Source organism: Nicotiana tomentosiformis, chromosome 8 (genome assembly GCF_000390325.3).
Source record: "Nicotiana tomentosiformis chromosome 8, ASM39032v3, whole genome shotgun sequence".
NCBI lineage: Eukaryota > Viridiplantae > Streptophyta > Magnoliopsida > Solanales > Solanaceae > Nicotiana > Nicotiana tomentosiformis.
The window spans coordinates 111,190,260-111,334,438 of record NC_090819.1 but is presented as its reverse complement, the minus strand read 5'-3'; the positions used below and the strand labels follow the sequence as shown (position 1 = coordinate 111,334,438).

The following is a 144,179-nucleotide window of genomic DNA, read 5'->3' as shown; positions in this document are numbered from 1 at the left end:
TAGAGGAAAGGTGGTAATGACTGAGATATGGTGTCACTGGAAATAGGGTCTAAGCTTTCGTGAAGCTACGACCAGGGCAGGGCCAGTTTCTCGAGGTGTGAGTACCTCATCTCGGCATCGATGAGTGTTTTGCTAATGTAATAAATGGGAGATTGCATACCTTTACTTTCTCGAGTCATGACCGCACTTACTGCTACTTCGGAGACGGTGAGGTAAACGAGGAGGTGTTCCACGGGTTCGGGATTTGAGATCAGAGGTGGTGACGACAGATACGCCTTTAGTTCCCGTAGAGCTTATACTCAATGGAGCGCCCACTCGAGGCCGTTATCGTTTTTGAGCACGCCGAAAAATCTGTGGCATCTATCGGATGACGGCAAAATAAATTTCGATAGGGCAGCAACTCGACCAGTCAACCTTTGGACTTGCTTCTTAATAGTCAGTTACTCTGGTATCCCCTCGATATCTTTTATTTGGTCCGGGTTGACTTCGATCCCTCGTTGTGACACTAAGAAACCCAAAAACTTCCCTGAGGCTACGTCAAACGCGCATTTCTCTGGGTTTAATTTCATTTCGTACTGTCTTAATATGTCAAAAGCTTCCTTAAAATGGTCGATATGGTCCTCCTCCCTTACAAATTTGACCAGTATGTCGTCGATATATTCCACCATAGTCTTGCCAATCTGATCTTTGAACATTTTTGTGACCAATCTTTGATAGGTGGCTCTTGCGTTCTTCCACCCGAACGACATGACCCTATAACAATATGTTCCTCGGTAGGTGATGAACGTGGTTTTCTCCTAGCCCTCTTCTTCTATAAGTATCTGGTTACAGCCCGAGTATGCGTCCAGGATCCTTCGGGCATGCTTTGTTTAAGTCTGTCAGTTGGTCCTTCGGGCATGCCCCGCAGTCGCGTCGATGAGTTGGTCCATATGTAGTAATAGGAATGAATCCTTCGGGCATGATTTGTTTAAGTCTGTGAAGTCTACACACATCCTCCATTTCCCATTTTTCTTTTTGACCATCACTACGTTGGTGATCCATTTGGGGTATTTCGACTCCCTGATGGAGCCATTTTCTAATAGCTTCCCCACCTCTTTGTGGACGACATTATTGATGGCGGGGTTGAATTTTTGTCTAACCTGCCTTACCAGGGGATAGAATGGATCGACATTCAATTTGTGTGTGGCGGTATCCTTGGGGATGCCCGATATATCTACATGGATGAAGGCAAATAAATATGCGTTAGTTATTAAAAATGGCTAAATTTACCTGGTTCTTGGAGTTTGTAGCCGATGTAGGCCTTTTTGCTGGGGTCGCTTGGATCTAATTGAACGGGGTCGAGGTCCTCTATAGTTGAGGCCGCGAATTCAACCATTTCGGGGTCCATGATAACGTACCGGGTCTCTTATTGCGTCGACCTCGACCCTGTTGATTGCTATGCCTCTTTTTCCTTGTCTTTCTTCTGTTAGGTTGTCGTTCTATCCAAGGCGATGCAGTAGCATTCCCTGGACGTGCGATGTTCTCTCGATGATGAATATTCCCCAAGGTGGTGGGAACTTGATCACTTGGTATAGGCTGGAGGGGACGACTCTCATGGGATGTATCCATGGTCGTCCTACAATGGCATTGTATGCGGTGGCCTGGTCCATGATGTGGAACATTGTCTCTAGAGTTACGCCGCCGGCCAAGACGGGGTTTGTAATTTCACCCCATGTCCGTTCAACTGCATTATTAAAAGTGGTTAGTGTGATGCAGCGTGACACTATCTTGTCCTCGAGTCTCATCTAGGCGAGGACTCGGGGATGGATAATGCACGCTTCACTCCCATCATCTACCATGATACGTTTGACATCAGTATCTAAAATTCGTAAAGTAATGATGAGAGCATCGTTATGAGGGAAAGTCAAACCGTCGGCACATGCCTCGTCGAAGATGATACTTTCTTCAAGTCCGTCATACCGTTCATGGGTGATAGATATTTTGAGCTTGTGAGTGACAGTGAACTTAATGCCGTTGATGGAGGCATCGTGATTGCTGCCGATAATCATGTTGATGGTACGAGTTAGTGACGGCGGCTTTGGCGGACCTTGGCGTTCACGACCTCTGGGGGAGTTGTTCCTCCCCTTATCGCTCAACAACTCTTTGAGGTGTCCTTGCTGCAACATGTTCACAACCTCTTGCCTTAGGGCAATGGAATCTTCTGTCTGCATTCCTGGTAGAATTCGCAGAGGGCGTCGGATTTTCTGGTCCTTGGGTCGGACCTCATCTTTGGCGGCCACTTCACCTTCGTTCCGAGTTTCTCCAGGGAATAGACTATTTTTGTAGGTGACACATAAAAATTGTGAGCAAACAATAAGGGGGCATACCTCTCTCATTCCGGTGAGTCCCCCTCCTTGGCCTCCATGGGCCATCATCATAGCGGAAGGAAGATGGTGCGGGGGCCCTGACGTATGGCCGATGTCATTCCTTGTTTGGTCATGAGACCGGGTGATCCCTCCTTATGTTATCTCTTCATTCTTTCCTAGGCTCGGCTTGTACCGAGACGCGCCGTCGAGTCGGTCCTTTGAGGTCATCATCATCTGCTCGGACTTCGGCACATTAAGCATTATGGATTTTATCCCAAGTGGTTGGAAGGTACTTTATTAACCGGCTCAACAATTTTCTGGTCGCTCTTAAACCCTCTCTACTCAACCTGTTTTGAAAGGTTGTGACTGTCATCCCTTCGGACACATTTTTTATTGTCATATTTATCCTATTGAACCGGGCGAGTAAGTCCCTCTCCTAAGGACTGCTTGATGGCAAAGATGTTGTTTACTCTTGTTTTGGCTTTCTTGGCCCCGGCATGCGCCGTCACGAACTTATCGGCCATTTCTTCGAAGGTTTCTGTGGAGCGGGATGATAGTTGTGAATACCATGTTAATTCCCCTCCTGTGAGGGTTTTGCCAAATAGCTTCAGCAAAATAGAGGACACTTGTTCCTTGGTGAGGTCGTTACCTGTCATGACCCAAAACCCACTATAGGTCGTGATGACGCCCAACGTCGCCGTTAGGCAAGCCAACAATGAACTACCAACTTAATTATTCATTTTATTATTTTTGAAATCATGAATCTTATTAGATAGAGAGATCGATGCATCAAAAATCGTACATACGTATGATTTAAGTAAAATATAAAGTAGAAGTCTCTCAATGGTAAGCAAAATCATAAACAAATTCCAGAACGCACCAAAACCCGGTGTCACAAGTGCATGAGCATTTATTAAGGAGTACAATAATAATACAACATCTGTCCGGAATGTAAATAAGATAGGATAAAGTAAATAGTACGGTGGAGACTCTGTGGGCTGCGATACGTAGCCTAGAATGCAGCTCGCCATAAAGTCTCCTCAGCAGCTACGCCTACGCGCCAAGATGACCACCAATTGAGCCGTCAGATCCTGCACATTTAGTGCAGAAGTGTAGCATGAGTATGTAAATCAATGCGTACCCAGTAAGTATCTAGCCTAAACCCGAAAAAATAGTGACGAGGGGTCGACATCGACACTTACTAGAGGTCCAATAAAGCAATATGACAAATCATAAGCAAATATGAAGCACAACAACAATAATGGGGTAAAACTGTAAGTTACATAATCTTCCAAAAATTTCTTTTAAAGATATAAATTTCTCAGTCTCGTATTCTATCTCAGCAACTCAGATATATTTAGTGCCAGAAACCAACGGATAAGGAACACCATAATAAATGCCAGGCATCAGTGGGAGAAAAATCTCGTGAATATTCGACTGTTAGCGATATAACGCACGGTTATGCCGAGGTCGTACGGCCCGATCCAGAATAATGTGTACACTGTCGTGGGTCGAACGGCACGAATCATAGATGCATCTATTATACTGCCGAGGCATTCGTCCTGCTTCACAAGAAACGAAGGAATTATCGAATTACGAGTCACGTGCTTACAACACAGATACAACTGCATAATAATAAGTATACCTCTTTATGTTTATCAAATATCTTGGAAACAACTCAAGGTGATAAAGCTCGGCCTAATATATTTATATATTTCTAAATCAATTTCAGTTATAATTTCAATTAATTAAGCTAGCAAAATGAGTCCAAACAATTTAAATATTACATGATAAAGTCCTAAGTCTACCCGGACATAACATGTTTTATCTACGTACGAACTCTCATCACCTCGTGCGCACATAGCACCCATAACTAGTAGCACATAACAATTACATAACCTAGGGGCCAGTTTCCCCCTCACAAGGTTAGACAGGAGACTTACCTCGATCCGAAATTTCATAACCGGCTCCAACACCCCTTTAAGACTTTAACTCCTAAATTCAAAGCCAACGATCTAAAACTAGTCAAACAATCGTGAAAGCCAATAAAAATATACTCCAACATCATAATTAATTAATTTATAACACTTCCCAACTCCACTCGAAAAGTCAACAAAGTCAACCCTTGGGCCCACATGCCCGGATTCCAAAAATTTTTGAAGATAAATATTACCCATAACATTACGAACTCAAATATGTAATTTATTCCCAATTACATGTCCAATTTCGTGGTCAAATTCCAAAACTACCAATTTCTAGATTTTCTATTAAAATCTCATAATTTCTACAAATTTTGCATGAATTTATAAGCCTAAATTCGTATATTTGACTCACAACCTGTAGAAATCACTTACCTCATGCTTAACGATGAAAATGGTGCTCCAAAATAGCTCTAAAGTCGGCTCCCATGGAAGAAATGAAGTGCAAATGAGCCAAACCCCATTTTTAAAACCACACTGTCCAGTCCGACCTTCTTTGCGAACGCGGCAAATCCCTCGCATTTGCGAAGCAATACCAGCTCCAGCTCCAAAACTGCCTTTCGCGAGTCACAACTCATGAACGCGATTCTTTACTAGGTTGATTATCGCGAACACGACGCTCAACGAATGCGGAGGCCAAGGAAATTTCCTAGGCCAGCTTATTCATCGCGAACACGAAGCTGCCATCGCGAACGCGAAGCTTTGCCGCTCCACCCTTCGAGAACGCGTAGCACAAAAGTCAGCAGCCAACAAATCCTTCTTCGCGAACACATGAATCCCTTCGCGTTCACGAAAAACAAAACCAAACAGCAGACACCAGTAGCAACAACTTAGCCAAACTTGGTCTGAAACCACCCCGAAACACAACCGAGGCCCCCTAGACGCAGTCCAAACATACCAACCAGTCCTAAAACATGAAACAAACCTTCTCGCGGCCTCAAATCACACCAAACAATATCAAAACTATGAATCGACGACCAAAATCCTTCTTTAAACTTCCAAACTTCGACGAACGCGTCCGAATCATATCAAAACATTCCGGAATAACGCCAAACTTTGCGCGCAAGTCACAAATCATAATACGAACCTATTCCTAGGCACAGAACCCCAAACGGACATCGTTAACATCAAAATCCACTTCAAACCAAACTTATAAAATTCTTAAGCCTTTAAAATGCCAACCTTCCATAATAAGCGCCGAAATGCTTCCGGACCACCCGAACATACGCCAAAGTCTGAAATCTCCATACGAACCTATTGGAACCTTCAAATCCCGATTCTGAGGTCGTTGATTCAAAAGTCAAACCTTAGTCATTTCTTCCAACTTAAAGCTTCCGAAATTAGAATTTTCTTTCCAAGTCAACTCCGAACTTTCCGAAATTCAATTCCGACCACACGTATAAGTCATAATACCTAAAGTAAAACTAAGCAAGGCCTCAAATCTCTAAACGATGCACTAGATCTCAAAATGATTGGTCGGGTCGTTATATTCTCCCCCACTTAAACATACGTTCGTCCTCGAACGTGCTAAGGACTGCTTCGGAGTTGCCCAAAATTACTGTTTAAAACCTCGTGCACCTACTTGGGCCACCACAACCCAGTTGAGCATATTAGCTCGAGCCAGACTGAAGATCCTCCCTATAACCTTATCTAACAAGCTTTAGAACCAAATTCCAACATCCGGAATCTTTCACGAGATCTGATTCTAACATACTAACACTGCACCAATCACCAGACACTGTACCCAACATGACCATGGTCCCCAGCATGACTATGGTGCTCAGCTGAAATCACACAATGTGCCACATAAGTCGCTTGACCATAATAACATCCTTCGACCACAATAGCTGCAATTTCACAAATTCGGCGCCCGCAATACACCTCATAACACATATAAGCCATTTTCCAACTCTCGCAATACTGCCACAACGGAAGAGATGTGTAGAAACTCATATCCACCTGCCGAATCAACAATCGTGGAGTCTCTCCTCCTGACAAGAACCATTACCTCATTCTTAAATGAATAACAATATTTGCTCTTTAATATACCTTATATAAATCTGATTGCACTGATTTCAAGTCCAATAATCTCGTCTCACCCAGTACAAGATGCTCGGGCAAAAAGCCATCTCAACACCGCAAAAAATCTCATATGACACCATCAATGCGCCAACAAGCTACAAACTCGAATGTGTTACATAAGGAGAAACGAACTCTGAAAAACACTACCTGGCCCGTGTAACGAATAAAACGGTCAAACAAATGTTATGAACCCTCAGAAAATGAGGAACAAAATACACAAAGATCAATATAGGGAACCGTACTCAACATCTCAATGTTGGTGTCATGACCCAAACCGATGGGCCGTGACGGGCACCCGGTGCCTTCCCTAATCGAGCACCAACGTAACGTACCTTTCTTATCCTACCATCATAGGTAAATGGGCTAGAAGGGTCGTCATGATATAACCAGAACAAAACATAAGGGAATACTAGATATAGGATGACCCAACATAGAATACAAACCTATACATGTGACATATGGGCCTATAAGGCAAACATGATCATTTGTATACTCAAAACATAGGCCGATAAGGCCATACAAGTATCCATATACATGACATCTGTCTACAAGCCTCTAAGAGTACATAAATGTCATAAAGGTTGGGAGAGGGCCCCGCCATACCAATCAATACATGTCCAAATCATACTGACCAAATAGGCAACTCCGGAGCAAGTGGAGTTCACAAACACCTTCCATTGAGCTGATAGCCTACTATGAGAACTATCAACCTGTCTATCAGGACCTGCGAACATTAAACGCAGCGTCCCCGGGCAAAAGGGACATCAATACAAATAAAGTACCGAGTATGTAAGGCATGAAAGTAGTATATAAAATACATGAAAGAAACATAGAGTAAAGCTCAACCTGTAAGTCTGAATAGCTCTATGAATCATGAAACATTTATAATGTCATGCCTATGTGTATAAGTGTCACATCATGCATAGGTATATGCGTACATAACATCATCAAGCCTCTGAGGGCATCCCATCATATCATCTCGGCCTCTGTGGGCGAAATCATTAACGTAGACCAACTGATCAGGTGGTGGTGCGTATATAACTCCATAAATTTTACCCATATCCCATATACATATAATATACACGTATGTAATGCCATATGTTCATGGGTCAATGTACATGTATAAATGAATGCGATGCATAAGAAGTAAGTCAATAATATCTCTCAGGATGTCATAAGATCAATATGCCTTCGGTTAATGTCATGAAATAAACATTATCAACTTACGTATTTTCTGAGACCCATGAACAGACGATATAATAATAGGACACATGGGGAATAAAAAACATAGGCACCCCTAGTACTTCTTAGAATAGAGTCATTTGTGAAAGTTGTGTGCTTACTCATTTCATTGCATCATATGGATCATGCCAAAGGAAAGAAGGGTATCCCTTAACATACCTTAACTCCATTGAGTCCTTAATACCTTCAAAGCAATTATTCAAATAACTCAACTCAATCTAACATAGCATAAGGAGACTCAAAATCAGTGTTGAGTAAAGGCTAAGTCCGCAACTTAAACTAGTAGCTTGCTTACGTAAATTTGGGCAGCATCTCCCCTGTAACAAGAGCCTCCTCCAATATAATATACCAACAACAATGACCAGAGCTATCCAACAATATATAATTATCAATAACAAGACACCATATAACAACAACAAGTCACAACTACTTCACGACGAGCGGCAAGCTCCAATTGAAATCCTTATACCCCATATCACCCTTTATAGACATCTTACTTAAACTTAATAGTATCATTAACATGATAATAAATTCATTCATCAATGATTCCAGCCTTATACCATATATTTATAACAAAGAAAACAATCCACAACTCTAATTTTCCTAAATTAGCAACTTTATTCACTAGTTCATGTCTAGTCCATCCATTTAACTTAATCAATGTCAAGATAAACATTAAGCACATACAAGAACACAATATACATACCTCCTACAGTAGCTTCAAGTTGAAACCCAAAATACATTTAGCTTATAATATCCCTCAATGTCAATACAACACCATAGAAGTGACTTAAGCTAATCTTCACTTGCAATCTCAAGTTTCATATGTTTCTTTCATCAATTCACTTGATCAACATATATACATGCATAATAACATAAACCATATCATAATAAAGTTATTTTTACCATTTTCCAGCCATAACAATATATATATAGCCTTAAAACAACCCAACAAAAGATAACAACATCTCTTCCCCTTTCAAGTGTTATCTTGTAATCTTCATCCAAATAACTTAACAAAAACATAGATAAGATTAATCCCAAGAAATAAGGTATTAAAAATACCTTAAATAATCTAGAAAACCTCTAACCAAATCTTACCTTAGCTTACAAGCACCCTTAATCACATCACAACACCATAGAGATTCTCTTCTTCACTTAGGCTAACTTTGATGTTTGATTATGGTATATTTCATTGGAATTTGTTTGAAACCTTTGGGGAACTGTTTGGAAGGGTTTGGAGAGTGTGAGGCTGGAAGTAGGACAAAAAATGAGCAAAGCTCATCCCAAAAACGAGATAAGAATAAGTGAAGGTCGGGCCCCGACCAAGTGAGTCCCATAGGGGCTTCCTACGTAGTCTCGCAAAAACGCAAATATCTCTCTACCCCGATGTCGTATTGACGAACGGTTTGCAGATTTAGAAATTATATACATGGAGATTTAATTCCATATAAATATCCCCCTGTAACTCTCAATATTGGGAGAAAACGGCCTCACAACCTGGCCTATAAACCTGTCAGTTTCTCCGAAGTGCGGCGACGTGACTTGGCTACTCTATTTTAAAAATCCATATTTCTCTACCCCGATATCGTATGAATAAATGGTTTATAACGTTGGAAACTAGGTTCAAATACCTTCAGTTAGGTATGATATATGTCCCAAAATAATATCATAAATCTTATGAATTTAATTTCTCAAAATGACTCGTTACAAGGCAAATCTTAGCTCGATATTTTCGCAACTTAAATCCAATTTTCCCCAAACTTTATATTTTATATCCAAATATCATATATAGTCATATAATGACTTTAAACTCATTTAAATCATGATTAACAAGTCTCTTATTCATCTTAACTTACTTAAGACTTCGGTAAACCTTTCTTATCCTTGTAGAAGGATTTCGTCCTTTTTGATCTTACATTAGATAATCCTATAATGACAGTGATGTCTGAATTACAGGGTGTAACAACATTAAATCACTTCATATACTATCAAAGAGGATCTCATTTTTGAGCTTACATCAATTGACTTACGATGTACTTTCACGTACAAAAACATGGGGTGTAACATCATTCTCCCTTTGGAACATTCGTCCTCAAATGTTGACTGATGTGCTTATCAGTCTCATAACCTATAGATCTTGGGAATAATTTAATATTGTCCTTACCATCTAGGCAATTGTTTTGTGAATAAATTCAAAAACCAGGGCATCCCCTCTTTAGACCTCTTCCCATATCATGACTTGTGGTCTAAATTCTTCCAATCTCGTAACTTTGACTACCTTCTGTGATGCAGCTTGTATGACTCTGTCCTTTTATGCGCGGATCTTCTCTCCTTTTTTCTCCAGCTTTTTGCCAATCTCTTGGCCTCACTTTGTGAACATATACAGAACTATGACAAGATGTCCCTCGGGGCATATATAGGTGTACTGAAGTTCTTTGCTTGGTACTTTGCAGAACTTACGACTATTGCTATATTTTGTTTCATAGCCTCGATTATCTATGCTTATGGATTTACTACTTCTAGGTAGGTTATACTATACCATAACACTTACTTCGGTTTATTACTACCTAGGTCTGCTACCCAACTCCAAGTTACTCTCTCGCTGCTTATCCTATATGTTTAAATCTAAGTCCTTTAGTTCTTCCTCATAATTGTTCATCTTAAGAATGATGGACTAATCTCATCTCATACCTTGTAAATTTTATCCATCCATTGTTGATTCTCCTTAATGTTGATCCATAATCTACCACTGATAACTTGAAACCTCTTACATAATACATTGTCATTAAGGCTCACGTCTCATCGGGGAACATTTGAAGTGATTTGCCTGATCCACCTGGGGACGATACTATACCGTTATCACCAATAGTCACATCCCTAGCATCACCTCTACGAACCCTGTCCTGAAGAACGAGCAAGTGAGGGTCATCATACTGACGCTCCCTGATACGGTCATAAAGAGAAGACCTGGTGACCACACAAACCAATACCCGACTAGGCTCCAAAATATCCAATCTGACAAGCTGGCCCGCTAAGGCCTGAACATCCAATACCAAAGGTCTCTCTGCTGCTGGAAAATATGCTAAACTCCCCAAACTCTCTGCCCGGTGACTCAAAGCAGCGGCCATAACATTGGCCTTCCCCGGATGGTACAAAATAGTGATATCATAGTCCTTAAGAAGCTCCAACCATCTCCGCTGATGCAAATTAAGATCCTTCTACTTTAACAGATACTGCAGACTCCGGTGATCTGTATAGATCTCACAATGAACCTCATACAAATAATGACGCCAAATCCTCAAGGCATGAACAATGGCTGCTAACTCAAGATCATGGACATGATAGTTCTTCTCATGGGTCTTCAACTGGCGCGAGGCATAGGAAATCACCCTACCCTCCTACATCAAAACACAACCAATACCTATCCTCGAGGCATCACAATACACGGTGTAAAAACCTATAGCTGATGGCAGAACTAACACTGGAGCTGTGGTCAAAGCAGTCTTGAGCTTCTGAAAGCTCTCCTCACATTCATTTGACCACCTGAATGGAGCCCCCTTTTAAGTTAATTTGGTCAAGGGCGATGCAATAAATGAAAATCCCTCCACAAAGCGACGATAGTAACCCACCAAACCAAGAAAGCTCCTAATATCCGTGGCTGAGGACGGTCTGGGACAACTCTGCACCGCCTCTATCTTCTTCGGATCCACCCGAATACCCTCACTGGACACCACGTGCCCCAAGAATGCTACTGAACTGAGCCAAAACTCGCATTTGGAGAACTGTGCATAAAGCTTCTCCTCCCTCAATCTTTGTAATACAATCTTTAAATGCTGAGCGTGCTCCTCCTGGCTACGGGAGTACACCAGGATGTCATCAATAAATACAACAATGAATGAGTCCAAATAGGGCTGAAATACATTGTTCATCAAATGCATGAACGCTGCTGGGGCATTGGTCAGCCCAAAAGACATCACCAAGAACTCATAATGGCCATATCGGGTTCTGAAAGCTGTTTTAAGAATATCTGAATCCCAAATCTTTAGCTGGTGATAACCGGACCTCAAATCAATCTTGGAGAACATCCTCGCTCCCAGAAGCTGTTCGAATAAATCATCAATGCGAGGCAAAGGATACTTATTCTTGACTGTGACCTTGTTCAACTGCCTGTAATCAATACACATTCTCATAGAACCATCCTTCTTCTTCACAAATAGAATCGGTGCACCCTAAGGTGACACACTAGGCCGAATAAACCCCTTATCAAGGAGTTCCTGAAGCTGTTCTTTCAATTCCTTCAACTTCGTTGGTGCCATACGATACGGTGGAATAGAAATAGGCTGAGTGCCCGGCACCAAATCAATACCAAAGTCAATATCCCTGTCAGGCGGCATGCCCGGTAGGTCTACAGGAAACACATCCGAAAAATCACGTTACACTGGAACAAAATAAATGATAGGAGTCTCTGCACTAACATCCCTCACAAAAGCCAAATAAGATAGGCAACCCTTCTCAACCATGCGTTGAGCCTTCAAATATGAAATCACCCTACTTGGTACATAATCTACAAAACCACTCCACTCAACCCTCGGAATTCCCGGCATAGCCAACGTCACCATCTTAGCGTGACAATCTAGAACGGCATGACATAGAGATAACCAATCCATACCCAATATCCTATCAAAGTCAACCATACTGAGCAACAATATATCTACTCGGGTCTCCAGACCCCCAATAGTCACCACATGACCGATATATGTGGTCCACAATAATAGTATCGCCCACAAGAGTAGATACATGTACAGATGAAACTAAGGACTCACGGGGCATATCCAAAAAATGGGAAAAATACGAGGAAACATATGAATACGTGGAACCAGGGTCAAATAATACTGAGGCATCTCTGTGGCAAACTGAGACAATACCTGTAATCACAGCATCTGAAGCAATAGCATCTGGTCTGGTAGGGAGAGCATAGAAATGGGCCTGACCACCGCCTGATCTGCCTTCCCCTCTAAGGCGACCCCTAGCTGACTGAGCGGGTGGTGAGGTAGCTGGTGCTGTAGTCAGAGGCTGACTCCTCTGCTGAGATAGACCTCCATGACGACGAGGACACTACCTCCACATATGCCCAAGCTCCCCACACTCAAAATAACTCCCTGGTGCTGGCGGCGGAAACGGAAGGGAACCCCTAGCATCGGGATGACTGGTAGAAGAACCTGGCATGGAAAAGCCCTGAACAAGTGGAGCACGGGACGAACTCTGAACTGGAAGGGCACTAAGTGATGAGTGGCCCTGATGGGAACTGTGAGAACCATGGCCAGATGATGCACCCCGATGAAATGGCCGAGTTGACTGAGCCTGTCTGAAATGACGACCTCTACCGTGCTGGAATTGACCCCCAAAAGGAGCACCGCTGAATCCACCCTGACCACGAGGCCTCTTGGCCTCCCGCTCAACCCTCTCCTGACCGCGAACCATCTCAATATGTCGAGCAATGCCGATAACCTCATCAAAGGTAGCACCTGAAACCCGCTCCCTGGTCATGAGCAACTGTAGCTGATAAGTGAGGCCATCAATAAATCTCACGATCCTCTCTCTGTCCGTGGGAACCAACTAGATAGCATGACGGGCCAACTCAGATAACCACATCTCATACTGCATCACAGACATATCACCCTGGCGGAGCTGCTCAAACTATCTACGCAGCTCCTCTCTGCGGGATCGAGGCACGAACTTCTCCAAAAATACCACGAAGAACTGCTTCCAAGTAAGGGGTGTTGCGCCAACAGGCCTACGCCTCTCGTAAGTCTCCCACCATCTGAGTGCAGCCCCAGAAAACTGAAAGGTAGTGAATGAGACCCCACAAGTCTCCAAAATACCAGCAGTACAGAGTATCCTCTGACACCTGTCCAAAAAGTCCTGAGCATCCTCTCTCTCTGTGTCACTGAAAGGTGGTGGCTGAAGTCTCCCAAACCTCTCCAACCTGCGCTAATCATCCTCAGGCGTAGCAGGAATCACATAATCCTGAGCAACAGCAACCGGCTGGGCTGGTGGTAGCTCTGGTGTCTGAAGTCCCTGAATGACCTACTCGGGTGTGCGAGCAACATGAGTCTGAGTGCCTTCCCTGGCCTGAGAAGTGGTTGCTGCCGTCGAAATAGAGACCGCCTGAGCAAGGCCAGTACACGCTGTCAGAATCTGAGCTAGGGCCTCCTGAAGGCTTGGAATCACAATAGGCACAGGTGGTGCCTGAGCTGGTTCATCAACAACTGGAACTTGGTCCTGATTTGGGACAACCGGTGGATCTGTAGGTACTGCCCCAACTGTTGTACGGGCTGCACCTCTGCCCCTACCACGGCCTCTATCGCGGCCTCGGCCTCCCGCGGCCCTGGCTGGTGGTACTGGTAGTTGGCCCTCCAGACCGGTAGCACGAGTCTTCACCATATATGAGAGAATGAAACAACAGATGTTTAGTTACTAGAATCAAAAGATTCGCACGACAAGAATTCAAGAATATGGAGTTTCCTAAAGGTTCTGCAGCCTCCTGAAGATAAGTACAGATGTCTCCGTACCGATCCGCAAGACTCTACTAAACCCGTTCATGACTCATGTGACCTATGTAACCTAGGCTTTGCAACTTGCGCTGATCATCCTCAGGTATAGCAGGAATCACATAATCCTGAGCAACAGCAACCGGCTGGGCTGGTGGTAGCTCTGGTGTCTAAAGTCCCTGAATGACCTGCTCGGGTGTGCGAGCGATAGGAGTCTGAGTGCCTCCTCTGGCCTGAGAAGTGGTTGCGGTCGTTGAAATAGAGACCGCCTGAGCAAGGCCAGTACACGCTGTCAGAATCTGAGCTAGGGCCTCCTGAAGGCGTAGAATCACAATAGGCACAGGTGGTGCCTGAGCTGGTGCATCAACAACTAGAACTTGGTCCTGATCTGGGACAACCGGTGGATATGTAGGTACTGCCCCAACTGCTGTACGGGTTGCACCTATGCCCCTACCATGGCCTCTACCGCGGCCTTGGCCTCTCGCGGCCCTGGCTGGTGGTACTGGTAGCTGGCCCTCCTAACCGGTAGCACGAGTCCTCACCATCTGTGAGAGAATGAAACGACAAATGTTTAGTCACTAGAATCAACAGATTTGCACGACAATAATTCAAGAATGTGGAGCTTCCTAAAGGTTCTGCAGCCTCCTGAAGATAAGTACAGACGTCTCCGTACCGATCCGCAAGACTTTACTAAACCCGCTCATGACTCGTAAAACCTATGTAACCTAGGCTCTGGTACCAATCTGTCATGACCCAAAACTAACCCCTATCGTGATGGCGTCTATTGTGGAACTAGGCAAGCCGAATCATTTCCAAAACGAACCGATATTTTCATTTTTAAGATAATTCCAAGGTTATTTAACATAAAACCTCCATTTAAAGAGTTCAAATGAAAGAAAAACAGAAGTGCGGAAAAGAAAAGCCCGACATAGGAGTCTCACTAGTCATGAGCATCTGCTACAATCTGTCTAACAATATCAAGGCTAACTCAGCCTGGAAAATAGCTAAATATTACTAGAGGAAGATAAGAGGGAGAAGAGCAGGGACTGCAATCGCCAAATAGCTACCTTGCTATCTCCAAGAAAAATCTGCAACCAGAACACTCAATAATCGTGTCCAGCTACACCTGAATCTGCACACAAGGTACAGGGAGTAACGTGCGTACGCCAACTCAGTAAGTAACAACAATAAATAAAGACTGAGCAGTAGTGACGAGCAATAAAGCATATAACGTTCATATCAGGAAATCTCAGTAAAATACCACATGCTTTTAGAAATCAGGATTTGAATCAAACATCTCGTTTAAACCCAGTTCCAGTAAACAAATATCACTTAAAGACATTTTTCCAACAGTTTTTCAAACAAAGTCTCAATGCAAAGGTGAGCAAAAATGATAAAATCATAAACAGCCCTTCGGGCAAACCTCACAGTCACTCGTGCCACTCGGGCATACCTCACAATCACTCTTGCCACTCGGGCATACCTCACAATCACTCATGCCTCCCAGTCACTCAGCACTCGGCACTCGGCACTCGCACTCAGTAGGTACCTGCGCTCACTGGGGGTGTGTACAGACTCTAGAGAGGCTCCTTCAGCCCAAGCGCTATAATCTGCACGGACAACTCACGTGCTATAATAATAAAGTATGCTGTAGGCGGGCAGCCCCGATCCACACTCATCCTCACAATCAGGCCCTCGGCCTCACTCAGTCATAAATATGCTGTAGGCGGGCAGCCCCGATCCACACTCATCCTCACAATCAGGCCCTCAGCCTCACTCAGTCATAAACCTCTCATGCCACTCGGTCAATTCAGTAAAACAGGGCATTCGACCCAAAACATTTATATGCATCAAAGAAGAGTCATAAAATTGAGTTATGCGGTAAACAAGTATAAGCATGACTGAGTATATATTTTAAATCGAAAACAATGAGAGGATGGAAAGAAACAGCCCCTAAGGATCCAAACAGCATTGGCGCAAGGCCCAAACATGGCATTCAGCCCAATTTACAGAAATTCTTTCTAAACATATAAGTATCATATTGTTTCAACAAAGTATGCAACTTTACAGTTGCTACGGGGCGGACCAAGTCACAAAACCCCAATAGTGCATGCCCACACGCCCGTCACCTAGCATGTGCGACACTTCAAAATAGTAGAATGATACGAAATCTGGGGTTTTATACCCTCAGTACTAGATTTACAATCGTTACTTACCTCAAACCGGTCAAATCTCTACCCCGCAATGCTCTTGCCTCTGGAATCAGCCTCCAAATGCTCCAAATCTATTCCCAATCAGTATAATACCATCAATATATGCTAATGGAATGAATTCTACAAGAAAAGATTCAAAATTAGACCAAAACCCTAAATTGGCTCAAAATCACCTGTGGGGCCCACGTCTCGGAACCCGACAAAAGTTACAAAATCCGAAAGCCCATTCAACCACGAGTCTACCCATATCAATGTTACCAAAATCCGACCTCAACTCGACCCTCAAATCTACAAATCTTATTTCCAAATTTCTAAGTTCCAATCTCCGATTTACACCTCAAAATCATGTAATCTAGTCGGATTATTCGATGATAATTCAATATTATGGAGTAGAAATGATCACAAGGGACTTACCTCAAGTTTTCCTTGAAAATATATCAAAATATCGCCTCTTCTCAAGCTCCAATTTGTCAAAAATGGCAAATGGGACGAAGTCCCTATTTTTATAATTCTGCCCAGACAACCTCAGTTCTGCCTCGATCTTGGCCTTCGATCGAGGTCCTCGATCCTAGTCCTTCGATTATGGCTTCGATCATGGCCCTCGACTCTGGGCTCGATCTGGGTTCGATTTCTGGGCTCGAATCTGGCAGAAGAAATTTCCAACAGAAGGAAATTGCAGCAACTGTTGTAGTTCTATTTTTGATCCGTTAACCATCCGAAACTCACCCGAGGCCCTCGGGACCTCAACCAAATATACGAAAAAGTCCTAAAACATCATCCGGACTTAGTCAAATCCTCAAATCACCTCAAACAACACTAAAACCATGAATTACACCCCAATTCAAGCCTAATGAACTTTGAAATTTCTAATTTCTACAAACAACTCCGGAACCTATCAAATCACGTCCGATTGACCTCACATTTTGCACACAAGTCCTAAATGACATAACAGAGGTATTCCAATTTTTAGAATCGGATTCTGACCCCGATATCAAAAAGTCAACCCCCCGGTCAAACTTCTCAAAAATAAAACATTCGGCATTTCAAGCCTAATTCCTCTATGGACTTCCAAATAATATTCCGGACACGCTCCTAAGCCCAAAATCACCATACGGAGCTATTGGAATCATCAAAATTCAAATCCGAGGTCATTTACACATAGGTCCATATCCGGTCCACTTTTCAAACTTAAAATTTTTAATTATGAGACTAAGTGTCTCATTTCACTCCGAGTTCCTTCCGGACTCGAACCAACTAACCCGATATAACATAATATAGCTGAATAACAAAAAAAGAAGTAGGAATGGGGAAAACGAGGTTATAACTCTCGAAACGACCGGTCGGGTCGTTACAACATAAATGTCATAAAGGTTGGGAGAGGGGCCCTCCATACCAATCAATATATGTCCAAATTATACTGACCAAATAGGCAACTCCGGAGAAAGTGGAGTGCACAGAAACCTTCTGCTGAGCTGATATCCTACTAGGAAAACTCTCAACCTGTCTATCGGGACCTGCAGACATGAAACGCAGCATCCCCAGACAAAAGGGACGTCCGTACAAATAAAGTACCGAGTATGTAAGGCATTAAAGTAGTATATAAAATACATGAAAGAAATATAGAGTAAGCTCAACCTGTAAGTCTGAATAGCTCTGTAAATCATGAAATATTTATAATGTCATGCATATGCGTATAAATGTCACATCATGCATAGGTATATACGTACATAACATCATCAAGCCTCTGAGGGCATCCCATCATATCATCTCGGCCTCTGTGGGCGAAATCATCAACGTAGACCAACTGATTTAGTGGTGGAGTGTATACAACGCCATAACCTTTCCCCATATCCCATATACATATAATATATGCGTTTATAACGCCATCTGTTCATGGGTCAATATACATGTATAAATGAATGCAATGCATAAAAAGTAAGTCAATAATATCTCTCGGGGTGTCATAGGATCAATATGCCTTCGGTAAATGTTATGAAATAAACTTTATCAACTTACGTGTTTTCTAAGACCCATGAACAAACGATATAATAACAGGACACATGGGGAATCAAAAACATAGGCACCCCTAGTACTTCTAAGAATAGAGTCATTTGTGAAATTTGTGTGCTTGCTCATTTCGTTGCATCATATGGATCATGCCAAAAGGAAATAAGGGATAGCCTTAACATACCTTAGCTCCATTGAGTCCTTAATACCTTCAAAGCAATTCTTCAAACAACTCAACTCAATCTACCATAGCATAAGGAGATTTAAAATCAATGTTGAGTAAAGGCTAAGTCCGCAACTTAAACTAGTAGCTTGTTTACAAAAATTTGGGTAGCATCACACTGGTAACAAGAGCCTACTCCAATACTATATACCAACAACAATGACCAGTGAAATCTAGCAATATATAATTATCAATAACAAGACACCATGTAACAACAACAAGTCACAACTACTTCACGACGAGCGACAAGCTCCAATTGGAATCTGTATACCCCATATCACCCCTTATAGACTTCTTACTTCAACTTAATAGTATCATTAACATGATAATGAAGTCATTCATTAATGTTTCCAGACTTATACCATATATTTATAACAAAGAAAATAATCCACAACTCCAATTATCCTCAATTAGTAACTTTATTCACTAGTTCATGTCCAGTCCATCCATTTAACTTAGTCAATATCAAGATAACATTAAGCACATACAAGAACACAATATACATACCTCCTACAGTAGCTTCAAGTCGAAATTCAAATTACATTTAGCTTATAACATCCCTCAATGTCAATACAACACCATAGAAGTGACTTAAGCTAATCTTCACTTGCAATCTCAAGTTTCATATGTTTCTTTCATCAATTCACTTGATCAACATATATACATGCATAACAACAGAAACCATATCATAATAAAGTTATTTTCACCATTTTTCAGCCATAACAACACACACACACACACACACACACACACACACACACACACATATATATATATATATATAGCCTTAAAACAACCCAACAAAAGATAACAACATCTCTTCCCCTTTCAAGTGTTATCTTGTAATCTTTATCCAAATAAGTTAACCAACACATAGATAAGATTAATCCCAAGAAATAGGGTATTATACATACCTTAAATAATCTGAAAAACCTTGAACCAAAGCTTCCCTTAGCTTACAAGCACCCTTAATCACATCACAACACCATAGAGACTCTCTTCTTCACTTAGGCTAACTTTGATGTTTGATTATGGTGTATTTCATTGGAATTTGTTTGGAGCCTTTGGGGAACTATCTGGGAGGGTTTGGAGAGTGTGAGTCTGGAAGGAGGACAAAAAATGAGCAAAGCTCTTCCCAAAAAGGAGATAAGAATAAGTGAAGGTCGGCCCCCGACCAAGTGGGTCCCATAGGGGCTTCCTACGCAGTCTCACAAAAATGCAAATATCTCTCTACACCGATGTCGTATTGATGAACGGTTTGCAGAGTTAAAAAATAGATACATGAGGATTTAATTATGTATAAATATATCTCTATAACTCTCAATATATTGGGAGAAAACTGCCTCGCAACCTGGCCTATAAACCTGCCAGTTTCTCCGAAGTGCGGCAACGTGGCTTGGCGACCCTAGTTTAAAAATCCATATTTCTCTACCCTGATATTGCATGAATAAATGGTTTGGACCGTTGAAAACTAGGTTCAAATACCCTCATTTTTGTATGATATATGTCCCAAAATGATATCATAAAACTTATAAATTTAATTTCTCAAAATGGCTCATTACAAGGCAAATCTTAGCTCGATTTTTCCGCAACTTAAATCCGATTTTTCCCAATCTTTATATTTTATATACAAACATCATATATAGTCATATCATGACTTTAAAATTATTTAAATCATGATTAACAAATCTCTTATTCATATTAACTTACTTAAGACTTCGGTAAACCTTTCTTATTCTTGTAGAAGGATTTCGTCCTTTTTGAGCTTACATTAAATAATCCTATAATGACACTGACGTTTGAAGTATGGGGTGTAACAACATTAAATCACTTCATATACTTTCAAAGAGGATCTCATTTCCTAGCTTACATCAATTGACTTACGACGTACTTTCAAGTACAAAAACATTAGGTGTAATAGTTGCGGCGTGCAGCCCGATCCACATATGATACCGTTGCGGCGTGCAACCCTATTCAAACAGCATACCCGTGGCGGCGTGCCACCTATCCACACATAACAATAGACACCTACCGAGCCAGAATGCTCATACCCACGAAATGCCCGAATATCGACCATAAGCACGCCAAGTGCATAATACAATCCCTCGGGGAGACGGATAGCGTCGTATGCTACAAAACCCAAGCACGACTAAGGTGCAATAAATGACTTGCATCTCGAGATCCATCTCGCTCATATAACACTACAAATCACAACACATATGCGAATAATCGAGCCGTCTCACAACCCACCTGGCACAATAGAGTATTACATGGAATAGCTGACGACGGGAATAACATCAAATGCCCGAAGACTCCTCTGTAAGCAATGTTATGCCAAATGAACACATCTGACCTGACGTAGAGCACACATTCACATTGGACCCACCAACGGACCTCAAGCCAATTATGATCGTACCATACTGGGCCAACAACCTTTCAAGGGTCCACAATGGCCCTATTCATGACACATACGAGCAACCGTCCAATCCGGAACAAAATCCTATAACAACCTTTCAAGGGTCCACAATGGCCCTATTCATGACACACACGAGCAACCGTCCAATCCGGAACAAAATCCCATAGTCCATAACCAAAGGAATAGAGTGCCTTTTAGGCATAAACTCTCACATTAGCGATAGCACCAGAATCTCCATACTTGGTTTTAATCCTTAACAATCAAGTGACTAACATGTCACACTTATACAAACTTCCCCGTGGGACATGCTCCCACAAACTTCCGCACCAGGTAGCAAAGTTTGCACCTCCATACCACCAACCGTACTAATTCTGTAAAGCAAATCAAGAATCCGCAAATCAATACACAAAGCCTCTTACACAGGACATTGTTCTCAAGTGACACTAAAGAAAATACCAACTTACTCTGAACATCTGAATTCTTCCCTGCTCATCCGAGCTCGTGGCATTCTTGTCAACACCAAACTGCAACCTTGATCATTCCCTTTCAATTCCCATGCCGCTCACTGCACCTATCATGTCGCTACGCGAGAGTACAAGAATTCATCATAACCCATGTACTACTAGTAGAATAAACACTTCATTGGCTAGAACCCTTTCACTTAACTCATTTCATAAGAAGCATTGCAACACGTAGCTGAATTCTCATAATCACAGAAAATACAAACCTCAAGTTGTGGTCTAAACCGCCATAATTCTTCCGGGATCCATTTACACATAACAAGGCCATTGGAATCAAATACCTCTCAAATAAATCAAATTATAGTGGTTGTCAAGCCCACACGTATAACCACCAACCACCTGTATAACTTAACACGCCGAAGGAACTAATCATTGCTACAATCATGTTGATTCAAACCATTACTAACCGACCCAATTTACTCTTGAATTGCCTTAGTAATAATAATATCTCCATTCAAAAACATAACGAACTCAATTAGCACTCTTCCCGAGTGACCCGAATCACGAGACCACATCGTCTCAATACCTATGAACCATCTCTTATCCCCCCTCATATGCACAATAGTATCTCCAACTGGTACACCCATTCTAAAAGACCTTTCGCGAATCCGAAACTATTTCTCCCATTTTTTCAATACTGCCCCGCATACCCTATGATAACATAGAAAATTCCCCAAGTATTCTACACACTCTGCTGCAAAATCCAGGTCTCCGGCCATATAACGAACCCATTAGATTCACTGTTGAGAGTCACCCACCCTGACTTGGTCCCGAATATAAAACCAAACTATAGTGCGTTGTCAGCACATGAACACTCCCAAAGAAGCAACCGGATGAATTTCTTTCCTTGTACATCACATTCACAAGAATCATAAATTCTGAGTCTTCCCAAAACCTGTACATAAATCGATAAGGCGAAATATACCACACATTCATCAAATTTCTTTGCTTGAATTACCCCTCATGTTTTCTTTTCTTAGTCATAATTAATCCACCAATGCACCGATAACCATAAACCGCACAAGTAGACAACCACGCAATCCAATCGTAGACTGTAGGCTCCCCCACTTAGCTTTAAGCTACCATCACATAAATGTAGAACCCACAAAGATTTCCTCCTTCTCTATTACCATGATCTCGCACCGTCAACCCGCCAAATTTCTCGTAGTCTCTTGTTAAACTTTTCATGAACATTTTGAATTATCAGCCATAATCACATATTCGACCTTCTGCTAGGTAGTAAGTAGAAATCTTCATAGAAACTTCATCTAAATCACGCAACTGCTCACCTGCTCACAGGAGATCACCCACATATGGAATTCCTTACCGACATCTTCCAACGACGTTGCACTAGGTACAACTACCACAAAATCAATAAACCCACCTGAGCCCATACTCGTCCACCAGCTGTACAAGTTTGTTCATTTCCCATTGACATCAACTGAAAGTCTGACAATACGTTCCAAACTCGAAGTCACGTTGCATCCAAAACGATAATCAAGTTTTCACAAACCCCTTCATTTCAAGCAGACTCCTTCCTGCCATATTCAATCTTCCTCAATACAGTAGCCTCCATCCCGAATAAAATCCATAAACCTACTCACTGCCCACCATGATTCCTAAATCGCTCTAAACTCTTCGCAAGGCACGTGGTTCTCCTACCACAGAACCCATACGCTACTCTGCCACTCCCACTTCTGTTAAACCATCTCCTTTAAGCAACCTCTCGACCTCTGCTTTTCATACTTGACCTGCCAATAATTCAACCACTACAAGACACCTCCCACCATGTCCTTCCTCATTCTTCGCTGCCCAAAATTCTACCTCAAATCATAATCCATCGGTAGCATCCGAACGGATAAATTGCCACAAACTCTAAGACTCCCCAAAGATCATCTTTCTCGAGCCATCGACATTAGAAACACCAATTCGATTCTGAAAACCACTACACACCGCCATCTCTAACAACCGCTTCTCTGGCACCATTTCACAACACCCTGCCCTGAAGGCAAATCAAAGAAGACCACAACACTAATGAGCCTTAATGCGTTCAAACAAGGACGATGCCACCACATCACGAATGAGAATTCCTCCACACTCGAAAATATCAAGTCTCGTTATTCCATCAAACAAAGCATGAACACCCATAGTCCGATTGCCTTTCCTCTGCTGGAATTAAATACCGAACCTCTAAACCATGAACTGAGAAATCCTCCTCCGAGTCATTCGCTCCGGCGATCCATAAATAAGCACTCTACTATTTACATCAACACTACGCGATAACCACTCATGAACATCATAACAATCTGTGCACAAACTCAAAACTATAGGCAATACTGATATAGCGTTAAAACGACATAACACCCTTCCACAGGATGATGACAATAGCTTACTCGAATACGTAGGGAGAAATATCATGTGCTACATCTGTAGTACCACTGCAACTTTTCAATGCTCCATTGATAACAAGCGCTCAACATCGTGTAAGAGTGAGTAAGGAGGATTTGAAGGCAAAAGCTTTGATGGGATCAAATCGCATGACGAGGAATCAAGAAGGGAAGTGCTCCTAACAGCCCTGTATCCTCTCGACGATAAGTACAGACGTCTCTGTATCGATCCGCAAGACTCTACTAGACTTGCTCATGACTCGTGAGACCCAAGTGAACCTAGAGCGTTGATACTAAGTTGTCACGACCCAAAACTCACTATAGGTCATGATGGCTCCCAACGTCGCCGTTAGGCAAGCCAACGGTGAACTACCAACTTAATTGTTCATTTTATTATTTTTGAAATCATGAATCATATTAGTTAGAGAGATCGATGCATCAAAAATCGTACATATGTATGATTTAAGTAAAATATAAAGTAGAAGTGTCTCAATAGTAAGAAAAATCATAAATAAATTCTAGAACGCCCCAAAACTCGATGTCACAAGTGCATGAGAATTTACGAAAGAGTAAAATAATAATACAACATTTGACCGGAATGTAAATAAGATAGGATAAACTAAATAGTATGGTGGAAACTCTGTGGGCTGTGACACGTAGTATGGAATACAGCTCGCCATAAAGTCTCCTTAGTAGCTGCGCCTACGCGCCAAGATGACCACCAATTAAACCTGTCAGATCCTGCACATTTAGTGCAGAAGTGTAGCACGACTACGTAAATCAACGCGTACCCAGTAATTATCTAGCCTAACCCCGGATAAGTAGTGACGAGGGGTCGACATCAACACTAACTATAGGTCCAATAAAGCAATATGATAAATCATAAGCAGATATGAAGTACAAAAACAATAATGGGGTAAAACTGTAAGTTACATAATCTTCCAAAATTTTCTTTTAAAGATATAAATTTCTCAGTCTTGGGTTATATCTCAACAACTCAGATATATTAAGTGCTAGAAACCAACGGATAAGAAACACCATAATAAATGTCGGGCATCAGTAGGAGGAAAATCTCATAAATATTTGACTGCTAGTTGTAAGGCCCCGTAAAACTTTACCGAAAACTCGGGGTTTCGTGGTGCCGAAATAGACTTATGTGTTGACAATTGTAGGGATTCTCCGCGGTTCGGATTTTTTGGGTTGAACAGTGCGTTGGGGAGTTGAAGAAAATTTTTGGAAGTTCAAGGCATTTTTGTGGCCCATTCTGCGGTCGTAGTACAGATCTGCGGACCGTAGATTTGCCGCAGACTGCGGTAGCAAATTTGGGCAAATATTTGGACCATTATGCAGTCCATCGCATATCCAGCATGAAATTGTTTGGAGGAAGGTTCTACGACGCATTATACGACCGCAAAATCAGTCTACGGACCGCAGACTGGTCACAGAGTGGGGCAGAATTGCCCAGTTCTGGAGGGCCTTTGTACGGTCCATTTTACGGACCACAGAAGCATTATACGGTTGCATATGCGACCGTAGATCTATGTCAGGGCTTCATTTTTCCAATTTTATAACTCGATCCCCATTTTATTTATCTAGCATAAGGGTTCATTTTTGGGAGATTACCTGACATTTTAGAGAGATGAGAGAGCTATTCTAGAGAAAGGGAAGGAAGGACAAAGGATTTCACTACTCTACTTTGATCAAACCTTGGAATTCTATCATAGGGAACTTGCTAGGGCTTCGAAAAGGTAAGAATTTCTTTCCCCAATTCTTTAATTTTGGGTTTGGGTTGATTATGGGTTATGAAGGAAGATTTATCACATGCATGAGCTAATAGAGACTGTGGGGAGGTTGTTGAACAATCTTGGGTGGTTTTGTTCTTAAATTAGTTGAGGGAAATGTCGGGTCATAATCATAATAGCCATTGCCATATGAATTCCTCTAATCGTGCTTATAATTCTCTCCTCATCTATAGATTGGTATCGTTAGGAGTGTTGGGACATTATTGTGGCACTACTAAAAGCTCTTTCGAGGTATGAAGGCTAAACTCTTCTTCTGGTATCGAAATTCCCGAATCCTTGCAAAACTCCATCATGTGTAGTCAAACCTGAAACATTGTTGATGAGGGATGTTCAAGCTAGTAAATTGATTCTCAAATTGCATAACGTGTCCAAACCCTCATGTGTTAAATATTGTCTATTGTGACTTAGTTATTTTATACCTTTTTAGGGAAGAAGATATTGTATGAAATTGATGTGGCTAAGCACTTATTTCTCATATGATGAAACCTTATGAACTTACACTAGCTAAGGCCAAAGGTGCCGAACGGTTTGTTTGAAAGGGAACTCTTTTGTTCAAACTATTATCGTTTTGGGAATCTAAATTGTGGTATTGTGAATACACCTCCACCCGTATATATTAGGATGAGGCGGCGGGGCTACTTTGTGTAGTGTCGTGGTATTGTGAGTACACCTCCACCCGCATACATTAGGGTGAAGCGACGGGGCCGCTTTATGTAGAATTGTGGTATTGTGAATACGCCTCCACCCGTATACATTGGGGTGGTATTTTGGTTTTCATACTAGTACTAGTCGACATGTACTAAGTGTCATAGGATGTCTTGGAGTCGTGTCTAGTAGAGTCCTTCTTATCGGTGTGTTGCCGACCAGATCTACAATTAGGAGGCTACTTAGGCATTTAGGAATAATACCCTTCTTTGATGTTCTCGATCATGCGATAAAGCTGATTGTAAGATTTTTCCTCCTTTAACTTGTGCTTTGCTCTAACTTTCAGTACACGGCGCCTAGGAAGAAAGCAAGAATTTGCCAAGGAGCCAATGTCACCCCAAGTGTGGCAGTTGATTCTATATCTGATGATCCGGGTGAGAACTAGAGCGGTGAGGATATTTCCCCAATTACTACCTCGCCTGAATTTACTATTCATGCTCAGAATGCACCAGTTCCTGCACCTACTGAGGGTGTAACGGTCCCTCCAACTGATATTCCAGTTCCACTTCTAGCGCCAGCTTTCGGTTCCGGTATTTCTGATTGGGATCTTAGGGCAGCCATACAAATGTTGGCTAAGATAGTGGCCTCCCAGGCCCAGAGATAAAATGTTGAACCCACTTCTTCTAGTCAGTCAGGGGATTCCGCTAGTTCCAGGGTGAATAGGTTTCTCCAGTTGGATCCTCCAGTGTTCATAGGTACTGATCCTGAGGACCCCAGGACTTCATTGATGAGATGCACAAGACTCTCCGAGTTATGCGTGCTACTGAGATGGAGGGAATGGAGTTGGCCTCCTACCGCTTGAAAATGGTGGCCTATTCTTGGTTTGAGATGTGGGAGGAGTCCCGATAGGAGGGGAGCCGTCCGGCAAGGTGGAGTGAGTTTAACGATGCCTTTATGGATCATTTCTTGCTTGCCAAGACTCAGGCGGTCTGTGCCGCTGAGTTTGAGAGCCTGAAGCAGGGTAGAATGAATGTGTGGGAGTACCATATGGAGTTCGCGCGCATGTCCAAGTATGCTATTCACATATTGCCCACTATGGAGGCTAGGGTGCGTCGGTTTATGCAGGATCTTAGCCCCTTGGTTGTTAATGAGGCCGCTACAGCTGCCTTGAATTCTGATATGAACTATGGGAAAATGGTGGCGTTTGATCAAGCTACAGAGGATCGTAAGCTGAAAAATAGAAGGGAGCATGAGGGTAACAGCAAGGCCCGGACCACGGGCAACTTGGGTGGTTTTTCTGGTGGTGGTAGGTCGGCATTTAGGGAAAGGTCATCAGGGAAATCTCAGTCATTTGCTCAGTCTTCAATGAGTGCACAGCCATCCGGGCCCAGTCAGGGCAACATGGGACCCCACCAGCAGGGTCGGCCTGGAGGGAGATTCCAGCAGCAGTGGAGGCCCACATGCCCTAAGTGTGGGAGGATACACGTTGGGGTCTACTTCATGGACCTACCTATATGCTACGGGTGCGGTGTGAGAGGTCACATTCAGAGGGATTGCCGCTAGTCCCTTGGGATCATGGGCAGAGGTACGGTGCAGCCAGCTAGCTCTACAGGTACTACATCCACAGTACCTCCTCCAGCTCTAGGCACCCCAGCACTCGCAGGGCGTGGTGCAGCTAGGGGTGGCACACAAAGTTTGGGAAGACCTAGCAGATTTTATTCTATGCGGAGGCATCGGGATTCAGAGGCTTCTCCAGATGTTGTCACAGGTATATTGACTGTCCAATCTCATGATGTGTATGCTCTTATTGATCCCGGTTCCACTTTGTCATATGTCACTCCCTATGTTGCTATGGAATTTGGGATAAAACTGGAACATCTTCATGAGCCGTTCTCTGTATCTACTCCGGTTGGCGAGTCTATTGTGGCCGTGCGAGTTTATAGGGATTGTGTTGTCACGGTGCATGGTCGGGACACCATGGCCGATCTCATTGAATTAGGGATGGTCGATTTTGATGTAATAATGGGGATGTATTGGCTTTATTCATGTTTCGCTAAGCTTGATTGTCGAACCAGAACCGTTTGGTTTGAATTTCCAAATGAGTTAGTGATTGAATGGAAGGGGGATGATGTGGTGTTGAAGGGTAGGTTTATTTCTTAACTTAAGGCCATGAAGATGATTAACAAGTGGTGTATCTACCATTTGGTTCGGGTTATGGACACCAACATTGAGGCACATACACTTAAGTCTGTGACGGTTGTGAATGAATTTCCGGAGGTCTTTTCGGATGATCTCCCTAGGATCCCACCAGACAGGGAGATTGATTTCGGAATTGATGTGATGCCAGACACGCAGCCTATATCTATTCCGCCCTACATAATGGCACCGGCAGAATTGAAAGAGCTAAAGGAACAATTGAAAGATTTGTTAGAAAAGGGTTTCATCCGGCCTAGTGTGTCACCTTGGGACGCACCGATTCTATTTATAAGAAAGAAAGATGGGTCATTAAGGATGTGTATTAACTATCGGCAGCTCAACAAGGTTACAATAAAAAATAAGTACCCACTCCCAAGGATAGATGACTTGTTTGATCAATTGCAAGGTGCTAAGTATTTCTCCAAGATTGATTTAAGATCCGGGTATCACCAATTGAAGATCAGGGAGCGGGATATTCCGAGCACAACTTTCAGGAACCGGTATGGGCACTTTGAATTTCTGGTAATGTCTTTTGGGCTAACAAAGCCCCGGCAGCTTTCATGGACCTTATGAATCGAGTCTTCAAGCCTTTTCTTGACTCTTTTGTGATAATGTTCATTGACGATATTCTGGTATATTCACACAATCGAGAGGACCATGCCAATCATCCCAGGGCAGTTTTACAGACCCTGTATCAACACTAGTTGTATGCAAAGTTTTTGAAATGTGAATTTTGGCTCGACTGTTACATTCTTGGGGCATGTCGTCTCCAGAGAAGGAATTAAGGTTGATCTTCAAAAGAGTGCAGCTGTGAAGAATTGGCCTAGACCTATAACTCCAATAGAGATTCGCAGTTTCTTAGGCTTAGATGGATATTACAGGAAGTTTGTGGAGGGGTTATATACTCTTGCCTCTCCGTTGACTAAATTGAAGCAGAAGGCAGTTAAGTTCCAATGGTCAGATGCTTGTGAAAGAAGCTTCCAAGAGTTGAAATCAAGATTGACTATGATACCGGTATTGACCCTACCAGAGGGTACAGATGGGTTTGTGGTATATTGTGATGCTTCAAGAATTGGACTTGGGTGTGTATTAATGCAACATGGCAAGGTGATAGCCTATGCTTCTAGGCAACTCAAGAATCATGAAAAGAACTATCCAACACATGACTTAGAGCTTGCAGCGGTAGTCTTTGCATTGAAGATTTGGCGTCATTATTTGTATGGGTTCCATGTGAATATATTCACGGACCATAAGAGTCTTCAATATATTTTCAAATAGAAGGAATTGAATTTGATGTAGAGAAGATGTCTTGAATTACTCAAGGATTATGACATCGATATCCTATATCATCCGAGGAAGGCTAATGTTGTGGCAGATGCTCATAGCCGGAAATCTATGGGTAGTTTGGCTCACTTGGAGGCATATCAAAGGCCATTGGCCAAGGAGGTTCATTGGTTGGCTAGTTTGGGAGTTCGTCTTGCGGATTCTAGTGAAGGAGGAGTGATTGTGCAAAATAGGGCTGAATCATCGCTTGTTGTGGAAGTCAAGGAAAAACAATACAACGATCCATTGTTGGTACAATTGAAGGAGGGGATTCATAAACATAAGACCATGGCCTTTTCTCTTGGCGTGGATGATGGTACACTAAGGTACCAAGGGCGACTATGTGTTCCAAATGTGGATGGTCTCCGAGAAAGAATCCTAACTGAGGCTCACACTTCTAGGTATTCCGTGCACCCGGGTTATACAAAGATGTACCATGATCTTAAGGAAGTCTACTGGTGGAATGATAAGAAGAGAAATGTAGTGGACTTTGTGACAAGATGTCCAAATTGTCAGCAAGTGAAGGCCGGGTGGGTTGGCACAGAACATAGAAATTTCGTTGTGGAAATGGAAGATGATCAATATGGACTTTGTGGTAGGACTACCTCGCACTCCTCGCAAGTTCGATTCGATTTGGGTGATTATGGATCGACTCACGAAATCAGCTCACTTCTTACACGTTAAGGCTACCGACACAGCGGAACAGTATGCTCAGTTGTACATCAAGGAAATAGTCAGGCTGCATGGCACTCCAGTTTCTATTATCTTATATCGAGGGGCGTAGTTCATGGCTAATTTTTGGAAAAGGTTTCAGCAAGGTTTGGGTACTCAGATGAATCTTATAAAGCCTTTCACTCGTAGACTGGCGGGCAGGCAGAGTGAACTATTCAGACGTTTGAGGATATGTTACGCGCTTGTGTTATTAACTTCAAAGGTAGCTGGGATGATTATTTGTCACTCATAGAATTTTCCTACAACAACAGTTATCATACCAGTATCCATATGGCACTGTTCGAGGCTTTATATGGTAGGAGATGTATATCTCCCATTGGGTGGTTCGAGATTGGGGAAGCATAATTGATAGGGCCGGACCTCGTGCATTAGGCTATAGAGAAGGTTAAGATCATTACAGAACGGTTTAAAACTGCTCAGATTCGTCAAAAGTCATATTCGGATGTGCGTCGCAGAGATTTGGAGTTCAAAGAAGATGATTAGGTATTCTTGAAGGTTTCCCCTATGAAGGGTGTAATGCGGTTTGGTAAGAAAGGAAAATTGAGTTTGAGGTATGTCGGACCATACGGAATCATTCAAAGGATTGGCCAGGTGGCTTACAAGCTAAAACTACCTCCAGAGATGACTTTAGTGCCCTCGATGTTTCGTGTATCTATGTTGAAGAAAGTGATTCGAGATCCATCGCTTATTGTTCCGGTTTAGGCAATTGAGGTTAATGAAGAACTGACGTATGAAGAAATTCCAGTTACCATTCTTGATAGGCAAGTTCGAAAGTTGAGAAACAAAGAAATTGCCTCCGTGAAAGTGTTATGGCGAAGCCAACAAATCGAAGAGGCCACCTGGGAAGCTGAGAAGGAGATGAAGAAGAAGTATCCTAATTTATTTGAATAGCTATGTAATTGTCTCCATGATGTTGAAAGCTAACTTTCTATAAACTATGTTTCCCCTGTATGGCTTATGTTGAGGTTGCTCCTACTTGGTAATGTAATGTTTAATGGCCTTGTGGCCGGTGTTGTTTCCCTATTGTTTTATATCATTGTGTTGTGGTTATGTTGTTAGGAATGGTTTTGGGATTCTCTGGCAGGTGGATAGGCCCAGTTACAAGAGAAAACTCTGGCGAAAATTTTGAAAATTTGGGGAGTTAGTCAAAAACCGAAATTGCTTGTGTGTGTTATAGCAGCTGAGTTACATTGGGTGTTAATCGTGAATTTTGAACCTCATTCAAAGATGAATGATCCTAAGTAGGAGAGAATGTAAGGCCCTGTAAAATTTTACCGAAAACCCGGGGTTTCGTGGTGCCGAAGTAAACTTATGTGCTGATGATTGTAGGGATTCTTCGCGGTTCGGACTTTTTGAGTTGAACAGTGCATTGGGGAGTTGAAAAACTTTTTGGAAGTGCAGGGCATTTCTGTGGCCCATTCTGCAGTCCAAGAACAGATCTGTGGACCGCAGATCTACCGCAGACTGAGGCAGAAAATCTAGGCAAATATTTGGACCATTATGCGGTCCATCGCAGATCCAACATGAAATTTTTCGGAGGAAGATTATGCGAAGCATTATGCGACTGCAGACTAGTCGCAGAGTAGGGCAGAATTGCCCAGTTCCAGAGGGCCATTGTGCGGTCCATTTTGCGGACCGCAGAAGCATTATGCGACTGCATATCTGTGTCGGGGCTTCATTTTTCCAATTTTATAACTCGATCCTCATTTCATTTATCTAGCATAAGGGTTCATTTTTGGGAGATTACCTGACATTATAGAGAGAGGAGAGAGCTATTCTAGAGAAAGGGAAGGGAGGACTAAGGATTTTACTACTCTACTTTGATCAAACCTTGGAATTCTATCATAGGGAACTTGCTAGGGCTTCAAAAAGGTAAGAATTTCTTTCCACAATTCTTTAATTTCGGGTTTGGGTTTATTATGGGTGATGAGGGAAGATTTATCACATGTATGATCTAATAGAGACTGTGGGGAGGTTGTTAAACAATCTTGGGTGGTTTTGTTCTTAAATTAGTTGAGGGAAATGTCGGGTCATAATCGTAACAGCCATTGCCATGCGAATTCCTCTAATCGTGCTTATAATTCTCTCCTCATCTATAGATTGGCATCGTTAGGAGTGTTGGGACATTATTCAGGTTTGACTAAAAGCTCTTTCGAGGTATGAAGGCTAAACTCTTCTTCTGGTATCAAAATTCCCGAATCCTTGTAAAACTCCATCATGTGTAGTCAAACCTGAAACACTGTTGATGTGGGATGTTCAAGCTAGTAAATTGATTCTCAAATTGCATAACGTGTCCAAACCCTCATGTGTTAAATATTGTCTATTGTGACTTAGTTATTTTATACCTTTTTAGGGAAGAAGATATTGTATGAAATTGATGTGGCTAAGCACTTATTTCTCATATGATGAAACCTTATGAACTTACACTGGCTAAGGCCAAAGGTGCCGAATGGTTTGTTTGAAAGGGAACTCTTTTGTTCAAACTATTATCATTTTGGGAATCTAAATTGTGGTATTGTGAATACACCTCCACCCGCATATATTAGGATGAGACGGGGGGGTTGCTTTGTGTAGTGTCGTGGTATTGTGAGTACACCTCCACCCGCATACATTAGGGTGAAGCGACGGGGCCGCTTTATGTAGAATTGTGGTATTGTGAATACACCTCCACCCGTATACATTGGGGTGAGGCGGCGGGACCGTTTTATGTTGAGTTCTAGTATTGTGATTGCACCTCCACCCGCATACATTGGGATGAGGCGGCAAGGCCGCTCTGTATAAAGATAGTTGTAGAGGATCCCCGACTTGAAATTTATAATGTTATTGGAAGTTCTTAATAAATATTTTTTGACTTTTATGGCTATCTAAGCCCTATTATTGTTACTATAATTCATCATATTCATGTTGTATTTTCAAGTCCTTGAATAGATGTTTTGGTTTTCATACTAGTACTATTCGACATGTACTAACATCCCTTTTGCCAGGGGCGCTGCATCTTTAATGGATGCAGGTGGTTCCACAGCAGGAGGCAACGGTACACTTTTTTCCCAGCTGACTTGGTGAGCCCCACTTCATTTTGGGGTTGTGCATCTTTTGTTCCGTGTGTATTATGTTTTGTGGTATAGCTAGAGCCTTATTGCCGGCACTATCATTGTACTCTTTTATATCTATTAGAGGCTCGGTAGATATAGTGTGGGTTGTATATGGGTGTTGGGAAAGTCAAACTAGCCTTGTTGTATTTGAATTGTTGAACTTTAACTATGATTGTGTATGTATTTTGAAGCTATAAAATGAAATGACTAATAGTAATGGAATTGGCATTGTTCATGAAATCCACTCAAGGTTTAATTAATGAAATGTATCTTTTCTTTATTCATGGGTGAGTTGGGTGGAACGTATTGTACAGGCTTGCCCAGACAGGGTATCTCGTTAAGCGCCGGTCGCGCTCCCCGAGATCGGGACGTGACAAACTTGGTATAACGCAGGATTGTGTCGAGGTCGTACGGCCCGATCTAAAATAATGTGTACACTGTCGAAGGGTCGAGCGGCACGAACCATAGATGCATCTATTATACTGCCGAGGCGTTTGGCCCCCTCCACAAGAAAGGAGGGAACTTATCGAATTGCTCACATGTTTACAACACAGATACAGATGCATAATAATAAGTATACCCATTTACGTTTATCAAATATCTTTGCAGGTGATAAAACTCGGCCTAATATATGTATATGTTTCTAATCAATTTCAGTTATAATTTTAATTAATTAAGATAGAAAAATGAGTCAAAACAATTCAAATATTACATGATAAAGTCTTAAGTCTACCCGGTCCAAATACACCAACCAGTCCCAAAACATGAAACGAACCTGCTCGACGCCTCAAATCACACCAAACAAGATCAAAACTATGAATCAACGACCAAAAGCCTTCTTTAACCTTTCAAACTTCCAAACTTCGACAAACGCATCCGAATCATGTCAAAACATTCTGAAATGACGCCAAACTTTGCGTGCAAGTCACAAATCATAATACGTACCTATTCCAAGGCTCAAAACCCCAAACAGACATCGATTATATCAAAATCCACTTCAAACCAAACTTATGAAATTCTTAAGCCTTCAAAATGCCAACCTTCCATAATAAGTGCTGAAATACTTTCGGACCACCCGATACTCAACACGAACATACGCCCAAGTTCAGAATCACCATATGAACCTATTGGAACCTTCAAATCCCAATTCTGAGGTCATTTACTCAAAAGTTGAACCTTAATCAATTCTCCCAACTTAAAGCTTTCGAAATTAGAATTTTCTTTCCAAGTCAACTCTGAACTTTCCAAAATTCAATTCCGACCGCACGTACAAGTCATAATACCTGAAGTGAAGTTACTCAAGGCCTCAAATCACTGGGTCATTGCATTACCCTTCATGGCGGTGACGTATTGAGTCACGTGATCTTCGAGATCGGTCGTTCTTTCATATATCTTGAGATAGACAGCATTTTAAAGGTCTTTGGTATGGCATGTGGGGTTGCTTCCTTGCTATACTACTGTCTATGAATCTGCCCACATCCCTATTTGGCAGTAGCTTAGGGGCGCCCGGTATCTTGTCGACTCGTTCTTGGTGTTCTTTCATTTAATCTCTAAGCGTTTTGTTTTCATTCTTCATTTCTTCCATCTTCTTCAAAACAGCAATGAGGACGTTGTCACCTGCATTGTTAGTAACATTGTGAGTTATACCTGGTGTTGGAGGGTCTGGTTAGTCGCCCTGTTCGTCTTCTTGTTACACCATATAGGCTCTTGCGGTCTCGATGGTCGTGCGTGGAGCAGGTTTATTGAGCATACTTACTAATGTATCGGTCAACCACGCTTCAAGGTGCTTTTTCATGGCCGGTGGCGTCCCTTCTCCTATGGACGTAGAGGCCTCTTTTCAATTTGATTTCGTTGTGCCACAACGGGGGGAGGTGACATGTCACGCCTGAGGGAGGCAGTGGGTGTCACGTCATTGCCTAGCATTTCATAACTCTCATTGATAGCGTTTATGAGGTTGTCGAGGAAGTCACCTATCACTTTAGTCATGTCTCCTTGGTTACCTGCCATGTAAGTTTTCGTACATGTAGAGAAAGAGAAAAACCTTGTGGTTTGTTAGGTTAGAAACTCACATGAGTTGTAGATCTAAAGGAAACTAAAATATTGGCTAAGAAGTCCCCACATGGTCGTGGGTTTGATCCCCATAGACGGCGCCAAACTGTTTGACCCAAAATTTAGATCTAGGTTCAACCAATTAGATTTAAAGAAAGTAGAGTCAATCTTAGCTAATATTAATATCCAAAAGATATGTTAACCGATTTTGTAGTATATAATATGTATCTTTGACAGAATGACAATGAATGTGAACAACACTAACAATATTCAATGACTCAAAAGGAGGAGGATAACATTAAATAATAATAAATAATAATGAATGGCGTTGAAGTAAATAAGAACATGTGAGTCTACCCGAAAAGGGATGAGATCTGTGGATACTCATTCTGACAATGATGAATGATTGATGAGCCTGCGAATATTCAGGTTGTTCTTGGATCAAGTGAAAACGTTATGCAAGAATCTTAGTAAAAATATATTTCTCGTGTGCTTTCAATAAAGCCAGATTCTCTCTATAAAGTCAATGTATTTTCTTACAAGTGAATATCTTATGTCCCCTTTTTCCTTGTGTCTCTTTCTATTTATGAAGAACATATACCTAGAATACCCTAATAGTACAGGTACAGAGAATATCCACTAAAATATTCTTCTCTGAAGTCTTATCCTAAAACTAGTCGTTATTCACTCTATTACGGTGAGTGCTCGACCTCGACCCTGATCTTCGCTGACTCTTCGATCTCGATCTTGGCTGACTCTTCGACTTTGGTCTTCAATAGCTTCATCGGCCCTGCCCTTCACTTCTTAAGAGATCGCTTCGATATTGGGTAGGCCTTTATCGAAGTCGTACTGGCGACACGTGGCAGTACGCGAGTGCCTCCTTAATATTAACATGGTTTGATCATGTCAAAAGTAATTTTTGACCCATATAATACTATATTGATATTTGAGTTTTATAGTATTTGTATAATTTTTATATTTTTCGTGCAATTTAATTATTTACTTTATTAATTGTAGGCTTAGAGTTAAGAGTCTAATAAATAAATAGCGGAATTTTTACTCCTCCTAAGAATTGAAGGGTATAACTATCCCCTTAATCATGTAAACTTTATGACCAAGTAACTACAAGGTTACACAATGTCAAATTGTGATTATACCCATATATTTAAATTCAATTATAAGGTGATTTTCTAAACATCCTCTTAGGGGTTGTTTGGTACGTGGGATAAGGTGGGATAATGTATGGGATTTGGTTGACGATATAAATCCGAATATGTTATAAATTTAATCTCAGGCTTAATATAAGATATCTCACATTATCCCCTGTTATCACATCAAACTTAAGATTATATTATCCCACTTTCTATGTGAGTAGGATTATAATCCCGGACTAATTTAGTCCAGCACCAAACGATCCCTAAGACGTTGGAGTTGGAGTAGCGCAATCATGGATGCAGCAGCTGCGTGGCTGGTGGATTTGGTCAAATTCGTTGACGGAGTAGCTACGTTGGTCGTACATCATTTCTTCTGTGGTTTTGCTATTCATTCCCGAAATTAAAGTGAAGGCAGGCAGAGGTTAGAGATCTCAGAAGTCGGGAGCGATACAAACCAAAATATATACTACTAAGTTAGAAAATGCACATATTATTAATTATAATATATTAAGTTACATAATGTTTTTCTTTGACATTGAGGTTGGTAGTTCTTGATGTATTCTCCAAGTTAAGCAACTAATTATAAGCAAGTAACAAGAGATATTCAATAATCAACTTTATTTCTTTTATATATATTTTTCCTCTCTAAGATGTTGTTACTTGCTGGTTTTGAGAAATGATTTTATCAATAGTCAGATGAGCTTAGAATATATTTTTAAAATTTTTGTGAGTACTTTAATTAATGAGAATATTAGAGTCTAAGATCCTATGTATTAGTTATATTCAAACTAAATAAATTAAAATTATCGGATCGAATAAACTAAAATTAAAAAAAGAAAAATCAAATTATATTAAATATAATTAGGTATGATATTAATATAATATTTAAGAAATCGAATATAAAAATTCGGATCAAAATATTTAAATATCTCCGATTGACGAACACCCATACGTATAAAGCATAATTGGGTGATAGCGCGGGGTTTTGGTAAGAGAACCACGTGTTTTTCAAATGGGCAACATGTGGAAGTATGCATGGCAATTGACAAGGAGCGGGAAATAGCGCATTTTACTTGGCTCACTATCTACTCTTCTGTCTGCCAATTGTGTACTTTATCAGTTACCCATTAATTACCTTATTTTGCGTGCACAACAACTCTTCACTACTTGTAAAAGACGAAAAAGGCCAATGTTGGAATTTGGGTTACAACTCCATCGGTGCCGCCTCAATAATTATAGCGCAACTTTATTTTTTTTGTGGTTAATGTCCGGATCAACTCGTGGGTAACTCGATTAAATTTATAGGATATTTATTATCTATTACTAGTACAAGTATATCTAAGTATATTTATCTTTGTTGAAGTTTGAATGTGAGATGGCATTATTCTCAACTCACATTACTGATTACTAGGCAATATCTTGAATGAACCGAGGATGTGAAATTAGTCAATCAAATCATCTAAGAATATAAAATATTTATATGAAATCTCTTTGATAAATTGATAAGCTGATATGAAAATAGCTACTACTACTACTACTGATTAACATGTTATCTAGGTTAAACTATCCAGAAATATTGCATGTAGAGAAAATCTTTACATTGTCCATATACAATTGAAATATATTATATATAGGGCTAACACATAAATTTAATTCCGTGAGACTTATATTATGCAAATTTGATCAATCTAATTCAAAACTATAACAAGCAAAATTTAGTGACGATAGAAAATATGACTTAATTAAGAGAGTGCAAGAGAAGAAGCTGGCATACGGTTACAATACGTTTTTTTCTCAATAGAGGTGAGAAGATGCGTTCTTATATTGGGAAGATAAAAGTAGAGAGAGAAAAAGAGGAAAAATGAGTAGCAAAAGTTAAGGTTATACTACGTAAGTGACTAGTAGCGCACACCGTGTATATAAACTCTTATAATCATCTGGTTATATTTCTTAATGTGGCAATAATTTACTCTACTTTGTATTAATTGCTGGTAAAGTTTACCTGTGTGACTGAAATTAGAAACAAATTGTACGTATTAGCCAATTATATATTCTTACTTCTACTTACTAGCAGTATGTGATACTCTACATATATAGTATATATCTCGACCGACTTGCATGGAATTTATCATGTTTACCCTAAAGCAGTACCAAAAGAAAACCCACTGAAGAGAGAGAGAGTATATACTTCAGATTATCTCCTCAAGAGGATATCCACAATCTCAACGGAGCACCTGCATTCCTTCCCAGAATTTGTAAGTTGGATTAGTCGATAGTAATGGCATTTCCTTTCTGAGAATCGTTCTGTTGTTTCAAACTCAAAACGCTTTAGCTTGGCATTTCCCCTCCACCTCATGCACAGAGGCGGAGAGAAGATTTGAATCTTGTGGGTTCGAGATCTTTTAAGTTACTAGGTTCTAAATTAATAATTTATACATATTCAATAATTTTTTAAAGATAAATATATGATTTGGATCAAAACTACTGAGTTCGGTGAGGAGGAAAGATTTGCTGCTTTCATACTTCTTCTTCCTGCTACGCTCTTGCTTTCCCACCGCTCCGTGGGGTGCCTTTTCTTCTCACTTGAGAGCTGCGATTTGAAAGAAGAGAAGAGGTTCTATCAGTTAATTACCGTCCCTTCCTCTAATGAATTAGATCCCATCTGCTAACTATAACTCAACTCCGAGAGAATAATGAAAAGCAAGAAAATCCTTTATTCGAAAGTCGTTGCTAATCTGATCTTTTCTTTTCCTAGGCGTGGGCGAGACAAAGTCTTCTTAGTCTTCCGCTTTTTCGGTGATATCTATAAGAAGGAATACCTATCTCAAGGCAAACAGAAGTTCCCGGCTCAAGCGAAATGATACCGGCGCAAGGTAATTCAATTCTTTAATTTGTGGCAGAGAGTTTTAGAAGACTCTCGGTTATTAAGGTCACTGCTTAATATACACAGCCCCTGACCTCTACCCCTACTCTAGTCAGCTTTCTATCTCTTTCTCCAACCTTCGATGATCCTCCCGCATGCAAATCATCAACAATGATAGGCCTGATCCCTAAGTTGAGCTCTAAAGCCTGGATTTCTTCCTTAAGCTAAAGCAAGGGCATGGCCCCTGCCGCCCCTGCTCATGCAAACTGTGAAGCCTCTCGTTTATTTCATATTGTTACTTCATATTTCCTGAAAATATTTCTTGGATATTTTGTCATTTTTCGGTGTAAATATATTCCTACATTCTACCGTCCACACACACCAAAAAGAAAAAAAAAACTTAGATAGAAAGTTCACCAAATTAAAATGCAAATAATGACTTCTTTTCACTTTTGAATATAATTCATTTGCCTTCGCATCAATTTTTAACTTTACTTTAGGCATTAATACTTTATTAGGCACTGAGTTTAATAAAGAAAGAAATATTTGTAAAATTTATGATATTAAATATATTATTTATAACGATAAAATAATGTTAGTAACGGTAAAATAATTTTTTTTTAAAGTTAAACTACTTTCTAATATAAAAATATGTTTTTTTTTCTGAAACAAATTATAAAGAATATAGTGTTAACTGTTAAGGAATACCAATTTAATACTTCTTTTTGTTATTTTTATTAGCAGTTATCAAAAAATGTTTTCCCGAAAGATATTTCCATTCTTCAACAAACATCAGAAATCCTTTTTCTTTTAAAATTATAATTCATTTTTTACAAATAAATTTCAGAAAATGTTTTGTCATTATCAAACAGGAGGCGTGAATAATCTTGAATCTTGTCTTTTCTAGGGCCTCCAAGTCGGTCTTAATTGTTTCGGCCGCATCAATGATGTTTGTTGCTTGTTTAACCGCACTAATAGCTTGATTGGTCAAGTTTTTAAATTCAGTTTATTTTTTAAAAAAAAATTATTTTTAAGAAAGTACTTTTGATAAGTAGTTTATTTTTGATTAATTAATTTTAAAATCACTTTTGAGCAGTAATTAATATTTGACCAAACTTTAAAAAGTGTTTCTAAGTATATTTTTCTCAAAAATATTTTTTTTTAAAATTATGAAGAATTTTTTTTTTCAATTTCTCATAAACTACTTTTGTTTCTACTCAAATGCGTTTTCGTCCTTTTAAAATTAGCTTAGCCAAATACCTTAATTTGGATAAAAGCTCTTTTGGCCAAAAAAAAAAACCATTGGCACAAAAATGGTCGGTCAAACAGGCTATAAATCTTGAGCAATTTATGCAAAATATCCATTGAGCTTAAAATAATTACCCTACCCATTTGAAAACTATTTACAATATATACCTATCCAATTTAAACTTATTACCCCCTATACCCATTAACCATTTGGCTTGGCTGGATTTGAATTGACTTGACTTGATTTGCTCGGCTTGGCATGAATTGGCTATGCTTGGCTTGATTTAGTAGCTTAGTTTGACTTCATTTGATTGGCTTTGACTGGTATTAAAAAAAAAATGGGTAGGGGTCAAACCACATGGGTAGGGGCGGGTAAATAGTTTTCCTGCCCGGGTATTTGCCAAGGATCTCTATAAATCTTGTTAAACCATAGTATAGTAGGAGTACTATTCTTTAATCCAACGCCGAATCCAAGATTTTAAAGTCACGGGTTAACTATTTTTATGACCTACTAGTTTTTTTATTTTATATAAGTAACGGTGTTTGAGCATGCAGCTGGGGCCACAGGGCCAAGCTTTTAGATTATTTAAGTAGGTTAGATGACGGATCAGACATAAAAATTTCCGGAGCATATAAACCAGGATAACAAAAATAAAGCATATAGGAAGAAACCTAAGAAAATACGCCCGCCATGTGGTCCTTCTTAGTTTGTGTTAGGTGTGTACATAGGTCGGGTTAGTTCGGATTTTTTAATTACCAAACCAAATCAATTGTGTCGAGTTATTAAATCTAAAAACCAAACCAAACCAATAAAGTCGGATTTTGGGTTTTAGGGTATTTTTGAATTTTTTTCATAAAGTTTTCATAGCACAAATCATAGAATTTGTGCTCCAAATATTTTCTTAATCCTAGTAAAACATAACTATATAAGATATTTTTCAAGAAAATAACATAAAATATAACATGAGCCATGGCATTGTACTAAAATATTCAACAATAAAGATAATAAAATCGCATAAAATAAATATTATTAATAAGGCATAATAAAAAATAAACATAATCTAAAATTATTAAGTTGCTACATTATGTACAAACTTTACATTACATTATGCCGGTTTTCAGTTTTATAAAAAAACTGATTCCAAGAGTTGTACTGTTATTCCTTTAATTTCAGTGCATTCACGTAACCTAACTTCGACAGTTCCACAACAAAGCCAAGTAGTTCGAGAATAACTATTACCAGAGAAGACAAACATACAAAAGAGAAAATTAATTTCAAAGAAGATAAATTGAAAAAAGAAATTAAGAATTACATATGAGGGGATTAATTAAGTCGACCCCTACTAACTTAAAGAGAAAAACTTCATAGGTTCTGTCATCTCCACTTACTTAATATAACAAAGGCAAAAGCAAAAGCAAAATAAAGAACCACTTTAAAGAAAGTCAAGGGACTAAAAATGCTCAGAATTATATTTAAAGAATAAAAATAGACCTACTCCCATAGATTTAGTCAAAAAAATCGTTCCTTTTAGCCTAACCTTTTAAACGTGCTACTGCTCCAATAACAAGATCCTCATTCCTTAGCTTCTACACTGAGAATGAATACTGCAACGGGAGGAATGATTGAGCAACTTTCCCAAAGAATAAACAGTACGTATTTCTTAGAATGAAATATCAAAGACATAAGCTTTTCCTATTTTCCCCAGAATGGACTGTAGCATTCAGAATAAAAATGTTTAGGAGAGGATACACAGGTACATAAATAAACAAAAATCACCAACAAATGAAATTAAAAGACATGAGTAAGACATTACTGAATCCCTACACATTTGAAATGGAAAAAAGAGCTCATTATAGTTGGTCTTACAGATGAACAATTAAATATTTCTTTATAATTATTACACCAATATCTTTTACTAATATTAATTTTGGACATTCCTAATATGCAGCGTTTCAGGTACAGCATGATCCTTCATACAAATGGGAATTACAAAGTAGAGGTGCCAAGTTAGAAGCAGCAGATAGATTTGGCAAATTGTTCCAGTAGAGACTACAAGAATACTTGACATATACAATGATAACTAGAGGAAATTCAGCGTCGCTCTCTGCTGTCCACAAATCATGCGGACTGGTGCTCGGTTAGTGAAATCCGAAGCCATCCCATTCACTTCTCTGTTTTTCTTGATCATAGCTATCTGTAGGTGCATATGCACATTTATTTCGTCATTTAGAAAACCATGGAACATATATCTATACAGCCAACACCTAATTTGTGCTAGCAAAAGAGAAGATCTATCATTTAAGATTTACCCTGTCTTCCAGAAGTTTGTTTTCTTCCCTCAGCAGTTTTTCCTGCAGAGAAGAGTCTAAGGTCATATCTTCTGTCACGCGTAGTGTAATGGCAACTTAACATCATATTAATTCTCCCTCAAATAATAATGTATTCTGGTCACAGAGTAGAAATTCCAGGAGAACTCATTTGACTTATATAGTAGCTCCAGAATTTTAACAGAAGTAGGTAGAGCTGTGGACAAGTAACACGACTTAAAAAAAAAGGGCAGCTCGGTGCACTAAGCTCCCGCTGCGGGGTCCGGGGAAGGGCCGGACCACAAGGGTCTATTGTACGCCGCCTTACCCTGCGTTTCTGCATGGTGCTGTTTTAACGGCTCGAATCCGTGACTTCCTGGTCACATGGCAGCAACTTTACCAGTTACGCCAAGGCTTCCCTTCACAAGAAGGACTTAAAGGAACAAAAACTATTCTATCAGTCGTTCAAAAATAATTTACACTTTATCTTATGCAGTGGTAGATAAAATATGATCTTAGGCTCAGGTATTCAAGATCACAAGTTGTTCTCTCCTCCGTCACAATGCTGTGGTTCCAAGGGGCACTTGTTTCAGGAAGATGAGAAGCCTAGATTGTGAGTTTGGTAGTAAAAACCCCTGGCACATTTTAGTCCTGCTGATCATGGATCAGTATTGGTTGAAATCATCTATGCTTAAGAATTTGAATTAAGATGGCATGCAAGTTCTAGGTGGTCACACGAAACTAATCCATGCAAATATAGCATAATATGAGTCGATATCCGGGGAGCCAAAGACAAAGGGATAACATGGCTATGATAGAGTAACTTCACAGGAAATGAAAGTGCAAATGACAGACCAAACTCTTGAGTTCACATGAAGTGCTGAAGTGCGGTGGACGAACTGAAGGATTTTTTCGGAGAATAAGTCATTTTCTGGTGTTCTATTAGAAAATATTTTTCTGAAGGAAAATATTTTTCACCGAACGCGGAACAATGACTTTCCTGACTTTCAGCCCAAAGTCCTTTTCTTCACAACTATCACAACTCTTTAACTTCATGCACAACTATCCAACTCTTGATTATCAAAACATTGTCATGTTAGCTAACGTCATTATAAAGATTTAGTTAATGTTTTTGGAGATAAATATTTCCATTCTTCCATTTTCCAACCAAACACTGAAATCGTTTTCCACAAAATATCTTTCAGAAAAAAGTGATTTTTCGCAGACATTTTCCAAGAAATGTTTTCCGTCATATACCAAACACATTTGTGAGAGTAGCAGCCGAGACTTACCTTCTCTTGAAGACTCTTGATATATTCAACCATCAAATGTGTCTGTATAAAACAAAACAAGTTAAATTTGCTTCCAAGGAGAAATAAATGTTAAACCACACTTAAAAAGACATGGAAATACTTGTAAAAAGACAAAGTGAGGTAAATGGAAGTAAAAGGAGTAGCTGGTGAAATCATGAAAAATTAGAGGACTAGAAAGTAAATCAAGACAAACTAACAAATCACTAGCTGGGATAAGATTACAAGAGAGATAAAGAATGAGAACACTGAACTACACTAGCTAGGGGTTGTAACGCCTAAAAAACATGATGATGTAGCGATATCAACACTGCCCTGGTTTCAGGTGCTAGCTAGTAAGCTTGAGGCAATAAGGGCAGCTGGAGCTTTTCTGCACAGTTCAACACCAGAGTTCCAAATGATGCAACTTTAAATATGGAAGAAAAAGACACAGAGGAATCCGTTATAACCTTCCGAGATCTGGCTTGCATCAGAGCAGATTGCAGTTGGTTTTCCAAATGGACAAGGTCAGTCACACTGAGACCATCAACATCAGGCTCCTCGAGTTGCCTTTCAAATAGGGACAGAGAATCAGTACTATACCTTTCAAGAAATGAAAGAGAAGCATGAAGGTCAGTACCTTTCTACTGTTTGTAACAGTTCTCCCACTGTCATGAAGCTTGCATATTTAGAGTGCTATTTCCACCTCACAAGGATAGGTAACTTTCAGTACTTGGACTGTAAAATGATTACCAGAGAAATTGAATAACACACAATTAATTGATAATAAGTTATTCCATATATGAAGAATAACTTCAGAGGTTTTTTTTTTAGGTCCAATAAAAAACTAATAGTGTCTAGCGAGATACTTTTTGGTTGATTAACATGATTTCAGGAGATTTGATTATATTTAGGAGATTGTTGATTAGCATGATTTTAGGAGATTTGATTATATTTAGAAGATTTGATTTTATTTGATAGCTGGACTGATTGTATAGATTTATTTTATTTCCTTAATTAGGTTTAGGAGATTTGTATAAATTCCCTCGCTCATGGGATGTAAACATACACAGAAATACAAGAAGTCTTTTCTTCTTCTCAAAATATACATTGTTAGGCACTATGATGACAAGTTACTATCGTAATCACTACATACGAGGTTGGACCTTCAAGTCAGGTGGCACACCAACCGGACATGTATGTTAGTGTCTATAGACCTACTCAGAATGCAGGAAGTTGCACTCAGATGCTACAGTGCAATTTTTCTTCGGGATGGGGGGGAGGGGGACTATGTGTCTAAGGAGTTGCTTGATGCTGTACATAGAGTTATTAAAGTTGACGTATTTCAGGTATCCGGAGAGAATCTTAATCTGTAAAGAGAGAACTAATTAATCAAGACAAACTACACAAATACCTCTGTGTCAGAAACATCTCCAGAGATCTCTTTTTCTGCTTCCACATGGTTGTGATATCGTCGAACGATCTCTACCAGGCTGAACCATACAATATTGTGAGATACGATTATTGATGGGTAAGTACACAAAATTGTAGCATACGTTTATTGATGGTTACGTACAAGAGCAATAACGTTAGGGACAGATCTTTTTTTTTCTTTTTCTTTTCTTTTTTTTTTTTTTTTTTTTGGGGGGGGGGGGGGGGGGGGGGGGGGTTCTTCAGAAGATTCTGAACAAAATTTATGGTTTTCAATATCAGTGAGCACTGGGCACTATACCATTGATTATACGCTTTTTCCCTGATAACAAAGTTAGTGCAATAAATTAGTCAAGTAACCACAAAATCTGTAAACTGCAAAATAATTAGTCAGCGCTCTCGAATTCAGTAACTAGGAGTGCATGCAGCAGTTTTAAAGGAAACAAGCAGCCAAGGTAAGCTAATGGGAAATTTCTTGGGATGCCATGATTCAAAAAATCAGGTTTTTGGTCTCTAAATATGTGAACTTTGTCAAATCGGTGCTACGACTTGTTGGTTGTACAGGCATTTGATCTTATTGAAGAGTCCAGCTAGAGTCTAAATAGAACTCACATTTTAGTTAAGGAAGGAACTATCATCTCTTTTATTGCTTCATTTTTTTTGTCCGGAGCAAGTTCCATTTTAACTAAGCCTCTCTTCAAACCAGTGCTGGTTTTGGTATCCGTCTCAACGATCCCAGTAATGCCCTTTTTTTTAAAAAAAATTCCTGTCTTATCCTCCAGAAAGAAGGGAAACTAGGAAGAAATTGCAACCCACATTCGACAACAGCAAAAGGGGATGAAATGGACCCCAGCTCTAGCTTTTTATCGATATGAGACACATTGCCGAGAGAATCTCCTAGAGCATATCGGTCTATATGAACATTCTGTCTAGTAATTTCAGTCCCTTGCTACTAACTAATGTGCTGCAACCTTTAGTTAGTGGACAATTGGGTATATCCATGTGTTTTGGTAAATTCACCAGTTCCATATGTGGTGTCATAGTATGCTTGTGATCTCCTAGACGCTCATCTGGCACTACAATGACAAGTAAAATCACAAGCAGCTTGCACAAGTCCAGGCCTAAAACAATTATGTCTCTACATTCTTTCCTATTACTAGTTTTGTTCGGACTGGTAACAAGTACGTGACCTTGCTAAGGATAAAGATGCTGAACGGTGTGAAGAAAAAAAGACAAGGCAATAGGATCACTAGTAGGAATACTCTATATGATGAGATAACTGAACCAGTACGACACTGGTTTATAAGGAATCTAAAACATACATCAGATTTTACCGATGGTTTTTACAAGAACTTGCATTAGGTTGTTAGCCGAGGGTCTACCGGAAACATCCCAAAGTGTTCCCAGACCGCATGCATACATCCGTAAGTAACTTAGTGCAACATGGAAAATTTCATTGAGAGGAATCAGCAAATAAAAGAAAAACGGGTCAACAACATCAACATATGTATTTGAGAGATTGTCCTCGGGCTGAGGAGTGTCCACATGAGTTCGTTGAGGTGTTTACAGTGGTCCTCTTTTATATTCTGTCGAGAGTTCGGATTGCTCCACCTAAGTAAAACAGCCTCTCTACTTCATAAGGTAGAGGTAAGGTCTGCGTACACATTACGCTCCCCAAACCCCACTTGTGCGATCCAACTGGGTTTGTTATTGTTGTTGTTGTTGCATTAGGCTGTTAGACCAATCTCTGGGATGACACAACCAGATTGGCTAAGGGAATGGTACCAAGAGGGCTCTAAATGGTTGATTCGGATTGGATCAAGTAGTAGAAAGTGAGACCAAATGACCAGTCTGACCGTACAATGATAATCATTTCTTGTACATATAGAATGTGAAAATCTGTGGTGAAGCTACAGTGTGTTAAGGCGGATCACTCGACACCCTTCACCGGAAAGAAAATTATACTGTGTATATAGGTAAAATAATTAGTTCATACTTATATGCATTAAACCTTGAACACCTTTCACACAACCAAGAAAAGTAGCCCGACAGTAAAGAGTGTTCAAATTGGCTTCATGGTTGTTGTTTCGACTCTTGCTTCTGACGTTTTTGCTTCATTTCCCTATTTTAAACGAGAAGAAACCTCTAGTCGTCTCCATTGCTCTCCGCCATCCCCAAGCCCCGCTCCACACTCGCCTCTCTCGTCTCCAACAATTCTATTCTCGCTTTCTATTTGATTTTCTTTTTCGGTTGCTTCCAACAAAATTGATTTGTATTAACTTCCGTTTTCATCTACATTCTCAAAAGCATGCTTTGACTTTTCCAAGAATACAATGTCTTTAATAATTGTAAAATTTGATTATTGTGAAAGAAGAAAATTCATATTTTTCTTTTTGGTTGGGCTGTAATTTTGTGTTGTGTGATTAATCTTGTAATTACGATCAGAAGCGGACCTACATTGAGGCTTGAGGGGTCACGGGACCCCATTAGCGTAGGCAAAACTATATATGTATATATATATATATATATATATTTATCTGCATACAGTTGTGACCCCTTAAAGAGGCGAACTAGAGGAGTGGTTTTGTGGGGCGCTTAAGTTTCTGCCTTTGCTGGATGTCGTGGGTTCAAAACACATTTTCATATCTTTCTCCTCTCCTTTTTAGTTTACTTCTTTTAATTCAACTAATGTTTACACATAATAGTCAACTTACTTATTTTATTCTTTTTCAAATCCCTCCCTTAAAAGTAAAAGCCTCAAATTGCAACTTATCGCACTTCAGAAGTAGAAAAATACAAATCCTTCTGCCAGAACTTTCTTCAAAAATCACTTTAACAAAGTAGCGGATATCCGTCAACTCTGGCTCAGCAATGACAACTAATTAAGAGTTTGAGACTTTTCTTCAGTTCTTTAACTATTTGGACACCCTTAATATAGATTTGTTTAGTAAGTTTTTTGATAATTTATGATGTTTGAACACCTTTTTGATCATAGACCCCTTTTTTAATTGAGAAGAAATTTTAAAGTTTGAAACAATCTTAAATCAAATACCTTCCCTTTCCGTAGTACCTATTTTGCGAAGAAATCTCTCTCTTTGTTCGATGATTTCTATTACTTTAGAACTTTTATTTATTTATACTTGGATGAAAAGTCATCATAATCATTGAGTTTTCAAAGAGTTGCTCGCCAAATTTTATCGCTAGTAATTAGCATACAATGGTGCCCCCGTCGTACTCAAATCCTGGGTCCGCCTCTGATTACAATACTTAAATTCACTTAAGTTTCAATAAACTTGGAGGAATATTTTCATAAAGTACAAAAACAAGTTCGAAGTCCCAAAATTAACCTAACCGTAAGAAAATGTCAACCAATCAGATTTTCCAGTGCATCAAACTGATTTAAGTGCTCTAAAGGCTTATTCGGCTAAAAGAACTTCAACTTTGAATTATCATCCAGACCGTGGAATTTCACTAGTGATATTTCTCTGTCGATGTCTTTTGTTCTAGTTTTGATTTATACAATTGTTAGTTCTATTATAAGTGTTTTTATACAACAACAAAATAACAAACCCGGTGAAATCTCACAAGTAGGGTCTGAGAAGAGTAATTGTACGCAAACCTTACCCCTACCTTGTAAAGGTAGAGAGACTGTTTCCGATAGCCTCTCGGCTCAAGGAAGGCATAATCCCAACGGTCGTGAAAAATAAATACGCCGCTGAAGAAGCGATGGTAAAAGAAACAGTAATAAAAACAAGAAAAATAAGATAACTGAAGCAAAAAATAGCAGGTAGTAATAAAAACGAAGAGTAATAAAATACGGGAGTAATATCGAAGAAAAACGTGTGCAGGTCCTCAATAAGATGAAGATGCATCATGTCCTTCCTAATCACATCTCTCCAATACTTCTTTGGCCTACCTCTGCCTTTCCTTAGACCCACCATTGCCAACCTCTCACACCTACTCACTGGGACATCCGTGCATCTCTTCTTCACACGTATGATTTAGCTAAATATTTATGCAGAGACTGAGACTTAGGCAGAAAGCTTGATTATTCCCTCAAGCTTGGTTGGGGATTTATAGCTATTACAAAGTGTCCATATTTGGTAAATGTATAATTACATAATCAAATTCTAATCAAATACCTAAGATCCCTAATCAAATCATCATGATTCTATGCCAATCACATAATATCTCCTAATCAAATCATCATGATTTTATGCAAATCACATCATATCTCAACGCTCCCTCTCAAGCTGGAGCGTACATATCATAAGCTCCAGGCTTATTACAAGGACGTCAATGATTTAGTAAGAACATATGCCGGTCAATCATTCGAGCTAGCAAAACTGGTGGTTATACATCCTGACTCAATCTTCTGTCAAATGAAATGACCGTCCACCTCTATATGTTTTGTCCTCTCATGAAAAACAGGATTTGAGGCAATGTGAAGCGCATCTTGATTGTCGCATATTAGCTTCATCTGGTTGACGTCTACACACCTTAATACTTGAAGAAGTTGTTTCAACCAGATAAGCTCACAACTGGCAAGAGCCATAGTTCGATATTCGCCTTCAGCACTAGATCTAGCGAAAACGCTTACTTTTTGCTCTTCCAAGAGATTAAGTTCCCTCCAATCATGACACAATATCCAAAGTGGAACGTCTGTCTGATGGAGAACCTGCCTAATTTGCATTAGAATATCCAATAATATCAAGGTGACCCTTGTCTTCATATATCAATACTTGTCATGGAGCTCTTTTTATGTATCTGAGGATACGGAATGACCTTTACGCGGGGCTTGAAGAAACTGGCTAACTACACTCATTGCGAATGAGATATCTAGTCGTGTAATAGTGAGATAATTCAATTTCCCAACCAGTCTTTGGTATTTGCCTAGGTCATCTAGCAGCTCCCCCTATCTAGGAACAAGTTTGACATTCTGATCCATAGGAGTATCAATCGATTTACAATTTGTCATACATGCCTCCTCTGGAATATCCAAAGCATACCTCCTTAGTGAGATTGCAATGCCTGTCTTGGATTGTGCTACCTCGATCTCCAAAATTACTTTAACTTTCCCAAATCTTTGGTTTGAAAGTTGTTGGATAGATGTTGCTTTAGCTAAAGAATTCCTTCTTGATTATTGCATGTTATAACGATGTAATCAACGTAGACTAACAGGTAGATACATTTATCTGGACCATCACGCCGATAAAAAAACAGAATGATCTGCTGCACTTCGAGACATCCCAATCCCAAACTGCCGGACCACTGAACTAAATCTCCCAAACCATGCTCTTGGAGATTGTTTCAAACCATAAAGTGATCGCTTTAGATAGCATACTAAGTGTGACTCCCCCTGAGCAACAAATCCTAGTGGTTGCTCCATATATACCTCCTCGGCTAGCTCTCCATGCAAAAATGCATTCTTAATATCCAGCTGATGAAGCGTCCAATGACGCATTGCTGCTACAGAGATAAGTAGCCAGACAGACGCAATTTTGGCAACTGGAGAAAAAATGTCACCATAATCAAGGCCATATATCTGAGTATATCCTTTGGCAACAAGGCGAGCTTTCAATCGATCAATCTTGCCATCAGGACCTACTTTCACTGTATAGACCCAACGACATCCAACAGTAAATTTGCCCTTTGAAAATTGAACCAACTCCCAAGTGTTATTGGCCTATAGAGTATTCATTTCTTCCATCATGGCATCTGTCCACCCTGGATGTTCAAATGTTTCACTAACAGTCTTAGGTTAGGAACAAAAGATAAAGTGGACACAAAGGTATAGTATGATGGAGATAAAAGATGATAACTCAAGTAATTATAAATAAGGTGTTGATTTCAGGTAGTGCTAATACATTTGTGAATAGCAATGGGTGGAGTCGTTGTGTCTGATGAAGGCCTGACTGGAGTGGGTGACGTAATGAGTCATCAGGAGCTAACAATGTACCTGATCATGAGAAGAATTATTATTAGGGTTAATGATGATGTCACGTATAAACTTGAAGAGGAGGACCCGAGCTAACCTAAGAGCTGACTTGTGGTATGGGAAGTATAAAAACAAGCAGAGCTTGGGGAATTAGATTCGTGTTTGTAGTATTTGGTGAAAAATAAGGAGATGTCTCAAAGAAAGTTACATCCGCTGAGATAAAATATTTATTTGTAGTTGGATCACAACATCTGTAACCTTTTTGGAGATGAAAGTATCCTAGGAAGACACATTTAACCGAGTTGGCTTAAAGTTTATCATACCCATTATTGTAATGAATAAAACAAATATAACCGAATATTCACAATGGAAGATGATGAGAACTTTGTACTGGAAAGAGAATGGAATGAGGACTCTGATGTCGTAGCAAAGTAGAGGACATACGGTTAATTAGATAACAAGCAGTGAGAATGGCATCCCCCCAAAAACGAAGAGGCATATGATGATGTATAGTCGCAGCAAAGTAGAGGACATACGGTTCATTAGATAACAAGCAGTGAGAATGGCATCCCCCCAAAAACGAAGAGGCATATGATGGTGTATAGGTAAGGTACGGGCAGTTTCGATGAGATGCCGAATTTTTCGTTCGGCAACTCCATTTTGTTGTGGAGTATATACACAAGTCTGGTGAATAATTTCCTGAGATGACATAAACTGACAAAGGGATATGATAAGTACTCCTTGGCATTATCACTGCGTAATAACTTTATTGAAACATCAAATTGATTACGAATCTCTGCACAAAACTTTTAAAAAATAGAGAACAGTTCAGAACGATTGTTCATTAAAAATACCCATGTGCAACAAGAATAGTCATTAATGAAGGTTACAAAATAATGAAACCCTAAACTTGACATAACACGAACTTGGACCCCATATGTCTGAGTGCACAATGTCAAACATAGATAAAGCTCTATTATTGTCTCGTTCGGAAAAAGAAGTGTGAGTGTCTTTCCCAGTTAACATGTCTCACATTCGAATAAAGACAACTAAGAAAGACTAGGAACTAATTTCTGTAGTTTAGTGAGACTTGGATGGCCGAGACGGCTGTGGAGAAGATCAGTGGAGGCAATGGAAGTAAAGGAAAATGGTGATCGAGGCTTGGACAATATGGTATAGTCCGTGTGACTTATGTCCTGTTCCAATCGTCCTCCCCGTACTCCGGTCCTGTTTGCATAACAACAGAGTTAGGTGTCGTTGCAATTTAGGCTTTTGGTTAATTAGCTAATAGAGATAAAATTAAACGGGGATTCCGAAGTATAAAACCGAGTTTAAAGAAACAGAGGAAAGAATTTGCACTTCTCCTATTCCTTTAACCACAGTTTGTGGACCATTCGCAAAGTGTAACAACAAAGAGATTTGAAGAAGAAGAGAGATGGAGAAAGATTCTGTGAGAAAGCACGGGAGAAAATATGTTATTGATATTGGATCTTCAATATAATACAATACAAGAGGTCCTTATTTATAGCTATACTATACAAGGACATACTACTCCTATTCCAATGTGAGACAAGACTACACTATATATATAGCTGTAAACTAACACTCCCCCTCAAGCCGGTGCATACAAATCATATGTACCGAGCTTGTTACATATATAATCAATACGAGGACCAGTGAGAGACTTGGTAAAAATATTTGCAAGTTGATCATTCGACCTCACAAACTTTATAGCAATCTCTCCTGAAAGTATCTTTTCTCCGACGAAGTGACAATCAATCTCAATGTGTTTAGTTCTCTCATGGAATACCGGATTTGATGCAATATGAAGGGCAACTTGATTATCGCACACAAGTTCCATCCGACTGGTTTCACCAAATTTCAACTCCTTGAGCAATTGTTTGGTCCAGACTAACTCACATGTTGCCATAGCCATTGCTCGATATTCTGCTTCTGCACTAGACCGAGCAACTACATTCTGTTTCTTGCTTTCCAGGACACCAAATTGCCTCCTACTAAAATACAATATCCAGATGTAGAACGTATGTCAGAAGGTGATCCTGCCCAATCAGCATCTGAGTATCTAACGATCTGCTCATGACCTCGATCCTCAAACAGTAACCCTTTGCCTGGAGCCGATTTTATATACCGAATAATGCGGACAACTGCATCCCAATAACTATCACAGGGAGAATTCATAAACTGACTTACAACACTCACAGGATAAGAAATGTCGGGCCTAGTCACTGTGAGATAATTTAATTTTCCAACCAGCCGCCTATAGCTTGCAGGATCGCTACGCGGCTCCCCCTCTCCTGGCAGAAGTTTAGAATTCGGATCCATCGTAGTGTCAACAGTTCTGCAACCTATCATCCTTGTCTCCTCAAGAATGTCTAAAGCATATTTTCTTTCAGAAATAACAATACCTGAGCTAAACTGGGTAACCTCAATACCTAGAAAGTACTTCAATCTGCCTAGATCCTTAGTTTGGAAGTGCTGAAAGAGATGTTGCTTCAGATTGGTAATACCATCCTGATCATTGCCAGTAATAACAATATATACCAGATAAATACAGAGACTTGGAGCAGAGTGCCGATAAAACACAGAGTGATCAGCTTCACTACGAGTCATGCCAAACTCCGGGATAATCGTGTTGAACTTACCAAACCAGGCTCGAGGAGACTGCTTTAGACCATAAAGTGACCGACGCAAGCGACATACAAGGCCACGAGACTCCCCTTGATCAACAAAACCAGGTGGTTGCTCCATATAAACCTCATCCTCAAGATCACCATGAAGAAAGGCATTCTTAATGTCCAGCTGATAGAGGGGCCAATGACGAACCGCAGCCATGGATAGAAAAAGGTGGACTGGAGCTACTTTAGCCACAGGAGAGAAGGTATCACTGTAATCGAGCCCAAATATCTGAGTATATCCTTTGGCAACAAGACGGGCCTTAAGTCGATCAATCTGGCCATCGGGACTAACTTTGACTACATAAACCCAACGACAACCAACAGTAGATTTACCTGAGGGAAGAGGAACAAGCTCCCAAGTACCACTTGTATGTAAAGCAGACATCTCGTCACTCATAGCATGTCGCCATCCTGGATGAGACAATGCTTCACCCGTAGACTTAGGGATGGAAACCGAGGACAAAGAAGATATAAAAGCATAATGGGGAGATGACAGACGATGATAACTCAAACCGACATAATGAGGATTAGGGTTAAGGGTGGTCCGTATACCTTTCCGAAGTGCAATCGGTGTACTAAGAGCAGGGTCCGCAGTAGGAGCAAGGTCAGGTGCAGGACGAGAATCAGTTGGGCCTGATGTAGGGCGCGAACGACGATGATAAGTCAAGAGTGGTATTCCTGTGGCTGGAGAACTAGGAGGAACAACACTAGACTCCTCAACGGTTGGTATGGGTGAAACCTCTGTGGTCGAAGGCGGAGGAGGAGCTATAGTAAGCTCCTCAAAGGTTGGTATAGGTAAGACCTCAGATATATCATGGTGGTCAGCAGAATTAAAGAAAGGTTTAGACTCAAAAAATGTGACGTCAGTTGACATAAGGTACCTACGAAGATCTGGAGAATAACAACGATATCCCTTCTGAACACGAGAATAACTAAGCAAGACACACTTGAGAGCACGAGGAGCTAACTTATCTTTCCCAGGGGCTAAGTTATGAACAAAACATGTGCTCCCAAAAACACGGGGTGGAAGAGAGTATAACGGTGACTGGGGAAACAATACTGAATGCGGAATCTGATCCTTGATGGGAGATGAAGGCATCCGATTAATCAAATAACAAGCCGTGAGAACTGCATCGCCCCAAAAACGCAACGGAACACGAGATTCAATTAGAAGTGTGTGAGCAGTCTCAATAAGGTGCCTATTCTTTCTCTCAGCAACCCCATTTTGCTGAGGGGTATAAGGACAAGATGTTTGATGAATAATTCCTTGAGAAGTCATAAACTACTGAAACTGAGAAGATAAATATTCTAAGGCATTATCACTGCGAAAAATGCGAATAGAAACACCAAATTAATTTTTGATTTCAGCACAGAAACTCTGGAATATAGAAAATAACTCAGAACGATCTTTCATTAAGAAAAGTCAAGTACATCTTGAATAATCATCAATGAAACTAACAAAATAACAAAATCCCAAGGTTGAACTGACTCTACTAGGACCCCATATATCAGAATGAACTAAGAAGAAGACAGACTCTGCATGACTCTCAACACTACGCGAAAAGGAGGCTCGGGTATGTTTCCCAAGATGACACGACTCACAATCTAATGTAGACAAACTAGATAAACTAGGCACCATCTTCTGAAGTTTGGATAAACTCGGATGTCCTAAACGTCTGTGGATTAGATCTGGAGGATCTGTAACTAGACATGTTGTGGAAGGACTGAGTGAGTTAAGGTAGTAAAGGCCTTCTGATTCACGTCCTGTACCAATTGTCTGTCCCGTACTGCGGTCCTGCATAATAAAAGAATCGTCAATAAAATATATACCACAATGGAGGGCATGAGTCAAACGACTAACAGATGCAAGACTAAAAGGACAGCCAGAGACATAAAGAACGGAATCTAGGGTGATAGAAGACACGGGATTAGCTTGTCCAACTCCTTTTGCCTTAATTTGACATCAATTGGCTAAAGTAACAGTGGGAAGAAACTGTGAATATACAATATTTGACAAAAGTGATATATTACCAGAGATGTGATCAGAAGCGCCTGAGTCCATGATCCATGGGCCAAGAGTACTAGAGTGGGAAACACAAGCAAAAGAATTACCAGTAACAAAAGTATCGGTCTGAGCAACTGAGGCTACTTGTAGAGATGTCTGCTTACTTGCTCGATACTGAAGGAACTCATTATATTCTTCTTTAGATAAAGAAAATCTCTGGTTACGTGTAGTCTCGATCTGAGTAATGTAAGCATTTTAGGGTGGACGACCATGTAAGGAATAACACATTTCACGAGTGTGTCCAAGTTTGTGACAATAAGAACACTTGGGTCTAGATCTTCCAAAACGACCTCCTCCTCGTCTATGCTCCATAGTTTGAGATGCCCGAACATCCACTGTCTGGGATGCAAGAATAGAGGAATCAAGTATCTGTGATGAGATCACTGGGTGACTTGGTGCTGCAGCAAGGCGGGGTAATCGAGAGAATAATTCATCAACTGTCGGGACAGTCGGACTAGCCAAAATCTGGTCGCGTACTGAATCAAGATCATTAGGAAGTCCAGCGAGGGTAAGAACAAGAAACATCTTCCATCGCTGCTCTTGTTGTTTTTCAACACTAGCAGAAACTGGCATCAACTTCTCAAATTCCTCCATGACTGCCTGTACTTGACCCAAGTAAGTAGACATGTCTAATTCCTATTTCTTTAAGTTTGTCATCCGCGATATCACATCATAGAAGCGAGATATGTCATTAGTGTATAAGGTGCGTGCCTTTGCCCAAACCAAATAACATGTTTGGAATGGACGAAACAAGGGCATCAACTTGGAATCAATAGATCGCCACAAGATGCTACATAACTAAGCATTGATCTTTGCCCAAAGTGCTATTGCCTTTTCATCTCCTTCGCTAGACTGTTTGATTAGATGATCTTGAACACCTTGGCCTCTACACCACAACTCGACAGATGAAGCCCAAGCTAAGTAGTTTGAACCTCCCATTAAAGGTTCCGAGATAATAATAGCACTAGAGCTTCTAGAACTCGTGTTTCTAGACCCAAAAGCATCAAATTCCAAATACATCGTTGCAAATTATTACCAAATAAGAGAAAAAATCAACTGTAATCCACTGAAACAGAGTAAGGGAACACAGAAACAAAATAAGGAAATACTGTAGCTGCCGGAATAGTACTGTAGCTGCCGGAAAAAACTCAAAGTGGTCGGAATGAAATGAAAACAGTAGGGGTAGGATCGGAATTACCAGGCGACCCCAACTGTTCTGAAGGAAGTTTTTCAAAAAATGGCCGGAAGTGGTTGTACGCGCCGGCGCGTGAGCTCACGCGCGTGAGCTTCTGGTGGCGCGTGAGGAGGCTGCTGCCGGAGATTTTCACTGGGGTTTGGTCGCCGGACAGTGAAGATTCTTGTGGTAGTGTTGGATTTTGCACAACACTGACGGAGACGAAGCAGACGCAAAACAGCCTTAAAAAAGAGTTGCCGGAAAAAGACTTCCGCTGACTGATTTCTCTTCCCAAAATCGCTGGAATTTATGCACAACGATAAATCTCTCACAATTGCTCTGATACCATGTGAGAAAGCATGGGAGAAAATATGTTATTGATATTGGATCTTCAATACAATACAAGAGGTTTTTATTTATAGTTATACTATACAAGGACATACTACTCCTATTCCAATGTGGGACAAGACTACACTATATAATACATAGCTGTAAACTAACAGATTCTTAGAACCGGAAATATGGTCAGATGCACAGAATCTAGTATCCATGGATAAGCGGGTGAAGGCCTGGTAAAACAAGCAAAGGAATTACAAGTTTGTACATTGCCAGGTGGAAGTGATTGTTGTTTTGTAGCTTGACACTACAAGTAATCATTGTAATTTGCTCTAGTCAAAGTAATGGAATCTTTAGATTGACTCTCTGCATCTCAAATGGTTTGAGCAACATGAGCCATGGGGCGGTTGTTGTGTGGTGGTCGACCATATAGTTTCCAACAAGTATTTAGAGTATGACCTGCCATGTTGCAATGATTACAGTAGGATCTGGTACTTTTACCTTACCCTTTTTGATAGCCATTCTAAACTTGCAAATTCGTATTCAACAGAAGTTTCAGCTCCACTAGTATCAACTGGTTGTGAAAAGATGCGCAATAACCGAGCTGAAACATCTTTTAAGGAGGGAACCGTGGGACTTGCCGAAATCTGATCCCATACAAAACCAAGATCAGATCGTAGTCCTTTCAAAGCTAGAACCATAAAGAACTTATCCCGTTGTTGCTCTTATTAGAAATACTATCAGAAAGTAGCATGAGAGAGTTAAATTCATGTTTCAAAGTTTTTATTTGTCCCATGTAACTTGCTATATCTTTATTATTTTGGACCATATCTGAGACTACTTTGTATACGCGTTGAAGTTCAATTCAACCACAATTGTTCCATCAGTCTATCAATAAAGTTTCTATCTTCACTAAAAATATTTGTACTAAAAGTTCTCGACCATATATAACAATTCGTGGAGTTATGTATTGCTATAGAGGTAGCTTGTTCGTCAATCTCCTAAATCTTATTGAGAAATAGTCTTGACGAGTGATCCCAAGTGTTGTTACATGACAAGGGTGTGCAAAAATAAGTTATTATTGATACGAAAACATTTGTGGAAGAAAATTAGTGTGTATTTACATAGCAACTCTTGGAAGATATATTGACATTCCTTGCATGTTAATTATAAACGGTTTGAACATCGGGAACTCCTGAACTGAAATGGATGAGTAGAGATCCATGAAGCGGTTCATCAATGTATATTCAGCAGGGTTCAATGACTCGATCATTCAATCTACCTAGACCTTTTATTATATGTTGTCTCTTTTTTACCGATAGTATTAGTACAACAACAACAACCCAGTATAATCCCACTAGTGGGGTCTGGGGAGGGTAGTGTGTACGCAGACCTTACCCCTACCCTGAGGTAGAGAGGCTGTTTCCGATAGACCCTCGGCTTCCTCCCTCCAAGAACTCCCCACCTTGCTCTTGGGGGGTAACTCGAACTCACAACCTCTTGGTTGGAAGTGGAGGGTGCTTACCACTAGAGCAGCCCACTCTTGTCTCTAAGAGTATTAGTACTATTCTTGTATTTCTTATCTCTAGATATTGTTAATATACATGAGTCTTTGTTTTTTTCTTTTCTTTTTACTGCTGTTGTTATGGTTGGTTGCTTCCTTGTCATTGTTCCTTGAGCCGTGGGTCTATCGGAAATAACCTTTCTACTTTCACAAGGTAGGGGTAAGGTCTGCGTACACACTACCCTCCCAGACTCCATACGAAGCCCCAGAAAATTTTTCTAACAAGATTAAGCCGAACTCGAGCTTAAGAGAATATTTTGCGAGACCTCGAAGTGCTTGCGAACCCACACGAGGGTAATAGGATCATTACAATAATTAGGCATGAAGGTAAGATGGATTTAAGGTCCTCAAGTTGTATGATTAAAGGCATAGATTGGAATGATTGAGCTAAGAGGGAGGAAAGGATTCCAGCAGACCTGCGTAGCCTTCTTGCGTCCTGCGTAGGCAAAAACAGAATGGAAGTGAGGGGGAAGACGTAAGGTGCGTAGGCTACACAGGCCTGCGTAGCCAATCTGCGTAGGCTACGCAATTTGCCTACGCACGCTATTTTCTATAAAAATAGGGGGATTCGGGGAGAGAGAGAAATTTCATTTTTGGCTAAGTTTTGGGTTCTAGAGAGAATGTGGAGCATCCCCAACCCAAATACACATAAAAGGTGAGTTTTATGGTATTTTTATAATGGATTAACACTAGTTAGTGATAGTATTAATATCTACATGGATTGAAATTCATAGGGATTCCTCTAATCTTCAAGAATCATTCAAAAGGGTTCAAGTTAGGGTTTGAACTACAAGAGGTAAAATCCCTACCCTACACTTAAATATATCTATGGATTAAGTATTTGGAATGTATTGTGAAGTAGAAAGTACCAATTGGTTGAAGAATTATGCTAGTCCTTAAAATGGGTATTGTGAGTTAGGGTTCTTGAATGGAGAAGAGGATGAATAGTGAATTTTTGAATCTTGTTAAGATGATTGGTGATCCTAGTGCTTCAATAGCTTAATCATGATTAAGTATTGAATCGTATAACATGTATTAGGTTTAAAGGCCAATGATGGAAGCAACTAAGGATAAAATGGATATGTATGGGTGAATTGGGCTTGTTGAAGACTTATAGTTAACTTGTGAACCTTAAATGGGTATCTACATATATTTGGATACATTTTGATGTCTTGGGATGTCTAATGTAGATATTGGCTTGTTGGCGACGTTTGAGAGTTAAAAATGAATTGAAGCGTCATACTATTATTTTGAAGCTTGGACTTGAAGTAAGTTGATTAATACTTACTCTTCTTGAGGGATTTTCTCTAAAATCATATTTGAGTTATTACGTGAGTTTGTAAATGTGCATCCATACTTGTGGGGACAAGCGGGAAAGGATGTCACCATGTATTTGGAGTTGTATTGCATAAAGAAAGTTTTGTTGTTTTACAATTGCAAAATCTTGTTTCTAAAGATTCGATGTCAAACGATGCTTGAGGAAAATGTTATAAGTTTTATTCAAACTTGAGTATTGGAAAGAATATAAAATATTTGAGTGCCGAAGATGTATTTTTATGTAAAGTATTTCCTTTTGAAACTTGATTAATGGATAGCACTCGTTTGTATCTTTGAAAGATGGATGTTAAATTGCTAAAGGCTTTAACATGAAAAAAGATCATATGTTTGATTGTTTTATTCAAATGGTTTAGTTTGGCCATGAGGAATGATTTGATAAAAATAGATCCTTTGAGGCTAATATGCTATGAATCTATTTTGGAAATATCAAATGTTTTGGGAGTTACTAGTGGAGACCACCGAGATTGGTCGAATGTTGAGTTCGTTACTATGAAACTACACGTGCCGGTGTAGGGACATATTCCAAGGCTAAGCCGAGGTTTGTGGGATAAAGTCCCCCATTAAGAAGGCAAATGATCATTACTTAAAGTAATGAGGTTAAGTCGACTCGTACGGCACTACGAGAAGCCGCCCAGACAAGTAGGGTCAAATACTTGTTGCTAGGTCGATCACCTAGTAATTGTTTATTAAGTCGGTGTCGGTATAGTACTCCCGGTAAAAAGGTAAAAGCTAATTTTGTTATGTTTAGGCCTAAGGAGCCAAAAGTGATTTCAATGACTTAATGAAGTTGAAATGATTTTACATGATTTTATTAGAATCATGGGTTGGTATAAATGTTTTAAAAGTTTATATCATGATTTACATTTTTCTAGTTTTTTCATTTAAAATGATAAAGAGCATGAATTGATATAATTGTTATCGTTTTATATCAATGTTGGTTGCATTATTTTTGTAAAGCCTTGTCCCAGAAACTTGAGTTAGAGAGTCTATGACACTTATTGAGTACCGCCGTGGTATACTCAGCCCTCAGGGGGCCCTCTCCAGGGTCCCACTTACTTTACATATTTTCAGGATGAGACGTGGTACATGATGAGCTGATGGGGCAATAGGATGACTCTCTTTCCGAAGCATATAGCAAGGCACCACTTCTATTCCGCGGTAGCCTTCATGTTGATCTTACTTACTTTTGGGTTGGGTCTGTCCCAAGTATTTATTTCATCATTGTGTCTTAGAGATTCCATAGACAGTTGTTATTCTTTTTTTGAGTTGTAATCGAGAGTTATTCGTATGTCATGCATGAAAGAAATATTGTTATTCTTTTGTATTTTTTTCAATTATTGAAAAATAATGGATTTAAAGACTTTGTTTCATGTATGGTTTTTAATCATTTAAAATGATTGTGTTTTCAAAAAGACTTCCGCATGTATTTATTTTGTATATAGATGGGCATTCTTGTACGGTTTGGTTCGCCCGGGTTGGATAGTGTGCCGGGTGCCGGTCACGTGATTTTGGGTCGTGACACTCCACCTGTGGGATTATACTGGATTTGTTGTTGTTATTGCAAAAAGATCCCTGGTCGAGATCATGTAATTCATTTTTTTTGACGTGAACTTATTTGATTGGTTACGAAGATTAAGAAAAAAGACATACATTTTGAACTTGTGGTATTAAACATACCATGACATTTGAGATATTATAAAATCATGTTACTAAGGGTAAATGAAAAGTTTAAAGTTAAATTATTTTCAGCTATATAGACCATGGCGGGTCTGAGAAATGGTAGAGGTAGGCCTAAGAAGTAATGGGGAGAGGTGATTAGGCAGGACACGGCGTTACTTCAGCTTACCGGGGACATAACCCTAGATAGGAAAGTGTGGAGGTCGAAAATTAGGGTTGAAGGTTGATAGGGAGTCGAGGGTGTCTCCTAGTATTACCGGTAGTATTAGTAATATTCTTATTTCCTGTTCCTAGACCTTTTTATTATATGTTGTTTCTTTCTTACTGATAGTATTAGTAATATTTTCTTATCTTTAGATATTTGTTAGTACACATGAGTCCCTCTTTTATTTTCTTTTCTTTTCTTTTCTATTCTTGTTATTGTCATGGTTGGTTGCTTCTTTGTCACTGTTCCTTGAGCCGAGGGTGTATCGGAAATAGCCTCTCTACCTTCACAAGGTAGGGTTAAGGTCTGCGTACACACTACCCTCCCCAGACCCCACTTGTGGGATTACACTGAGTTTGTTGTTGTTGTATAGAACATTGTTTACGGCTAAAACTATTGCGGTATCGGATCCCATTCTCTCCCATAGCTTTCATCTCTCATTGTCAGTGTCACCTAGCATAATGCTTTCGCCGTTGATGTTCTTTCCGATCTATATGCATTTCACTGCTCCATCGAAAATTCCCCATGCATTTACGTATCTAGCTCGAAAGTTTCCACTTTAGAAATCAACACATTGCCAAACTTTTGGAGTTAAATTGGAGCATCAACTTGTTGCTTCACTGTAAAATTCAAAATATCTAAACTATTAGAAAAACTAAAAAGTGAAGAACAGTGTTGTCAAAGGCGCACTTAAAGTCCGCTTAAGCTTTGAAGCGAGGCACAAAACATGTTGAACGCTTTGCCTCGCTTAGCGGGCGCTTTAATGTTGTTATCAAGGCTCTAAGACATAATTTTCTTTGTTAATAAGTGTGAACCTGAGGAGGCGACAATAAACAATTGATATTTCATTTTATCGCAATTACTTTGTCCATATATTTTTTTATTCATGCTTATAATTATTAATCTTGGATTACACATACATATTTGTATTTTTTCTCCTTTTGCGTCTTTCTTCATAAAAACTCACGCTATTTGCGCTTTTTGCTCAAAGCCTCAACAAACCTTAGAGCTTTTCTTCGCTTTTCGCCTTTGATAACACTAGTGAAGAACTGGTGTTCGGCTAAAAAATCATATATATAACCATTGTTGCCTCACGTTCTAGTACTTTTAATCGTCTTTAGAGTATTAATTATATTATTTTATGCTTAATATTATATTGTAACTGTGTAGAAATAAAGCGGTGTGAAGATGAAGATATTTGGAATAAAATTGAATAAAACACGGGGGAAAAAGGGAAAATAAAAGAATGAAGAGGAGGAGACAAAGGGGGGACACCCTTTGGTATTTGTCCCCCCTTGTAGAAGACAAAAGAAAAGGAACTAAGTCTCAAAGGCAAACCAAGGAATTGGAGTTAAATTAGTGAAAACAGCAAAATGTAACTCGTTTCTGCGCCAGGGCCAGCACTAGGCGCTGGATACGGGATTTTCCTTCTTCGTTCGGGACAAGGTTATTTCAGTCCTACACGGCCCCAACTTGTATAAAAGGGGTCCTAAACCTATTTTGGAGGAGGACGTTTTTGGAGAGGAAAACATAAGCACAGAGCCGCCGTGGAGGCCAGGTTTCATCTTTTCTTCCGCCAAACATAGTAATTTTTATGTTTCTTTATATGAGTTGTTGTTTGGCTACCATGTCTATGTGGAGCTAAACTTCACGTTCTAGGGTTGTGGTTCTTTCATGACTATTGTTATTCGGATATTGATTTTGCTTTCTTGATTTATCAAATTGGTTTATTTATTCAATCTTGCACTTAATTATTTAATTGCTTGATCACCAATTGAATACAATCTACGAATCTAGAGTTGAACTCGAAAGTGAAAATTCTAGATTGCACATAGAATTGAGTACAGCAAGTTCTTGACCCTGGGCATCGGGGAACGGATTCGCGATTAGGATAGACATATACCTAATTGCCTTGCTTGGTTGATTTACATGAATTACAAATGCGTTCTTGTTAGTTCTAATTCCATAGACGTATAGGCGTTAAGTTAGCTTGAATAGGCGAGTAAGAACTCGACAGATTCTTATGAGCGATATTAACCCTGTCAATCATACAAAATAGATAAATTAGTTAGTCAACTCAATTGAAGAATACAATAGGATTGTTAGATAGCCCATAACCCTAGATCGTTTTCATCGCATTGATAACATAAAAATCTGCTCTTCTTTTGTTCAACGTTCACTATTTGTTTTTCCTTTATTTTAATTAGTTTAGAGTCAAATACTTCTAGGTTTAATTCTTGTTTAGATAATTAGGATAGTCTAATTTAGTTAATAGTTAATCACAAGTCCTCGTGGGTTCGACATCCGACTTCTAGTCACTTTATTACTTGACGACCGCGTATACTTGCGTGTGCGTTTGGCCGCAACAAGTTTTTGGCGTCGTTGCCGGAGACTTAGAATTAGCTATTTTTCTAGATTAGACATTTATTTTTTATCTATTCATGTTTTTTATTTTATTTTTAGTTTAGTTAGTATTTTTTTTATTTATTTTAACATGGCGTAATAGAATGAAAATTGTTCGAATGATGATTATTCTTATTTTGATGATCGTTGTCCATATTGTGGAGGACCCCACTGGTGAAAAAATTGTCAGAATGTTGCCGGGAGCAAGTTGTGCGCACAATCTCAATCCTTTGAGTGGAATATTTGTAATATGTCTGGTGGTCAAGATGGCCATTGGGATGGTTGTCCTAATTCTTTTCATCCTTCTCTGAGCTTTTTTTATGATCTTTCTAACAGTGTTTGTGAGTTTGATAGGGGCAATGAAGTGCAGGATATGGAACGTGATGCATATATTAGGGATATTTTGAGGCAAGTAGCAGAGCAGCAGGATGAACTCAAAAAAGATATGAAAAGAATTAGGGCAGTAATCACAAGGATGAAGGGCAATCTGGACGAATTGAATGAAGAGAGCGAGTTCCAGCAAGAGGAAACTTTTGAAAAAGAGGAGATTTTGAGCCAAACTTGGCTAGTGGAACAAGCTGAAAAATTGAAAATATATGAGGCTCAACGTGAGGAAATTACAAATGAGATGAGATACTTTATAGAAGTAAGAGCTGAACTGGGACAAGAGATCGATAAATTTGGCACTACTATTCACGACTTAGAGGCTCAATTGAATGCAAAGGTTGATGCTTCTAACGCCCAACAAAATAGTAATGAATTGTGTGAAGCTGAAAAGGAGCTTATACGCCAAATTGAGGAGCGAAAAGTGGAAAGTCAATAATTCGAGCATATTTTTGTTGATGATGCCCATGTTGAGAAAAGTACACTAGAGCCATGTGACGAAGCAGATAATGTCATATTTGAAGACTCTTGTGCATGTAAATATGAGGATGTAAAGAGTAATACAATTCTAGAGTTAGGGCGTATTGGTCCTCATTCTATACATTTTTCAACATTGTGTTTGGATGATATCATGGAAATCGAGTCATCTGAGCCTTTGGAGGAGCCAATGGACGAGGAACGGGGTGCTTATATTCTTGAATTTGTTGTGCCAAAAAACAAAAATTACATTCCTCATCTAAAGGCCAAGAAGTGCAGAGTGAAAAATTTACTATTTGGCCTGGTTATCTTTGTAGCTCCACCACTTGAGCATAGCCGCAGACTAGATGCCATGTTAGGGGTACAATTTATAAGTTCAAGGTGGAGGAAAAAGTAGTTCACGTCATGCCGCGACGTTAAATTAGGCGCTTGCTGGGAGGCAACCCAGCTTTACTGCTTTATTTTATTTTTGTTTATTTATGTATATTTTATTTTATTTTTATTATTTTTGTAGTGTTGTTTTATTTTGTAGGATTATGAGTATAGGGAGAAATAGTATGCAAAAGCGAGCCAGATGGTTGAAACTAGTGTGAGGTACCCGCATAAAAGACCATCCTTGAGAAAAGTCTGAGTACCCCGTGAGCTGCTATTGCTTCGACCTTTGGCCTTTCGGGGAGTTTCTTGTCCACCCTTGTTATTTTTACTTTATTTGTGCATTGGGGACACTGCACTCTTTTAAGTGTGGGGTGGAAGACTCTTTGTGTTTTGTATAGTATTATGATATTATATTGTTAGTTTCTTATCTTTTTATTGTTAGCTAGCTTTTTATTTTTAAATTGCATAGTTAGCAGAATTAATGGTGTAGTATAGTAGTAATAGTTTTAGTAGCTTAATTAAAAAAACAAAATCACAAAAATAAAGAAAAAAAATTTTGAAAAAAATTGGACTTTTCCCGACGATGGATTTCCTAGATAATTTTCTTGAGGGATCTAAATAAAAAAACAAAAAATATTTCTTTTAGTTTTCCATAGGTAGCATCCCAGCCCTATTTTTTTAAAAACGAGGTCTGGTCTTTCATTAAACGAACAAATGCAATGCGACTAGGGTTTTAAAGACACTGGTCGACTTCTTCTTCTTCCTTCTTCATCGACTGAAAGCATCAACTTCTTCAACTTCAAGTTCAAACAACAGGTATGTTCTAATTTTTCTCCTCCTTCTTCTTCTCCTTCTTCTCCTTCTTCTTCTTCTTTTCTTCTTTTTCTTTTTCTTTCACTGTTTAAACGTCCAAAAAGCAGCGAAATGCTGGCGAATTTTTTTTTTTACCTTCGGTTCTTTCTCAGAATTTATGCCCATTTTTAACAATGAAAGAAAAAATTACCCAGTTTACTGTCCATTTTTTTTTCCTCCTCTGCCTAATTTTTTTTTATTTGACCTCTAATTTTTATATCCTTTATTGTTAGTTCTTATTGTCTTTCTTATGTGCTATGTAGTTGTTCTTTTAATGTTGAAGAAGTTGACGAGCAATATACTAATGATAATGGAATACAAGAATTTGACAATCTTGTAGAAGAATAGGATGCTCATTTTCTGCTTTAATTGATGCTACTATTTAGTTTTTACATTGAAGTAGTGAACATTTGCTTACAATTACATGTGTTTTCTATGCAGTATTTATTTTAATTTTTTTTTTTTTAAATTCCGCTTCACTTCAAAAAAGCGAGCGCTTCGCTTCTCGCTTCTCACTTTAAGTGAAATGGGGGTTGTCGTTTTTTCTCGCTTCACGCTCTTCACAACACTGGGTAGCAATAATCCCCCGTGATTTTTCTTTGTGCCTCGGTTCTTTTCCAAGGGATGTAGTTTGAATCGGGTAATTTTTTTTTTCTTTTTAGAGTAGATTAGAATTTAGGAAATAAATGGAGGAAGAAATATGAGATTCCTAGGCGCTCTTGACTTGTTTGATAGTAGCATATTTAGGCTTTGCATGTGTAGTATCTTCCCTATGTTTTAAAATTGATCATGATGCCTTTATAAATTGGATAGCATGTTTTGTGGCGCCCATGTCTCGTTTACTTGACTTATGTTCACTTTGTGCTTAATGCTTAATATCTCGAGGTTTTTTGAATACTTGCATTAGTTGAGAGTCGGAATGGGACCGTCCCTTAGTGAGTCATGTGCCATGTGTGGTAAGGTTTTTGTGTAGTCTATGTATTGTACTTGTGTCTAGAACTTGCCCCGTATGTGAGTCGAAGCCAATGTTTAGGTGAGGCTCGATTTGAAAAATGATTTTAGGCAATGTTTGATCTTTTTGAGCTTAGTGCTTATCACAAATAAAATTTATCCCTAGTTAATGCCTATAGATTTTTATTTGGCACCCATATTACAAGCCTATACTCTCTTTGTTCTTAATTGACATTGTTTTTATCATTTTACCTCTTAAAGCACTTTAATTGTGAAATGAGCACTAAAAGAAGTAAGAAGAGACTAAGTGTGGGGTGGCTTTTGAGTGGAACCAATGAAAGGAAGATTGGTGCAATTGTTTTGTAAAAGAATACGCCACTAGTGGAAATTGCAAAAGAGAAAAAAAAATAGTTGAAAAAAAGAAAAAGGAAAAAAATGTGGATGAATAAGTATCTTATTCTTGCTAGTGGAGTGTAAATGATGATAGTGCTTAAAGAAAAATGGAATATTTTTAGGGTAATATTGTTTGTGAAATTGAAGTGGATTGAAGAATTTGCGCTTAAGTTATTTGGTGATGTGATAAAGTGCCTATGAGAGTTAGCCATTATTCCTAAAATATATCCTACCCGACTCTTAGCCCACATTACAACCATGAAAAGGTCCTAATTGATTTTAGATCGAGCGAGCTTATATTAGTAGAGATTTACATTAAGGGCAAGCTTATGGTACCAATTGCATGCGTGTGACTTCTTTGTGAAAGTAAGAGATTTCTTTTATATACAACTGAGTCCTTAAACTATATTTGATCATGAGATTCGGATGTGTGGATTCAACTTACTCTCTTTGCTTTTGTGGTGAGGGCACAGGGTTTCACGAGGGATAGGTAACGTTATTAGACTTCTCTACGATGTTGGGTGTTCAAGCCATGAGTGCATTGTGACATTGAGTCGGTTTTTGAGGCTAGGATTGTTATGAGCACGTTGTCTTTGTAGTAAATATTTTTGAAAAATGACATAAGTAAAGGGAAGTGTAAGTGATTGCATATGCTACAGTTTAATTGTTGCTATCAACCATAGTCATTGGTGACGTGTGCTTCAAATGTGTAAATATGAAGTGCTCAAGAATAGTGTAAATTGTTGGTTGACTCGAGGACGAGCAAGAGTTTAAGTGTGGAGTGGTGATGTTCGGCTAAAAATCATATGTTTAACCATTGTTGCCTCACGTTCTAGTACTTTTAATCGTCTTTAGAGTATTGATTATATTATTTTATACTTAATATTATATTTTAACTATGTAGGAATAAAGCGGTGTGAAGGTGAAGATATTTGGAATAAAATTGAATAAAACACGGGGAAAAAAAGGAAAATAAAAGAATGAAAAGGAGGAGACAAAGGGGGACACCCTTTGGTATTTGTCCCCCCTAGTGGAAGACAAAAGAAAAGGAACTAAGTCTCAAAGGCAAACCAAGGAATTGGAGTTGAATTCGTGAAAACTGTAAAATGTCATTGGTTTCTGCGCCAGGGCCAACGCTAGGCGCTGCCCTAGACGCTGGATACGGGATTTTTCTTTCTTCGTTCGGGACAAGGTTATTTCGGTCCTACACGGCCCCAACTTGTATAAAAGGGGTCCTAAACCTATTTTGGAGGAGGAGGACGTTTTTGGAGAGGAAAACATAAGCACAGAGCCGCCGTGGAGGCCGAGTTTCATCTTTTCTTTTCTTTGTATGAGTTGTTGTTTGGCTACCATGTCTATGTGGAGCTAAACTTCACGTTCTAGGGTTGTGGTTCTTTCATGACTATTGTTATTCGGATATTGATTTTGCTTTCTTGATTTATCATATTGGTTTATTTATTCAATATTGCGCTTAATTATTTAATTATTTGATCACCAATTGAATACAATCTACGAATTTAGAGTTGAACTCGAAAGTTGGAATTCTAGATTGCACATAGGATTGAGTACAGCAAGTTCTTGACCCTGGGCATCGGGGAACGAATTCGCGATTAGGATAGACATATACCTAATTGCCTTGCTTGGTTGATTTACAGGAATAACAAATGTGTTCTTGTTAGTTATAATTCCATAGACATATAGGCGTTAAGTTAGCTTGAATAGGCGAGTAAGAACTCGACAGATTCTTATGATCAATATTAACCTTGTCAATCAATAAACTAGATAAATTAGTTAGTCAATTCAATTGAAGAATACAATAGTATTGTTAGATAGCCCATAACCCTAGATCGTTTTCATCGCATTGATAACATAAAAATCTGCTCTTCTTTTGTTCAACGTTCACTATTTGTTTTTCCTTTATTTTAATTAGTTTAGAGTCAAATACTTTTAGATTTAATTCTTGTTTAGATAATTAGGATAGTCTAATTTAGTTAATAGTTAATCACAAGTCCTCGTGGGTTCGACATCCGACTTCTAATCACTTTATTACTTGATGACCGCTTATACGTGCGTGTGCGTTTAGCCGCAACAAAAACTAATACTGCAGAAAGATAACTTTAAAACTTTTAGTGGGTACACAATAACATGAATTCTAGACAAGTGAGAGTCAACTCCTTAGACCACCAAAGTCCTATGGACAGGATGACACGAAGAATGAATAGAGAAAGGATCTACAAGAGCAAGTGAAAGAAAAAAAAAAAAAAAAAAACCAGTTGAAGTAGACTTGATAGCAAAGGGTCAAAAGGGACTCTTGAAAATTCTTCTAATTTCCTTCCAACCTAAGATGTATTTCCTAAGCAGCTATTGATCATGATCGACTATTATTTCCATCATATAACATTTCCTGGCTAACTACTAGACGTAGTCAATACAGGCCAGAGGCCACCCACTTATTTTCCAAAATTTTCTTCAAACAGCAATGTTTCTACATAACTAATGCAAAGCGTGTCTGTGTCAGCATTTATGGCTAGGTGTCATCCTATAGATTTACCACGTATCACTGTAATGCTTCCCGAATTTCTAGGGTTGCAGAGTTAATATATGATATAATAATCGAGTGCAGCTTCAGGATAAGTACAAACAAACAGAAATTACAGAAAGTGTAGCGAAAATAGGAACCGCTGTTAATTAAGAAGGAAGATCTAATGGTATGAAGAGTTTTAAGGACGAACCTGTTAGTGCTGGAGAAATCGAAGAGTCTGCCACGATTGGAGAAGACGACAGCAGCGACATCGACGTCGCAAAGAATGGAGAGTTGTTTGGCTTTCTTTAGGAGCCCTTTCCTCCGTTTTGAAAACGTCACTTGTCTGCTGTTCTTGTCTTTGATTGGCTTTATTTCCACCTTCTTCCGCCCCATTCTTAATTAATTCCCCTCGAAATCTACTACACCAACCAAGCCAAGCCCCAAATTGGATATTTTGGGGGGAAATATTTGGTTTCTATGTATCACTATGGGTTTTATAACGTTTCCTGGTTTCTTTTTTCCTCTTAATCTTTCACTATTCTCAAAAGAAAAAAAGATGCTTCACTGTTCTGTTCTCCCCACTCAACCACTCTCTCAAGCGTCCGTTCTGCTTACATTTTTACCTACTCAAGCAGTAAAATGCCAAATTTATTAAACAGTCGAAATGTATTCACACTTTGCACTTAATATGAAGGCGCCAAAAACCCGCCCAATAATGCGAATTTCGTGGCTGCAGGACTGACTGACACTGCTGCGTTGGTCGCGTACTCCCCTATTTTCAGCTGATTGGCTGGAAATGGGAATTCGGAAGAAGTAGAAATACTTTCCTAATTTACAATTGAACGTTGGAATCATTCAATTACCGGGTGATATCTCCTTTGACTCGCTTCTTTTACTTTCTATTGAAAATCGTTTAAGTATATAACTCAACTTTGCTTTAAAAACATTAGGTACAATAGATATTTCCCTATTATTTTTTAATATTTTATTTATCCTGTGTATTATCAGTTTTTTATATTTATGTTTTAATATTATGATTTTTTAAATCTATATTAGGAACTTATCTATAATATAAATAAATACCTATATTTGGAATAAAAAAGAGAAAATAATAATAATGAAATATATAAGTTAAGTTATTTAATAATGAAATAAATTTAAAAATAATTTACTCGTATCAATAATTAATTTATTAATGCCAATTAAAATTCAAAAATCTATTTGCCCAACTTAGAATAAAAAAGAGAGAGGAGCTTTTTAAGTGTATATTCAATGCTCCTAATACAAAAACAATAATTACGAGTACTAAAAATAGAGGTGGATTTTTAATAAATTCTTAAAGAATTATTATTTATACTTTAAATAATTTTTAAATTTTAATTCAGAAAACATTTCATTAGTGATAAGTTATTAGGTGAGGATCTATCTTTTCAAATATGTGTTAGATATACACTAAATTATAAACGTCTAAAACATCTACCCCGTCGTTCCTAGTTTCATGTATATGTTTTGATATGAAATTTTAATTTGTTGGAATATAGGTATCCAGCGTATATATGATCGTTAAAAATTGCAATAAATTTCAACAGGCAGCAAAAGTATTATCACTCCGTAGTTATTTATTTTCATCATTTTTTACTTATAGAGAATGAAACTATTTTATCCGTTTTAGTCTGTATCCATGCATGCTATCATAACCTTTTTTCAACTGCAAAATGAATTCGTGCTGGATTGGCGTAGCCACCCTATGCCAAGGGTAGTCAAGCGCACAACCTTAGCCGAAAAATTATATTGTGTATATAAGTTAAATACTATTTTATATGGTTATATATTATATTTTAAACACTCTTAATATAGTTGAATGAAGCAGTCCTGCAGTTCAAGGTGTTCAAAGTAACTTTTTGTTCACGAGTTCAAAGTTCTAGCCATTTTATTTGCCAAAACTAAACGAAAACTACCGTGTGATCTATTTAATTCTTTTTCAATCAAAAAAATTTCTAATAAAATAACTCTTAAAACTTAAAATTTGTGTAGAAATAAGCAACTAATCTTAAAAATAATTTTTTACCTAAAAGTTATTTCTTAAATAAATTTTATAAATTAAAAGTCAACCTGTACAAAAATTTCTTCAACAAAAGCTCTCTACAAACTACAAATCCTTTCGACTCTCTTTTTTCTTTGATTTTATGCCTACTTTTATTAGTAAAATTTCTAATGTCGTCTTTTTTTTTTATCATTTTAATTTTGATTTATAAAACTATAGTTCTATTAAAAGTTTTCTTTCTTATCGCTTAACTAAATATTGTGTAGTTTGATCTAAGAAATTTGGTACACCATTTATCGACAAAAAAAATTGTGACTTGTTTAGTTTGAACACCCTTGACGGAATTCCTGGTTACTTCACTGAGTGCTGAGTGCTGGTCATAAAATTTTGTCTCTGAGACCAGAGGTGTATGCAGTGTAGAAGCTATGGGTTCAACTGAACACATAGCTTTCGCTCATACTTTATATTTTTGCCCAAAAAATCATTAAACTTGTACAAATAATAAATTTTAAACCCATTAAATTAGATGAAATGTAATAGAATTGCGAATCCGAATCCACAAAATTCAAATCATGAATCCGCCTTTGTTCGAGACTCTGTATTGCTCCATGTCAATTAAGAAACTAGATTGCTCATTTGCTCATATGGTAAAAATGAGCTTAGATCCTCGCAACATCAAGCCTTGGTATGCTAAGTTGCCCCGTATACAGTTTGGTAGAAGGTATGGTGTACAAAAGCTGAACAACACTGTTATAAAAAAAAAATTGTGACATCAAATCCGATGTTTATTTTGTAAATTTGAATGAGCTATCAACTTACTCGTGTCCTTTGCAAAAGTCGTCCAAACATATTGCATGCACTTCATGCTGATATGGCTAGTATAAGATTCTGATCCTGTTTCTAAGTTATCATGTTTTCGCATTTGTACGTTTCAGAACTTACTAAGTACTAGTTTAATTAGCTATATTAACTTTTCCATATGATTCTTCCTGTAGTTGCAAATTTCATTGACTGCCAAAACTCTGAGTGAAGTTAATGAACTCCTCTGTATAATTTCATACCAAAAATAAAGGAAAAATTTCCTAGGAAGAACATACAAGAGAGTAGAGAGTAAAGGAAACGCCTAAATTACATTTAGTTGGAGTCGGCCATATAAAATGTCACTATTCATGTCATTAATTACATTTTTTATTGTACTCTTTGTATGTGGTAAAATATGATATGACACGTGACTGACTAAAAGGAGGACACATGGAATCTAAGATTGGATGGTTGAAGCCTGAACGCAACCACTGCGCTTGTCACCGGAACGGATAACGTTTATAAAAGTGTATTAAATGCTCTGTGTCCGGTAGCATTTACTAAGGAATATTCTACAGCATTAAGAACGACGGTCCGTTACAGAGAATTTGGCATTTATACTCAACGTTACATCTTCATCATTGACCCTCATAATTGGCATTAAAGGATGGCATGATCCTAGGACCTTTTTCCTTAGACATAACTATAAATAGTAAGCTCGGTTACCATTGTAAGAGACACGAATTTTCTAGCAAGAACATATACTATATTATATACAAAGCTTTGCACAATTTCACTTTCTTGCTTTTAGATCTCATCATTGCTGTGTTCGGGAACCGTATTAACGGAATCATCATCTTTGCTATTTCATCTACATTCTAAGACTAAGTATTGTGTATTTCTTCAATTATTATATTATTTTATGATCAAATTAGTTCACTTGTCTAGAAATCACGTACAAATTTAACTATGTCATTTTACGGATTAACAGTTTGGCGCCCACCGTGGGGCCTAGACAGTCGTGCAATTAAATTGATCATTGCCTTTTTACTAACTTTTTTTAACTATTTTGTCTTAGAAAAAATCACAAAAATGGCAGACAACACTGTTAACGATGTACGCAACCCTGAAATTCGAGGAGATCAGCCTCATTTCGAGGACCCGATCAGTGACACCCCGCAATGAGGGGAATGATACCACACCGGTGTATGATCGACGGTACCCTCGACAGGTTCGGAAGACAACCCCCGATGATGCTGAGAGGAACAAGTAGCGGATGTTGTGAGGATCCTGCAAGAGCAACAGGCAATCATTACAGGTCATCTCACGTGGCAGGATCAAGTTATGATGGAACTAAAGCAGGCGCTATCAGGTGCTTCGAATAATGCAAACAGGCGCGACCCAGTTTCTCCCGTTGTTCCCGCAGACCAAACAACGCAGAGAGCCGATAATAACACTCCCAGGGGTGCAGTTGGCTCCGATGGGGCTGGGGGGAGCAGATCTGGTCTTAATAACGAGAACGATTCATTCAAAGATGAGCTTTTACGGTTCATGAGGGAAGTGAATGCCCGCATGGATCAAATCCCGGGCGCACCACCAGTATTGAAAGGCCTGAACTCGAAGAAGTATGTTCAATTACCGTACAAGCCAAGTGCGGCACCAGTACTGATCCCGAAGCATTTCAAAATACCTGAAGTTCCAAAGTATGATGGAACTTCAGACCCACAGGAACATATTACTACCTACACAATTGTGGTGAAAGGAAATGATCTAGCTCCTCACGAAATTGAACCTGTGTTGCTAAAGAAATTCAGTGAAACTCTCACAAGAGGAGCCATGCCGGGGCCAGAAAGGTGCAAGCCCAAAAGGCCGACATATTCAGAATCGCACAAGGAGAATCAGAATTATTACGAGAGTTTGTTACCCGGTCGTCCCGGGTGAATGGGCAGCTGAAGTATTCACCAAAGGATTGAATCCGAGAAGTTCAGACGCTTCCCGGAAGCTGAAGGAGAGCTTGCTTGAGTTTCAAGCAACAACCTGGGCAGATGTTCACAACCGGTACGAGTCAAAAAAAAGGATCGAAGATGGCCAGGTCGATTTTACATCATCGGCCAAAGGGTGGGAGAAGAAAAGAGAAAATCAAAGGATGAATACGATGCGGATAGGCGGACTACGAGGGGTCAATTTTTACCCTACGAGTGTACCGAAGGTCGTGGCAGAAATTTTCGAGCAGCAAACAAGTTCACCGTTGACGGAGGGCTGATCTTGGTCGAAACAATAAATCACTTCAAGATAAACAAACGTCGGGGTCTCGAGATCTTTCTTACCCCAGGTTATCAGAATATAACTTCAACGCCAGTGTAGTGGAACTGGTGTCAGCCATGAGGAACATTAAAGAAGCACGATTCCCCATATCTATGAGATCCGATTCCAGCCAGAGGGATCCCAATTTATGGTGTTAATATCAAGGGACGAACAGTCACCGGACAGGGGACTGCCGACATCTTCGGGAGGAGGTGGCAACGCTATTAAAGAATGGTCATCTCCGAGAATTCTTGAGTGATCGAGCTAAGAACAATTACGGTCGCAACAACGTGGAATCTTCGAAAGCATGAGAAAAAGCCCCACGCCAGAAGATCAAAGAAGACTAAAATATCGATAACTCATAGCAAAAGACTCTGGGAGGACGATATCACTTTCACGGAGGAGGACACATACGGATTACTGTTACCACACAATGACGCGCTGGTAATCTTTTTAAATGTGTTAGATTTTAAAATTAAGCGTGTTAATATGGATCCAGGAAGTTCGGCTAATATCATACAATGGAGGGTATTGGAACAAGCTAAACTCATTGGAAGCATTATTCCGGCAACAAAACTCCTCGTTGGATTCAACATTGCGAGCGTGACGACCCGGGGAGAGATCCTGTTGCTCACGAACACTGAAGGAGTAATGAAAACAACGATCTTCGAAGTAGTTGATGGTGATATGGGATACAACATCATCTTGGGAAGGCCATGGCTACACGAGATGAAAGCCATACCTTTGACGTATCACCAATTACTGAAGTTTCCAACGCCCAATGGAATCAAGCATATAAAAGGTGACCAACCGGCGGCAAGGGAGATGAATACAATCTCAGTTTCCAATAGCAAAAAGATGGAGCGCACGGCATAGCAATTACAGAAATCGGCGTCTAATCCCGAGTTAGAAGAGGTTATTCCGGGGCAGAATCATCAGAACAATATCATATGCCGAGATATTTTCAGGTTTCGGATGAAACAGACGCAAACGAAATCCACGGCAGAGGAGCTAGGGCAAGTGTAGTTTTTAGAAAGAAAATTTCACTTGGGAACATGACTGCACCCCGAGCTCAGGTCTGATTTTATTGAATTTCTTAAAATTAACACTGATTGTTTTGCATGGTCGCACGAGGATATGACAGGTATCCGGACGAAAATAGCCATGCACAAGTTGAGTTTGGATCCCAACGTACCACCGGTACGATTGATAATCGGCTTAATGTATGCATATTTTGATATATATCACCTCACATTTTACTCATGTCTCGACGATTTGAGATATTTAATATGATTATTTGTGCTAAAGTTTGGTATTTCTATGTGTAGGAATCATTCGGATGCAATTTGGGACGAAAGGGCGCGAATTGTAGCAAAATCGGGACAAAAACGCAAAAAGTGAGATTTGAGGGTCACAGCTAGCGTGGAGCGCTGGCTGTGGCGCAATTTCCAGAATCCAAAATGTTTGAGCGCCAGGGCCAGCGCCCCACGCTGCCCTGGACGCTCAAGACGGGAAGTTTCCTTTTTGGACTAAGACTCGGTTATTTCGACCCCTAGACGCCCCCAACTCATATAAAAGCCAACCTAAACCTATTTTTGAAGGTAGGACGTGATTTAGAGAGCAGATTGAGGCGCAAAACACTCGAAAGAAAGGATTTGATCAATTCTTCCATCCCTTTCCTAGTATTCATTGATTTTATGTTTGAAAACATTATTTTTGATGATTGTATGAACATGAGTGGCTAAGAAACCTATTTTTTTTAGGGTCATGGGTATACATGAATGTTGATGTTTGGTGTTTAATTTGACAAAGTTGATTTTATCATATTGGGTTGTTTATTTAATTCTGTTTTTAATTATTTTACTGAGTAGCTAACAGTGAAATACTATCTACGAATCTAGAGTTGAACTCAAAAATGGGAACTCTAGATTGCATATAGAATTAAATAGAGCAAGTTCTTAAACTCGGGCATCGGGGAACGGATTCGCAATTAGGATAGAAATATACCTAATTGTCTTGCTCGGTTGAAATACAGGAAGTGTAAATGCATTCTTGTTAATATTAATTCCATAGACATATAGGCATTAAGTTAGCTTGAATAGGCGAGTAAGAACTCGACAGATTCTTATGAGTAATATCAACCCTGTCAATCAACAATCCAGATAAATCAATTAGTTATTTTAAGCGAAGAATGCAACATGATTGTTAGATAACCCGTGACCCTGAAATACTATCTCCCATTGATTATTATTTAAAATTATTTAAGTATTGTGTAGATTTCTAGTATTTTATTACTTGGTAATCTTTAGGTAGTAAATTAGACGATTATCTATTTTATAAGAAATCTCTTGAATCAATAAGCTATTTAAGTTGAATTAGTCAAAAGTTAATCATAAGTTTTCGTGGGAACGATACTTTATTCACTACTCTATTACTTGACGATCACGTATACTTGCTTGAGTGTGTTTGGTCGCAACAACGATAGAAGAAGCGCCCTATTACCAAGGCCAGGAATAAATTCTTCAAAGAAGAGGTAATCCATTTGCTTAAAATCGGTTTGGTCAGAGAGGTAAGATATCCAGACTGGCTAGCCAATGTAGTAGTAGTTCCTAAGAAGAACAATAAATTTCTTATGTGTGTAGACTATAAAGATCTTAATAAGGCGTGCCAGAAAGATTCGTTTCCGCTGCCAAATATCGATCAAATGATTGATGCCACGGCGGGGCACGAGTTAATGAATTTCCTTGATGCTTATTCCGGGTACAACCAAATTAAGATGAACCCGAAAGATCAGGAAAAGACTTCGTTTATAACAAATTTCGGTACATATTGTTACAATATAATGCCTTTCGGGTTAAAAAACGCCGGAGTCACTTGTCAACGACTCGTAAATAAGATGTTTGAAAAGCAAATAGGAAAAACCATGGAAGTTTATATAGACGATATGATCATTAAGTCTTTGAATACAGGTGACCACCTTAAGAATTTTCAAGAAAAATTCGATATCGTGAGGAACCATAACATGAAACTTAACCCCGAAAAGTGCGCGTTCGGGGTTAGCTCCGGTAAGTTCCTGGGGTTTCTAGTCTCACAAAGGGGAATTGAAGTAAACCCTGACAAAATCAAGGCCATAGCCGATATCCCGGATCAATTATCAAACGTAAAGGAAGTCCAAAGACTCATATGAAGGTTAGCAGCTTTGAGTAGGTTCATTTTCCGATTGTCGGAAAAGTGTCATCGCTTCTTTACATTGCTGAAAAAAGAAGAACAATTTCGAATGGACGTCGGAGTGCCAACAGGCTTTGAGAGACCTGAAGAAGTACTTATCAAGCCCTCAATTGCTCTTGAAACCAAAGGAAGGCGAAACATTGCTGGTCTACCTCGCGGTTTCAGAAGTTGCGGTAAGTGCGATTTTAGTCCGGGAGGACGAAGGTATACAGTTTCCTATTTATTATGTTAGCAAAATTTTAACGGGAGAAGAAACTCGCTACCCACATTTGAAAAATCTGGCCTTAGCTCTCGTAGTCGCTGCTCGAAAGCTGAGGCCCTATTTCCAATGCCACCTAATAGTTGTGGTGACTACTTTCCCTTTGCAGGACATCCTTCATAAAATCGAACTCTCAGGCAGATTGGTCAAATGGGCCGTCGAAATGAGTGAATTCGACATAGAATATAAATCGAGGACTTCAATTAAGTCACAAGTCTTGGCTGACTTCGTGGCCGATTTTAGTCCAGTATTGCTACTTTTGGCAACCAAGGAGGCAGTCATGGTGTCAGAATCGACATCAGGGGTTTGGGCTTTATTTATGGATGGAGCCTCGAACGTAAAAGGGTCTGGGCTTGGAATAGTTTTAATCATGCCTTCGGGGGAAACCTTAAGGTATGCTATCAGAATAATTCCTTTTAACTAACAATGAAGCAGAGTATGAAGCTTTGATTATAGGACTCGAATTGTCCCGGGGACTTGATTTCGAGGTTATCGAAATTAAATGCGACTCACAAATGGTGATAAATCAGGTTTACAGGATCTTTGATACCAAAGAAGAACATACGCAGCAATACGTGATAAAGGTCCAGGCTCCTTTGGCACGATTCTGTGAGTGGTCAATCACTCATATCCTGAGAGAGGATAACGCAGAAGCTGATGCATTAGCAAACTTAGGTTCATCGATGAAAATAAAGGGATCGGAGTCCGGAACGGTGGTACAACTGATGAGTTCAGTCCTTGATACGGATGGTTACTATGAAGTAAATTCGGCTAGTCTGGTCTGGGACTAGAGAAACAAAATAATCAACTACCTCGAGCACGAAAAGTTGCCCGACGATCCCAAAGCGTCAGGGGCGTTACGCACCAAAGCTGCACGTTATAGCTTCAGGAAAGGCCAATTGTATAGAAAATATTTCCAAGGCCTGCTGCCCCGGTGTTTAGGAGCATCAGAAGATGACTATGTCATGAGAGAAATTCACGAAGGGATATGCGGCAATCACTCAGGCGCGTTCTTTGGTGTTGAAATTGATACGAGCAGGATATTACTGGCCTCACATGGAACAAGACGCCAAAGATTTCGTACGAAAATGATATATGTGGCAACGCTACGCATCACTTGTACATCGACCAGCAGAACCCTTACATTCAGTTCTGTCCCTGTGGCCGTTCATGAAACGGGGGATGGACATCGTCGAAGCGCTGCCATCGGCTCCCAGAAAGGTACGATTTCTTTTAATTTTGATTGATTATTTTTCTAAATGAGTGGAAGCAGGTTCTTATCAGAAGATCGGAAAAAGCGAAGTGGTCGATTTCTTGTGGGAAAACATAATTTGCATGTTCGGAATACCAAAAGAAATAGCATGCGACAATGGGCCACAGTTTATCGGTTCAAAAGTTACAAAGTTCCTCGGAGACTTGAAAATAAAGAGAATCACATCTTTGCCTTATCATCCGAGCGCAAACGGTCAAGCGGAGTCAACAAACAAAGTGATCATTCAAAACCTCAAGAAAATGTTGGAAGCAGCAAAGGCAAATGGCCCTGCCCAAAGCTCTATGGGCCTACTGAAAAACGGCCAAATCAAGTACAGGAGAAACTCCTTTTTCCTTCGTATACGGTGCTGAAGCCTTAATCCCGGTTGAAGTGGGCAACCCCACTTTGAGATATTCTCAGACAAATGAAGAATCAAATAATGAAACAATGCTAATCAACTTTGAACTGCTCGAGGGACGCAGAAACTTGGTGCATGTAAGAATGGCAGCTCAAAAGCAGAGGATGGAGCGATATTACAATCGAAGAGCCAATTTTCATTTTTTCAAAGTAAGAGACTTGGTTCTAAGGAAAGTAACAAAAAATACCTGGGAGCTCAACGCGGGAAAGCTAGGTCCAACGTGGAAAGGTCACTACCGAATTTCAGCTGTCACTAGGAAAGGTTCATACGAGTTAGAGAACCAGAACGGGGACAAGCTACCCAGCAACTGGAACGTGGCACACCTTAAAAGATATTATTGCCAATGGATAACACTCAAACTGAAAGTATGTGCTGCACTCTTTTTCCATTCTTTCAGTTTTTGTCCCAATAGGGTTTTTATGGCAAGGTTTTTAACGAGACAGCGACACAAAGCATACTACGAAGACAGCAGCAATAGGACCTTTGATTGCAAGGGAAACGAACAAGCTCTCACCCGGGGACGATTAGGTAATCTTTGGTTCGATAGCAAATTCCCACAAGGAAGTTAAGTTTGCTACCAAACAGAAGTTACCCGACCGTTCACGGGCACAAACCGCCAGAGGAATGTTAGGTATTCTTTTGCTCGATAGCGTGGATTCCTAAGGGGAAACAATATATGTTGCCGAGTAAAGGATTACCTAGCAATTCATTGGTGGGACCTTTGAAGATATAAGACTTCCAGTGTTCCAATTCGCATTCTTCGCATTCAAACACTGGGGGGGGGGGGGTGATATGAGGATACGGCGACAATGACTGCCACGTCAACCGGGGACGAAAATCTAGAAACAATATGCATCATCGAGATCGGGGACTGCACAACCAGTCCCGTAGAAACAAGTTGTACAAGATAGCTACAAGTAATTGTAATTTCTTTTCTACATAGCAAAATGCTTATGTAATTTGTGAAAATAGTAGGAATAAAATGAAATCCTTTTTGCTTTTATCTTGTTTCTTGTCTGAGCGATGAGCTGATTTTGTTATTTGAAAGTTAAATAAGTACTTCAAATTTTAGTGTCGTAATAAACATGAGACGTCCTCTTCAAAAGCACCGTAAACATAAAAGAGCCCTCTCTTATAAAAACCCTCAAGTTAAAGGGTTAGTTCTGGAAGAATCAATGCTCAGAATCCCAAATGCCATCGGGAAAAAATACACCTGAAGTCGCATATGAAAAGTACGCAAAAAGCAAACTTGCGCAAATATTCATAGAAACCCTCACGTAAAAGGGAAACTTGCGGTAAGATTCATAAAAACCCTCACGTAAAAGGGATAATACTAAGAACCGAAATGCTTCGAAGAAAAGGCATCCGAGACTACACATAGTAAAGCGCGAATTGAACAACATGCGTGGAATACTTGAGCAAATGCAAAAGTTAAAAGCTTGCATGGATATTCAAACGAAAGTAAGACCCAAACAATATTTGAACAAAAAGTATGTCTTTATTCACAGAATGGGCCAAAACGTTACAAGTACAAAATGAGAAAAGAAAGGAAAAGCTAAACTGTACCGCCTCCGGGACCAGGAGGAAGAGAAGTATCTGCATTTGCCGAAAAGAGTAGTTGGTTCCGCCGATGGCTCAGCGCTTTTCCCAGTTTGGCCTTCGGCTTCATCGCCTTCCGATCCTTCTTCAATTTTCGAAACTCGGATCCGGAATCGGAAGAACCTGGAGCATCAGACTGCGCCGGGAGTCCATTTTTTTGCAGCCAACTCAAGCTCTCGAACTTTAGCAATTTCGGCATCAACATCGATGATACCAGCTTTAGCCTCTTCCAAGATTTTTCTCCTTATGCTATACATGAATAAGTTTTTTCAACAATGAGGGAACCCGCTCGGTGCTTAAGTTCTTCTTTGAGTTGAGTGACCTCGGCGGAAAGGTTTTCCTCGGTGGATCTAGCAGATTGGAGGCTGATATCGAGCTCGTGGACAGTTGAACTAAAAAGCCTATTATGCTCGATAGTTTTCATGTACTTCTCTTAAAGCTGGGCATGTTTCGTCTCCACGGCAGCAAGCTCTTCACTTATGGAGTTCAAGGCTTCTTCCAAGTTAATCGCTCTTTCAGCGGAGGTAGCCTCGCGGTCGGTTGCAACAAGAACTGTGTTCTAGACTTCTGTCCATTTGGCCTTGTCCTCATCAAATTTAACCCTCAGCGGCCTAATTTCTTGGCTAAGTGTTACCATTTCTTGCTCGCTTTACTGCAAACGAGCCTCCAAAGCAACGACCTCAGCAACTATGGTTTCCAGTTTCGAGATGCGGAGAACAGTCTGGTCCCGTTCTACCAAAAGCTGATCCCATTCATAAGTAAGTTCTTCATTCTCATGAATCAACCTTTGAAGGCCCTCAGAAGAAAGAAATTTGGCCTATAAAATAAGAAGAGGTAGCATTTAGAATACATTCGTTTAAAGTAGAAGAAATAACATATAAAGGAAGTGACGTGCCGCTGCAGCATTATGCATAGCATTTTTCAACAATTTGAATCTTTTCCCAATCTTTCAGGTAATTAGCAAGCTCCACTGGCCGTGATAACAGGTTGCACCCGGTAGAGACCGAAAGAGTGATGTTCCTCCTCCTTTGGGGATCTTCAAAAGGAGCAGCATAATTTTGCCATAAAATCCCATAAATTGGGGACTGTGGAATAGGAACACCTTCTTCATGGTCGGGTGCGGCCGATGGAGATGGTGTAGCAACTGCTGGTGGAAGAGTAGACGGGGATGGAAATGATGTAGCAGTTGCTGGTGTTGGTGAAGGCGGAGATGAAGCTGATGGAGTTGAAAAGTGAGAAGCAGTTGCATATGTAGTGCTGATTGTTTGATGCTCGCCAACCAAAGACTATAGGGACCCGGTACTCAGCCTTGCAACACCGATTACAACAATTGGGGCCCGGAAGCGGAAGTTGGCATATTCTACTAAATCAGATTCTCCCCAAAGTGCTCAGACGTCGTCTTCAGTTGGTGCAACTATCTCAACAGGTTGAGCATCCTGTTGAGATGATGAGGATCGTCGCCTTCTGTGTAAAGAAGCTCCCTCATCAATAGCTTATTCATCATCATCAATCATCACGGTGTCTACGACCGGCTCAGAAGGAGAACCAGTCATCATCGCCAACGGAGACGATTCGGGGGAATGAGTCTTTGCCCTTTTATTCTTTTCTCCGGTCGCGGAGGAGCCTCTTCTCTTTGTTTGTTTATCCTCCGTCCGGGGACTCCGTAAAGAAATATTTGCCCCCAAAACAGGCCCGGAGATACATGTTCGAGTAAGTATTTCCTGAAGCAGCCTCGCTGCATCAACTGGATCAATTAGAATGTCCTTATCGGGGACATCAACAGAGCCCGCAAGTAGACCTAATTCCATGAACAAAGTTAGAAGGGTTCAACCAAGTTCTTCATATACAAAAATGGAAGGAAGGTAAATTAGAGTTACCATGATTTTTGGCCTTCCACCCGTACTTACCGTCCAGTTCTTTCCACGAACGAGTTTCAGGCGTTGTGACGTCCGGAATCTTCTGAACCCACCGGTTCAAACCTTTCACCACCGGTGGGATCCATCGATTTGCTGAAACATGCGGAGGGTGAAGAGATGATACAACCATAAAAAAATATCTAGTAAGAGGAATATTATACAAAGAACTTACGAGTGCGGTTCCAAAAAACCGAAAAGGATGAAGCCGTTGTCGGAATGATGTAATTGGTGGCAACTGCAACGAACCGCTCCATCCACCCACGGTCGTTGTCATCATCCATGCTAGACAATAAATCATGGTGGCCACGCCTGCAAAGGTTTATCATTCCCCCCGCGGAAGATTTTGGGGGAATAGAGATTCATCACATGAGCTAAGGTTAGCTCCTCTCCAGTTTCTTGGCACAAACGTGGGAGACAGGCGATCGTCCTCCACACTGAAGGACTTACCTGTGCCAAACTTACCTGGTAGCGAAGGCAAAACTCTGCAATCACGGAATCAAGCTCTCCGCTCAAAGAAAACACACCCAAAGTAAAGAGATACATGAAAAAAAATATGTAAAACCTTCCTTGGGAAGGGTCACTCGCTCCGTTAGATCATGAGCAATGATTTCCAACTTATTGCAGCGGCAGACCTCCTTCACAGCATGAATACTAGAAGGATGAATGAAAGAAGGGTACCTACTAACAGCCCATGTACGAGGGTTATCGGTAGAGAAATTCTCTTCAAAATCCTTCGAAGTACTAAGCCTCCTTGGGATGATGGAATCCACTGTTGGAGGAATGGAGTCCTCAATTTTGTTCTTATTATGTGAAGAACCACCACATTTGGAAGAAGAAGTCATTGGAAAAGAAGAAGGTAAAGAGTTTGTGTTTGCAGAAAATTGGAAAATGATAGAAAACAAGGATGCAAATCAAAAACTCAAGCAATTGTTGAAACGTAAAGGAAAAGAAAGTTGCGTATAAGTAAAATTTTGGCGGCTAAATTCGTGGCTATGATTACCTCGATAATCAGCAAAAGCTGTGCTGAATCATGGGATGATGCGTGTTCGGGGCATTAAATGTGGAGAGACGTGCGTCTAATCAACTATCAGACCCATTCAGAGGGAGTTATAATAATTCTCGCCAAAAATGTGTTTCTACCAACTTTCCGGTAACACAAAGTTATGTCACCGGAAAGCAGGAGGACTATCTGTATATGGTAAAATATGATACGACATGTGGCTGACTAAAATAAGGACACATGAAATCCAAGATAGGATGGTTGAGGGCCGAACGCAGCCACTGCGCTTGTCATCGGAACGAATAACGTTCATAAAAGTATATTAAATGCTCTGCGCCCGGTAGCATTTACTAAGAAATATTCTACAACATTAAGAGTGACGGTCCGTTACAGAGAATTTAACATTTATACTCAACGTTACATCTTCATCAATGACCCTCATAATTGGCATTAAAGGAAGACATGATCTTAGGACTTTTTTCTCTAGGTATAGCTATAAATAGTGAGCTCAATGACCATTGTAAGGGACGCGTATTTTCTGGCAAGAACATATACTCCCTCCGTTTGAATTTATGTGAACCCATTTGATTGGGCATGAAGTTTAAGAAAGGAGAAAAAACTTTTGAACTTGTAGTGTAAAATGAGACATAAATATTTTGTGTGGCTATAAATCATTGCATAAAGGTAAATTGTTACCAAATAAGGAAAGTGGTCATTCTTTTTAGCACAGACTAAAAAGAAAATAAGTTCACATAAATTGAAATAGAGGGAGTACTATATTCTATATAAAACTTTGTACGATTTCACTTTCTTGCTTTTAGATCTCATCATTGCTGTGTTCGGGAATCGTATTCACGGAATCATCATCTTTGCTATTTCATCTACATTCTAAGGTTAAATATTGTGTATTTCTTCAATTATTATATTATTTCAGGATCAAATTAATTCACTTGTCTAAAAACCACACACAAATTCAACTGTACTATTTTACGGATAAAACTCTTATCTTCACAATACAAAAAGGTTCTCCATAAACCCTGATCATATCATCGACGTAGAAGAGAAATGCTATGCTAAAGAAAAAAAAATGAGATGTATGTTATATACCGCGTGCCTCATGGCAATCCGAAACTTAAAAGGAGAAATTACCAACTACTCAGCTAGCTTTTGATACAGATTCACTTTTTCATAAAGCAATCAACAGCTTCAGAAGATGATACTACCTGTTAAAAATGTCACTCTCTCCCTTCCAAAAATATTATTTTAGTTTGACTTGGTACAAACTCTAATAAAGAAGGAAAGACTTTTGAGAAATATGGTCTTAAATAAGTCATAATATTTGTGTGGCTATAACTTTTAAAACTTGTGATCTGAAACCTGTCATAACATTTATATGACTATAAATATTTTATATTAGGAAAATATTAAAAGATATCAATCTTTTTTAAATAGACTAATAAGAAAATAATGTCAATCTTTTTCTTTTTTAAAGACAATGAGTAAATATTTGGGGAAAATGAAAAAAAATAAGTATTAGGAATCAGTTCAACGAAGCCACGTTCTTGAGAAAGTTTTTCAGCGTGGTGACCAAATTCGGAGAAAAGGACAGCAGGAATACTGGAAGGACGAATAAAAGAAGGGTACTTACTAACAGCCCATGTACAAGGGTTATCAGTAGAGAAATTCTCTTCAAAATCCTTCGAAGTACTGAGCCTCCTTGGGATGATGGAATCCACTGTTGGAGGAGGAGTCCTCGATTTTGTTCTTATTATGTGAAGAACCACCACATTTGGAAGAAGAAGTCATTGGAAAAGAAGAAGGTAAAGAGTTTGTGTTTGCAGAAAATTGGAAAATGATAGAAAACAAAGATGCAAATCAAAAACTCAAGCAATTGTTGAAACGCAAAGGAAAAAAAAGTTGCGTGTAAGTAAAATTTTGGCGGCTAAATTCGTGGCTATGATTACCTCGATAATCGACAAAAACTGTACTGAATCATGGGATAATGCGTGTTCGGGGCATTAAATATGGAGAGACGTGCGTCTAATCAACTATCAGACCTCTTCAGAGGGAGTTATAATAATTCCCGCCAAAAAGGTGTTTCTACCACCTTTCCGGTAACACAAAGTTATGTCACCGGAAAGCAGGAGGACTATTTGTATATGGTAAAATATGATACGACACGTGGCTGACTAAAAGGAGGACACATGAAATCCAAGATAGGATGGTTGAGGGCCGAACGCAGCCACTGCGCTTGTCACCGGAACGAATAACATTCGTAAAAGTACATTAAATGCTCTACGCCCGGTAGCATTTACTAAGAAATATTCTACAGCATTAAGAGTGACGGTCCGTTACAGAGAATTTGACATTTATACTCAACGTTACATCTTTATCAATGACCCTCATAATTGGCATTAAAGGAAGACATGATCTTAGGACTTTTTTCTCTAGGTATAGCTATAAATAGTGAGCTCAATTACCATTGTAAGGGACGCGTATTTTCTGGCAAGAACATATACTCCCTCCGTTTGAATTTATGTGAACCCATTTGATTGGGCTTGAAGTTTAAGAAAAGAGAAAAGACTTTTGAACTTGTGGTGTAAAATGAGACATAAATATTTTGTGTGGCTATAAATCATTGCATAAAGGTAAATTGTTACCAAATAAGGAAAGTGATCATTCTTTTTGGCACGGACTAAAAAGGAAATATGTTCACATAAATTGAAATAGAGGGAGTACTATATTCTATATAAAACTTTGTACAGTTTCACTTTCTTGCTTTTAGATCTCATCATTGCTGTGTTTGGGAACCGTGTTCACGGAATCATCATCTTTGCTATTTCATCTATATTCTAAGGCTAAGTATTGTGTATTTCTTCAATTATTATATTATTTAAGGATCAAATTAATTCACTTATCTATAAACCACGCACAAATTCAACTGTATTGTTTTACGGATAAAACTCTTATCTTGACAATACAAAAAGGTCCTCCATAAACCCCGATCATATCATCGACGTAGAAGAGAAATGCTATGCTAAAGAAAAAAATAAGAGATGTATGTTATATACTGCGTGCCTCGTGGTAATCCGAATCTTAAAAGGAGAAATTACCAACTACTCAGCTAGCTTTTGATACAGATTCACTTTTTTCATAAAGTAATCAACAGCTTCAGAAGATGATTCTACCTGTTAAAATAAAGTAATCAACAGTTTCAGAAGATGATTCTACCTGTTAAAAATGTCACTCTCTCCATTCCAAAAATATTGATTTAGTTTGACTTGGTACAAACTCTAATAAAGAAGGAAAGACTTTTGAAAAATATGATCTTAAATAAGTCATAATATTTGTGTGGTTATAACTTTTGAAACTTGTGATCTGAAACCTGGCATAACATTTGTATGACTATAAGTACTTTATATTAAAAAAATATTAAAAGATATCAATCTTTTTGTAACAGACTAATAAGAAAATAATGTCAATCTTTAAAAAAAAAAAAAAAGACAATGAGTAAATATTTGGGAAAAATGGAAAAAAATCAGTATTAGGAATCAGTTCCATGAAGCCACGTTCTTGAGAACGTTTTTCAGCGTGGTGACCAAATCCGGAGAAAAGGACATGTAAGAGAACTTCTTACCACGAATCTCAAAAGCTTCCACTCCACTAGGCCATGGCGCTTAGTAGATTAGTACCCCCTTTACTTAACTGAAATGCATATTTATAAATCAATTTCACTCTCAAACTAATCTTATCTGTATCGTTCCAATTTTATTGGATGTCCCAAATCGGAAACAACCTCTCTGTCTTTATAGAATAAGAATAAAGTTGTGTAACACATATGAGATTAAACTGAATTTGTTGTGTTGTTATACTCTCAAACTAATTATAGTTAATTATATAAAAATAATTTCATTACTACTTCCTCCGCTTCAATTGATATTTAGCTGATTTTATTTTCAGTTTGTTTTAAATGAAAATGATTCCCTTTCAGAATTTGAAGACAATTTAATTTAATAGCCCTATTTTACATTTGATAAGAAACCTTTATAATCACACAAATATTAAGATGTATTAATAAAGTTTCAAAAAATATAAATTTATACAAATGTTATGATATGTTTAATAAAATAATTTTTTTTTTTTTAATTCGTGCCTAGTGTAATAGGAATTGATGGAGTAACATATGGAGTATTTAAATTGGCACGTTGTAAAAAAATTCAATTTTTGATATGAGTGTACATATGCACATATATGCTGATTATAGATATAGTGGACCAGTACAGTAACTATCTGAAAAGAGTAACGAAGGAAACAAGAATGCTGGTGTGGGATGTATTGGGTGTGGGGATGGTGACAATGACAGGTAAAAAGAAAGAATAAACGAAAATACAAAAACCCCAAAAAAGCAAAGAGTGTGATGTGTATGTACGTTTGTGTTTCTTCCTCTTTGCTCTCTTTCTTTCAACTACTCTTCTTTCATTATAGATAGAGATATTTCATCTCCTTCAACTCAAGGCTTTGACCCTTTTCTCTTTCACTTTTCCCTCTTATGTCCTCAGAGTTCTGCTCGGTAAGCTCTATTTGCATCCTTTAACTTTTTAATTAAAACTTATACCGTTCTTTTTCTTTCTTTTGTGAACTGTTGATATATGTTATTTTACCTACGGATGATTTGAGACTGCAGGTTTTATGGGATTCTCCATTTTCTTTATGATTTAATTTTGCACTTAAATTTGGATTGTTCTGTGTCATTGACTTGCTTTGAATTTTGGGTCTTAGTTTATCTGAAGTGGGTTGTAATCTGTTTGTCAGGAACTTGTTTTTCGAATATACTAATAGTTGAATTCTTGCTGAATTGCATCGCCTATTCGTGTGATTTATCTAAAAAGATTAGTTTTTTTTTTGTTAATGCTGTTCATTAAGCACTTCTTCATTTTAAAAAGTGATTTTGAATTATTACTGAAACATCTGTAGCACTAGAATTATTGTACTTGAGATCCGAAACTGAAGAAACTAGACTGAATAAACATTTTTCTCAACTGAAATCAGAAAATTTTATGGAACCTGTCGGGGAATGTGTGTTTTTATTTTATTTTTTAAACTAGTCAACTTGGAAAAATAAATTAGTGAATTCTTGGAAAAATCTATTATAATTTTATTACTAATTTTATAAATCAATATTTTTTTGAATAGCTTCAACTCTCTTCGAATAATCAATTTTACAATATTTTTTTCTTTTCCTCTTTCTTTATTTCTTTCCACTTCATCATACCATAGTAATAAATCTTCTAAAACAGTTGGTCTCTAATCTCAACTAAAACACTTCTTTTCTCCAAAGGAATGTATGTATATGTATATATATATATATATATTAAAAAATTGGAGAGAAGAGATGAACAGAGTGAAAAAAATTAAAAAATTTTTAAAAAAAGAAAAAGGTAATATCACTTCATAATTTTGATAAAATATACCATATTTTAAAAAATTGGAGAGAAGAGATGAACAAAGTGAAAAAATTATTTTTTTAAAAAAAGAAGAGTATATTAAGGGATAATATCAGTTTATAATTTTGATAAAATATTAACAATACAAGTTTATAGATTAAGAGAGAGTACCGAGTAGGGTCCGTCTCTTCAAATATTATCAGAAAAAGCATACTTCCCTTAGTTAAGCACTATTGTCTCATGATTAGTGAAAAGTTCTTAGTAGTTTTTCATGGTGTATATCAAAAGGCTTTGCAAATTCACAAGCCCTTCATACGCGACTTTAAATCTACTTTAGGTAAAGGAAGAAAGAACCAAACTAATTAGTGATGTTTGAGCAAAAAGAAAAAAGAAAAAAGAGTTTTATCACTTGTCTATTCCCCTCAATTAACCACAATTGTTTGATCCTTAATATTCAAAAATTAAAGATAAAGTGTGGAAATTTTAAGAATTAAAAAAAAAGCCACAAAACCAAAAGTTTTTACAGATTAGGTGAAAAAGTAGAAATATTTCTCTCTCTTTCCTTCTTTTTTTCTCTCTCTCTCCCCCTAACTTGTTACTTCCCCAAATATTAAGATAAACCCTCTCTTTTTTTCTCCTCCTAACTTGCCTTTATAACAAAATTCTGGAAACACTATACTATTTCATATAAATGCACACATTCATTCTATATACATATGACATCTCCATCACCTTCTTCTTCTTCTCAACTTTCATCCTCTTCATTGTTAGTAATCTTACCAAACAAAAAAATTCCCATTTGAGACAAATGTCAACTTCCTCATAATATTATACATATATCTTGCGTGATTTAAATAATTAATTAGCTGAAAAACATCATAAAGTACGAATAAGCATGTTAGAAAGGTCTGTAGAAAAAATATCTTAACAAATATAGATGTTATAAGGAAAAAATTACAAATCAAATGTATAAGAAAAAAGTAAATTTGAAAAAATAGAATAGAAAAGCAAATTCAAATAAATAAATAAAAACATATCATATATATATATATATATATATTTATTTTTTTTTATTTTTATTTTTTATTTTTTATGATACCATTGATATCGAGGAATAGCTCTCTCAATCAAAGTTAATAAAAATTATGTGAAGTCTTCTCACCTTTCTTTTAATATTTAAATGTTCTTCACAAATAAATGTTAATACTATGATAGTCTTACCTCTTCAACTTTATCTCTTGTAATCTTTCCATCTATGTTGCTATTCGCCCTACAAATATCATACATTATAGAAGAAGAAACATAAGGAAGAGATCCTAAAAGACATTACATATTAACCTAAAAGGCATCGTTCCAACAGTTTGTTTAGACTTGGCGATGGTCCACATGGCGGTATAGTCTTCATCAACTTGTTGTTCTTCGCAGAATGTGCTATTTTATATATGGAGATAAGTTTACCACTTTGATAGTTTTCTTTGCTGGGAAAATTACGACTTCCAATATGTATAAGATATGGAAGCGCAATGGTAATCCTCGAGCAAATATATCTTTGGCCGGTTACGATGGCGTGAAAATTCAGCCTCTCTGGCTGATTCTTTGAATCATAGGTTTTCTAAAGAGGTAATAATAGACGTTGTCGTGACGGAAAAAAGAAAAAAAAAATAGGAAGAGAGAATCTGGCTTCTGAAGTGTGAACGTCGGGAGAAGCAATATCTATGAAGATATCTTGGTTCCAGTATATGCATCAAATTCTCGCAATATTGGATACTATGTGAAAGCATATATGAAAAAAATTTAAGATGTGTGAACGCTACAAACTTTTGAGTTTTTGCTACTTAACCATTTTCAAGTAATAAATGAAACGGTTTGAATGTAAGAAAGCTTTGGCTTCCTTTTTATTTTTCTTCAAGAAACCGTACGTTTGTTGTTTCGTTTCCGTAACCATTACGTTCTTACAATAAGGGTACGTAGGATCTGTAAGGGTTTGTATGATGAGATAAATAAAAAAAGTAAGAGAAAAAAATCAAAAAAATGAGAAAAAAGATAAATGTAATTTCTAGTTTGTAAGAGATGCCACATCACCTATGTTAGGCCCTGCTTTATATTAATATATAGATACTTGCTTTGTGCTTCTAATTATATCTTACTTCATTTTGTGCTTTTAATTATATATTGGTCCTTTTACACCTCAGGGCTTTGTTCAACGGCTAAGGTAGTAGTATATCGTGAATGTGTGGTAGGCGCACATCACGAGTTTGAAACCTGGCTACTTAACGAAGTCCAGCATTTAAGTGGAGAAAGGTTAGAAGGGCTTCCCATTATCCTCAAGTTTCAAAGCTAAAACAGCGGATTCATGGTCTTAAAAAGACTTATATCCTAGTCCTTTTTTTCCTGATATTCTTGTTGTTAAGACCAAAGTTCTTTGAGGACTTTCAGGTTTCTTGTGAGTAAACTGTGCTAGGTGTACGACAACTTGGATAAAGTGGTGAATTATGTCTATAATTTTGAAGAGTATGCCATTTTTCACTTGAAGAATCGCTTGAAAAACTTGAATTTTAAGTGTGGTGTATGGTACTCTACCTTCACATACGCATGCAGTTTGTGTTCTGTTTTCGATGATCTCTGTTTTTTCAATTGCTATTTGCTTGTGCCTGACTTAGTTCTCTCTTAAAGCTCTTGGAGCCGATGACGACTGTTCATCTTTTATGCTATTTGTGATGCAGCCTTGAGTTACTGACTGCAGAGTTGAAACTGCTTGTAAGTCTATCATTGTTGAATATGTAATTGCTTTCTGAAAGGGCATGGATTGATTTGCTGCTGTTTTTTTTTTCTTTTTCGGGCTACTCTTCTGTTTCCCATCTTGGCTTTTTATTTCATTAAGAACATTCTGAAGACATGGGTTTTAGCTGCTGATACTTACTGCTCAGGTGTGATTTTGCTATTCAATACTATGTCACTCTTAGTGTATCCTCCACAAAGAAGTGACGTGTGTGATTTCCAAAATTTTGGTGACAGGAGTTGGAATTCAGCTGGCTGTCTCTCCAACATGAGTATATGTCACTCTTGCATTAAAGACCTAAACTGATTTGGGCAATTTATACGACGCATATGATATGGACGACAGTGGCCATCATGAGAATGGAAGGCATAAACCACCTCAGGGCCAGGTGAGTTGTAGCAGTCATAGTTAATTATGCTCAAGTCTAGTTTCTTGACTTAGGATATTTCTAGTACAAAAGATGTTTCACAGAACCTTTAATCTGAACAGTAGATTATGCTGTAAAATGAAGTCTTTTATTACCAACATTTGCTCTGGTGATATACGCTGCGTTTTTCTGCACTTCAGTGGTTTTTGCAGCATCAGCCATCAATGAAGCAGATAATGGCTATCATGGCCGAAAGAGATGCTGCTATTCAAGAGAGGAACTTGGCTCTTTCTGAAAAAAGGGCTACCTTGGCAGAGCGAGACATGGCCATCTTGCAACGAGATTCGGCTATAGCAGAACGAAATAGTGCCATAATGGAGCGGGACAATGCCATTGCCACTCTTCAGTATCAAGAGAACTCAATGAACAGTGGTAACATGTCTCCTTGTCCGCCCGGATGTCAAATTGCACGCGAACTGAAACACATGCACCATCCACAACAGCATGTACATCATCAGCCACAGTTGGGAGAACCTACATTTAACCACAGCGATATGCACATGAACGAGTCATCCATACAGTCACCAGCTGCTCCGGAGCCCACAAAATCCCGTAGGAACAAAAGATCCAAGGAGGCAAAGCTAGTGACATCTTCTAAAAAGACTTCAAAGCCATCAAAGAAAGTGAAAAAGGAAGGTGAAGACCTTAACAAGTCAATGCTTGACGAATCGCAGGAGTGGAATGGCGCCCAAGAGATGGGTGGTGGAAATGATGATGTTAATAGGCAGTTGGGTGTGACAAAGACGGATTGGAAGGATCAGGACCTGGGGCTCAACCAGGTTTCTTTTGACGAATCAACCATGCCAGTCCCTGTTTGTTCCTGCACTGGAGTTTTAAGGCCTTGCTACAAATGGGGAAATGGAGGTTGGCAATCTTCATGTTGTACAAACAATTTGTCAATGTATCCATTACCAACGCTTCCTAACAAGCGACATGCTAGAATTGGTGGTCGGAAAATGAGTGGGAGTGCATTCACCAAGCTGCTTAGCCGCCTGGCAGCTGAAGGCTACGATCTATCAAATCCAGTTGATCTTAAGGACAACTGGGCAAAGCATGGGACAAACCGCTACATCACCATCAAGTAATGCTTCTAACATTATTCATTCGATAAGATATCTACAAATTTGGGAGGATATGTAGAAAGCAATTACATACTATCACATCTTTGGTTATCATGTGTTTCATTGTCGATGGAGAATCGACTTCTAATAGTATCACGGATTCAAAGTGGTTTAATCTATCAAGATTATTCAAGGATAAGTAATGAGTGTTGGTGTACGTTGACAGTCAGCAGACAACTAGTCAAATACACGATGAGTTTTCACAATCAAAGGTGGAGATCATATTGTACAAATAGGGCATAGACAAATTTTAGTATATAAGTTGTTGAATTCTCTTAACATATAGGATTTCTCTACTATATAGCGAAATTGCTCTAGATCATAAGTTCAAATATCATGTGTGTTATTCTTGTTTATTTATTTAAAAATTTAAATTCAGGAACAACTATGACAATACACAAAATAACGTCAGACAAAAATCTTTGTCTAGTCTTACTCTTTACATAATTCGGAAGTAAGATGACCTAAATCATGCTAGAAGTAATATCGTATGTACGTGTACATTGTACACAGACAGCTGATCGTGCACATCGCGATCTCGTATGCAGAGAGATTCAGTTAGAGAATCATAAAATTAAATACGTCGACTTTTACGCTCCAAATCCCGCTATCCTTTTTTTTAAAGTCAACAAATATTTATTAAACAATCAAGCTAAAACAGAGTTATATCACGAAAACATCCCGCTATTTCTTTATGTAGGAATTACAAGTGTCTAAGTATCAGAATGATAAGAGAATAAATTTTAAAATATTGAGTAAAATTAACTTAGTTTAACTCATAAGAACCGAAAAATGACAACATTTTCCCACAAGAAGTATGCTCTAGAGTACTTCCAAAAGTTCGGACATTTCCCCAAAAAAATACTCTAAAAATTTTCAGACTCAATTCTCAATTTTCTCTTTCTCTCTTCCTTTCCCCGATTGCGCAAATGTAATTAGAACAACTTTGTGAGTTGAGGCCGGCATTGAATAGAGGGCGATTGCTGAAATGCAAATGAAATTGAAGTATTCGGACTTTCCTATATGAATCCAAAGTCAGACAAGAAAATCTCTTGTTGTCCCTTTCGCATAACTTCGTGCCTGCACTTACTCAGATAGCGAAAGGAACAGAGAACATCTTCTCCCACCTCGACCCCCCACCCACCCCTGTCATTTTATGCAATCCAAAGTTTTTTGTCTTTTATCTTCTTGTCTTTCTTTATAATTCAACCGTAATCACCGCTATTTTCAGCGGGAAAAATTCTGCTTACCATGTTCCAATTATTTTTTGACCTTTCACTTTATTAACGATGTTGTGTCATAACGTTGGGGAGTAGCTTCTGAATGAACAAAATCCAGGTACTACATTTTTTTTCCTTATTTTAAGTTATTGAATCTTGTACTTTGTCTTTCTTATCTTGTTCAGCTATTTGTCTGTGATGAAAAACAGTTGTTGGCATGAATTTGGGTTTAGTAAATTTTCGTAATTGAATTGCTCTTAAGAGCAAGCAGGCCGAAGGCTTTAGGGGTTTTCAAGTACTAGGCCTGTTTTGTGCAGGTGAGAGTGAGTATTATAATCTGATGGAAAGTGGTGAAGTTCTTTGATCATAAGATATACTAATTTAGAACTGCAAAATTTGAAGCTGCTCGATGTACTAGCCCCATAACGGAGTTAAATCCGATAGTGTTTTCAAACTTAGGAGAGGATTTCGATCGAGTTGTTTCCGAGTTGGTTGTTTTACTATTGTATTACTTGATTCTGATGGCTCAGCCTAATTCTAAGCCACACATTAGCCATAATTTTGGTGTGGGAGCTTCTCATACAAGGTCTTTATCTCAACCGAGTATTTTCTCAAACAATGGCCTTCCCCCATTGAGCCCGTTCCCTCATAGCGAGTCATCTTTGGCATCAGCCAACTCTAGTTTGAAGGACACATCGATGGAGGAAGTTGATGTTAGTTCTCGAGCTCCACCTTTTGTCTCCTCTTTCACAAGGGAAAACACATTTCGATGTAGTGATAGTCGTCCACCTAAGAAAGGGCATCGTCGCTCTAATAGTGATGTTCCGTTGGGACTTTCAGCTATGATTAAGTCTTCACCTCAGTTAGTGGCCATAAGTGGCCTGGGAGTTTTGGATGGAGCAACGCTGCTCGGAGATCCCTTGCGAAGGAAATCAGGGGGAGAGGTCGTGGACAAGTTGTCTTCGTACATGAATCTGGAAAACATGGAGGCATTGAACTCTTCTATTACTGAGGATAAAGTTAAGGATAGCATTTCCAGTCTCACAAAGTTAACTGGTGGCAACAACAGCAATAAAAAAGCAGAAAGTGTCTCGAAAGGAACTAGTATCAAGAGGAGTGCTGATGCAGATATTACTCGCTCCACCCGACATTTTAGGAGTCTTTCAATGGATAGTGCTGTTGGAAGTTTTCACTACGGTGATGAGTCACCAAAATTACCAACTTCCCTGGTAAACTGTCCGGGGAAGCTTTCATCAAGTAGTTCTGGAAATGATAACTCAGACAAGATCAATTTCGACTTAGGCAATGGTGAATTTAGTGAAGCTGAGATGAGAAAGATTATGGCTGATGAAAGACTAGCAGAGATTGTAGTTTCAGATCCTAAACGTGCCAAAAGGTATGGAGCTGAATTGCTGATTGATTCTTTTCCTAAATGTAACCCTCTCTAAAGCCCCGAGGTTAAATCATCTCTACGAGCCTACAAAAGAGGGCCTAATGTCAAAAATACATTTTTGGAATTCATAATATTTTCTTCTCTCAGGATACTGGCCAACCGTCAGTCAGCTGCTCGATCCAAGGAACGTAAATTGTGTTATATTTCAGAATTGGAACATAAGGTTCAGACTCTTCAAACAGAGACAACCACTTTGTCCACACAAGTGACCATTCTACAGGTTCTAATTTAAAATCTTATAGATCTCTTTGGTGCTTCTTTTACGAACTTGGTTTTATTTCGAGGTAATTGGCTTTGATATATCTCATTGCAGAAAGATTTTACTGAGCTTACAAGTTTGAACAATGAGTTGAGATTTCGCCTTCAAGCCATGGAACAACAAGCACAACTCAGAGATGGTATGTTTCTTTCCTTATATTTTCTTTTATGTTAGTCTTTAGATAAACTAGTTTGCACCCATATGCATTGCACTTTGCATGTAAGTTTTAACTGAAGAAAAGATTTCTTATTTTAATTCTTTAAGACAAAAATAAAATTGGCAATATTTCAATTCTAAGATTCTTATTGAAGAAATCGAGAAAGAGATTCTTTTTTTTTTTGGTACAGGTTTCTATATCTTTTGCTTTTTCTTTATTCCAAATCAAAAAATTGAAGCTTTCCTATCCCTTGATTTTAAGATACTTAGTTTTATTTTAATTGTTATGGGTGTTGATGGTGGCCAAATAGATTTGATGATCTTGCTGAAAATCATTAAAGATTTAGTCAATTTGTGCAATTAAATAGCTTTTTCCAGGAACAGTTTACATATTAGATATTCATTTGGTTATAATTATTGTTTTCTTTGTGCAAATATGGACTCTTAGAAATAAATCAGAAGGAATAGATGTTGCAAATTTACACAATTTTAGGTGTTTATTGAGTGCAATTACAGGATTGTTTTTAGAAAGAAACTATTTCAATTACGGTTTACTTGATCTTTGGTTTCTTCTTCATTTCTTTTATTTATATCTTTGCTTATTGAATTCAACTGTTTGGTGGCTATAATGCTCTAGCACAAGGTGACGTTAGAAGTTGCTGAAATAGACTATTCTCTGAAGTGTTCTGTTCTTGAAATTATGCAGAGTGTTTTATATGTTTATCTCCAAAATGCTTTATATTTCTTGTTTTGTTTATTTATTGAGTTTATCATACTTATAAACAACAAAAATAATTGTGATCAGTCTTTAACTAATTAAGTCGGCTGTATGAATACTCTATAAACTGTGTATAAGGTTTCAAATGTTTAACTCAGAAAATATTGTCGTTCTCTCTTCTTGACCCTTCTGCCAAGCCGCTTTGTTTGTTCATTGGATTGATGTTCGATAGCATTTCCTTCTCCCTAGCAGTTGTCATGTCCCACTATGTTAGTTCTAATGTGATTTCCTTGGCTGGTCAATAATCTGTCTTTTAAGTAAGTTAGAGGTTTCGTAAAACTAAAACATACTAAGTGTCACACTTATTCTACCAAAATCTAATGTGTTAGTGTAATGACAATAATTATGCCTTAGTGTTCGTAGAGAGGAGAGATGATTGGCACCTCCCCTGACAGGGACGGGATCAGCATGCTTTACCTATTACCTGAACAACATTACAACAATTAAGCCTTAATCCTAACTAGTTAGTATCGTCATTCATCTCTATGAATCCTTTGTTTCAATTGTGTTCTGTCTTAGCTAAGTCTGCATCAATTGCAAAATCATAGGTCCTTCTAAATGGCTATGCAAAAAGTTATTTTAGGTCTAGCTCGTTCATTTACTACTTTAATCACCATTGTTTCCCCCATACTGACCGGTGAATAAGGTCTATGTTTGGACATGACTGAATCATCAGTCATCTCGGGTCATAGTCTCGCACTCTGTCCTGTATGTGTACTGCTTGCTCTCTTTATCAGTTGTGAATCACAACTTGTGATCATTATTTGTTTATTGAATCATGTATGCCCAGAGATCCATCTTAACCCCGCGGTTACTATGACATTCTGAAAGACTCTTTCAAAATGTATGTACTTGCTGAAACTCTATGATCCTTCGATTTATGGCTGGATGCCTATAATAGGGATGTTAATATCTTTTTTGATACACACATCCACGAGGATGGAAACTAGTAATTATGACTTTGCATTGCAGCTCTGCACAAGGCATTAACTGCAGAAGTCCATCGTCTAAAGTTTGCGATGGGGGAACTTAAGAAAGAAGGAAGGTTGCCTAATAGTAGTAGGGCGCAACAGATGCCGGTGAAGCCTAATATTTTTCAGATGCAGCGTCAGTCTAGTGAAATCCAACAATTTTCTGTAGCGAAACCAAACACTGCAACAAAGGCTTCAGCTACACCTGCATCAGCCTAGTGGTGGTGAGACATATTATTGGTCTCAAACTGTAAACAGTGCTAAAATGTTGTATTTATATAGCTTTGTATCTTTTTGGATAGTATTTATTCATTCACGTTATAGACCATTCATATGTTATTGCACTGACTATAATGAAAATTAGAGTCGTACTTTACGCCATTTGTTTTTTTATTTGTCGTCTGGTTCTAAGATATAGACCATTTGGGTTGAGTTTTAACTATTTTTGCTTAAAATTAAACTTGCCACATCATTTAAACTCACCGGATTATAAATTTTACATCGCTACATTTAAGCTTGTCTAATCTAATTTTATAAAAAATTAGTTAAGCATAAGCAGATTATAAATTTTACATCAATATACATGGATATTGCTAATTGCATATTTGCATCATAGGTGTCAATCTTATATAAAAGTAATGTTTTGTTGTTTTAAATTCTTACTATCCATATATCATATATGAATCGACTCGAGGTCAATAGATGCACGACAGAATTTCATAAGCCCCTGTTAAGTTTAGGACTCACTTAAAACAATTTACCCCCAAATTCCCCAGTAGACAGAAAATTGTGGGAAGGGAGTTGAGAAAAGTTCTTTAAATTTTTCTCTCACAAGTTAACAATATTGTTAAATCAGCTTTATAATCACAACACATTAATTCTGACTTTATTTTACTTAATCCCACCACTTTTAAAGAGTTCCAAAACCGGTACATAAATGATTATGGGCACATAATACCAACTATAATCAAACGCAAAGATGCCTTTTATCTCGCGATATTAACTATTTATATTCAGTAATCGTAAAAGTATATATTTTTTATATATAAAATACAGAAATATGTATATATATATATACAAAAAATATATATTATATCGGCTATTTTTAGAGTGTTATACAATGTCATGTTGCTTCTTATTTTATAATCAATCAAAACCTTCTATTTGATCCAAAATCTAATGGATTTTTGACTGTTTCTTTAATATCTTATAGCAAGATAAACTATATCTGTCTATGGTGAAATTTATCTTCTTAATTAATTATACTTGCATACAAGATAAACTATTATTAATTTAGCTTCTGAATTAATTATACTTGCTTACCGACATTTTCAGGGTGCATTACGAAATGTCTTTTTCTCATTATTGCCTTTCTTAACATTTCACATTCCAAACTATACAACGGACCTCTCAACAAAATTGAACCACCAATATTATCCTCAGAATTTTAAATTCGCCAACTCCCTTAAATTTAGCTTGCAATAGATTGTGAAAAGATAATATAAAAAAGTAACCAAGAAGTACAATAACATACAAAACAAATTAAATTAGAAGTACCCTCTACGCAATATCAATCAGAAAAAAGAATGCCAAATGTTTCGCAAAGGGTTGAAGCGAATACAAATACAAAAAATAGTCCAAGATCATATTTTATTAATTGTGGATAACATCTTTTTGGATCACTTTTTTCGAACTTCGAGTTCTTGACCTTTGAGTCTTTGACTCACTAATTTTCTGAACAAGTTTATCTTTCAACTACCTTATACTCCCTCCGTTTCTAAGTTTAGAATTGAAAAGGGATTATTATTTTTGAATTGAAAAAGAAATAACTTCATTCTTTTTTAAACAGAAAGATTACATTGTATTGGATTTCGTAGAAACTATAAAGCATAGATATACAATAGATAAAAGTTCATAGTAAACGATGGAATTAGGCTCGACGAAATTATTAAACAGTATATTTGGGCGAGGTACCTTAATTTAATCTGAATTGGCCTCGGTGAAATTAGCCTTCGTTCCCCCTCACTATTTCCCATTTAGGGTTTGAATAATGAAGAGGCTGTGTAAATTCTTTGTATAATTTAACTGATTGCAGTAAATTATTTTTTCTCACTATCTCAGTAGTCAGTATGTAAAATACTAAATTTGGTATTTGCAAATATAAATTTGATAAACTATTTACTAAACTTCAAGTAAAATGTTAAATATTAATTTGAAAATGTATTTCATGTGAAATAATGGTTTAGTAAAGAATTTTTTCAAATGAATTTTTTGTCAAAATATAACAATAACTTTTATAATTTTTAAAACTTCAACTTTAAATACATTGCTAGCTGCAACTCCAATATTGCTTAAATGCCTAACGACTCACTTTTATTTAACGTACGTTTGTAGTTCAAATTAAGGGTCATAATTTTTTAAACAAAAGTTTGTTCAATATTTTTAAAATAATTTTCAAAGCTACTTATTTTTATCTTTTGGCAAAAACTATTAAACAAACATAAGTTTAGTCCAAAGTTGTTTCACCTTATTTTTCCTTCAATAAATAGCTTAGTAAAGTTTAAACCGTCCTATGCACATCAAAATGCCAAAGACATCTCAGTACACCTTTTTTTTTGGGGAGAATGTTGAGGTCCGTGCTCTTAAAAAAGTCTCTAATTTTTTACTTTTCTTTTCTATTTCTCCATCATCTCTCCCATCAATCAGGTACAATTCCCAACAAATCGAATATTTACCTTACACTGCTACACACTGGAGCAAGAAAGGCTACACACTTGAACTGTGGTGTAACACAGAAACTGTAGAAAAAAATGGGAAAACCAACAGCTTCTTGCTTCAAGATCATTTCTTGTGGCACTGACTCCATTGACCATGATCAATTTGAAGCTTCTGAGGTAAAAAAAATATACCCCCTTTTGCCCAAGAATATGCAATATTGTGTTTTTAACTCAAATTAGGTGTTAACTTATATGCTAGCTGAAGGCTCTGTATATTTTCTGCTGTTTTGTTTGTTGTTCTACAAATTATAGTCTTTTAAAATTGATGGGGCTTATCTGATTTTATTATTGCCCCTAAAGAAATGTTTTTTTTTTTAGAGAAAATGGTGTGGAATAAAAACTTGGATCGATCCGTCATTATCTATTGTTCTACAAGTGTGGGACGATTTTACAATGATGGGATTTATCTTTAATAATTACTTTTTATTTTGAGTATACTTTCTACTTGACTAAAGGAGCTTTCTTTGTGCATTATATTTTAGAAAGTTTCATACTTTACCACTGGATCTCCATCAGGGGTGGGAGTTTGTCAAATGTAGGTGATTAGGCAAAGTAACTTTTGAATTCGACTCGTAACTTCATCAGGAATCACGGGTTCGAGCTATAGAAGCAGCAACCACTAATGTTTGCATTAGGGTACGCTGTCTACTTCATATACCCCTAGGTGTGCGGCCCTTCCCCGGACTAGAGACGGATCCAGGATTTTTAAAGTTTATGAGTTCCTATAACGATTTCAAGTTAATAAACAATAACAACTGGGTTCACAGTCTAATATTTATAGATATTTAATGAATTTCTTAATATATATACAAGGTATGAGCAAAAACTACTGGGTTTTGGTGAACCCATACATAGTGCTCTGAATCTGCCCCTGCCCCCGACCCTGCGTAAATGCGGGATGTTTTGTGCACCGGACTCCCCTTTTTCGTAACTGCATCAGGACTTGGGAAGTCTTCACAATGGTGAGGCTTATCTGGTTTTATTAAGCCCTCAGTTAATGAAAGGAGCTTAGTTTTCCTACTTTCCAACTTGTTCACAGATACAAGAACGTGAATACCAAAATGATTATGCTAGGATTAATTTTGAATTCGACTAGTACCTTGTTTTGGAACCTAAATGTATCTGCCTATTATGGACAAACAGGATTCTGAGGTTTATATTAGTGTTCTGGATTATGTATCAATCTTTGTTCAATCTTCAACGGCAAGGGGAGGTTCGATGTTGTTACAAAGAAACTTTTGTCGAGAAGTTGCAATACAATTTATTCCTGAAGCTCTGTACTATTTGCATTCCATGTTTCTCTAGTGAAAGTGGATCGGGCCTCTAAGGCGAGATGAGATTTCTGACTCCCAATTAGACCTCTGTTTTCTGTGATATATTCTCATGAAACTGCAGTCTTGCATTCACCTTTCGTGTCCTCATTCCCTTTAGATTAACTAGTCAGTAGCTTTTACATATGGGTCAACGAGACTAACTGATATTTTAGCTTTTCATATATAAGTGGTAGAATGAGATTTGAATACAACAACAACATACCCAGTATATTCCCACAAATGGGGGTATGGGGAGGGTAGTGTGTACGCAGACCTTACCACTACCTTGTGCGGGTAAAGAGGCTGGTAGTGTGTAAGCACATAAAACATCAGAGCTTTGAATATAGCTCGTGAATTTACTTATCATTAATTTTGCCCCTAGACTATAGAGGTGAGCATGACTTCAATTGTTTTAATCCTTCTACAAATATCCTTCTTTATTCTAGCACACAGCTTCACTATCCTTTGGTGTTGAGAGTCCTGTGTATGTCTTAATTGAAATTGGCCAAAGATTACTTAACTGTAAAAAAATATTACTTAACTGTAAAAAAGATTTTTACATACATCTTTTTCTCTTTCCATTTTCTTTATTGCTTTATTTGGTGACTTATTTGAGAAATTTGCTAGATCAAGGGCTCAAGTGATAAACGTAGATGGAGTTTCCGCAAGAGATCTCCTAGTCATCGTTTGATAGTTTCAGAAACACCATCTCCTAACAAGGACTGCACAGAATCTGCGAACGCTGACCTACAAACAAAATCTGTTTCTACACTTCAAGAGAAGGCATCTGTTCTACAGTTGGCTGATGAGGAGCCTCGGTCCTCAGCCTCAGCGGACTCAAAGCTATCAGAGCCAATCACTACTAAAGTGAATGATAGTAAAACTGACCTCACTGTGGATGAACAAGAAGTTCTAGTCATTCAGACTGCAATAAGAGCATTTCTGGTACCTCAATTTTTCGTTTCTTTCATGTTCTGACCATTTCATGCTCTAAAGCTTTCGGAAAATAAAAAATTTTATGTCGTTCCTCTGATGGTTCGTCCTGATAGGCTCAAAGAGCTCTATTGAAGCATAAGAATGTAACTATATTGCAAGCTGCTGTACGAGGACATTTAGTTCGAAGACATGCTGTGGGAACTCTTCGATGTGTTCAAGCCATTGTCAAAATGCAAGCACTTGTTCGAGCACGTCATGCTTATCGCCTTGTTGAAGGATCTAATATCTCTGACAAACTAGATGTAAGTATGAGAAAGTTAAAATTCAAAAAATCTTGGTAATACTTCTTGCTTAAGCATAAATCCGAAAATGTATCCGGGAAATTCTACCCTTTAGCTTCTTATTGGACACTGAGATACAGTCTCTAGCTATAATTTCTGATGTGTTTGTCCTTCTCATTTGCCCATGTTTTCATTTGTTGAGAAGCACTTGCAACTTCTCTTTTAACCGAGCCATCACATCTTATCTTCTTTTTTCGTTGCTTAGGGAAAGGAGAACTTGGGAAAAAGAGCGGAGGTTACACACACTTCTATTTCAAAGCTACTTAGCAATAGATTTGCTCAACAGGTATAAAAGATTTACATTTCTGCATGATCTGGAAGTTTTTGGTACCGTGCATTATTTTTGTTCAGAACTGATTTTTCTCCTTTGGTGCAAGCTCCTTGAATCAACTCCAAGGACCAAAAGTATTAATATCAAGTGTGATCCTTCCAAATCTGACTCAGCGTGGAAATGGTTGGAAAGATGGATGTCTGTTTCATCAGGATATCAACAGTCACAGGGATCGGAATTACCTGCAGATCAGCAGGAGATTGAAAATATTGAGTATTCAAGAAATCTTTTGGAAACAGTTCAATTTGAAACTAAGTCAATCATCTCCGGGCGGGCTGTGAAGGAATCACCTCTTCCATCTGAAAGTGATCAAAATTTGATGTCTTATGGTGCAGACAGCATAGACTTGAAATCCCACAAACCAACATCACCTCCTTCAAATAGTAATTTGGAACAGTCTCAGCCTCAGGTAGTTGGTGAAACTAATTCAAGAGATGACACTTTGGATTCTATTCCTGCTCACTTAAAGGACTCAGATGAGCTCCAAGAAACTGAGCCGACTGCTCTCCCTGATAAGATTGATTCTGAAGGCGACCAGAATGTACATTCTGTTACACGGATTTACCCTGAGCCTCCAGAGCCAGAGGACAAAATGTTCATATATGGATCAAGAAAGGCAAGTAATCCTGCATTTGTTGCTGCTCAGACAAAGTTTGAAAAACTGAGTTCAGCAGCTAAATCAGCCAAAGTATCTCGTTCGTCTAATCACGAAGCTGAGGTAGAATCCTGTGCAGATACGGTTTCATATACCACTGATCACGGATTTGGGGCTAGGGAAACTGCCTTATCAGAAAACTCAATGAGGGTTCAAGTTGGGGGCTCTGAATGTGGTACCGAGCTTTCTATTTCTTCCACCCTTGATTCACCAGATAGATATGAGGCTGGAGCTCAAGAATTTGAGCAGGAACTAGAAGCTTCAGAGGATGATATTGTTTATGATAAGAGCAATGGATGCTCACACATTGGAGATGATAGTATAACCATTCCTCGGAATGACTTATTATGCTTCAACGCTGATGGAGGGAGAGAAGATGCCACTGATGATGCAAATAGTGAGCATATTGATGTTATCAGCCCCGATGTATTTCATGGAGAGCAGAAGAAAGAGAACAATATAGTTAAGTCATCACCAGAAGCATCCGCAAGGAGGCATTTAACTGGCCCTGAATCCCAAGGAACACCTTCTAGTCAGGTATCAGTGAATCCTAAGAAGATTAGAAGTGAAAAAAGTGGATCAAATCCCAAGCGCCGATCCTCATCCACTGTTTTAAAGTTCCCCTCAAATCCTAAAACTGATTCAGGCATAACAAGTTCAGAACAATTAACAAAGGATCGCAGAAATGGCAAGCAGCACAGCTCTTTCGATTCAGAGAGAACTCAACATGATGATCAGGAGCCTAGAGATAGCAGTAGTAGCAATTCCCTCCCGAGTTACATGCAAGCCACAAAATCTGCAAGAGCCAAAGCAATCTCAAATAGCTCTCCAAGATCAAGTCCAGATGTCCAAAGTAAAGAAGCATACATCAAAAAGAAACACTCCCACTCTGGTTCCAATGGTAGGCAGGGTTCAGCCCGTGACGGGCAGTCTCCGTCTCATGCACAGCGGGGTGCAAAGGAAAATGGAACTCAATCTATGCAAGGTATTTTCTAACATAGATCCCTTGAATGAAATATTTTGCGTCTTTAACTAAACAAAAAACTGATGTGGGTAGAAATGGTTGTAAGTTGGCGAGCATGTCCCTTGCTGCGATGGAGGTCTTTTTTTGAATCGATTACCCTGGTCCCTTGACCTGTTTCAGACCCCCCACCCCCACACCAAAGGAGAGAACAAATGTAATGTCCCTAGGACTACTCCATGTTGACTTATTAGGAAATGTTGATGTGGTATCATTATAATTGTAATTGTCCTCAGAGGGGGAGCTAGGATTTCGAGTTTATGGGTTCAGGATTCTAATACTTTTAAGTTTCTGGGTTCTAAATTAATATTTATACATAATTAAATAAATCTTTATAAGATAAATACAAGGTTTGAACCAAAGCTAGTGGGTTTGGCCGACCCCGTAGCCGGCACCGTGGCTCCGCCCTTGATTGTCCTCCTTGTTAAACTAACAAATAGCGTGTCAAACTAATAATAATAATGTTTTACTGATAAAAAATTTAAATAAAAAAAGGACTAATTTTAACAATGTCAGTCAAATGGAAAATCATCTTCCTTTGCTAATTCCAGCATTGTAATGCCAAACCCAACACTCATGTATACCTGGCATTTATTTTTTCGAAACTCTGATCGTAATATTCTGGTTTTGGTCATTGCTCGCCCACTTATACAATAGTAGGGTCTAATTCACTTAGCCTTCAACACTTTCAGAGACCAATAACTGGTTTTCAACTATTCTTGAATTGTCCCCTATTTTTTTCAAATTCATTCCTTGAAAACCACAAGGGTCTAGAGGACCTGTTACCTGTGAGTTCTTTTGCGCCAGTCTGTGGTTGTGAGCACTTGCTTCAAGGTTTAAAAACATGAAATTCCAAAATAAATCCTTTCTTGACATTCTGAGATGTTCTTTTATTCTGGTGAGTTTTATGAAATTCTCACATGTAATCTTTTGTTGACTGTGTTAATGTTGCTTTTTCAGAGAGGAAGTGGCAGAGATGAATCATTTTCTTTGTGGCACTTAAGATTGCCTTACTATGGGTGTAGTTGCTTGGAATCTTTGTTTAAATGGTGGCCATCTGCTCTTAGGAACCCCTCCCCTTCTCCCTTCAAGGATTTTGTCTGAGATGCTTTGCATTTCATTTTCTGTGAATCTTTATCTTTTACGTGATCAGCCTGATGTACTTGGGACTTTTATTGAATGTTTGAGAGTCCTTCAACTGAGACATTGTCAATATTTTTCATCTTATCACTTTTCACTGGACATGGCGAAAGAAAAGAAGTTTTTCTTAGTGTATAATGATGATTGACTATGGAAATCAGTTCTTGACTGTCTTGGTTAAACGTGCCTCGTCTTCTGGTTTTCTCTGCTTTCAGGAGAGAAAATACAAGGGATAGAGAAAAGGAGAGATTTTGTGGAGTTTGAATAATCTGGATCTGATGAAATAAGCAACACAAGAATTTATAGATTAGTTGAATTTGATTAATAAGATTAGGTGAAATTTTGAAAAATGGCTTTAGTGATTTACATTGAAACCCCTTCTGACGTAGGCCTCGAATCATTTTGTAAGTGAGCATAGGACACCATTCCCCCAAGATAGTATGGTTTTAGAAAAGAAAAAAAAAGACAGAAAACTTGCCTTAGACTGGTAAACAGATTGAAGCCAAATTCTATGATTTTTTTTATTTTTTTATTTTTGCAAATATTTGTTATTCGTTGGTAACCAGGGTGACAGAAACAAGATGTAGAAATTCTAATCAAAAGGTCAAAATGTATGGAGTTGTTCGCACACTGTAATGCCCACCCTTGAGTAACCCAGCTTGCCTGGTACATGTCAGCTTTTCTTGTTTTAATTTTAATTTTTTTATTTGAATAACTTGAGAGCTCTTCCAAATTCATATGAGACTTATGCCTTTCAAATAAGACAAAGAAGTGAGAACTAAAGGGATCCACAAAGGAATTTTTGACTTTGCATTACCAAGTATTAATAATAATACCAACAATTTTCTTAGCTCAATTCATGAAAAAAAAAAATCCTATTCAGACGGATATTCAAATAATGGAAAAGGATTCTTATCTTGCTGAATATATGCTAAGTAGAAAATAGCAGTTGTACAAATAAGCTTCAGAACATGAAGCTCATTTACTGACTCCAATATTTCATTGAAACTTTGAGATACTTATTCCCAATTCTCATTCCTCTCTCCCACTTCTCACTCTGAAAAAAGAAATAAAACATCACCAAGAAGTTAACTTCATAGTGAGTACGTACAACCATGATATAGGGATCCAATATTATTCTCATAGCTAACTAGATAGTACAACCTATTACCATTGTGTTTATATACTTCACAATATGTGGTTATAATTTAATTCTAACCTTAGTGAAAATCACATATACAGAGAGGACAGGTTCATTGTATAGTGTATTGGATAATTATCTAGTATGACATATACGGAACTTCTCTACCTTCACTAGGTAGGAGTAACGCGTGCGTACACATTACTCTCCCTAGACCCTACTTGTGAGAATATACTAGGTTCGTTGTTGTTGATGACATATACAGGACTCGTTCTAAGGTAAGACTGGGAGCTAGTTTAGAGTTGCTTTAATATCATACATAACTAACTCAACCAAGGACGCCTATGGATAATCGTTAAAAACAGGACTCTACTGAAGGTAGTTCCTAAAGAGTACAAAACAGAGGGATTAACAGCATCAACCGGCATAAGCAGTAGTAAATAGGTAGTATTGCATCCATATTTTGCTGGAGCATAAGCGACTTGGTTTACTCTCATGTTTGACTCAACAAAGGAAGCTAAATTGTGTAGTGAAAATGGAGCAAAGAGTGCATTATTCATTATAAGGGTATGATCAATATCTGAGTCGTCTAGTGCAGCTCAACACGACGTGATTTTCATTTTCCAGAATGCATGTCTGCATTCCGCGATAAAAATCTAGTTAAGTGTTTCTCAAAATGCGTTGCTGCAAAAAATTATTTTGAACTCCCTGCAATGCTGGAAAACTTGCTAGTAAAAAGAGTCCATCAGTACAAAACTTTTAACAAAGGGAGTCTACTAGTGTATAATAAAATAGGAATGCAATTAGTTGTCAGTTGGGTGTAAGTCTCTCTCTTATGCTGCTCCGGCACAAAACTGCATACTCGAACAATATCCAGAAAACAGGAAAATTATTTGGATTATAATATTTCTATCTTCCATTAAAAAGAAAAACCTCGGATATTTCTCTCAAGTTATCCACATAGCAGCTTGAGAGGGCACGTTGCACACCTGATCTAATCAGGTACATCACTAGCCATGCCAAAGCCTTATACTTCTTGTGAAGATTGTGCAAAATGTGATAGTAATTTTCTCATCTTAAGAATCAGCTTGAGGCATTTGTCATAGGCCTAATCAAGGATTGGAAGCCAGGTAAAAGGATATTGCACTTCAGGCACTAAAAGTAAATTCACAGTCAATACCAGCGTTGGAATAATCTTCTGGTTGTTCTATCCCAGAGAATAGGAAGTGAATACAAAAGATATTTAGTGTAATCTTTGTATGCACATTCCTGCAGTAACTTAAGCAATTTGGTAAATTATGAAAATAGACGAAAGAAAACATGACCCTCCGGCTTAAGTGCAATAACCCCTGCATGGGAATCAATCCTATTATACATGTTTGCTAAACTTTATGCACAATACTAGAAGGACTTTTTAGTTTTTCCCCTATACTGCTCACCCTAGCCTTAACCCGAACCCCAAATGAAAAGAAAAACGCTTTGAAAAGTCGCAAAAGTCAACGATGATTCTTGAATTGTAATACACTTTAGTATTTAAACAAAAGAAAAGGAAAGCTTCTTCTACCATCTTCCCCTGTATCCTTTACAAGCATTCGACAAAAAGAAAAAAGAGTCTAGTGTTTCCTCTGAATCAATTCGAGATGAAAAAGGAGCTGGTTGTGTTCCTAGCTAACCTAGACGATGATGATTTGGACACTTTCTATGAGATAAACAAAGACTAGCCTTTGTATGTACATTACAGTAAATACTGATATGAATAAAGGATTTAGATAAGAAAGGCTCCTTATTCAGGTTCAAATTTATCTACAGCTTCAAGAAAATGATATTGTCAGTGATAAAACAAAACAAAAGAAAGAAGATAACTCAACTTCAAAATTCTCTAAGCCAAGACAATGGACGGCACTCAGACAGGGTAAGATGTAGCAATAATTGGAGGTGGCCGTACATTTTGGAGGATTAAATGCACTTGCAGAAAAAGAATAATACCTAACTGAGTAACTGCTACAAGGATCAACATCCTTGGAGACCTAGAGGGTCCTCCTCTCACACCTTTTTTGCGAATATGAAGTTCCAAATGAACTCAAATAATCAACTTTCTTTTAGTATAATATTGGTAGCCACTTCGTTATTGCATCTTAGAAAGTACATCTGTTCTAAGTTGCACACCACAAGTTATATCAAACAGATTATCAGAAAATAATAATGAGTTGAACGGCAGCAACAAATGAATTAATCAAGGGACAAGATGAGAGGATTTATATCCCAATAATACAATTAAATTGCAGCTGGACTGTAAATGAAATTTGGAAAAAACATTTTTCTGTAAACTCAAATAAAAAATTGATACAAACGGCTCATGCCAATTCCAATAGATTCCATGTTCATTTTCCCATTAACCTCAAGTGGATCTTTCAATATCTAGTTGACTACAAGGATAAGTGAATAATATTACAGATTATAGATATACTGATACCTGCCATAAAGCCGAAACAGTCTCCTTCAGATGCTGATTAGCAGTTGAGTAAAGAAGACGACTCAACTTATTCTATGTTGCAAAAGGAATTAATGAGATGTCAAATGATGAACTTGCATGACTTTTCTATGAGAAAATCTACCCTTAGAAGCACCATTTATATGCCCCGACGTTCACAGCAAAGTGCAATACGATCAAGCTCTAACTGGTTTCTGTAGAACAGCAGACAAATAAACCTCAGATTTTCCAGATCCGTTGATCCTCTCACCCACAACCCATTTGAGCTTCTTGTACCCAAAACGTTCAATTAACCTAGTTAATGCGCTTCTCTTGTCTTCGCTTGTGCACAGAAAATTATCCAACCAAAACAATCCTCCAGCCCTCAGAACTCTATCAATATCAAACATCAAAAACTCCAATTTCTCAGGGCGACCGTTAACATCCAGTACATTTCCCGCATGAACCAAATCAAACGTATTATCATGAAAGGGGAATCGATGATCTAAACTTAAATACAAAGGGAAAAGACCCCTAGCAGCAATGAATTCATTGAACGGTGCATCAACATTCAAAGTAGCAGTAACTACAGTCACATTCCTCTCAGCCATTCTAGCAGCAAAAGTACCAGATCCCCCACCAATATCAAACCCGATTCTAATTCCACCATTTCCCATTGCTAACACATCATTAATGAGGAAATCATTCTTTCCCCTACCTTTAACATATCTCTGTGTCTCATACCCATTAATTATATCAAAACAACCAGCACAATCTCTATTCAATTTCTTAGCATTTAAACAAGCTAAATTCTTGCAACCAAGACCACTCCAACTATAAATCTTATCACTATAATTTTTATAAAGTGAATCAGGAAAAGATTGTAAACCAACCTTAGGAATAGTCTTAGCAAAGCACCTTCTTCTTGGCAAAGGCTCACAACCACTGAGAATCAGCTTCTGACCAAGACTCCAATCATCAGGACAGGGCCCACTAACCTTATAATTCATAAACTGAGACAACAAATCCATAGAGTTAACACAAGAATGTCCAACAGAAGCTACCATTTCAGTGATCCCAGTTCTTGAATCTTTACCCAAAGGAAGCAAATGGTGTTGCAAGAAAGTTCTCAGCTCAGTTGCAATCTTGGAATTAGAAAGATCAATACTTTCATATCCTAAGAGCTCTTTCTCCATTTGGGCTAACTTCTTTTGTGATGAATCAATCTCTCTTAGAATTAAAGAGACTTGTTCTGAGATCAAAGATATGTTCTTGTGGGTATGTGGAAGTAGTAGATGAGCATTGTGATGGTTCTTGGGTGAGGATGTAAAAGCATATAAAGCAAAAAGATTAGTAGTAACTACAGAGAAGAGCATAAGCAGATTCAGAGCTGAAGAACAGTAAGAAGCCCTCTTGAATCTGGCAGTTCCATCACCTATTTTCAGAGACACAGATCCCATCTTTGTGAGTAAGAAAAAAGAGGGTGTTTTTGTCTTAGTGTTGGAGTAAGCTACTAGTGTACTTACTAAGCATTGAAAGTAAGCAAGTGGGAAGAAAAGGGTTGAAAGGAAAGTTGATTCTGGGTATAGCTAAGGGAGATTTAATTTAAGACAGTGACTTTGGTGATCTGATGCTTGTCGGTTGGTTTGTGGAGTGGTTAATCTTAGTGCTGAGATGGTCCGCCGTTCACGTGTAGCCGAGATTAATAATGTCAATTGTTATAACTCAAGGACTAACCCAAGGCTTGGCTGTGTTCACCACTGCACTGTGGGAAAAGGCCAGTCTACTATGGTATATGTTTATTCCCTCCATTTTATTTTATATAACATATTTTTTTAATTTGTTTTAAAAAATAAATATTTTTATAGTGAAAAATAGTTTTTTTTTCATTTTTTCTTATTTTATAATTTTATAATCAAGGAAATACGTTTTAGATCACAGTTTTTAAAAAAAAAAATTAGTTGAACTCTATGCCTAATCAAACACAATTACATAAAATTAGATAAAAAAAGTATTTAACAAAGAAATAAATGTTTTTAATATATAGAAATACTGTCCATTTTACTCTTCTTACATTTAGCTCAACTCACTCATTAACACCCCTTGTGAAATTGAAATAATTTTACTCAGGAATTTTATTAGGTAATACTAGTAAATAGTACTAATGAACAATTAACTCATTGAAGTATGAAATTCTAAGGCCCTCATTTTTTGAGTTCAGTGTCACATCCTTAAGTTTTTGACTAAGTAGACGTATGACACTTGACAACTCGCTCGTGATTTTGTACAATTTGCTTACGTTCTTGTTATGCCAAGTCAGCCTTACTACACTAAATATCACTAAGGGAATGTTAGAACACAAGAAAATTGCCAAAGAAAGCTTTTGTATTAGAGAGAACTTGATTGTTTTGCTTGGTGATTTACAAATGAATGCCCCCTATTTATACTAATCACTTAGAGGCTAGTGTGTAAATAATAATTGTTCCACAAGTCCTTAAGCTATAACTTGATCAAGCTGTCTTTATTAAGCTTAAACTTTAATAATATTTAAGTGACGTTTGATTCAAAAATTTGACGGAGAGTCTTCAACCAAAACTGTCGTCCATATCTTTTGCAAATTTTATTTTAAAACCAAAATTCCAAGAAAAGAAAAGTTTTCTAGTTATGAAATACTGTTAGAGAGGGATCTTATTTATACTTATGAGAAGGTCGGGACTTCTTCTCAAACACTAAAGAGGTCTAAGTGTCATTTGTCAAACTTCAAGGATAAAAGTTATAATATTACAACTTCTATCAATACATACAATTTGCTAGGTTTCTAGGGTTTATGTAAAACCCCCAAAATTAAGCAGTATCTAGACTTCGTTTTATACACCCTGTCGTTACTCACGAAAGATTAGTTTGAATCGATAAAATGGAGGCATTGAAAGAGTGTAGAGCGAATTTGGTAGTGTATTTACATCCACAGAAAGCCAAAAATGTCATGGACGCTGTTTATCGTGAACTCAGCTCTCTTCTTTTCAAGTAATCTTCCATTATCCTTTTTCACTTCTATTTTTGGTTGTAGAGAATTGAAGGTTCTGTATGATGAACCTTTAAAACAATCACTTTTTTTTGGTATCGGAAATTTTTGGTCATGCTGCATTGTTGGTGTAAAGTTAATTAGCTAATGGCGCATTTTTGAATAGAGGGTTTGTAATATACGTTTCATTGATGCTCAATTTTCTTGTTTGAATAGGGCTTGTTGGAACAAACTAATATTCAACTTAAACTAGCAGTAGCCAACAGTAGATTAATAACAACTGAATGTTTACAATGAAGATTACAGGAATTAAAAGATAGGATTGCAATAAAGACATAAGATAGAAATAGCCAGAAGGGGGATGAGAAGACTCAGAAGAAACTGGGATGAGAAATCAGAAACTGCTACAACATCTTGCTTGCCCACTACTCTGAAACTGCTCGCACATATAACAGATTCAGATAACCACTATTTTGCTTAACACGTGCCTTCCTTCCCTTTAACTTAACACATAATCTTGTAAAAGCTTGTTGGGCTGTTTTGTATGCTGGCTTCTTCTAACAGACCCAAGCCCAACTTCACTCTCATTTTGCTGGGCTTCAACCTCTTCCACAGTAACTTGGTCCAATGGATTCATCACAATACTTTCCTCCCCAATGAGAACCTTGTCCTCAAGGTTCGGAGGTAGCTGTTCTTCTGTTGACATTGGAATTAATGGAGTTACTTGTTCAGCTGGAGTCCCAATGCACTTCTTAAGCATAGATATGTGGAAGACTGGATGGATACGTGCATCAGCTGGAAGATCAAGTTTATAGGCCACATAACCAATTCTTTTAACCACTTGATAAGGACCAAAATACCGCCTGCCTAGTTTGTGGCAGTTTTGGAGTCGGGACAACTGCCGGTAAGGTTTGAGCTTTACAAAAGCCCAATCACCAACCTCCAACTGCAGATCAGTCCGGTGTGCATCAGCATAGGTTTTCATACGAATTTGGGCTCGTTGCAGATTCTCTTTTAGCACGGTCAACACTTCATCCCTTCTAAGCATGTATTTCTCAACCAAATCATCTGCAGTAGTACCCAAGATGTAGCGAGATACAGAAGGAGGTTCCCTTCCATATAATACCTGAAAGGGAGTAAGACCTGCAGAAGAGTGAAAAGCTGTGTTGTACCAGTATTCCGCCCAAGGTAACTTGGGCACCCACTCATGAGGACTCTCGAAAATAAAGCACCGTAAATATTGCTCAACACATTTGTTTAGTGCCTCAGATTGGCCATCGGACTGAGGGTGGTAAGCGGTGCTCATGGCTAAGGTTGTTCCTTGCAGTCGATTAATTTCCTTCCAAAAGGAATGGAGAAACCTCGGATCTCGATCGGATACTATAACCCTCGGAGGACCATGTAGCTTAATAACATGTGCTACGAAAGCTACGGCAACAGAATGGGCCGTGAAAGTGGCCAACAAAGGAATGAAATGGCCATATTGGACAAACGATCCACCACTGTTATTATTGTGGCCTTTCCCTTAGAACTAGGAAGACAAGTAATGAAATCCATTGCGATTTTTTCTAAAACCACATTTGGAATGGGTAATGGCTGTAAGAGGCCAGCAAGACTTCTATTACTGTCCTTCATCTGCTGACAGGTTTGGCAGGCAACCACAAAAGCTCGTACATCTCTTCGCATATTGTGCCAATAAAAATTTGATGAGAGACGGTGAAAGGTTCTAGCTATACCAGCATGCCCGCCTATTGGAGAATCATGAAATTCTTGCAGAAGTTGAATACGAATAGGGGAATCAGAGGGAATAACTAATCTGCCTTTAAAGAATAAAAGGCCTTCGCGGAATACATAGTCAGCATAATTCTCAGATTTCAAATCAATGCCTTGTCTGATGGCAACCGTTTCAGGGTGTGTCTTGGTAGCCTCACAAACTGCATCTACCCAATCAAATTTACTAGCTATTATGGCTAGTAAGGAGCCTTCAGGTGGCCTAGATAATACATCAGCTGCTTTGTTCATCTTGCCCGGTCGGTAAACTATACGAAAATCAAACCCCACCAACTTCCCAAGCCATTTTTGCTACTCCGGTGTTTGAATGAGTTGGTCAGTGAGATTTTTGAGTGACTGTTGGTCAGTGATAATGGTAAATCGTCTTCCCAGCAAGTATTGTCGCCATTTACTCACCGCCTGCGTAATGGCATACATTTCCCTGTGATATGTTGAAGCACGTTGCATTCGTGGACACAATTTCTGACTATAATAGGCTATAGGATGGCCCTTTTGGGAAAGGACAGCTCCAACTCCAACTCCAACTCCGGATGCATCTGTTTCCACATGAAATTCTTGAGTGAAGTCTGGTAAAGCTAGAACCGGGGTACAACTAAGCTTCTTTTTCAAACAATCAAAGGCTTGCTGGGCAGAGTCACCCCAGGAAAATGATTCCTTCCTCAACAAATCAGTTAAGGGGCTAGCAATTGTGGCGTATTGTCGAATGAAATGACGATAGTACCCCACTAGGCCTAAGAAGCTTCTAACACCCTTAACATCCTTAGGAGTTGGCCACTGTATAATATCTGAAATTTTTGTAGGGTTCACAGCCAAACCTTGCTCAGTAATCACATGACCAAGATAGTCAACTTGAGGTTGCGCAAACATGCATTTGGAATGCTTAGCGACCAGTTTATGTTCGCGGAGCCGCAGGAAAACTTGAGTCAAGTGTTGCAAATGGTCATTCCATGTCCGACTATAGACCAAAATATCGTCAAAGAAAACCAAGACAAAGCGACGCAGGAAAGGGCGAAAAACAGAATTCATTGTAGCTTGGAAAGTGGACGGTGCATTTGTTAAACCAAACGGCATTACTAGAAACTCATAATGCCCTTCATGAGTACGAAATGCAGTCTTCTCAACATCCTCAGGTCGAACCCTGATTTGATGATAGCCGGATAATAAATCCAGCTTTGAGAAGTGAGTCGCACCATGTAATTCATCAAAAAGTTCATCAATAGTCGGAATGGGAAACCTATCCTTCACAGTTATGGCATTTAAGGCCCGATAATCCACACAAAATCGCCACGTACCATCCTTCTTCTGCACCAGCAGAACAGGGGACGAGAATGGACTGGTGCTAGGACGGATAATTCCCTCGGCAAGCATATCAGAAACTAATTTCTCCATTGTTTGCTTCTGAAAATATGGGTAACAGTACGGTTTAACATTAACTGGACCTGAACCTGGATGTCGATGAATGGCATGGTCTTGTGCGCGGCCTGGAGGTAAACCTTGAGCTTTGGTAAATACATCTTCAAATTCCTCCAAAAGGGACTGTAAATCCGGTGGCAGAGGAGGAAGTCCCGACTCATCAGTTGTGATCATCATTAAACAAAAATAAGAGGAAACAACCTCAACCTCTGATAGGCGTCGTAATGTTTGTAACTGGACTGGTTGGGCTTCAACCTGCGGTTCTCCAAGCCAGCTGAACTTTTGGCCTTGATAAAAAAATTCCATCATACGAGCCGAGTAATCAGTCAAGATTGGACCCAGTGATCCTAACCATGTAACGCCCAAAGCAATATCCGCCCCTTGCATAGGCAAGACATAAAGGTCCAATATCAGTTCACCACCTTGGATCACTATTGGTGTTTGACGGGCTACGCCCTCACATCGAAGGCGCTGACCGCTGCCAACCATTACCGCAAAAGGCTTTATAGCTTCCACAGGCAGATTGAGAAACTTAGCCACGCGGGTTTGGACGAAATTATGTGTGCTTCCACCATCCACAAGCACCTGCACCGGCGAACCCGTACATGGCCATTGAATCGAAGAGTTGTAGAAGAACTACCACCGGCCAATGCGTGGTATGAAATAGCAGAATGATCTTGAACTTCTAAGCACTGAAAGGAAATCCTCCGGTGAGAATGACTCAGGTAGCTCAATTGTTGAATCAGAGGACTTTTCAAGAAGGAGTAACTGGGGAAGTGCTTTGCATTTATGGTTGGGGGTGTATTTTTCATCACAATTGTAACATAATCCTTTCTCACGCCTGGATTGGAGTTCAGTTGTAGACAATCGTTTGAAAGGGAATTTTGGTAAATGTGATGAAGAAGCAGTAGGCTTAGAGACAACAATTGAAGTTGGTCCAGTGGGGTTAGGTAAAAGAGGTTGGGTCCGAGCGAAAGCAGGACGAATTGGACCCTGGCCATATCAAATTTTTGCTCGTATAAATGGGCCAATCTGATGGCCTCTTCCAATATAGTGGGACCTCGAATTGCCACTTCAGTTTGAATATCCATTTTGAGGCCCGAAATAAAGCACTCAACTAACATGATCTCTGGCAAACGGACTGATTCATTGGCAATAGCCTCAAAGCGAGCCCGAAAGTCCTCAACAGTCGTGGTCTGCATCAGCTTTGATAGCCGACCCTCCGGTGATCTGAGTGATTGATCCCGGAAACGAATACGAATCTTCCCAGTAAAATGAGGCCAATCAATTAGTTGTTTGTTTCGAAACATCTAGCGGTACCAGTCAAGAGCTTCACCATCCAAATAAAACGAAGCCAAAGAGAGTTGATGATCCGGAAGAATGTTGTAAAATTCAAAATATCGCTCTGCCTGAAACAACCAGGCTTCTGGATTCAAACCATTAAAACGACTGAGTTCCACAGTTGCTGGTTTGTGTCTGAGAGTGAGTGGAGTAGAAGAGTTGGAACCCGGCGACAAACAAACATCAGACGGACGAGGTCGAACCGGCTCGCGACAGTTGACATGAACTCCTGGACAAGTTGGCTCAAGGTATCAACACGAGACGATAACTGAGAAACCTCAGAGGAAGAATCAGATGGAATATCAGAATTCTTGAGCTTTGAATCACCCATGGAGCACGAATCAATGAAAGCACCAAATGGAACAAACTAATATTCAACTTAAACTAGCAGTAGCCAACAGTAGATTAATAACAACTGAATGTTTACAATGAAGATTACAGGAATTAAAAGATAGGATTGCAATAAAGACATAAGATAGAAATAGCCAGAAGGGGGATGAGAAGACTCAGAAGAAACTGGGATGAAAAATCAGAAACTGCTACAACATCTTGCTTGCCCACTACTCTGAAACTGCTCGCACATATAACAGATTCAGATAACCACTATTTTGCTTGACACGTACGTTCCTTCCCTTTAACTTAACACATAATCTTGTAAAAGCTTGTTGGGCTGTTTTGTACGCTGGCTTCTTCTAACAGACCCAAGCCCAACTTCACTCTCATTTTGCTGGGCTTCAACCTCTTCCACAGTAACTTGGTCCAATGGATTCATCACACTTGTGTTGCTCTCTGTCAATGTGAGCTTCGTATAGAGGAGTGTTGTGGTAGGTTGACTGACAACGTAAAAATAGTCACAGTGTGATAAATCCTCTAATCATTGGCTTTGTTAGGACGTGCTCAACTAGACATGCGCTATATCTTGTTAAATGGGAAAGAGGTTCCATTACATCTCCGCAACTAGTTTGGGGTTGATGCCTAATTGATTAATTGGATGATTGATTGTAGATGGATTGTGTATCCCATTTATTTGTTCATCTTGTTCAGTCAATTGGACGAAGTGTTGAGTTTATTTCAGGAGGTAGCTGATACCCTTCCTTTTGCTGCCTGTTTTACATTGGGCTGTTAATCCTGCTGTTTAAAAGCTCCAATTTTTAATGCATTAATACATTCTTTCTTCTCTTCCTTGTCTCTGTTCCCTTTTATCACTAAGGATTTTGATGTTTGAGTGTATTTGGACTTTAACTCCACTTGTGATTTGTTGGGTACTTTTGTTTATATGGTTCCTTATTTTTTACAGGTTCAATGAAGCTTTAGATGGTGTGGTATTGACCTATGAACCAAAGTTTAGTAGCAATTTGGCTAAGATTCTTCCAGGAATTCACCCTTATTTTGGTGTCAGATTTGAAGCAAAATTGCTGCTTTTTTATCCCAAGCCAGAAATGCCATTAGGTAGTCCTGCAACTTCTCATGTGTGTTTGTGGATCAAACACAGTATATGATTTTTTTGGCAAACTTTAGTTCAGTTATTTTCCAGGCTTTTTTCTGGAGGGTGAAGTTCAAAGAAATTTTGTCATAATTTCCCCACCTTCATTGTTCTCCCTTGATTTCAGAAACTCAAAACTCAACTCCCACCCGGAGATAGATAAATAACTATTTAAAAGTGGAATGTCATAGATGTAAGATTGTAAATTCGTTTGGGCTAACTTTGTTTCTTTAATCCTTCTTTTATTTTGATCTTTTCAGAAGGTGAGGTCGTCAAAGTTGGCCAGCAGTCTATTCACATGATTGTTCTTGGTTTTGCTTCTGCCTTCATAGCAGATGAAGACATTCGAGAAGATTTTCAGTATAAAATTGTAAGCACTTTGAACTGATGAGAATTGAGAACTTGAGCTGATACCTGATTTGTCTTTGGATTTGTTTCTCTTTTCGTAGAAACATGGGAAAGAAGTTTATATCAGCAGATCTGACAAGAAACATAGGATCGAAGTTGGAACTACTCTACGATTCTCAGTCAAGAGGTAAGATGTTCTTTGTTTTTTTTTTTCCAGCACTCAAACTCTTGTCCTGCATGTACACACTTGGAATTAACTTTCAACCTTAATTTAGAACTTTGCATTACTCTAAATTTGGAAGTGATGCCTAACAATGATAGTATTGAGTACAATAGGAAGAGCCACATTTTTTTCCCTTTCTTCTCTATATGTTTTGTGATTAAATTATGCATCAAGCTCATCCTGGATGCAGAGGACTTCTAGACTCTAGCAACAAATAGCGGTTACATCTGGTCTCAGTATGATGAAGGATGATCCAATGGCACACCTTTTTAAATTGTCCATTTAGGATGGTGTGAAAGCTGTAATCTCATGTATAGCTCAAATGATTTAATTTGGTAGCTCTCCATGAGAATAAATCTATTCTAGGTAGTCACCCTTCAAGAGACGAGATAAACAGATGTTTTGTAGAGGATAGAAGGCTGATTCAAGCTTGTTCCGTTTCTTGTTTCTCATGTCAAGTGTGTTAATGATTCCGATTCTTTACCATTCCATAATATGAATAATGTATCTAATATATGAACTGCTTCTTTTATTGTTTCATGTACTCTAATTGCTTTCTCGCCTATCAAAAGAAAAAAAAAGTCATTTAATTTCTATGTACCAAGTTAACTATCCCTCTGATCTCTGTTGTCCAAAAAATGTATCCACTTTTGGAGAAACTTCTATTCTCTTATCTTCCCATTACTTTTTGAGTATCATATTACCAGTGAGGTGTCATTAGCTCCTTCTTTAAAGTACATAAGACTAAATCTACCGAAAAGATAAGATAACTCCAGTTTATTTAAAAACTGGAGTCAGTTTGACTTTTGCCTCATATTTGTGCTAGGTTGATTTTGTACTTGATTTCTAAAAGTGAACCAGCAATTTAAGTTCATTCTCTTGTATGGGACATTGGTCAAAAGTATAGTTTTTTAACTTTGCTGCTTATATGAATTAATGGTCGAATGAAAATGTGAATTATATGAGTAAATAGAATTTACATTATATGATCAGAACTGAGCCAAAGTGATCTTCAAATACTCATAGAATTTACGTTACACGATCTCTGTGAAGATTGGTAGTCTAGCTTAAAGACAAGCCTCTTATGTTCATTTTAAAGAATAAAATCCATTACTTGCAAGGTGCAGACATAATTTTTCTTTTATTTGAGATGTAAGTCTCTGGTTGAAATAGCTTGGAGGTGACTTTTGTCTTGTTTACTGAAGGTAAGCTTATCTGCTTGGTTGTCTTTAACATTTTATTTTAAAAAGTTTGGTTGTCTTTAAAAAATTCTCATGGTTTGAACAACTCTTAATCTTTTTCCTCTTCATAGAAGTTCTATAAAGGGGAAATTAATTTGATCGTAAAAGAAAACAACAAGAGTCAGAGGTAGGGAGAGAGATAGTTAAGAATTATTTTGTTCATCTAGGCCCGATTCATGATGTAAAACAAAGAGCAGCATATGCATGAAATGTGACAACGATGAAATGTGAGTTTGCTGCAACATTTCAGAAACTGTGTAGTTCATGTATGGGGTTAGAATTTATGCTTATCGATGATGTGTAATTCTATGCCTGGAAAACACCTTCCCCTGTGTCCATTTAATTACTTAATGAAATGGCTTTTAGTAGAAGTGATTCTCCATTGGAAGTGATTCTCCATTGGAAGTGATGTTACTGTCACCAGATCGATGTTACTTCTCTTTTTCTTTTTAAATTTCTTTCTATTGCTTCCACTAATTATCTTAGATGCATGGTGAACTGGTGAAGTCACTTGTGAGTTTTTTGTTTTTACTAGCATGGCTGGATCTTCTTTCATGACCAAGAGAACTTGGTTTGTATGTGTTTAAAATTATTCTTGTGTACTTTCAATGAGCTATAGTGGCCTTAACTTGTTGGGTTGTTGTTGTCCTCACAAATAATTTGCTGAGTTTGCATGTTCAGAAATTATTGTTGTGGTTGGATAGTAATCCTTACAATGCTATGCATTTCATTGCCTTTTTGCTTCTTCTTTCAGCTCTGCCTTCTATTTTTATTTTCCTGGATAACTTAACCTGCTATCGTGTTTTTTTTTTTTTGCAGTTTTGATGAAGAGATGTTGCATGTATGTGGGTCATTAATTCCAACTAACACGGGAAGTGTTCAATGGTTGGAGAGGAAGGCAGAAGAGTCTCAAGCTGACAGGTTTGCAAGCTGTATAATTTTATTCACTTATTTATTCTATCACTGTGCCTCATACATTGTTCTGATACTGCAGTGTTACTGAAAAGAGCATAAGCAACAAAAGGCCTGTTGAAGTGCTTGAGACTGATAACTTAGTGCCCTACTCGGAAAAATTGAAATCCGAAAATCATATCAAGAAATCGAGAAGATCTAAAAACAGAGATAGCTGAATGTGCTAATTGTATGCATACATCAAGACAATTTTTTGATAAGGTATTCATTTCCTTTTCTTTTGTTTTTGTTTCCATGTCTCAGTTATTGTGCTCTTTAATTCTCTGTATTTGTTGATCTTTTCGCTCATTCCCCAGATCTCGAATCAAGTTCCATCCATAGTTCTCCAAAATGTTCTGATCTGACATATAACGCGCCTCCCCCCTCTTTTATTTTACTTGTACTTAGCTACATTTACATACATGGAAAGTTTTTGTAGCGCTTCAATTCTCATGCAGTCAAATATTCTCATTTCCGTGAAATTATCAAGCTAGTTTACATGCATTGAATTTGATCTCAGAAGATGAATGCCAAAAACTACGGAGAATTGGTTAACAGCTTGGATGCAAGGTGATATACTCTGGTTTGTGAAGAACGGACTGGTAAATATGGTTGCAGATGGCCACAAGTATACTGGTCTGTTGTTGTCACTGCCCTTGATGGGCAAAGATAGTATAGGAGGAGATAAAATGTTAATTTGCACTATCTATATCAATGTAATCTTCCGATCAAATTTATGCTGCCAATAGCTGTTGCATTCATTTTCTTGTTCTAAATTTTGCTCAATTAATTGATGAGTGATGATTGGTTCATTAATTAAATGTCCAAATTTTCTGTGTATTTGAATTTGGCTCGGTGGGCTGCTCTTTATACTCTTTCAAGGTTTTTGGATTATCTGGCGTGGCAAAAGGATGTTTTTTCTTTTTCTTTTCTGGTTTGACGAACAGTTTTGGGGGGTTAAGTACACAACTAGCCCTCAAAGTGGATAATCTTGAATTTTGTTCCGGCTTGCCTCATGGGCAGAACTTCAAGTTACAAGTGTTGTCCCTCGCTTGCATAGACCGACCATTTGGGCAGGGCGTGTCCTCTGAAGTCTGGATTCTTTAGTCTACCAAATAGCCCAAGAGTGTCATTTCGTAGTGTTTCTTGTGTATAGTGTCTTTGGAGGCTTCTAATTTGTGTGCGCAAATTTTTGAGCCCAAAAGAGAACTGTATACGAGTTTATTACTTATACAAACTCTACATTTTATTAATGAACCATATTTAATACTTAGGCAGAGAAAGTTCACTATCGAATTTATTACTCATGTATGGGTTGTTGAATAGCGAGACATATGATAATTAGTCAATCACTGCTTAATTTAGTTATCTTAGCATTACGTTTTCTTTGAACATCCTTCATTAAGGACTTAAAATTTTAGTTACCAAAAAAAGACTCTAAAATTTCCCCACAAATAGCTGGATATCTAGATGCATATTACTCCAAAATTATCAAATTAGAAATTGCACATCAATTGAGAGTTTGAGACCGTCACAGCCGTAAACTCAATTAAGCAAATAGTCAGATTTTTTTTCCTCCCGACTTTCCATTCAAATTATTTTCTGGTATGAACTCTAATTCATTTTCTCCTTGATTCTTGTAATCATGCTCTATTGAATTTACATTATTTTAAAGATTGAATCAATTAAAGTTGCTACGCTGACGTAAGTTACTTCAATAATTAAAGCGAATTAATTGACATATCTTTTGGCTTTGGCAATGGTTTTAGTATAGAAACTGTTTAACTGTCAATGGGTATAAATTACACCTTACATATATATTGATGCAACAGTACTGTTCTTACTTGATAAAGATAATTTTTTCTTTTCTTTTTTCCTGTAAAAAATTGTACATCGAAATAAGCCGAATTCAAACTGAAATAGCAAATACCCAATAAGTTCGTCATTTCTTCACCGCCCGAATTTAACATTAACAATGTAATAAAGATGATCACGATTTAGAAGTAATCCAATTCATTTTTAATCTAATCTAGGTTTAATTTCGACAAAAGACAAAAGTTTGTTGGATAAATCTTATCTATGCGTAGGCCAATCTTGAGACAAGAACCATAAGTACCCCTAATTCAACAATTAGCACCGCATATGAACAAAGTTAATTAGATATGTTTAATAATTCTCAAATTAGAGAATTGAAATGCATGTGGTTGATGCATATAAAATCAAATCCAACAATGCATAGCTGCTATTCATTGAACATCATATGAGGTTTCGCACACTTTAATACTACAAAATTATTTACTACCGATCTGCAAAATGTATGCATGTTTTTTTTTTTTTTTTTTTTTTTTAAATGTAGTTGTCGTTTGTTTTAATTTAGGTACGAACACCACGTGAGAAGATGTTAATTCCGAGTATATAGAAACATCAAGATTTATGTAATATTGCTCTTATCTTATGTAAATTTCGAATTTTTAATTTTGATACAGACTTTGTATTCAAGTGATCAAACGTTTTACCAGAAAAGTGCGTGAACTAATTATTATTCAGTTGAAATTTTTGTTCAAAATGAAGGGGCTATGCTAGAATAATAGGTTAGGAGAACATTTATTTCATGTTTGGCACCTAAGTTAAGGAATGTTAAAGATAAAGAAAGAAAGGGCATCCTCGCACATGGGTCTTGGTCAAATATTGAGAACCCCAACAATTGTTAATGTTCATCATATAGAAACATTATTTTTTTTTATGGAAAGTGAAAAATATAATACTAAAGGGGGCAAGACATGTAGGTATCGATCCAAGTCCTAACTACCACCAGAGAATATACAGTTTACTGTGCTTAATTAGAAGCGTCATTAATATATTCGTTTTTAAATAAGATGTTAACACAATTTAATATATAATATTTGAATATCTTAATACCCTTTCCAAATTGCACTGTCACCCGATCAACAATATATCTAAAGATAGGACAAAGGTGAGAAGTCGTGTTGCCCTTTCAACAAATAAATTAAGTATATTGAATGTGGAGACAAAATCTTACATTGAAAGTTGGTAAGGAAAAAAAACAACATATTATAAGAAGTATGGATATATTCATAATGGTGCGAGATATTTTATGAAAAACTCTGTATACGTTTAGCAAAAATAACAATATCACACTCCGTTAAGAGGATTTTTGATGGCCTTATCCAAGCATTTTTTTCGCTGTTTATATAGATTAAAGGAAAAAGAAAAGAGGAAATGAACATGTGAATGGTTTTTTAGAGTTTCAACTTTCGACAGGCCGTGCGTAGAAAAGCACAGGACCACCACCATAGCTGTTCTATGGTGTCTTTTACTTCGGTCTGGGATTCTATTACCAAAACCAATCCAAAGTCACATGAAATTTGCTTTAATTACACAGCTTTTTCCTCACTTTGAAGTATGATAACTTTACTGCAAAAATGATGTTGGTTTTGTTTTTTCTGGGGGTATATGATCATATATAGCTTGGTTTAATAGAAGATAAGATGGTTGAGTACTGTGCCAAATAATATACCAGCAAAAGCTGTGCTTTGATTTATGTTTTTTGAATCTGGAAACGGCAAGCTGCTGGTTTCTTTAGAACCCACTGAAACACAGCGTAAATAAGATCACTGGTTTAAGTTATATACTAGTGTACATATTTTCCTTACTAAGTGTAGACCTGTGTACTGCAGCAGGTTAGTTATTGTTATTATCAGATTATTAGCTGCTCTTCCTCTTCCACTTTATGTGACAAGGTTCGGAATACCAGGATAAAAATACTTAATTGTCAGTGTGAATTCGTATAAATTCTTTAAGATTTTGAAAATGAAATTACATTTTTAGAAATTACATAAAAAGTACTTTAAGTCATAAATAATTATTAATATTTAATAATATCTAAGAAAGCGTGGTCAAAGAAGAACCTCTTTGATTCCCCAAATAGTAATGTTGCCACATAAATTTGAATAGAGAAAGTGTAATATTTACTTATAACTGATCTAGTTATATAAATATTTTTTGTTCGATTGATTTCATTAAACTTAAATTCCTCACTCACATCTACGTATCATATTGTCTTTGTGTATGACCTAAAACTGAGTAGGTAAAGTGGCCTTTTGCATCTACTTAAATCATTCTAAAAAATTAAAGCCAATCCTCATAGAAGATGCTTTTTTACCTTTCATTTTGCCAAAACAGTAGCAACAGACAGTTAGATTGATGTAAAATGCACTATATATCATGCTCCAAACTTAGTTACAGCCTATTTAAGTGAAAAGTAACTGGCTAGCTTGTTCTCCTAATTTGTTGAAAGCTGATTTATCTGTTCCTAATTTCAGTAATAATGACACTTTAAGATCTAAGTTTTGAATCTTAATGAACTAGACAACGACGGAGAAAAGAATAGCAAAGTTACAAAGCATCATTAAAACATGAAAATGAGTCAGCCAAATGGGAAAGCACCACCTATTTTTAATTACTGTGGTAAGATATATAGCTAGCTATTTTCTTTTGTTCTTTTAATTTTTTCTTCTCGGTTTGAAGCTAAGGGGCGTTGTTGTTTCACTAGAATCTAGATAAACCGAGAGTGAAGAATGCAGCAACTCTAATCTTAATTTTATTGGGTAATATTAATTTCATACCGTGATGACGTACCAATATTTTTTCAGCATATAATAAATATTCTTTTAGTTATATGATATTTTTTCATAGGAGATCCATAAAATATAACACACAAAATCGATAATAAAACACGCAATAAAGTCTTTGTAAAGCAAAATTGTACTTCCTCTGTCCCAATTTATATGACGAAGTTTGGATTTTGAGAGTTAAACGAATTTTTCTTTGACCATATTTTTTTTTATGTTTTTTAGATATTTTAAATTGTTGATTATTTTGACTTATAATACTTTTTACGTAGTTTCCAAATATATAAAAAAAAATTAAGAAACTTAAAAATTCTATGTCCGAATTAACGGGCAAAATTAAAAAATTTGTCTTTAGAAATTCGAGTTCCTTCACTAAATTGTGACATAAGGATGAATTGGTTACAGTAATAGATAATTTCCATTTGTTGTTTAAATAATCTATGGACAAATATTGAACCTTATTAGCGTGGCAGTAGTTGTGAATTCTTTCAAACTAAGGGTACTTACAAACTCATATTCTTATATATACCCACACCTTTCCCAGCATGGAAAACCTCCACTTTTTCACCCAAACACTTCCACACATTAGAAAACTGAAAAACATCAACTGCAACACAAAAAAAAAAGAAAAGAAAAGACATAATTTTTTCTGTAGAAAATGTCGGGCTGCAGAAAAATCTGCCACATTGTTAAGCTATGCCAAAGGCTGCGGCGGTTGAAGAAGAAGGCAACTATGTTCATCCGCCGTGTCCAGTCCGATGTGCCTGCCGGACACGTGGCAGTCACAGTGGGAACGAATTGCAAAAGATATGTTGTACGCACCACCTACTTGAACCACCCTGTGTTCAAGAAACTCCTCTCTCAAGCTGAGGAAGAGTACGGTTTCAACAATTCTGGCCCCTTAGCTATTCCTTGCGACGAGACATTGTTCGAGGAGTTACTATGTTATTTGGCCCGTTCTGATTCCAAGAACAACAACAAAAAAAACATGTCTTTGTTCACAAGGTTTGAAGACTTTCAGAGCTACTGTCACGTAGGAATCAGAAGCAACTTTGACATTTGGTCTGACCCTAGACCCCTCTTGCATGTCACATGTAATAAGTCCGTCACAATTGGTTAAAAAATGCCCAAAAAAACGAGAAACAAGCGGTCACGGAGAAGCAATGACTATTGTTCATTAGGTCATTTTTGATGGGCCACAAAATTTTAGACGATTCGGGTCGGTCACTCGTATTCATAAAGACCGTATGGACATTAGCACACGAAAAATCGAAAATCGTATTACATTCCTATTTTATGGCCCTAAAACGCCAAAAAACGAGGAGCGGTCGTGGAGAATCAAATTATGACTATTGTTCATTAGGTCGTTTCTGATGGACCCACAAAATTTTAAGCGATTCAGAGCCGGTCGCCCTAATTCATGAAACTAACGTGGACAATAGCACAAAAAAAATTAAAAAATCGTGCTGAATTCTTGTTCGGATCGGATCGGATCAGAGTGGAAATGAAGAACAGAGACAGGAGATCGACGAGATATGATAATTGGTTCTAGTATTTGTATACTTTGCCTTATGAACCCAGAAAGAGAATCGTACTTGTTAGAAATATTTAAAAAGCTAGATTCCATACCATTAACAGAAGAAGCAAGATTGAGTTTTCAATGCTGAGTTTAACATCTTATTATTTACGCGAAAAAACGGATAAAGTTAAATTTATACGTAGTTCTAAGAATACGTGTTATAACTTGATACAAATTGGAAAAGTAAGTAGAAATATATCGAGTTTTGACTGTAAAAAAGGAATGAAATACAAACCCAAATTGAGTAGAGAATGATCTACGAATGAACAAGATGAACCAATGACTAAAGCCCAAAAAAAGGATAATATTTACTATATGTGTATATCTCAACAATCTTTGAAATGTGAAAGTGTATCAATGTCTGAATGTCCAGTCCCTTCTTATAAATGGCAGCCACTCTAATATAATGGAGGAATCTTATTTTGGATATAACTAAAAATATATAGTGGGGATCCCATGATAGATTAATCAATTAGCTTTTCCTTGATTTCTGCCGAGATTCTCTCCCTTAGTGCGGCTATAACGGCTTTGTTGTCCCTTGACTCGAGCTCGATCGGTCTCTAAGTCTCGAGCTCGATATTGACTCGAGCTTTGATTTTCGAGATCGACTTTGACTTGGTTTCGGTATTTGATCGGTCTCTGGGTCTCGACCTCTATCTGGGCTCGATGTCGATCTCAGCTGATCCCGACCTTGGTCGGTTTCTAGGGCTCGAACTCAGCAGCCCGACTTCACGTCATAGCTTGATATCATAATGACGAACCTCAGTCCATCATGCCCCAAACTCGATCAGTCACATGAGGGCAAACTCGGTTTTGACCGTATACAGATAGTCCCTTCGTTTCTCGGAAAGAATGTGGCGAGAAACGATATGACTTTTCAACTTCTGATTAGATACACACTGACGTCTGTGTTGAGCCCGATTGTGACGTACGTGACAAATATCCCGTCGGTTCAGTTATCAAGGCATTAAATGCGCATCAGTCGATGGTCGGCCACTACAAAGTTTGAACCGTCATTGTGAAATCTATAAATAGCCCCCTTCCTTTATCATTTTAAACTTTTACTTTCAATTCTTCTCATTCTATCCTTCACAGTTCTTCGTCTTCTCCCAAATTATCTATTTCCAGGTTCTGAAAATTTCTTTGCTTGTTCTTTACCAAATACCAAAATATTTCAATTTTCCATCTTCTTTGTTCTTTGAAAATTTAGATGGCCAAGATATCTAAAACCGTTCCTCAAAAAGAGGCTGCTTCCTCATCTCGGCCGGCCGATGAGAAATCGGTGGTAGAGCCACGCCTTGAAGAACTCGTTCCCGGGGGATGTGTTATTGATTTTGATTTTAAAGTTGATAAACCCTCTTCGGTTGCCGGTTGATGCGAGCCGGTATCGAGATATATATGCTCGATACCAGTAAGTCTCCTTGATGTGGTGAAGAAAGATTATAATTGGGTAGACAAAGAGGTCGTGATACCGACACCGAAGGAATCGATCACTACCCACATGGAAGGGTATATGAGTATTTACACTTACCCTTTTATGCTGGGTCCCCTCAATCTAGTCATCATCGATTTTTGCAGGAAATACCAGGTGGCCCTCGGCCAAATTCATCCTTCTTTCTGGAGGATCGTGATCTTGATCCGTTTCTTTGTGAGCAAAATCGATGGGCTTCCCTTCACCCTCGACCACCTTATACGATTGTATAGTCCTCAACTTTACCGAGGCGAGCTGATAAAGCTTCAACGTCGTGCCACCAAGGTGTTCACGTCGAGCATAGATGATGATAAAGATCGGGACTGGATGAGCCGTTTTGTTCGAGTGAAGACCTTGGACCTAATCTCGGCCGAGAGTATTCCATTTCCCGTGAAATGGAATATGAACCGTGAGTGTGATGCCGTTTTTAGTTTTTGTTATTTTTACTTATTCATCTTTTCTTATCAGTGTTCTTTTTGACACAGCCATTGCTTGGATGCCGGGTGCGGTTCCCTATTTCGAGAACTGGGTCAAAAACCTGGTCTCGACGTCAACATTTTTCGAGCGCTCATGGCGCGATTTGTCGAAGGGTCTATGGGAAGCTCGTACTCATGGTAAGCTTTCATCTTGGTCTGCCGATTCGTTTCTCGTTCTAGGTGACATATTTATTCGAAACATGTGTTTACTTATCTTCTCCCTTCGCAGGTCTCGGAAAAGATGCGGTCATGAGGCCCCCGTCTGGTGGTGAGGAAGTTTTACCTCCTGTCTCGAAGCCGTTGAAGGAAAGTAAGAGAAAAAGGACTTCGGATTCCGATGGTCAAAAACCTAAGAAGAGGACAGTCCGTAAGCCCAAGGGAACCACAATCCCATTGATTATGGAATCAGTCCTGCGTCTAAGGGATGAAGAAGAAGAAGAAGAAAAAAATAACTCTGGACTGGTGGCCCGTGCTCGGGCTGGCACCGATATTTGTAAAGCTTTGGTACTGGTGGGGACTGATTCTGCTTCACCCAGGTCCGACAAGGTCGAGGAGAAGACTTCGAACCGAGTTCCCGAGCAAAGGGGGACCAAGGATGTTTTACCTCGGGGCAACAAATCCGTCGAAGAGGTGGTTGATGATGGTACAGGAACCGAGTTTGAGGTTCCCCGAGATGGAGGCGGCGTCTCGAAAGACATAATGGGGGCAATAGAGATCGGCGATTCCCCTTCTTTTCCTTCATTTTCATAGTCTATGATACATGACGCCCAAGCTGTGGAGGTTTATCATGGGGAGGGAGCCCATGGAGAGGAAGTTCCTTTTCGTGGTTATTTTGTTGGAGTAGAAGATGCTACCGGTCCGAGCGATTTGGAGGCTTCGAAGAAAAGCTCGGGCAAGGCGGGGATTCCTCGTATATTCAGCGAAGCTCAGCTGGCCCTGAATCAGGTAAGTTCGATTTCTCTTTGTCAACTTTCATACTTGTATTTTTCTTCTTTTATATAACTCTTTTTTATTTTTTGTAGGCTTCTGCGCTCTATCACGAGGTATTTTTCCGATCCCGAGGGGAGCTAAGCCTGTTCGAAGCTGAAATTTGAGGGCTTACTGAGGATAGAGATACCTTCAAGCTTCTCAGTGAGCAAAGGGAAGGAGAAGCAAGAGGACTTCGAGTCGAGCTAGAAACAACTCGGAAAGAACATACCAATTTATCCGAGCAGGTAAAAAGAGTCTTTGAAGTTAATGACACTGATTTGGGCGTGAAGGCTAGCAGTTCGATCCGGCAGGTTCAACAAAAGCTCGAATGATTGGTCAGCTTCGCACCGAGGTGGATGTAGTGAAAGCGGGGGCCGGTGAGTTGAAAAAGAACATGGACCACCTTGCTTCTGAAAAGGAGGCTGCCCGGGCTCAATTGGCCTCGGTCGAGGCCCAACTCCGAAGCTCGAAAGAGAGAGCCTTGGTGCAAGTGAAGAATATCGAGGAGTTCCAGTCTCGGTTGGGCTCAGTGACTTCTGATCGAGAGAGACTGGCCTCGGAATTGGCAGCGGCCAAATCAGAGGCCGAAATAGCCATGGCTAATGCTGGTGCAATGATGGCTATTTACCGGTCCGATGCTGAAGCCGCTCAGGTTCGGGTAAAAGAGGTTGCCGAGGCATCTCAAGCTCGAGAAAATTGGGTTGCCGAGCATGCTAAATACCAATCTCGGAGGGAGACTCTAGAGGAGATCCACGCTCGTGGCTTTGATCTTACAGCCGAGATCGAGAATGCAAAAGAGCTCGAAGCCGAAGCCAGAGTGTTGGCCTTTCCCGATGATGATGATACCAAGAGTATGAGTGGTTCTGAGAGTGAAGGAGGTCTCGAGGTGAAAATGCTTCTCCTGTAGAGGACTAAGTCCTTTCAGTATTTTTCTTCTTTCTTTTAAGACCGTTATGGTCTTTTGTAGAAAAACATGATTGGGCAATGATGCCCTTGTAAATGATTTCTGGTATATATAAAATATTATTTCTTTTATGGCTTCTGAATCTTTTGCCTTTCTTGTTAATTTATACAAAGGTCAAAAAGTGCCTTAGCACGGGATAATTACTTGAAGGTCCGAGTGAATGTTCGAACTCGACCTTTTCTTTTAGGTAGTCCCCGAGTGAATGTTCGAACTCGAACTGAGATAGCTTTTAGACTTGACGAATAGATTTCAAGTGAAATGATTTGCTCGAATTCGAGCTAAGGTAACCTTTAGGCTTTTCGGTTGAGTGAGGGTGATTTCTCGAACTCAAACTAAGGTAGCCCTTTAGGCTTTTTAATCGAGTGAGTGTTTGCTCGAACTCGAATTAATGTAGCCTTTAGGCTTTACGGTCGAGTGAGAATGATTTCTCGAACTCGAGTTAAGGTAGCCCTTAGGCTTTTTCAGTTAAGTGAGTGTTTGCTCGAACTAGAATTAAGGTAGCCCTTAGGCTTTATGGTCGAGTGAGTGTTTGCTCGAACTCGAATTAATGTATCCCTTAGGCTTTACGGTCGAGTGAGAATGATTTCTAGAACTCGAGTTAAGGTAGCCCTTAGGCTTTTCAGTCGAGTGAGTGTTTGTTCGAACTCGAATTAAGGTAGCCCTTAGGCTTTATGGTCGAGTGAGTGTTTGCTCGAACTCAAATTAATGTAGCCTTTAGGCTTTTCAGTCGAGTGAGAATGATTTCTCGAATTCGAGTTAAGGTAGCCCTTAGGCTTTATGGTCAAGTGAGAATGATCCCTACACATAGAAATACCAAAATTTAGCACAAATAATCATATTAAACATCTCAAATCGTCGAGACATAAACAAAATGTGAGGCGATATATATCAAAATATCCATACATTAAGCCGATTATCAACACCCACACTTAGACTATTGCTCGTCCTCGAGCAATGGAACTATATTAACACCCCCAAAATGTACTTAGCACTATAAAAGAGGACTTCACAAATAACTCAATCAAACACCCTGCCTTTTGACTATGATCGATGTCGGCAATTAAGCATGAACACACAAATTTCACATTTTTCCCATTTTTTAAATAGCCCAAGTATACTCAATATTATTCAACCAGCTCAATCAACTCAAGAAACTTCTCCACAACCACCTTACCTCAAGAGACGACTCATTACCACTAAGCATCCTCAACTCACGCACTCACCCAACACAAGAAAGTGAACAACATCACTAATCCGTCATGAGATCAAGTGCCCTCACCACAAGCAAAAGAGACAATATCAAAGTAGTCCACAAATTCAAATATGTCGTTGAACATAAATTAATGACATCACACAATTGAACAACATTCACTCACTCTCACAAAGAATTCATGTGCATCCCGTGGTCGTACCATAAGCTTGCCCGTAGTGTACATCTCTACTAATCTAAGCTAGCTAAATCTAGGAACAATTAGGACTTTAAGGTTGTAATATAGGCTAAGGGACGGGTATGATATATTTAGGAATAGTGACTAACCCTCCTAAGCACTTTAATACACCACACTCACAATTCAAGCGCAATTTCTTCTCAACCCATTCACTTGTCATACACAATAACTAACATAGCCCTCTTTTCCATCAAGCACCTCTATGGTTTCACTAGAACGAGTGAGAAGGATTAGGAGGTGTGTCTTTCTACATTATTTAAACTTTTGTTTGCTCTTTCTTGCAAAATTTTTCCTCTTTTTTTTTCTTTCTCACACATTCCATACATTGAAGTTCATAAGCTAGTGACCTTTATTCACAATTTTAGTGCACTTTAAGGGCTCTTCCATTGTTCCACTCAACAATCACTTCACAATCTTTCACCTTACTGCTTTTAGCGACTAAGTGCCTTAGGAGGTAAAGGTTCAACAATCTCACATTAAGAACAAAGTCGGAGTACAGCTTGTAATGTAGGTGCCAAGGAAACGGTCTATAGGTTCAAAGGGCTAGCAACGGGAAAGTTTTATTTGTTAGTGACAAGCACCTTTATGGTCAAGCAAGAAACGCCTACGTTATCTCCTAGACTAGCACAACTTAATAATTTCGCGTTGATTAATACACGGGGCAAGTTCTAGACTACATAGGATAGCATAGAATATCACCAATCCTTACACACACATGGCACTTGACTCACTCAAGACGGTTCTGTGTGACTCTCAGGTCAAGAAAGCATATCAAGTTGAGAATTTTTAAGCAACAATGCACTAGGTGGCATGCAAGTCAATCAACTGAGAAAAAGGTGTCAAGGAGTAGGTTACTTAATTTACTTGGGCATTACAATTCAAATCATATATGCAGGAAGACAGAGCGCATTCCCTAACTTAACTTGCCAACACAAAACATGTCAAAAGGTATCTCCGAGCACCTCAGTTTTCTCCCTTATCCTACTCCTAAAGAAATAAAACAAAACACCCGATTCAAGCTATATCCTTGGAAAAGAACCAGCGTCCAAAGAAAAACCAAGGGATACTACCTAACTATCCTGAAAAAAAAATAAAAGAAAATATTTTTGGTATTTTTAATCGAACTTTAATCCCTCAAGAAAATTGTCCAACCGATCCATCGTCGGGAAAAGTCCAAGTTTTTTTTAATGTAATCTAGGTAATTAGACTATGTTAGTTTTAAACTAAGCTAAAAGGTGATAAAAGAAAAAAAACAATAACACTAAATTTTTATTTATTTTTTACAATTCAAGGAGTATTCCCCCACCCCACACTTAAATAATGCATAGTCCCCGATGCATAATAAATTCAAAAATAGAGTAAGGTGGAAAGAAAGAACTCCCTGCTAGTTGGAGTCTGCCTCATCAGGATACCAACCAGTTGCGGCAATGGGCTCATCATCGTCTCCTAAGGGTACCAGAGCCATTGGTCCCGTAACTTCATCATCATCCGCATCCTCATTATCAGATTCCTTGTCAGTGTTTTCATCCTCAGACGGATGAACTGGACTGCCTGGTGCTATGCCCAACATCTCCTTGGAAGAACTGGAGAGATCACTTCGCAATCGCGTGCGCTCCTCATCTCACACCCCTAGCCTGCTCATAATAACATTGAGGGATTTGTAAAGATACATGTTGAAATTTTCGTCCCTCTCATTCCTAGCAGCTTGGGTGAGCTTGGATGTAGACTCTAGCATGGATGTAATGTCTAACAATGCTGTGGGTGCCTCCACTACCTCATCATAGCCAGGGTACTCTGGTACCCCAGGAGAGAGCATGTACTGTGTTAGGATGTTGCCAAAAAAACCCCCTTTTGATCCTTCCTCCAAAACGGGTGCGGGTCATCTCCCCAAGCATGAGCTCACCCACATTTATAGGGCGCCCGGTCATCAAAAAGTAGATCACGCACACTCGAGCTCGAGTGCACTCACTATTATGCTCAACGAGCATTAATCTAGCTTGCACAAAGTTTTGCCAGACCTTGGCCGTTTTGTTGAAGTCAAACCGGAGCATTTCGAGGTAAATATTTCCCTTAGTCTGCGTTCACTTTGCATTAGAATCAACTCCACAAAGTGTGTGACGTATTTCTTGGTAGCGTGGACTTTTGACGAACTTTCGAAGCCTTCGTGGGTTAGGGCTATCAACTCCCAAAAATGACTCAAGGCTTCCCTATTCATTGGAATTTCCTTTCCTCTGACGCACGACTCGTCCTTTTTCTCGTTCCAGTTGGCATATAACTCTCTTACCATGCTTAGATTTGCCGGGTCCGGACATTCGAGGAGCTTATCCATCTTCTTTTCGATAAATATAGCAGTACATCTGGGAAGTCCCTGCACGGCCCAAAATCTCACCTGTCGTGATGACGCCTATCTCAATACTAGGCAAGCCAAAAAATCCCAATAAACCACCATTTCTTTTAAATTTGAAAATAAAATAATTAAATTCAGCGGAAAAAATCTCAAAATTTCAAATATATCACTCCCAAAACTCGGTGTCACTGAGTACATGAACATCTAATGTGAATACAATGTTTGACTGATAAAAGCCACTGCCTGAAAGTATAGAACAATACAATAACTGAAGGAAAGAAAGACAAGGTCAGCGGACGCCAAGCAGCTACCTTGATAGTCTCCAACTGACAGTACTCTGAAATCTAACAATCTCCGTGTCCGAAAGCACCTGGATCTGCACACGAGGTGCAGAGTGTTGTACGAGTACAACTAACTCAATAAGTAACAAGACTAACCTTTGGGCTGAAATAAATGATGAGCTTCGCAGGTACAGTCCAGTAAAAATAATGGTACAGAAATGTAGGCATGCTTTCAAGTTCAACAGATAAACTCAGTACAAGTGAAATAGATCAATACTGCAAGATATAAGGAATATGACATATCAGTAGCAAGACCTCCTGTAGATACTGGTCACCAATTATTCGGTCACTCGGTACAGTTTATGGCCAGTCTATCCCTGAGGTGTTCCAACCCGTATATATATACACATCGACTGACAGTCAGTCATTTAGTACCGTATAAGGCCAATCCAGCCCTGGGGTAATTTATCCCCAAATGCAAATGATACGGGCAAGATCCATGCCCAGGTAAATTTATTACAATATAAATAAGTAAGGCAAGTCCATGCCCTGGGAAAATCCATCCCAAACATATATATAAGCAGTAAGTAAGGCAAGTCCATGCCCTGGGAAATCCATCCCGAATATATATAATCATCTACGCTCACTGAGGGTGTACAGACTCCGGAGGGGCTCCTTCAGCCCAAGCACTATAAGTCGACCGCGCTCACTGGTTGTGTGTGCAGACTCTCGAAGGGGCTCCTTCAGCCCAAGCATGATATAAAGCCAATATGGCCTACTGCAGGCGGGCAGTCCCGATCTGTATAATAATAAAGCCAATGAGGCCTGCTGCAGGCGGGTAGCCCCAATCCATTTAATAATAAAGCCAATAAGGCATGCTGCAGGCGGGCAGCCCTGATCCATAAAATAGTAAAGCCAATAAGGCCTGCTGCAGGAGGCAACCCTGATCCAGAACAATAATAATGTATAAATCCATTCTGGCCTGCTGCAGACGGGCAACCCCGATCCATTTAATAATAACATATATAAAGCCAAATGGCCTGCTGTATTGCGCAGCTCAATCCCATAAATATCCTCACGATGGACAATTATTACTGAGTGTGAAATGTATATTTTAGAACAATTAATTCAACAGCATCACGACCCCATGGGTCCTAAAATATCGACACATAGCCTAAACATGATCTTTATTACTAGCCTCAGCTTAATTCCTCTAACACGTGCCACATGTTCAGATAATAACATGATTCTTTAATTTTTTCTTCTTCACACGATTTATTCAAGACACACTTTCTGTGGTGCACGTCTACATGTTCGTCACCTATCGTGTGTGTCACCTCCAAACAATTCATATCATACCAAATTTGGGGATTCGTACCCTCAGAACCAAGTTTAGAAGTGTTACTTACCTCAAACCGTATAATTCTTTACTTCGGTATGCCTTTGCCTCGTGAATTTGCCTCCAAAATCCTCGAATCTAGCCACAATTAATTCGATTCATTCAATAAAATTTATTGGAATTAATTCATAAGAAAATGCTAATTTTTCATAAAAATCCGAAATTTAGCTCAAAAATTGCCCGTGGGATCCACGTATCGGAATCCGACAAAACTCACAAAATCTGACAACCCATCCAATTACAAGTTCAACCATACTAATTTCACTCAAATCCGACTCCGAATCGGTGTTCAAATCTCAAAAATTCATTTTTATGAAATTGTAGAAATTCCTCCGATTTCTCTTGAAAAATCAATAATCTGACGCCGTAAATGAGGATTAATTCATGGAATATAATTACAAGGGATTCAAGAATACTTACCCCAAGTTGTGTGAAAAATTTCCTCTCCAAAGTCGCCCAATCCGAGCTCCAAAATTTGAAAATGAAGAAAGAAACCAAAACCTATGATTTTATCTTCTGCCCAGTTATTTACTCTTCGCGATCGCGGAAAATGCTTCGCGATCGCGAAACACAAAAAGTTTCAGCCCAAAATTTGCCTTTCGCGATCACGGAAAATGCTTCGCGATCGCGAAGAACAAATTCCCAGCACTTCCAGACAACTTCTAGTTTAATGGTCATAACATTTTGTACAAAACTCCATATTGTAATTGGTTTAGCTTTCTGAAAACTAGACACCAAGGGCTATAATTTGCATTTGTTGCTCATCTCCCAATTCCTTATAGATTGCGAGATATAAGCTTCCAAATTCAGCCCTGTGCAATAGAGAATTTCCAAACTCTTCCCAGATAGCCTATAGTGCATCCATAATAACCTTTTATACACAACTCCAAATGACAAATGGTTTACCTTTCTGCAAACTAAATACAAAGGTCTACAACTTTTATTTTTGGATCATCTCCAAATTCCTTATAAATTGCGAGATATAAGCTTCCAAAGTCGGGTCAGTACAACAGTGGTTTGTTCTACGCGATCGCGAAATAGCTTCCGCGATCGCGATTCACAACGCCCCAAACTATTGTTTACTCTTCGCGATCGCGATTCACACCTCTGTGGACAAAAACCAGCAATTAAAAATGGCCTAGAAATGGTTCGAAATTACCCCGAAACTCACCCAAGCCCCTCGGGACCTCAACCAAATATACCAACAAGTCCTAAAACATCATACGAACTTAGTCGAAGCCTCAAATCACATCCAACAACACTAAAAACACGAATCACACATAGATACAAGCCTAATGAACTTTGAAACTTCTAATTTCTTCAAACGACTCCGGAACCTATCAAATCACGTCCAATTGACCTCAAATTTTGCACACAAGTCATAAATGACATAACGGAGGTATTCCAATTTTTAGAATTGGATTCCGACCCCGATATAAAAAAATCAACTCCCCGGTCAAACTTTCCAAATTTTTTAACTTTCGGCATTTCAAGCCTAATTCCACCACGAACCTCCAAATAATTTTTCGGACATGCTTCTAAATCCAAAATAACCATACGGAGATATTGGAATCATCAAAATTTAAATCCGAGGTCGTTTACACATAAGTCCATATCCGGACACTTTTCTAACTTTAAATTTTCAATTATGAGACTAAGTGTCTCATTTCACTCCAATTCTTTTCGGACCCGAACCAAGAAAAGAGGAAACAAGAAGAACATACCTTTGAGTCTTGAGATGGAATTGAGCAAGGAAGATTGAAGAATTTGAGAACTTGAGAGAAAAGAGAAGAAGAGGCGGCGTCAGTGTTCAGCATTTGTTTTGGGGAAAATGAGGGTTTTGAGTTTTAACTATTTTAATTTAGGTGGAGGATGGGTTTGGGTAATTGGGTATGGGTTAGGTTGTGTGTTTATATAGGTGATTGGGTTGGGTTAATTGGGTTTGGTATATTAATTAAACAAAGAAAAGAAAAAAAAATAAAAACAAAATACAAAATAACATACCTGACCCGCCAGCCCAGCGCCCCATGCTGGGGCTGGCGTTAAATTTCTCTAGCTTACTGCAAATTGCGCCCCAGCCAGCGTGGGGTGCTGGGCTGGGCGCTTATTTCATTTTTTTTCGATAAATAATTCTGACTACCCGAGCACTCAATACATACATTACACACATTCCACACCATTTCCACCTAAGATTTTTGCAACTACAAAGAAAGAATTAGCCTACTTTAACTAAAAGAAAAACAAAATACTATGCTACGAAAGCAGTAAAAATTGGGTTGCCTCCCAACGAGCGCCTGATTTAACGTCGCAGCACGACTCAACACGTTTTTAAGCATCGGCCAAGTCCACCGAGGTCTTGTGACGTGCAATGTCACCACCACAATAATGCTTTATTATCTAGCCATTTACCAAGAAGGTACCACTTGAGCTCGTATCACGCAGTTCTACCACTCCATGAGGCCTCACACTTACCACAACAAAAGGACCTGCCCAACGAGACTTAAGCTTTCCGGGGAATAGCTTCAACCTCGAATTGAATAAGAGAACTTCCTGACCTTGCTCAATATCTCGATGTTGGATGTGCTTGTCATGCCACCTCTTCGTCTTTTCTTTATATAATTTGGCATTTTCATATGCGTGCATTCGAAACTCATCAAGCTCGTTGAGTTGCAGCAACCTCTTCTCGTCAGCTGAGTCCATATCCGTATTTAGCTTTTTGATCGCCCAATAAGCTTTATGTTCAAGCTCGACGGGCAGGTGACATGCCTTCCCATAAACGTACATATACGGAGAAGTACCTATGGGAGTCTTGTATGCAGTTCGATATGCCCATAATGCGTCATCGAACTTCCCGGCCTAGTCCTTTCTATTCCCACTTACTGTTTTTTCCAAAATCTACTTTACCTCTCTGTTTGAAACTTCTACTTGACCACTCGTTTGGGGATGATAGGCAGTGGAAACCTTATGCTTAACTCCATACTTTGCGAGAACATTATTCAGCAACTTGTTACAAAAGTGAGTTCCTCCGTCGCTTATCAACACTCTTGGAGTCCCAAAGCTGCGTGAAGATATGCTTCTTTACAATGCTTACCACTACCTTTGTTTCATTAGTAGGAAGAGCAATGGCCTCCACGCACTTAGAAACATAGTCAACTGCCACCAAGATGTACCTATGGCCATTAGAATATGGGAACAGTCCCATGAAATCAATCCCCAAACATCAAAAAGCTCTACTGCCAGAATATTTTGCAAAGGCATCTCGTGCTTCCTCGTGATAGTTCCGGCTCTTTGGTATCTGTCACAATTTTTAACAAAGGCATGTGCATCCTTAAACAATTTTGGCCAATAGAAACCTGATTATAGCACTTTTTGGGCGGTTCTATCCCCACCGCGATGACCTCCATATGGCGAAGCATGACAACCATGCAATACTGCATTCATCTCTTCCTCAGGAACACACTTTCGCACCAACTGATCTGCGCACTGCCTATATAGGAATGGCTCATCCCATATGTAGAGCCTCACATCATGTAGGAATCTTCTTCTATTGTCAGGTGTCAATTCTGGTGGCGTCACCCCACTTGCAATAAAATTCACATAATTTGCATACCACGGGGCTTGACTTGAGGTGACTGCTAATAACTGTTCATCAGGAAATATTTCTTTGATTAACCCCCTTCAGCTACATGGTTTTGATTTTCTAATCTGGACAAGTGATCAGCCACTTGATTCTCTGTCCCTTTTCGATCTCGGATTTCTAAGTCAAATTCTTGC

General features: G+C 38.6%; 9 protein-coding genes, 2 long non-coding RNA genes and 1 pseudogene across 24 annotated transcripts; 10 read left to right on the top strand and 2 right to left on the bottom strand.

Annotated features, from left to right (window-relative positions):
- The first annotated feature begins 27,370 nt into the window (after nucleotides 1–27,370).
- LOC138897993 (uncharacterized) lies at nucleotides 27,371–27,979 on the top strand. Its single transcript, XM_070184024.1, has one exon. It carries the CDS (start codon nucleotides 27,371–27,373, stop codon nucleotides 27,977–27,979), a length of 609 nt encoding a protein of 202 aa, XP_070040125.1.
- An 11,003-nt stretch (nucleotides 27,980–38,982) lies between these two features.
- On the top strand, nucleotides 38,983–43,162 carry LOC138896940 (uncharacterized). The gene is made up of 3 exons (XR_011410568.1): nucleotides 38,983–39,217; nucleotides 39,718–39,835; nucleotides 43,023–43,162. It is a non-coding gene; the product is annotated as an uncharacterized lncRNA (long non-coding RNA).
- Nucleotides 42,902–72,294, bottom strand: LOC104116655 (agamous-like MADS-box protein AGL27). Its single transcript, XM_009627555.4, has 7 exons — nucleotides 71,661–72,294; nucleotides 46,084–46,162; nucleotides 45,310–45,365; nucleotides 45,140–45,239; nucleotides 44,673–44,714; nucleotides 43,384–43,425; nucleotides 42,902–43,268 (listed from the first exon to the last, which is right to left on the bottom strand). Exons 1-7 carry the CDS (start codon nucleotides 71,843–71,845, stop codon nucleotides 43,155–43,157), a joined length of 618 nt encoding a protein of 205 aa, XP_009625850.1. The 5' UTR covers nucleotides 71,846–72,294; the 3' UTR covers nucleotides 42,902–43,154.
- LOC138896941 (uncharacterized) lies at nucleotides 47,327–50,863 on the top strand. Its single transcript, XR_011410569.1, has 3 exons — nucleotides 47,327–47,462; nucleotides 47,840–47,925; nucleotides 50,725–50,863. It is a non-coding gene; the product is annotated as an uncharacterized lncRNA (long non-coding RNA).
- An 18,392-nt stretch (nucleotides 72,295–90,686) lies between the features above and the next one.
- LOC104093980 (protein BASIC PENTACYSTEINE6-like) lies at nucleotides 90,687–96,378 on the top strand. 11 transcript variants are annotated; one of them, XM_018769984.3, is made up of 6 exons: nucleotides 90,690–90,843; nucleotides 93,910–94,018; nucleotides 94,391–94,474; nucleotides 94,599–94,644; nucleotides 94,733–94,884; nucleotides 95,064–96,378. In XM_018769984.3, the coding sequence occupies exons 5-6, from the start codon at nucleotides 94,831–94,833 to the stop codon at nucleotides 96,006–96,008; spliced, it is 999 nt and encodes a 332-aa protein (XP_018625500.1). In that variant the 5' UTR covers nucleotides 90,690–90,843; nucleotides 93,910–94,018; nucleotides 94,391–94,474; nucleotides 94,599–94,644; nucleotides 94,733–94,830; the 3' UTR covers nucleotides 96,009–96,378. The 11 variants fall into 11 exon arrangements, with proteins under 11 accessions (XP_018625498.1, XP_018625510.1, XP_070038769.1 ...); XM_018769982.3 differs by lacking the exon at nucleotides 93,910–94,018 and having other exon boundaries at nucleotides 90,687–90,843; XM_070182669.1 differs by having other exon boundaries at nucleotides 94,391–94,644.
- A 463-nt stretch (nucleotides 96,379–96,841) lies between these two features.
- Nucleotides 96,842–101,274, top strand: LOC104093956 (bZIP transcription factor 29-like). Of its 3 annotated transcripts, none has more exons than XM_070182667.1 (5): nucleotides 96,842–97,382; nucleotides 97,667–98,660; nucleotides 98,805–98,937; nucleotides 99,031–99,115; nucleotides 100,883–101,274. In XM_070182667.1, exons 2-5 carry the CDS (start codon nucleotides 97,786–97,788, stop codon nucleotides 101,098–101,100), a joined length of 1,311 nt encoding a protein of 436 aa, XP_070038768.1. In that variant the 5' UTR covers nucleotides 96,842–97,382; nucleotides 97,667–97,785; the 3' UTR covers nucleotides 101,101–101,274. The 3 variants fall into 3 exon arrangements, with proteins under 3 accessions (XP_070038768.1, XP_009598102.1, XP_009598098.1); XM_009599807.3 differs by having other exon boundaries at nucleotides 97,582–98,660; XM_009599803.3 differs by having other exon boundaries at nucleotides 97,474–98,660.
- LOC117276277 (U6atac minor spliceosomal RNA) lies at nucleotides 100,264–100,408 on the top strand (annotated as a pseudogene).
- Nucleotides 101,275–103,499: 2,225 nt separating the features above from the next.
- On the top strand, nucleotides 103,500–109,497 carry LOC104093947 (protein IQ-DOMAIN 32-like). The gene is made up of 6 exons (XM_009599789.4): nucleotides 103,500–103,775; nucleotides 105,599–105,916; nucleotides 106,021–106,209; nucleotides 106,454–106,534; nucleotides 106,626–108,219; nucleotides 109,216–109,497. The coding sequence occupies exons 1-6, from the start codon at nucleotides 103,692–103,694 to the stop codon at nucleotides 109,233–109,235; spliced, it is 2,286 nt and encodes a 761-aa protein (XP_009598084.1). The 5' UTR covers nucleotides 103,500–103,691; the 3' UTR covers nucleotides 109,236–109,497.
- Nucleotides 109,498–112,838: 3,341 nt separating this feature from the next.
- LOC104093936 (probable methyltransferase At1g29790) lies at nucleotides 112,839–114,644 on the bottom strand. The gene has a single exon (XM_009599782.4). It carries the CDS (start codon nucleotides 114,464–114,466, stop codon nucleotides 113,204–113,206), a length of 1,263 nt encoding a protein of 420 aa, XP_009598077.1. The 5' UTR covers nucleotides 114,467–114,644; the 3' UTR covers nucleotides 112,839–113,203.
- Nucleotides 114,645–115,814: 1,170 nt separating this feature from the next.
- On the top strand, nucleotides 115,815–125,659 carry LOC104093920 (uncharacterized). Of its 2 annotated transcripts, none has more exons than XM_009599771.4 (7): nucleotides 115,815–116,030; nucleotides 121,871–122,022; nucleotides 122,317–122,426; nucleotides 122,506–122,591; nucleotides 124,688–124,789; nucleotides 124,863–125,041; nucleotides 125,343–125,659. In XM_009599771.4, the coding sequence occupies exons 1-6, from the start codon at nucleotides 115,921–115,923 to the stop codon at nucleotides 124,996–124,998; spliced, it is 696 nt and encodes a 231-aa protein (XP_009598066.1). In that variant the 5' UTR covers nucleotides 115,815–115,920; the 3' UTR covers nucleotides 124,999–125,041; nucleotides 125,343–125,659. The 2 variants fall into 2 exon arrangements, with proteins under 2 accessions (XP_009598066.1, XP_009598051.1); XM_009599756.4 differs by having other exon boundaries at nucleotides 125,340–125,659.
- Nucleotides 125,660–130,033: 4,374 nt separating this feature from the next.
- Nucleotides 130,034–131,132, top strand: LOC104093914 (protein SMALL AUXIN UP-REGULATED RNA 10-like). The gene has a single exon (XM_009599743.4). It carries the CDS (start codon nucleotides 130,130–130,132, stop codon nucleotides 130,589–130,591), a length of 462 nt encoding a protein of 153 aa, XP_009598038.1. The 5' UTR covers nucleotides 130,034–130,129; the 3' UTR covers nucleotides 130,592–131,132.
- Nucleotides 131,133–133,750: 2,618 nt separating this feature from the next.
- On the top strand, nucleotides 133,751–134,873 carry LOC138897992 (uncharacterized). Its single transcript, XM_070184023.1, has 2 exons — nucleotides 133,751–133,942; nucleotides 134,262–134,873. The coding sequence occupies exons 1-2, from the start codon at nucleotides 133,751–133,753 to the stop codon at nucleotides 134,871–134,873; spliced, it is 804 nt and encodes a 267-aa protein (XP_070040124.1).
- The last annotated feature ends 9,306 nt before the right edge of the window (nucleotides 134,874–144,179 follow it).

What these genes read in the sequence shown, in the direction of transcription:
- LOC104093956 (XM_070182667.1), top strand. Translation starts at nt 97,786, where the DNA reads ATGGCTCAGCCTAATTCTAAGCCACACATTAGCCATAATTTTGGTGTG. An exon ending in GATCCTAAACGTGCCAAAAG is followed by an intron (nt 98,661 to 98,804) that starts GTATGGAGCTGA and finishes TTCTTCTCTCAG; the next exon opens with GATACTGGCCAACCGTCAGT. An exon ending in ACAAGCACAACTCAGAGATG is followed by an intron (nt 99,116 to 100,882) that starts GTATGTTTCTTT and finishes TTTGCATTGCAG; the next exon opens with CTCTGCACAAGGCATTAACT.
- LOC104093914 (XM_009599743.4), top strand. Translation starts at nt 130,130, where the DNA reads ATGTCGGGCTGCAGAAAAATCTGCCACATTGTTAAGCTATGCCAAAGG.
- LOC104093920 (XM_009599771.4), top strand. Translation starts at nt 115,921, where the DNA reads ATGGAGGCATTGAAAGAGTGTAGAGCGAATTTGGTAGTGTATTTACAT. An exon ending in CTCAGCTCTCTTCTTTTCAA is followed by an intron (nt 116,031 to 121,870) that starts GTAATCTTCCAT and finishes TATTTTTTACAG; the next exon opens with GTTCAATGAAGCTTTAGATG. An exon ending in CAAGCCAGAAATGCCATTAG is followed by an intron (nt 122,023 to 122,316) that starts GTAGTCCTGCAA and finishes TGATCTTTTCAG; the next exon opens with AAGGTGAGGTCGTCAAAGTT.
- LOC104093947 (XM_009599789.4), top strand. Translation starts at nt 103,692, where the DNA reads ATGGGAAAACCAACAGCTTCTTGCTTCAAGATCATTTCTTGTGGCACT. An exon ending in ATATCTCTGACAAACTAGAT is followed by an intron (nt 106,210 to 106,453) that starts GTAAGTATGAGA and finishes TTCGTTGCTTAG; the next exon opens with GGAAAGGAGAACTTGGGAAA. An exon ending in GCAATAGATTTGCTCAACAG is followed by an intron (nt 106,535 to 106,625) that starts GTATAAAAGATT and finishes CTTTGGTGCAAG; the next exon opens with CTCCTTGAATCAACTCCAAG.
- LOC104093936 (XM_009599782.4), bottom strand. Translation starts at nt 114,466, where the DNA reads ATGGGATCTGTGTCTCTGAAAATAGGTGATGGAACTGCCAGATTCAAG.
- LOC104093980 (XM_018769994.3), top strand. Translation starts at nt 94,831, where the DNA reads ATGGACGACAGTGGCCATCATGAGAATGGAAGGCATAAACCACCTCAG. An exon ending in ATAAACCACCTCAGGGCCAG is followed by an intron (nt 94,885 to 95,063) that starts GTGAGTTGTAGC and finishes TCTGCACTTCAG; the next exon opens with TGGTTTTTGCAGCATCAGCC.
- LOC138897993 (XM_070184024.1), top strand. Translation starts at nt 27,371, where the DNA reads ATGGATCATTTCTTGCTTGCCAAGACTCAGGCGGTCTGTGCCGCTGAG.
- LOC138897992 (XM_070184023.1), top strand. Translation starts at nt 133,751, where the DNA reads ATGATACATGACGCCCAAGCTGTGGAGGTTTATCATGGGGAGGGAGCC. An exon ending in CTCAGCTGGCCCTGAATCAG is followed by an intron (nt 133,943 to 134,261) that starts GTAAGTTCGATT and finishes CGTGAAGGCTAG; the next exon opens with CAGTTCGATCCGGCAGGTTC.
- LOC104116655 (XM_009627555.4), bottom strand. Translation starts at nt 71,845, where the DNA reads ATGGGGCGGAAGAAGGTGGAAATAAAGCCAATCAAAGACAAGAACAGC. An exon ending in GATTTCTCCAGCACTAACAG is followed by an intron (nt 46,163 to 71,660) that starts GTTCGTCCTTAA and finishes TGTATGGTTCAG; the next exon opens with CCTGGTAGAGATCGTTCGAC. An exon ending in GAGATGTTTCTGACACAGAG is followed by an intron (nt 45,366 to 46,083) that starts GTATTTGTGTAG and finishes AGGTGGAAATAG; the next exon opens with CACTCTAAATATGCAAGCTT.